Below are 144,179 nucleotides of genomic sequence, written 5' to 3'. Positions count from 1 at the left end.
TGTCATCTGATGAAGTTGTTTCTTGGTTAGTGGCTATTTATATCTTTATTTGGTCGAATTTGTGATAGCTACTGATGGAGTAAAGAACTGATGGAGTAAGAAAAGTGGTGTCTTTTGCTAACGTGGTTAGCTAATAGATTTACATATTTTGTCTTCCCTGTAAAACATTTTAAAAATCGGACATGTTGGCTTGATTCACAAGATGTGCACCTTTCATCTGGTGTCTTGGACTTGTTAATGTGTGAAAGTTAAATATTAAAAAAAAATAGATTTTGAATTTCGCGCCCTGCACTTTGAGCTGGATGTTGTCATAAGTGTACCGGTGTCGGGCTGCCCCCGTAAAAGGTTAAAAATATCAGAAGTGAGAGAGAAAATAAAATAGCAAATATCCATTACTCCAGTAGTCCTGCGCAGTTAAAACAAAGGTTAAATCACCTTAGACCCGAGAGTGGGATCTGCTCACATCAGAGGTAGCTATCTAAATAGCCTATGTTGACCACCAGACACAGTCTATGACAGTCCTCAAGGAGGAAGGTTGATTTCGGATCCGTTGATGAATGGGCGCCCTCAGATGAAGTAAGCCGTTTTCCCTTATTTTCGTGCTTTTTCAACAGCTGGCCACAGTTTCTCTCTCCTTTCTCTGTCTGCTTTCGAGAGGTCTTCAGCAAACCACAGAGTTTTATCGCGTAGGAAAGTAGATTTCTTGGCTGCTTTCCAAATGGCATCCCTGTAGATCCGTGATGTGAACTGGAGAATGACACCTCTAGGCTTGGAGTCACCCTGCCTTCTCGTGCCAAGGCGATGTACAGTGTCGACAACATCTGCTAGCTTAGCCGTCTCCACAGGTAGGATAGCTTGGCAGACTTTGATGGTCTCTTGCTGCACGTTCTCCCCATCTGCTTCGGGAACTCCATACAGTCTCAGATTCCACCGTCTGGAGTATTTGTCGAGTTCCGCAATTCTTTTTTGGCACAAGTCCATCTTTCCCTCCTCCTTTTCGACACGCTTTTCGATGTAGGCGACCTTCTTCTTAACATCCTTGATTTCCATGCATGCAAAGTCAACAGTGTTTTTTAAGCCCTCGATTTTCATTGCGTTGTCGCCAACCATTTTCTCTAAGGCATCGCACCTTGCATTGATGAGCCTGGAAAGAGTGGCGATAACATCATTATTGGCAGTGGCATATGGGCCCAGTTCAAACATGCCTTTCTTGGAAGCTGGAGGTTTGCTTGGGGTTATAGGCAAAGAAGGAAAATCCTCGTCTGACACGGAAAGTGTCATAGTCTGTCAGACCAGTATAGTTGTGCAGTTGTCAATCAAAGCATGTGCCTCCTGTGTAACGACATTGGATGATGCCTGAGCATTGCTAGCTGAGGAGTTAGCCATAAGATTCCTCTTTCTGTCAGCGCGCTGTGACATTTTGGAAAATATCATCTTAAATCATCAATAACCTGGTGTTTTTAGCAAGCAAAGTATTAGTTTGGTAGTTTAAAATAATACACTTTTCACTATCTTTCAAAAGTTGGTATGCAGAGCTCGGTAGGAAGCGTGCGTTCATGCTGCCATCTTGGAGCCTCCAGCGATATTGTACAGTATATGCTGCATTTTGCAGTTGTATGAGGTCGCCCACACACACTTTAAACAAAGCTGGCGAGACATTCAATGACATCATCAAAGCCATTTTGGGATTACTACCATTTTATTTGGGCATTTTAATTGTTTTGAAATGTGGTTGGTACTCTCTTTGTTTGCAGGACTTTATCCTGCTAACTGTTCCAAATGTCCAAACTGAATTTGGTAAAAGGGCTTTTATGTACTTTGCACCATCGGCTTGGAACGCCTTACAAATTCTCTTAAACTGGAAGAACTTGTCCCGTTGGGTGTTTTTAAATCATTGATGAAGGATTTTGAGGCCGATTCCCTGACCTGTCAATGTTTTTTATTTGCTGTTTAAGGATTTTGCTATACTCTTGTGAATTCAATGTTTTTTTACTAGATTACCTTCAGTTTTCATGTTATCTGTCTGTAATTGTTTAATAACTTGGTGCTGCCTATCTTGGCCAGAACGCTCTTGAAAAATAAATTTCAAATCTCAATGAGCCCTTCCTGGTTAAATAAAGGTGAAAAAATAAATAAGACTGGTGGAGTTATGTCACATTATGTCACACACTAATTGCATCATTACCACAAAAGTGGAAGTGGAAAAATCATGTTTTCCAACACTTTTTTTTCACAAGGGCTATTAGCAGGACAATAGACACGATGTGGTCCCATTAAACACCTCTCTCACATAGGGTCCAGCATATCTCTTTTTATTTTTTTTAACCTTTATTTAACTAGGCAAGTCAGTTAAGAACAAATTCTTATTTACAATGACAGCCTAGGAACAGTGGGTTAACTGCCTTGTTCACTGGCAGAATGACAGATTTTTACCTTGTCAGCTCGGGGATTCAATCCAGTAACCTTTCGGTTACTGGTCCAACGGTCCTACCACTAGGCTACCTGCCACCCCAAATGATGATAGAATTTTGAAAAATTATACCTATTTTTTTTTATAAATATTTTTTTAATTAGAGCTTTTTTATCAATTAGTATATTTGAGTTTTACCACAATATTTCAAATAACCGAAAGTGAGCGGTTGTAATCTGAATAGAGGGAACAAAGGCCATTCTTGAACATGGGTGAGACATTCTTACTAATTTGCTGGAGAACCAGTTAAGATTTAAGAATAACTTTTGTATGACGGACACGTTTAGTGAGAGGTCTAATGATTTAATATTTAATAATTTTCATTTTCATTATATAAATAGGCCCATGTGGACCTTGATATTGGAGACGGAGGCGAGAAAATACCCAGTTCACCAGCAACCCTCGATCGGACGCGGCCGTGCCTAACAGGGAAAGGGGGTGCGACACGCGGCCGTGCCTAATGGGGAATGGGGGTGCGCTATCCGGCCGTGCCTAACGAGGAAAGGGGGGATGGATCGGGTCGGGCAGACCACAGGCGACATGGAGATGCGGGGAACCGAGCTCGGGCGAGAACCGAAGCCACCCTCCCTACCCTCCTGGCCCAGAAACCCACGCCGCAGGAAGGGAGAAGAGGAGGGCATGGGCCCTCTACCCTACCCAGTCCTCAGAGAGTCATAGATTCTCCTGCCGTTTACCCGTGCTTCATAGCGAAATTCCTCTTAAGAGAATGAACATTACAGTGATACCAACTGGTAGGCTAATCACACAATTGTAGAAAATTGTAAGAGAATTGGTGAATAAAGTTACCCCTCTACATACATATTTCTTGTATTTACGTATAACAATAGCAACAGGAATATTATATGTGAAAGTGATATAAGTATTTGTTCTGACTTACAGTCTGATCTCCACAAAAGCCAACCTAACTAAGAAATACATTTCGTTGGTTGCCATGGTGAATAATCCAATAATAATTGGTATGAGATATAAAAGGAAACATCAAAGAGTTTACCGGACTTTCTAAATGAAAATACTGGCAGATCCATAACATTTCCTTGTACAGTAGCAGATCTAATTAAATTTAAAGGATTCAAAAGTATTAGTTTTTATAAAATTATAATGCAACGTTTTAAAATGTATATGTAGTCTTGCTTGTCTCAGAGCAGTGTGAAACGGTGCTGAAATAGTTGACCACACACGGGTAGCTTGTTGGGGGGATTTTCACACCTACAGTAGCCAGGCTATTAAACTAATCGTTGGATAACAGATTGGCTCTCGGAACTCATTAACACGTTGCTGTTTGTGTTTAGATTCTCTCTCTTTCTCTCAAGCACTTGCTGTCTTGACCTCTGAATGCTCGGCTATGAAAAGCCAACTGACATTTACTCCTAAGTTGCTGACCAGTTGCACCCTCTTTAACCACTGTTTATATTATTTGACCATGCTGGTCATCTATGAAATTTTGGAAAATAATCTATCTTTTATGGCCATGTAATCTTATAGTCTCCAACCAATGTGCACCTTCCTCTGATGAACCGCAACATGTCGGTGCACTCGGTAAGATGGACTCTGATGGTTGAAGATGATGAGCGATCGGCAAAGGCAATCAACATCGCTCAATCAACATCACAGTCAGAAGACAGTTGAAGAAACTTGAATGGACTTATGGAAAGGCTCTGTAAGACATTATATATATATATAATTATTATTATATATCTTTTTTTCAGAACATTAACCATGTGTGTTCTCTTGTTCTGTACTGTTCTGTAGTTCCGACCCAATAATTTGTCTGACAAACAAAGAACTTTGCATACTGCAGGCCCAGGCACGGATCAAAGCTGTCGAGAAATTCAATGACATCATCAAGAGATATGCTGGACCCTATGTCAGAGAGGTGTTTTTGGGACCACATCATGTCTATTGTCCTACTAATAGCCCTTGTGAAAAACAAGGGTTTGAAAACATGTTTTCAAAAGGCCTCCATGCAGGGCAGACAGAGGAGGTCCTTACTTTTTCCCCCTTCCACTTGCCTCTTCCATTTATTCCAATAATAATTCGTTATGGTTTTCATTGTAAATGAGGGCATAAACTGGATCAAGACGCCAGCAGAGTAAGTAAGTAAAATAAAGGTTAAATAAAAATATAGAAAAAAAATAATAATAATTTTAACAGCACATTACTCAACACTAGTGAGACTCATGTCTACTACGGTAGGCCTACAGTGTATATACAAATGCTTTTCATCTCTACATGTAGGTCTACTGATTTAAACCCGATCGAACTTGTTGCAACTAAAGTGTAGTTGAAATAAACATCTGCATGTTTGCCTGGCATGGATTGTGACTCCATCTCGTTCCACGCCCTCTTCAACTCCGCCAATGCCGCCTGACTCTCCACCAATGACGTGACTCTCCACCAATGACGTGACTCTCCACCAATGACGTGACTCTCCACCAATAGCTACATTTTGAAGATTGGAGGATTCTAAATGAATATCTAAGGGGCATTTTTAGTAAGGGCAAATCTGGTATGTGAGAATATCTAAGCGTCTAAGGGTTTTTTATATAATTATAATGCAGGGTGAATAATAATATGAATAAACGCTGTGTAAATAAGGATGCATTATGAAAGGAAAATGACATGCACAAGACACGGTGGTATATATGTTTATTTATCACAATTTTCTTTAACAGATTTTGGTCTTTAATGCAGTGCCGACAGACAAGATCCTTACATTTTTTCGAAACTGAAATTGCAACTAGCTTTCTATGGCTTGTTTAAAAAATAACGATATCTTGGAGATGGTTTCGTTTCAAATAACCGAAAATGAGCGATTGGAATCTGAATAAAGGGGAAAAGGCAATTCTTGAACATGGGGTGAGACATTCATACTCATTTGTAAATAAAGCCAGTTTGTTATTTAGAATCATTTTGTCGCTCCGAGTCTCTACTTTTTGCTACATAAGACCAATTTGAGCCGGTCGATCACATTTCTCTCAAAAGTTGTGCCCAATTTGTTTACATCCCTGTTAGTAAGCTCTTCTCCTTTGTCAAAACAATCCATCCACCTGACAGGCGTGGCATATCAAGAAGCTGATTAAACAGCATGATCATTACACAAGTGCACCTTGTGCTGGGGATAATAAAAGAACACTCTAAAATGTGCAATTTTGTCACAGAACACAGTGCCACGGATGTCTCAAGTTCTAATGGAGTGTGTAATTGGCATGCTAAATGCAGGAATGTTCATCAGAGCTGTTACTAGAGAATTGAATGTTTATTTCTCTACCATAAGCTGCCTCCAACACCATTTTAGAGAATTTGGCAGTACATCCACCAGCCTCACAACTCCAGACCATGTGAATTGGGTCGTGTGGGCGAGCGGCTTGTTGATGTCGACATTGTGAACAGTGTGCCCCATGGTGGTGGTGGGGTTATGGTATGGGCAGGCATAAGCTATGGACAACAAACACAATTGCATTTTATCTATGGAAAATTGAATGCACAGAGATACCGTTATGAGATCCTGAGGTCCATTGTGCCATTCATCAGACACTATCAACTCATGTTTCAGCATAATAATGTTGCAAGGATCTGTACACAATTTCTGGAAGCTGATGTCCCATTTCTTCCATGGCCTGCATACTCACCAGACATGTCAACTATTAAGCATATTTGGGATGCGCTGGATCGATGTGTATGACAATGTGTTCCAGTTCTTGTCAATATCCAGCAACTGCGCACAGCCATTGAAGAGGAGTGAGACAACATTCCACAGGTCACAATCAACTGGCTTTATGATCCACTCCCCTACCTTTTTTTAAAAGATATCTGTGACCTAGAGATGCATATCTTTATTCCCAGTCATGTGGAATCCATATTTTAGGGCCTAATAAATTCATTTTAATTGACTGATTTCCTTATATGAACTGTAACACAGTAAAATATTTTAAATTGTTCCATATTGTGTTTGTATTTTTGTTCAGTTTAGTATGAACCTGGTGGCAGTAACATCTATGCTCTTTCCAACCAAGAGTTTGTAAGTTCAAATCCCCAAATAATGAATCTCTATGTCAAGTGTCCTTGAGCACTGGTAGTTTTACGTTGGTGGTGATAATTGAACAATTATTTACTCGATTCTGGGCAGCTTTTAGAAAAGTACAGAAATGCATTCTTGCCTATAAATCTGTGGCTATATCTCTTTCATGCACACAGATCTGGTGGTGTAGCTGTAATAGCAGGACATTTCAGGTTGCTAGAGTCCCAAGGGTGGTCACAGTACAAGATTATACACCATTTTTTTACATTAATTGAAAACGAAACACAGCAGCATACTGTCATTTTATAGAATTAATGCCTTCAAGGTTCAGGGCTCCCAAGTGGCACAGTGATTTAAGACACTGCATCTCAGTGCAAGAGGTGTCACTACAGTCCCTGGTTCAAATCCAGGCTGTATCACATCTGGTTGTGATTGAGAGTCCCATAGGGCGGTGCACAATTGACCCAGCGTTGCCAGGGTAGGCCATCATTGTAAATAAGAATTTGTTTGTAACTGACTTGCCTAGTTAAATAAAAATATTTAAAGTTGTTGTATAGACGGCTTGATAGTTTAGCAACAGAACCGACACATGTGTAACTGTGAGGTGAAACAGACAGGGTTTGCTTAGATTGTTGACAACATGTAAACCGTTCATTGAAAACAAATACATTTGTACTATGTGCACTTGTTGTCTCTCTAATACATTATTACAGTTGTTAGTTAGCTAGCAAATTTTTGCCATAGACGTGACATCAGTCAAAACACCTCAAAACAGGATACAAAATACAAAAAGATCAAACGAGACACGATTCCCCATATGGTAGCTTCTTGTCATTGTTGCTAGCTGTCTGGTCATCCAGAATCACACCAGACGGACTTCTGCTCCATTGAAGCATGCACATTTATAGTGTGATGTTGTCAGCTAACCCATCTATATATTTACTTTATTTTTACTGCAACTTTAGGCAAAGTGCAGAAATGTATTCTTGCCAATCTCTGATGTGTCAACGGACCTGGTGGCACAGCAGGATGGTCAGCTAGCTAGCTACCAACAGGTTGTGAGTTCAAATCTGAAGTTAGGTTTAGTCCCAAGTATTCTGCATACTGTCTATTAACCCCAGTGTTTAGATACAGTAAATTGTTGTAGATTTACCTAATTTTCACCACAACTAGACAAAAACCTCCAGAGAACCATGACACAACGTTCTAAGAACATCTGAAAAAAATCTCTGGAAGAAACTGGGCACTAGACAAAACCTGCATGGGACCATGACTGTTTAAATTGATTGAATATCAATTATGCCTTTCAAAGTGAAATCTTCTGAATTTAATTTGACACAGTTTTCACATGTACTCAAATGGTATCACATGTGTAGTGTCATGATATCACATGTTGAAATGTTGCATCCCCATGTTTACACATTTATTTCACATGTCACGTGTAGTTTTATGTTGTGATATGTTGTGTCACATGTTGTCACATTAACTTTACATTAAATCATGTGTTCATGTGAAATTTGTATGGTTTTTCCGTAAGGGTTATTTAGTAGCTTATGACTCACGGCTTCCCGCTGATGTAGGCATCTTTACAGACAATACTGTTAGTTAGACAGTCACAGAAAGGAGAATAAATTGTTGGTGGATTATTTTTAACTTGATGGCCTCAAGCTCATTTGAATTCACATTTTTATGTGTATAACAGTACATAATACTCATGATTAAACTGTACTTGTCTTTTCATCTGGAACTGAATCATTTGGACAATAACGGATAAAAATGGCAGATATGCATGTAGGTCTTGGAGTGCAAATTTATGTAAGACATGCTACAACATTCTTGCCATTTTTATGATGTTCATTTGTCACGTTCTGACCTTTAGTTTTTTTGTATTTTCTTTGTTTTAGTATGGTCAGGGCATGAGTTGGGTGAGTTATCTATGTTGGTTTTTCTATGTTGGTTTTTTCGTTTGGCCTGGTATGATTCTCAATCAGAGGCAGGTGTTGTTAGTTGTCTCTGATTGAGAATCATACTTAGGTAGCCTTTTTTCACCTGGGTTTCGTGGGTGGTTGTTTTCTGTGTCTGTGTGTTCCACACGGAACTGTTTCGGTTTTCGTTCGTTATTGTTTTGTATTTCAGTGTTCAGTTTGTTCCATTAAATATTCATCATGAATACTTACCACGCTGCGCTTTGGTCCTCCTCTCTTTCTCCCAACGAAGATCGTTACATCATTTTTGTAAAACAAAATACAAATTATTGGGGAAACTATAACAAACTGTAAATACCTTCTATGGCATTCTGTGAAGGATGTTTATCATTTGTAATTTATGCCCCACAAATTTCAAATGCTACAAAACAGCGAGGCAACACATAATAGATCCAGTGGGTATGAGGGAAGTGTATGGGATCAATATCATGCCAAATGTATTCAGAAATGTAAATCGCCAATCCACAAATGTAAATCACTTTCCAGAAATGTAAACCACCAATCTACAAATGTAAACCACTTTCCACAAATGTAAATCACTTTCCACAAATGTAAATCACCAATCTACAAATGTAAACCACTTTCCACAAATGTAAATCACCAATCTACAAATGTAAACCACTTTCCACAAATGTAAATCACCAATCTACAAATGTAAATTGCTATCCACAAATGCAGTTCACTATTCACAAACAAACACCTTTTGATTTGTATTTGTAAATCGATATATCGCTGCACACATCTAAACAGTCAAAGATTTACCCCCCCCCCCCCCCCCCCCCACACACACACACACACACACACACACACACACATTGCTCTTTATATGCTGCAAAGCATCTGCCTTTGACAATCCAGCCTGACGTCAGACAAAAGGTATTGGTCTTGGAGCTGAAATACGATTGTGGAACTCTATCCATTTCTATATCCTGACAGAGCCAACAGTAATATCTCCAAAATGAAATAAATGATATAATTTATCATGGCAGCTAGTCTCCTCTTATTTGAGATGTATAGGCCAATTCAATCAACTCTGGCCAGCCATCCATCTATCAGGCATCAGTACATTCTAATATAACTAAGGGTCATATTTTAGGTGGGTAATCTAACACTGTTCTATATTACTCCTTCACCGTATCTTAAAGTGGAGGGGCCACATCCGTATTCTTCTTCTTTATCGCTTCCTATGACATCAGCAGGGTGCACATAATATGCAGTTCATCCACTGGTTATAGAATAGATAGGAAGAATGGAACACACAAGAGAAGGGTTGTAGAATGGAATGGAACACACTAGAGAAGGGTTCTAGAATGGAATGGAACACACTAGAGAAGGGTTATAGAATGGAATGGAACACACTAGAGAAGGGTTATAGAATAGAATGGAACACACTAGAGAAGGGTTATAGAATGGAATGGAACACACTAGAGAAGGGTTATAGAATGGAATGGAACGCACTAGAGAAGGGTTATAGAATGGAATGGAACGCACTAGAGAAGGGTTATAGAATGGAATGGAACACACTAGAGAAGGGTTATAGAATGGAATGGAAATGTCACAACCTGATCTGTTTCACCTGTCTTTGTGATTGTCTCCACCCCCCTCCAGGTGACACCCATCTTCCCCATTATCCCCTGTGTATTTAGACCTGTGTCCTCTGTCTGTTGCCAGTTCGTCTTGTTTGTTCAAGCCATCCAGCTCATGCTTTTTCCAGTTTCTCTTTTCTCGCCCTCCTGCTTTTGACCCTTGCCTGTCCTGACTCCAAGCCCTCCTGCCTGACCACTCTGCCTGACCCTGAGCCTGCCTGCCAACCTGTACCTTTGCCCCCCTCTGGATTACCGACCGCTGCCTTACCCTGAGCCTGGCTGCTGCCTGGTACTGTTGCCCCACCTCTGTTTTACTGTCCCCTGCCTGCCTTGACCTGTCTATTGCCTGCCCCTGTTGGGATATTAAACTATTGTTTATTCAACGTGGTCTGCATCTGGGTATTACCTTCATACCTGATAGGTACAATGGAACACACTAGAGAAGGGTTATAGAATAGAATGGATCAATGGAATACACTAGAGAAGGGTTATAGAATAGAATGGATCAATGGAATACACTAGAGCAGGGTTTCCCAAACATGGTCCTGAGGTCCCACCAGGGTGCACATTTTGGGTTTGCCCTAGCACTACACAGCTGACTCAAATAATCAAAGGTTGATGATGAGTTGGTTATTTGAATCAGCTGTGTAGTGCTGGGCCAACACCAAAACGTGCACCCAGTGGTCCCAGGACCGAGTTTGGGAAACCCTGCACTAGAGAAGGGTTAGAGAATGGAATGGAACACACTAGAGAGGGCTATGAAATGGAAAGGATCAGTGGAACACACTAGAGAATGGTTATAGAATGGAATGGAACAGTGGCTCACTAGAGAAGGGTTATAGAATGATATGGACCACACTGATCCCTCCGTTCCAGAGACAGAGGTCCTCAAGGTTAGGGCATCTCTCCATCTTTGGGTCTCGTTAGTAAGTTACGTATAAAGGCCAGGGGAAAAAACTCCCCATCTTTGTCTCTTTCAAAGTCACTACATGAAGGCCAGCGACAGAACAAACTCCTCCATCTTTGGGTGTATTTTGTAGAACAAACACTATAAAACAAAAGTATGTGGACACCCCTTCAAATGAGTGGATTCGGTTATTTCAGCCACACGCGTTGCTGACAGGTATTTAAAATCGAGCACACTGCACCGCAATCTCCACAGACAAACACAGAATGGCCTTACTGAAGAGCTCTGTGAATTTCAACGTGGCACCGTCATCGGATGCAACCTTTCCCAAGTGGTGCAGTGGTCTAAGGCACTGCATCTCAGTGCAGAGGCGTCACTACAAGCACCCTGATTCGAATCCAGGCTTTATCACAACTGGCCGTGATTGGGAGTCCAATAGGGCGGCGCACAATTGGCCCAGCGTCGTCCGGGTTTGGCCGGTGTAGGCCATCATTGTAAATAAAGATTTGTTCTTAACTGACTTGCCTAGTTAAATAAAGGTTAAATTTAAATTAAAAATAAAACAATTCCAACAACTCAGTTTGTCCAATTTCTGCCCTGTTGGAGCTGCCCCGGTCAACTGTAAGTGCTGTGATTGTGAAGTGGAAACATCTCGGAGCATCAACGGCTCAGCTGCAAAAGTGGTTGGCCACACATGCTCACAGAACAGGACCTGCGAGTGCTGAAGTGCATAAAAATCATCTGTCCTCGGTTGCAACACTCACTACTGAGTTTCAAACTACCTCTGAAAGCAACATCAGCACAATAACTGTTTGTCGGGAGCTTCATGGCTGAGCAGCCGCAATGGAACCATGTGCAATGCCAAGTATCAGGTGGAGTGGTGCAAAGCTCACCGCCATTGGACTCTGAAGTAGTGGAAAAGCGTTCTCTGGAGTGATGAATGATATTTCACCATCTGGCAGTACGACGGATGAATCTGAGATCAGTGGATGCCGGCAGAACGCTATCTGCCCCAAGGCATAGTGCCAACTGTAAAGTCTGGTGGAGGAGGAAAAATGACATTCTAGACATTTCTGTGCTTCCAACTTTGTGGCAACAGTTTGGGGAAGGCCCTTTCCTGTTTCAGCATGACAATGCCCCTCTGCACAAAGCGATGTCAATACAAATGGTTTGTCAAGGTCGGTGTGGAAGAACTTGACTGGCCTGCACAGAGCCCTGACCTCAACCCCATCGAACACCTTTGGGATGAATTGGAACGCCGATTGGGAGCCAGGCCTAATCGCCAACATCAGTGCCCGACCTTACTAATGCTCTTGTGGCTGAATGGAAGCAAGTCCCCACAGGAATGTTCCAACATCTAGTGAAAAGCCTTCCCAGAAGAGTGGAGGCTCTTAAAGCAGCCAAGGGGGGACTAACTCCATATTAATGCCCATGATTTTGGAATGAGATGTTCAACAAGCAGGTGTCCACATACCTTTGGTCATGTAGTGTATGTATACGAAGGCCAGTGGGAAACCCCTCAAACCTTGTAAGTCACTATATATAAAGGCCATAGAACAAAATATTCCAAAATTAATTTGACCTCTGATACGGATTGGAGAGAGATCTGAGTGGTGGAGAGAGAGCTGAGCAGGGGTTATAAAATGCATTTCACTCAGACAAGCACATCAGGAATCCTATAGGATTCACACTGTCATTCTCAGAAGAGGCCACCAGGACCAGCCCAGACTGTTTTTTTTTCTTCATACAACACTGTCTTCCAAGTCTGCATCCCAAATACCACTCTATTCCCTACTTTTTATCAGGGCCCATATGATTCTGGTCAAAATTAGTGCACTATGTAGGAATTAGGATGCCATTTGGGACACAGACGAGCCCCCCTCCATCCCTCCATCCCTTCGCTCCTACATTTTATTTTAGTGAAAGAAATACTCCTACTCCAAACCCCCCTCATCTTTCAGTGCACTTATGAAATCAGGAGGGCAAATTAGGACCTTGATGGCTCCATCCAACTATAGACCAAAAAGCACAACAACATAATTGTAGTCGTGTGTTGAGTCATGCAGTTAAAAGCATTATGAATAGACAAACACCCTTTCCTTTCGATACAAAGGAACACAAAAATGAAGATTTTTCTGCTGTTGGTCTGCTGTTTTCCACTGATTTCACAGATTCAATGACGTCAGTGCATGCATTGGTTTCACAGATATATACTTTCATCTCCTCCCAAGATGCATTTACCGCAGGCCTAAATATGTACATTGAGTGTAGAAAACATTAGGAACACCTTCCTAATAGTGAGTTGGACTCCCCCATCCCCCCTTTGCCCTCAGAACAGCCTCAATTCGTCGGGACATGGACTCTACAAGGTGACCAAAACCTCCCACAGGGATGCTGGCCCATGTTGACTCCAGTGCTTCCCTCAGTTGTGTCACGTTGGCTGGATGTCCTTTGTGTGGTGGACCATTCTTAATACACATGGGAAACCTTTGAGTGTCAAAAACCCAGCAGTGTTGCAGTTCTTGACACAAACTGGTATGCCTGGCACCTACTGCCATACCCTGTTTAAAGGCACTTAAATATTTTGTCTTGCACATTGAATGGCACACATACACAATCCATGTCTCAAGGCTTAAAAATCCTTCTCTAACCTGTCTCCTCCCCTGATTGAAGTGGATTTAACAAATGACATCAATAAAGGATCATAGCTTTCAACTGGATTAACCTGATCATTCTATGTCATGGAAAGAGCAGGTGTTCATAATGTTTTGTACACTCAGTGTATATATACCTAGTGTAGCAAAGGTCCCTACTGTACACTAGAACGTGCTTAGTTAAAGTATGTTTGTTCTGCATGATCACCATCATGTTAAGTCTTCTGATCTGTACTACTCACATGAGTGGTAAGCTCTCCACTTTAGCATTGAAATGCCTCAGTGAACTACCAGTGTACAAATTCTCCAAGGAGAACATATGCCTGCGGGGCTGCTTGCCTTGCCACTGCATTATGCCTTAAGTCCTACACTACTGTATGATCCACTTGGAACAAGCAGTGCTCTGCTTCCTTCCTGCCTGAGTACAGAATAAGACTTCTCTTCACTTTGTTGCCTCCCTCCCTGTGTGGAGGCTAAGTGCATCTGATGTGATTTTTGCCAGTTCAGAGATCACTGAAGTAGCCAGGAGAGTGGTCCCACTGTACCAGTCTAAATCCCAAACGCCTGGCCCTGGCAAAATGTTGTATTTACATGCATGATATTTATAACAAAGCCACTATTTAAAAGAGAGGCAAAGCACTGTTGCAAATATGCCATTGTACTTTTATTTCAGGCTCTACCCACTTCACATCTCCTATCCCCAGTCTCTCACTGACTTTAATCATTTATTTATTTCCCTAGCGATCAAGCATACCATAACGTGGCCTGAATGCAGAGTGTGGAGATCAGAGACACTGGATGACATTGACTCGTTCCACAGAGAGAGAACCGTGCTCTTTTATCAGCACAGTGCTGTCCAAACATCTAGTTATCACTCCCTTTAATAAAGCTACCAGGGTTTGCCTTGAATATAGACACTTGGGTAACACTTTACTTGACACCCAGTGTCATAATATGCTATGACATGGTCATAACCATATCATAATGTCAAAACAACTGACATAACCTGTCATAATATGGTCATAACACTGTCATGACTAATATATTTACACCTGTTAATGGCTGGTTATGACAAATACATAAGAGTATCAAAACCCACATTGATTCAATTTCGTTTTTTTACTTGCCAAGAAGAATACTTTTGTTTGAAAGTTTGTTTCTGAAATCCTTTGTTCTTGTTATAATGATTTTTATTTTCATCCTATTTTAAATAACTTATAGAACATACACTTTATGACACTGTCATGAAGCATTATGACCATCCTGTGTCACCTTACTTGGACTAAGAAAATACACTTTATGAAACTATCAAGACGCATTATAAATACAGTTGAAGTCAGAAGTTTACATACACTTAGGTTGAAGTCATTAAAACTCGTTTTTCAACCACTCCACTCATTTCTTGTTAAGAAACTAGTTTTAACAAGTCGGTTAGGACATCTACTGTGTGTGACACAAGTAATTTTTCCAACAATTGTTTACAGACAGATTATTTCTCTTATAATTCACTGTATCTCAATTCCAGTGGGTCAGAAGTTTACATACACTAAGTTGACTATGCCTTTAAACAGCTTGGAAAATTGCAGAAAATCATGTCATGGCTTTAGAAGCATCTGAAAGGCTAATTTACATAATTTGAGTCAATTGGAGGTGTACCAGTGGATGTATTTCAAGGCCTACCTTCAAACGCAGTGCCTCTTTGCTTGACAGCATGGGAAAATCAAAAGAAATCAGCCAAGTGCTCAGAAAAAAACTTGTAAACCTCCACAAGTCTGGTTCATACTTGGGAGCAATTTCCAAATGCCTGAAGGTACCACGTTCATCTGTCCAAACAACAGTACTAAAGTATAAACACCATGGGACCACAAGGCCGTCACACCGCTCAGGAAGGAGACGCGTTCTGTCTCCTAGCAAGGAACGTACTTTGGTGCGAAAAGTGAAAATCAATCCCAGAACAACAGCAAAGGACCTTGTGAAGATTCTGTAGGAAACAGGTACCAAAGTATCTATATCCACAGTAAAACGTCAGGAAAAGTCAGGAAGTTAAAGCTTGGTCGCAAATGCGTCTTCCAAATGGACAATGACCCCAAGCATACTTCCAAAGTTGTGGCAAAATGGCTTAAGGACAACACAGTCATGGTATTGGAGTGGCCATCACAAAGCCCTGACCTCAATCATTTAGAACATTTGTGGGCAGAACTGAAAAAGCATGTGCGAGCAAGGAGGCCTACAAACCTGACTTAGTTACACCAGCTCTGTCAGGAGGAATGGGCCAAAATTCACCAACTCATTGTGGGAAGCTTGTGGAAGGCTACCCGAAACGTTTGACCCAAGTTAAACAATTTAAAGGCAATGCTACCAAATACAAATTGAGTGTATGTAAACTTCTGACCCACTGGGAATGTGATGAAATAAATAAAAGCTGAAATAAATCATTCTCTCTACTATTATTCTGACATTTCACATTCTTTAAATAAAGAGGTGATCCTAACTGACGTAAGACAGGGAATTTTTACTAGGATTAAATGTCAGGAATTGTGAAAAACTGAGTTTAAATGTATTTGGCTGAGGTGTATGTGAACTTCCGACTTCAACTGTATGTTAGCAGAGCTGAAAACTGTTGTGCTGATTAATGAAGCAATAGAACTGTCCTTCTTTAGACTAGTTAACTATCTGGAGCATCAGCATTTGTGGGTTCGATTACAGGCTCAAAATGTCCAGAAACAAATTACTTTCTTCTAAAACGCGAGAAATTGCCAAGAAACTGTAGATCTCATTCAACGCCTTTTACTACTCCCTTCACAGAACAGCTCAAACTGGCTGTAATCAAATCAAATTTATTCATATAGCCCTTCTTACATCAGCTGATATCTCAAAGTGCTGTACAGAAACCCAGCCTAAAACCCCAAACAGCAAGCAATGCAGGTGTAGAAGAACGGTGGCTAGGAAAAACTCCCTAGAAAGGCCAAAACCTAGGAAGAAACCTATAGAGGAACCAGGCTATGAGGGGTGGCCAGTCCTCTTCTGGCTGTGCCGGGTGGAGATTATAACAGAACATGGCCAAGATGTTCATAAATGACCAGCATGGTCAAATAATAATAATCACAGACTGGGGACAGCAAGGTGTCATCATGCCAGGTAGTCCTGATGCATGGTCCTAGGGCTCAGGTCCTCCGAGAGAGAGAAAGAAAGAGAGAATTAGAGAGAGCATACTTAAATTCACACAGGACACCGGATAAGACAGGAGAAGTACTCCAGATATAACAAACTGACCCTAGCCCCCCGACACATAAACTACTGCAGCATAAATACTGGAGGCTGAGACAGGAGGGGTCAGGAGACACTGTGGCCCCATCCGATGATACCCCCGGACAGGGCCAAACAGGAAGTATATAACCCCACCCACTTTGCAAAGCACAGCCCCCACACCACTAGAGGGATATCTTCAACCACCAACTTACCATCCTGAGACAAAGCCGAGTATAGCCCACAAAGATCTCTGCCACGGCACAACCCAAGGGGGGGGCGCCAACCCAGACAGTAAGATCATGTCAGTGACTCAACCCACTCAAGTGACGCACCCCTCCTAGGGACGGCATGAAAGAGCACCAGTAAGCCAGTGAAACAGCCCCTGTAATAGGGTTAGAGGCAGGGAATCCCAGTGGAGAGAGGGGAACCGGCCAGGCAGAGACAGCAAGGGCGGTTCGTTGCTCCAGAGCCTTTCCGTTCACCTTCACACTCCTGGGCCAGACCACTCAATCTTATGACCCACTGAAGAGATGAGTCTTCAGTAAAGACTGAAAAGTTGAGACCGAGTCTGCGTCTCTCACATGGGTAGGCAGACCATTCCATAAAAATGGAGCTCTATAGGAGAAAGCCCTGCCTCCAGCTGTTTGCTTAGAAATTCTAGGGACAATTAGGAGGCCTGTGTCTTGGGACCGTAGCGTACGTGTAGGTATGTACGGCAGGACCAAATTGGAAAGATAGGTAGGAGCAGGCCCATGTAATACTTTGTAGGTTAGCAGACAAGAAAGAGAAGTGGGAGACCCCGGTGCACAACTGAGCAAGAGGACAAGTAAATAAGAGTGTCTAGTTTGAGAAACAGACTTCTCACAAGTCCTCAACTGGCAGCTTCATTAAATAGTACCCGCAAAACACCATTCTCAATGTGAACAGTGAAGAGGCGACTCCGGGAGGCTGGCCTTCTGGGCAAAAAAGCCATATCTCAGACTGGCCAATAAAAATAAAAGCTTAAGATGGGCGAAAGAACACAGACTCTGGACAGAGAAACTATGCCTAGATGGCCAGCATCCCGGACCAAGTCCATTTAATGACAAGAACTGCTCAAGTAAGCAAAGAGAAATGCCAGTCGATCATTACTTTAAGACATGAAGGTTAGTCAATCTGGAACATTTCAAGAGCAGTCGCAAAAACCATCAAGCGCTAGGATGGAACTAGCTCTCATGAGGACTGCCACAGGAAAGGAAGACCCAGAGTTACCTCTGCTGCAGAGGATAAGTTCATTAGAATTACAAGTCTCAGAAATTGCAGCCCAAATTACAGAGTTCAAGTAACAGACACATCAACTTTTCAGAGGAGACTGCGGGAATAAGGCCTTCATGGTCCAATTTCTGTAAAGAAACCACTACTAAAGGACACCAATGACAAGAAGAGACTTGCTTGGGCCAAGAAACCCGAGCAATGGACATTAGACTGGTGGAAATCTGTGCTTTGGTCTGACGAGTCCAAATTTGAGATTTTTGGTTCCAAACGCTGTGTCTATGTGAGACACAGAGTAGGTAAATGGATGATCTCTGCATGTGTAGTTCCCACCATGAAGCATGTAGGAGGTGTGATGGGGTGGGGGTGCTTTACTGGTGACACTGTGATTTATTTAGAAATCAAGGCATACTTAACCAGAACGGCTACCACATCATTTGCGCTTAGTGAGACTATCATTTGTTTTTCAACAGAACAATTACCCAACACACCTCCAAGAAGAGGAGTGATGAAGTGCTGCATCAGATGACCTGGCCTCCACAATCACCTGACCTCAACCCAATTGAGATGGTTTGGGATGAGTTGAACAGCAGAGTGGAGGAAAAGCAGCCAACAAGTGCTCAGCATATGTGGGAACTCCTTCACGACTGTTGAAAAATCGTTCTGTAGTATCTGTGATCTACATCTGTTTATATTAGGTACTGTGCTGTTACTAAGCATTAATGTATTACGGCAGTGTTATGTTACAATACCTAATAGGAAATGGACATGCACACTATTGGGCCGGGGGCTGTGGAGCACGAGAGGTTTTGACTAAACGAGACTAACTATACTCCCGTCATAAATATTACAGTGGCGATGAGGTGACTAAGCTTCTTAAACGGACATTGCTTGAAGTGAAGAATGTTGTGTGAGTAATGATTCAAAATAATTATGTAAATCGTCAGTTTTTTTTTTTGCCAGTAGAAAAGGCTAAGCACTGCTAGTAGGTACAGTATTCAGGAGCTGCCAAGTAGCAAGCCTATTGGAGTCCAGAATAAAGACACTGCCCTCTGGTGATTAAATTAAAAACTGTCATTGAACCCATTGAAATTAGGCGATCTCAGTGGAGAAATATTGTAAAAAAAGGAAGAAAAAAAGTATTACAACTAAATGCAGTGAATGAAGTAATTACACAAACTTCTGAAATGAAGAAATTCAAGAATTAGATGAATATTCAGAAAATTAAGGAATACAAGGAATGAGGAATCTGAACAATTAACTGTGAAAATGGCAACCATTGGTCGAGTACCAGAGTTTGAGGCTACTAAAGAGGATTTTGATTCCTATTTCGAGCATTTTGAGTGTTGGCTGGCGGCAAATTAAATCAAAGATGAAAAGAAAGCAGACTGAGGATTGGATTGTTGAAAGGTCTCATTGAACCACTAAAAGCAGTGGAGTTGACCTATGCAGAGCTGAAACTCTTTCAAGGCATTTTAAACCTAAACCAAATCTCAGTGCAGAACGTTTCAGATTTGAACAACATCACCAGAGTCAAGGGGAAACCGTGCCTGACTACATCCTTGCTTTGAAAAGGCTGGCAGGTACATGTGAGTTTGCACGATTTCTTGAATGTATTTGTTATTTTACTATTTCACCATTATTTAACCAGGTAGGCCAGTTGAGAACAAGTTCTCATTTACAACTGCGACCTAGCCAATATAAAGCAAAGCAGTGCGACAAAAAACAACACAGAGTTACACATAGGATAAACAAAAGTACAGTCAATAACACAATAGAAAAATCTATAAACAATGTGTGCAAATGGAGTAAGGAGGTATGCAATAAATAGGCCATAGCAGCAAAGTAATTACAATTTAGCAAATGAACACTGAAGTGATAGATGTGCAGATGATGATGTGCAAGTAGAAATACTGGTGTGCAAAAAAGCAAAAAAAGTAAATATAAAAAATATGGGGATGAGGTAGGTAGTTGGGTGGGCTATTTACAGATGGGCTATGTACAGCTGCAGCGATCGGTTAGCTGCTCAGATAGCTGATGCTTAAAGTTAGTAAGGGAGAAATAAGTCTCCAACTTCAGAGATTTTTGCAATACGTTCCAGCAGAGAACTGGAAGGAGAGGCGGCCAAAGTAGGTGTTGGCTTTGGGGGTGACCAGTGAGACATACCTGCTGGAGCGTGTGCTACGGGTGGGTGTTGTTATGGTAACCAGTGAGCTGAGATAAGGCGGAGGTTTACCTAGCAAAGACTTATAGATGACCTGGAGCCAGTGGGTCTGGCGACAAATATGTAGCGAGAGCCAGCCAACGAGAGCATACAGGTCGCAGTGGTGGGTGGTATATGGGGTTTTGATGACAAAACGGATGGCACTGTGATAGATTGCTGAGTAGAGTGTTGGAGGCAATTTTGTAAATGACATCGCCGAAGTCGAGGATCGGTAGGACACTCAGTTTTATGAGGGAAAGTTTGGCAGCGTGAGTGAAGGAAGCTTTGTTGCGAAATAGGGGGGCCGATTCTAGATTTAATTTTGGATTGGAGATGCTTAACATGAGTCTTCAAGGAGAGATTACAGTCTAGCCAGACACGTAGGTATTTGTAGTTGTCCACATATTCTAAGTCAGAACCGTCAAGAGTAGTGTTGCTAGTCGGGGGGGCGGGTGCGGGCAGCGATCAGTTGAAGAGCATGCATTTAGTTTTACTAGTGTTTAAGAGCAGTTGGAGGCCACGGAAAGAGTTTTGTATTGCATTGAAGCTTGTTTGGAGGTTTGTTAACACAGTGTCCAAAGAAGGGCCAGATAAATACAGAATGGTGTCGTCTGCGTAGAGGAGGATCAAGGAATCACCAGCAACAAGAACGACATCATTGATATTTACAGAGAAAAGAGTCGGCCCGAGAATTGCACCCTGTGGTACCCCTATAGAGATTGCCAAAGGTCCGGACAACATGCCCTCCGATTTGACATACTGAACTCCATCTGAGAAGTAGCTGGTGAACCAGACGAGGCAGTCATTTAGAATCCAAGGCTGTTGAGTCTGCCGATAAGAATACGGTGATTGACAGAGTCGAAAGCCTTGGCCAAGTCGATGAAGATGGCTGCAAAGTATTGTCTTTTATCGATGGCGGTTGTGATATAATTTAGTACCTTGAGCGTGGATGAGGTGCACCCGTGACCAGCTCGGAAAACAGATTGCACAGCGGAGAAGGTACGGTGGAATTCGAAATGGTCAGTGATCTGTTTCTTCGGGGTAGGGGGCAGCATTTTCACTTTTGGATAAATAGCATGCCAAAATTCAACTGCCTGCTACTCATCCCCAGAATATAAGATATGCATATTATTAGTAGCTTTGGATAGAAAACACTCTGAAGTTTCTAAAACTGTTTGAATCATGTCTGTGAGAATAACAGAACTTATGTAGCAGGCAAAACCCAGAGGACAAACCATTCAGATTTTTTTTTTTTTTTGAGGTCACTGTCTTTTCAATGAGTTTCATTGGGACACCAGATTTTAAGGGACTTGTTTGCAGTTCCTACCACTTCCACTGGATATCACCAGTCTTTTGAAATTGGTTGAGGTTATTCCTTTGTGTAATGAAGAAGTACGGCCATCGTAAATGGTAAATTGTTTGAGAGGGGCACATTACCAAAAAAGTTGCGTCAGTTTGTTTTCTTTTTGTATTGAACACAGATCATCCCGTCTTCAAATTGATCGATTATTAACGTTTAAAAATACATAACGTTGTATTACAAAAGTAGTTTGAAATGTTTTGGTAAAGTTTACATGTAACTTTTGATATATTTTGTAGTGACTTTGCGCAAGTTGGAAGCTGTGTTTTTCTGGATGAAACGCGCCAAATAAATTGACATTTTGGATATATATCGACGGAATTAATTGAACAAAAGGACCATTTGTGATGTTTATGGGACATATTGGAGTGCCAACAAAATAATTTCGTCAAAGGTAAGGCATGAATTATATTTTTATTTCTGCGTTTTGTGTCATGCCTGCAGTGTTGAAATATGCTACTCTCTTTGTTTACTGTTGTGCTATCATCAGATAATAGCATCTTATGCTTTCGCCAAAAAGCCTTTTTGAAATCTGACATGTTGGCTGAATTCACAACGAGTGTAGATTTAATTTGGTATCTTACATGTGTGATTTAATGAAAGTTTGATTTTTATATCATTTTATTTGAATATGGCGCTCTGTATTCGATTACGTCCCACCTACCCCAGAGAGGTTAACTTGTCTTTCGAAGACTTTAGAAAGGCATTGCAGGATGATTATAGGTCTGTAGCAGTTTGGGTCTAGAGTGTCTCCCCCTTTGAAAAGGGGGATGGCCGCCCGCGGCAGCTTACCAATCTTTAGGAATTTCGGACATTACGAAAGAGAGATTGAACAGACTAGTAATAGGGGTTGCAACAATGGCGGCGGATAACTTTGGAAAGAGAGGGTCCAGATTGTCTAGCCCAGCTGATTTGTACGTGTCCAGGTTTTGAAGCTCTTTCAGAACATCTGCTATCTGGATTTGGGTGAATTAGAAGCTGGGAGGCTTGGGCAAGTAGCTGTGGGGGGTGCTGTTGGCCGGGTTTGGGGTAGCCAGGAAGAAAGCATGGCCAGCCGTAGAGAAGTTATTCTTGAAATTCTCGATTATCATGGATTTATCGGTGGTGACAGTGTTTCCTTGCCTCGGTGCAGTGGGCAGCTGGGAGGAGGTGCTCTTATTCTCCATGGACTTTACAGTGTCCCAGAACTTTTTGGAGTTAGAGCTACAGGATGCACATTTCTGTTTGAAAAAGCTAGCCTTTGTTGTCCTAACTGACTGTGTGTATTGGTTCCTGACTTCCCTGAAAAGTTGCATCTTGCAGGGACTATCGTTCTATCGCTCTCCAAGACAAGTTTGTATGTGGTCTCACAGGCTTCTGTCAGAGAAGGACCTAACCTTTAAGAAAGCCTGTGATATTGCACTTGGACTCGAGCTTGCCCACAGTGATACTATTGAGCTATCGGGACATGCAGAACGTCAGAAAGGTGTTCACAAGGTCGGTGATGCACATGGTAGAAAAGGCTCACAAAAGTCACACTTTTCTTAGTCCCGTCCTCAAGGTTACACAAGAACAAAGCAGCCCACATCACAAAGGTCTAAGCTAATTTGCTACAGATGTGGGGGAGGTAATCATCAGCACAGTGAATGTTGATTCCAAAATTAAAAGTGCCACAATTATGGAAAGGATTGGACGTTTACAGAGAGTGTGTAAAGCTCCAAAACTCACAGCAAGCGCGCACAAGGTGTCAGACGCAGAACAAGAAGAGGAAGGTACAACTGAAACAGTATTGGAACTGTTCACAGTGTACACAGCTCAACAACAAACAGATGGAATCTATCTCAGCATGGAGTTAGCGGGAAAACCAGTACAAATGCAGTTGGACACAGGAGCGTCTGTATCGCTGGTTCCAGAGACTCCACAAAGAAAACTGAAAGAGTGCCCTCTTTAGCCAGCATTCATCCGCCTTTCTTCATACACCGGTGACACTATTCCTGTGTTAGGGCAGATCCAGGTACCAGTCCGGTCTGAGGGGAAGGACTGGATGCTACCGCTTGTCATTGTTAAAGGAGAAAAATCAGTCTTGCTAGGCAAAAACTGGCTACAACAGATCAAGTTGAATTGGGGAGAAATCTTCAGTCTGAGATATGACAAACCAGTGAGTCAGGCTACGCTCACTAACATGATGGAGAAGCACAAATAACTTTTCAAAGATGGCTATGACGAAATACAAGACTTCACAGCAAAAGTCAGAGTGCAAGAAGGAACCAAGCCTATCTTTCACAAACCACGTCTAGTTCCCTATGCTCTTAAGGAAGCAGTAGAGAAAGAACTGGACCGCCTACAGAAGAATAACATCATCACGAAAGTAGAGAGGAGCGACTGGGCCGCTCCAATCGTTGTAGTCCCAAAGAAAGACAAGGCCGTCAGAATGTGCAGAGACGACAAGGTCACAGTAAATCACTGCATACCACCAGAGGAATAACCACTACCAAACGCTGAAGATCTGTTTGCCTCTCTAGCTGATGTGAATGTTTTCAGTGAGCTGAACCTGTTATTTTCTTATCAGCAACTGAAGCTGGATCCGGAGTCAGAACAGTATCTGACCATAAATACACACAAGGGGCTGTTCAGATTCAATCGCTTGGCCTATGGAATCTCGACGGGCTCCAGCGATATTCCAACACACAATGGATCAGATCTTGGAGGGTATAGACAATGTTGTGTGCTTCATGGACGACATCTTCTTTCAGCACCAACCATTGGAGAGCACCTTATATTTCAGAGCTGGGGTCATTTTTGGGGCTCCTGAAATATTACGTAAAGTTTGTGGCAAACTTGTCCACATTGTTGCATCCGCTTCACCAACTGCTGCAGGCCGATACAAAGTGGAATTGGTCCCCACAATGCGAAGAAGCATTCAAGACTTGCAAACAGCGTCGGCTAAAGAGCAAGTGGCTTGCCCACTATGACACAAAGATGAAGCTGAGACTCACGTGTGATGCATCTCCATACGGAGTAGGAGCCATCATCTCACATGTTCTACCGTCAGGTGAAGAACACCCTATTGCATTTGCATCACTGACTCTGTCACCAAGTGAGAAAAATGATGCTCAAATTGAGAAGGAAGCACTGAGCATAATATTCGGAGTGAAGAAGTTTCACAAATAACTCTACGGAAGGAAGTTCCAACTGCTGACAGATCACAAGCCTCTGTTGGCCATCCTTGTACCAAAATCAGCCATACCAACCCTTGCTGCACTTCGAATGCAATGTTATGCTCTGATATTGTTAGCCTACGACTACGAGATCGAGTACAGACGATCCAGTCAAATGCAGATGCACTTTCAAGACTACCATGCAATAGTGACTCCGACAGTGAAGATGATAGAGCTTTCTTCCAGGTCTCTCTCATCGACGACCTGCCCATATCTGCTTCAGACATAGCAGAGCAAACGGGGAAAGACCCAATGCTTTCCAAAGTCTTGGACTTAACATTAGGCGGTTGGCCAACCTTCATAAACAACGATAACCTTCGTCCATTCATTGACAAGAAAGACCAATTGTCTACTGACCAAGGATGTGTTCTGTGGGGATCAAGGGTGGTGGTACCTTACAAATTCCAGAGGAGACTGCTATCTGACCTGCATGAGGGACATCCAGGGATCACTCGAATGAAAGCACTTGCCCGCAGTTATCTGTGGTGGCCTGGACTGGATCAGGACGTCCAATAGCATGTAGGCCATTGCTCACCTTGTGAAGCTGTTCGCAACAAGCCTGCTGCTGCACCTCTTCATCCATGGTCCTGGGCTGCTACACCATGGGAACGCATCCATGTGGATTACGCCGAGATTGACAAGCAACATTTCCTTGTTGTCATTGATGTCCATTCCAAGTGGATGGAAGTGTTCCCTACTCAACTGACCACAGCTGAGAAGACCAGCAATCTTCTCAGACACCTGTTCGCATCCTTTGGTCAAAGAGCTCGTATCGGACAATGGCCCTCCTTTCACGTCAAAAGATTTTGAAAAGTTTCTCAAGAACCACGGAGTAAGGCACATCCTGTCACCACCTTACCATCCGGCATCAAACGGAGCAGCGGATAGAGCCATGCAAGCCTTTAAGAAGGCCTGGTCTAGACTCGAGGTTCAGTCTGTGCCCACCCATCAAAGGTTTCCCCGGTTCCTGTTTACTTACCGTAACACACCACACAGAGTAAAGAAATGTACACCAACTGAACTGTTTCTGAAATGCCAACCACGTACCCGCCTGACATTGTTGAAACCGGACTTGTCAAGCACTGTGGCAAAGCACCAGCTACAGCAGAATGCTCATGACAGACACTCAAAAACTGTCAGAGAATTCAAAGAGGGAGAGAGGGTGATGGTACATGATTTCAGACACCCCAAGCGCCTGTGGAACTCAGGTGTGATCTTGCAACGCAGAGGACCTTTGACTTACCAAGTCCAATTTGGTCATTGCCATGTCAACATTCATGTGGATCATCTGTTACGGTCCACCGCCCCAGCAAAGACATGCCGAGAGAACAAGAACGACCCCCAGGACGATTCTCCTGACTGTGAACGTACGGGAGAGACAGAGCCTAACCTTCCACCTGAACCTGGCCCAACACCGGAAGCCCAGGAGGAGTGGAGATATCCTATTCGAAACCTCAAAGCTTGACCTGTGAGTTGAGCTGATTCAGGAGGTAACAGACAGTAAAACAAACAAACACTTTAATATGTCCTAGATACAAGGAAAGAAAAAGGACATTACCTGGGTTAGTTAATAGGACACCACAAATTCCATCTTCGGGGCAGAATAATCCCCTGGATATGTGCTGGGCTCTGAAAAGTCTGCTTCAACCCAGTAGTTGAAAAATGTTTAAGAATGCATTGTTCAGGTATTGCATTAGTAGTTCCCTAACGTATTTACCTTGTTCTCTGGGAGTTAAACACTATGGGGGAGGAGTGTAGTATCTGTGATCTACATCTGTTTATATTAGTTACTATGATGTTACTAAGCAGTAATGTATTATGGCAGTGTTATGTTACAACACCTATTAGGAAATGCACATGCGGCCGGGGGCTGTGGAGCACGAGAGGTTGACTAAACGAGACTAACTGTACTTCCGTCTCCTGCCTGGTCTTTTCTCCAAATCATAAATATGACACATTCCAGGTGAAGATGGTTGGGAGAATGCCAAGAGTGTGCAAAGACGTCATCAAGGCAAAGGGTGGCTACTTTGAAGAATCTAAAATATTTGTTTTGATTTGTTTAACACTTTTTTGGTTACTACATCATTTCTTATGTGTTATTTCATAGTTTTGATGTTTTCACTATTATTCTACAATGTATAAAATAGTACAAATAAAGAAAAACCCTTGAATGAGTAGGTGTGTCCACACTTTTGACTGGTACTGTACATATGTAATATATTCCATTGAGCAGACACTTTTATCCAAAGGGACTTATAGTCATGTGTGCATACATTTTTACATATGGGTGGTAACGGGAATCAAACCAACTATCCTGGCATTAATAGCACCATGCACTACCAACTGAGCTACAAAGGACCATTACAGAGCATATAAGCCAGATAGGCTTATCACATAGATGCTCTTATGTCAGTCATCAGTCAAAAAGAGGGTGTCTTGTCCTGCTCTTGAAATAAGTTCCTGCATTCATCCCAGTCATCAGCAACAGAGCATTGGGAAAGGTGCATGTCTGACATCAATGTGTGCGCAATTACAATGATAATTTAATATGGTCAATTTTAAAAATATATAACATAAACCTACTGTTGACAGGTAGGCTATGTTGCAATGCCATGTTTTGCCTTGTGTTGGTAGGTTTTGTGTTTTTTTACTATCTTATGTAGTTGTCAGAACCACAACTAAAATAATGTTAATATACAGTATGTCAAAACAGGTGTAAATATATGTGTCATGACAGGATCATATATCAGCTGTATTGACATATGACATGGTAATGACCATGTCATAACGTGTTATGACGCTGGGTGTCAAGTTAAGTGTTACCGACACCTGTCCTACCAGGCAAAGTCATGACCGTAAGAGGGAGGGTGAAGAGGACGGAACCATGGAAATTTAGAAGAGTGAGAATAAGCCTTTGTTGGTTTAAGTGGAGGTCAACAGATCAATAAATACTGTACATATAATATATAATTTAAAACATATTGAAGCTCTTCTCAGAACCCTGTATGAATCTTTAAGGTTAAAGCTCATGTTTATTTAACATCATTGTATTTATGTGAAACACACATCAAATGTGATGCCATACAATAGTTAAAAAGACGGGTAAGAAATATACCAATAAGGCTAACATAGACAGTGCATGAAGAATTTATATGGTCTTCCCACTGGGAATACAGAGTGAACAGTAACATAGGCATAATGAAAACCTTCAGAACTTTTCTTTTTCCAGCGGAACTTTGAAGTCTTTGGAAGGTTCTACAAAATTATTGGAATCTAACGTAGCTAGCACATCTACAAGCAGGGATATCAGACCATGTTGAAGGCATTTCAAAAGAAATGTTTATTTCTTGGAAACCGGGAGAAGATAAAGGGAGCTCTAAATAATCGTTGACTGTCATCTTTGTGGAATTTAACCAGGTATTTACCACTAAGCACCTTATCTCTCACTGTCATGTTATTAACTTTACTATTTTCGGTGCTTGCAGAGCAAAACAAATATCAATTTTTGCATGTAAGGTATCGTATCGGATATACAACTGTAGGTATACAGTATACGAACTGAAAGAGAGAAGTGGATGAAAAAAAAACTATAATCAACAATAACTGCATGTCCCAAACAATTAAACTAAAACAAACGGTGAAGAAAGATAAACAGTAAACTAATATTATCTGGTGAGATTACAAATAGATTAAAATATCATATCATTGTCAAGTTCCAATGTCATTGGGACTGACACCGATCTAGAGGCAATGGTAAGAGGTTCAGTTTAACTTAGTTCAGCTCAGCTCTACGGTCATTGAGTTTAGCTCAGCTCCAGTCCTGTCTGCCATGGCAATCTAAGTTTAGCTTAGCTCTACGATCATTGAGTTTAGCTCAGCTCCAGTCCTGTCTGCCATGGCAATCTAAGTTCAGCTCAGCTCTACGATCATTGAGTTTAGGCATCTCCAGTCCTGTCTGCGTTGGCAATCTAAGTTTAGCTCAATTATCGGCCTCAGGGGCAGCAGGAGGCACCCTCTATTTTATTACTTTTGTGTTGAAAATCCCAATAGCACCCTACTCCCTTTAAAGTACACTACTTTTGACCAAGGCCAGTAGTGCAATATATAGGGAATAGGGTGCCATTGGGATACTTCCTCTATGTTGTATGCATATTATGGCCTTGTTTTTGGTGGTGGTGTGAAGTTGTGTTTCAAGTTTCAAAATGTATTTGTCACATGCACAGGATACAGCATTACATGGCTTGTGTTGGATAAGTACAGTCCGACAGTGGTTTTGTTCATATGTTGCACTGATATTGGCATGCGGTACAGCATATGCGGTAATACAAACAAAAGTCATATCATATGCCTAGTATGTAGATGCCTTTGCTTACAAGTATGGTATTCCATGAAGACCCAAAGTGTTGGTTCTGCCATGCAGCTAGTCTCAGCCCTGGTTGCACCCCAAATGGCATCCTGGTCAAAGGTAGGAAATAGGGTGCCATTTGGGACACACTTATGTTGCAGTGAGTGGAGTGAGTCAGTAGTGCAGAAAGGTTGCAGACTGATGAGCAGCTCAGAGAACACAGCCCGTTGATCATAGCAGCTTGAACTCTGTCTGCATCCCAAATTATACCCTATTAATTATACAGTGCACTACCTTTGACCAGGGTCCATAGTTCAATTCAACAAAGCAGCAAATATGAATGCTTTGCTGATTCCAGTCAGACAGATTCCCTGTTCCATTGTTTTCCTGTTGTAATTGAGTCACAGATGACTGAATCTCTCTCTCTCTGAGTAGCAGGATGGCTGAATGAAACATCACATTTACTAAGGGAATGGCGCTCCCTTAGTACGTCTCTTACTAACAGACCTCCCAAATGGGGTGGCGTTGCATGGCACAAGTGGGGTGCCCAGCCAACAGAGATTTTCAGTAGTCCAGACGGGATATGACGAGTGCCTGGATTAGGATCTGTGCCGCTTCCTGTGTGAGGTAGGGTTGTACTGTACGGATGTTGTAGAGCAAAACCAGCAGGAGCTTTGATGTTTGCAGAGAACAACAGGGTTCTTTGCACTCTGGAAGGGGAACACCATGGAGTTATCGACAGTGATGGAAAGGTCTTCATATTTTGAAGGACCCTTCATTCTATCCTACCTGAAATACCCTCCCTTATTTCGGTAAACATATTGCAGTTCCACTGCATTGTTTGATAGAGCGTCTTTTATTAATTAATTAAATAATTTCACCTTTATTTAGCCAGGTAGGCAAGTTGAGAACAAGTTCTCATTTACAACTGCGACCTGGCCAAGAATAAAGCAAAGCAGTTCGACACATACAACACCACAGAGTTACACATGGAATAAACAAAACATACAGCAAATAATACAGTTGAAGAAAATCTATATACAGTGTGTGCAAATGATGTAAGAAAAGGGAGGTAAGGCAATAAATAGGCCATGGTAGCGAAGTAATTACAATATACCAATTAGACACACGAGTGATTGATGTGCAGAATATGAATGTGCAAGTAGAGATACAGGGGTGCAAAGGAGCAAGATACATTTTTAAAAATACAGTATGGGGATGAGGTAATAAAAAATGCCAGAGAAATGCCACAGAAAGGCACCCAGAATCCTGTTTCCTCTTATTCCCCCCATCCATCTGCAGTAGAGAGAGAGAGCGAGAGAGACATAAACTCTTGGTGAAAACAACAGGGGCCTGAGGATTTGTCGGTATATAGAGCAGGAATTAACAGATTTGCAGTATGCAATTACTGAGAGATTTCCAAGCCTCATGCACTCAATAAACCAAAGAGCAGACAGAACGCAATCTGATTGGGATTATGATTATGATTATGATTTCTGTCATTATAACCCCGCCACCGCCTGCAGGTGTTATTGAATGAGAAAAATCATGATGGGTTTTATGTACAGTGCACAGACCCCTTCACTTTTTCCACAAAATGTTTATGTTACAGCATTACTATTAAATCTTTTTTCCCCCTCATCAATCTACACGCAATACGCCGTAATGAAAAAGCAAAAAAAACAGGTTTAAAAAAACTGAAATATAATTTTTAGGTAAGTATTCAGACCCTTTACACAGTACTTTGTTGAAGCACCTTTGGCAGCAATTACAGCCTTGAGTCTTCTGGGGTATGACGCAACAGGCTTCGCACCTGTAATTGGGGAGTTTCTCCCATTGTTCTCTGTAGATCCTCTCAAGCTCTGTCAAGTTTGATGGGGAGTGTCGCTGCACATCTATTTTCAGGTCTCTCCAGAGATGTTCGATCGGGTTTAAACTCTGACTGGGCCACTCAAGGACATTCACAGACATGTCCCGAAGCCGCTCCTGCGTTGTCTTGGCTGTGTGCTTAGGGTCGTTGTCCTGTTGGAAGGTCAACCTTTGCCCCAGCGCTCTGGAGCAGGTTTTCATCAAGGATCTCTGTGTACTTTGCTCCGTTCATCTTTCCCTCAATCCTGCCTAGTCTCCCAGGCCCTGCTGCTGAAAAACATCACCAAAGCATGATGCTGCCGCCACCACGCTTCACCGTAGGGATGGTATTGGCCAAGTGATGAGCTGTGCAGACGGGACACTTGGAATTCAGGACAAAGAGTTCAATCTTGGTTTCATCAGACAAGATCATTTTATTTCTGAGAGTCATTTAGGTGCCTTTTGGCAAACTCCAAGCGGGCTCTCATGTGCCTTTTACTAAGGAGTGGCTTCCGTTTGGCCAATCTACCATAACGGTCTTATTGGTGGAGTGCTGCAGAGATGGTTGTCCTTCTGAAATGTTCGACCATCTTCACAGAGGAACTATCAGAATGACCATAGGGTTCCTTCTCCCGATTCCTCAGTTTGGCCAGGCGGTCAGCTCTAGGAAGAGTTTTGGTGGTTCCAAACTTCTTCCATTAAAGAATGACGGAGGCCACTGTGTTCTTGGGGACCTTCAATGCTGCAGAAATGTTTTGGTACCCTTCCCCATATCTGTGCCTCGACACAATCCTGTCTCGGGGCTCTGCGGACAGTTCCTTCGACCTCATGGCTTGGTTTTTGCAGTATATAGACAGGTGTGTGCCTTTCCAAGTAATGTCCAATCAATTGAATTTACCACAGGTGGAATCCAATCAAGTTGTAGAAACATCTCAAGGATGATCAATGGAAACAGGATGCACCTGAGTTCAAATAAGGTATTTCTGTTTTTATTTTTAATACATATACACCAAAAATTGTCATTATGGGATATTGTGTGTAGATTGATTAGGGATAAAAATAAATTAGAATAAGGCTGTAACATTTTGGGGTAAGAATGAGGGGTCTGAATACTTTCCGAATGCAGTGTATTAGTTAACAAACCTGCACGTTCAATATGTCAATTGGAATGCTACTATTAGAATGTTCTCAAGGTTTTTTGTATCAAGTTGGCTACCATGTCACACATGTGGGTGGATTTCTGTCTGTCATTGAGCTTCTATAACACCAAATGATTGCCAAAGTATTTCAATTTGAAATGTATACAATTTCAGCTCATTCAGAATGTTCCTTTCACTCAGCAGCAGCTCTTCTCTCTAAAAGGTTGATCAATCATCATTAGAACCCTCATATCACCGTCATTGACAGGTCCTGTCAACCTTGCATTGTGGAGGTGACGGCTATTGTCGAGCAGGCATATGTATAGCAGACGCCCAGTGTGCATCCCAAATGACAACCTATTCCCTATATAGTGCAGTAGTTTAGACCTGAGCCCTGTTTTCCCTGGTCAAAAGTTGTGCACTATAAATGGAATAGGGTGCCATTTGGAATGTAGCCCCAGAGACAGACAGAAACCCACTGTACAGTCAAGCTAAGGTTTGCTTTACTTGCTGTTGTCCTTCAAAAAGACACTTTAAAAGGGAATGGGATTGAGTGGATGATGCCAGGTTGGCACTGGGAAAGATTGATGGGGTACAGTACATTGAGGTGCATCTCCTTACCCAGGCAGAGTAGGGTACAATAATGCTTCTCCCCTAAGCTCCTCCTCTACTCCCCCTCTCCTCCCCCTAAGCGCCACCTCTCCTCCCCCTCTACTCCCACTCTCCTCCCCCTAAGCTCCACCTCTTCTCCCCCTGTCCTACCCCTAAGCTCCAACTCTCCTCCCCCTAAGCGCCACCTCTACTCCCCCTCTCCTCCCCCTAAGCTCCACCTCTACTCCCCCTCTCCTCCCCCTAAGCTCCACCTCTACTCCCCCTAAGCTCCCTCTAAGCTCCACCTCTACTCCCCCTCTTCTCCCCCTCTCCTCTCCCAAAGCTCCACCTCTACTCTCCCTCTTCTCACCCTTCTGAGAAGTATTCTTTACCATTACTAGACAGTCCACAACACCACGGACAGACAGGATGCATCCAAATTCCCAAATGGCCCCTTATTCTTTTTTAGTGCACTACTTTTGACAAGGACCTAATGGCAATAGGGTGCCATCTGGAACACACCCACAGATCCATCCAACCTTTCTCTATATAGATTTATAGCCACGGCAATTGGACTGTCAGAGACATTGAATATTTTCTCTTGAGGCCCACCTCATCAATCACAGTGTAGACCCAAGGACATATCTTCTGTTACAGACATCTGCCATGCAGTCACAACTCAAATTGCTTGACAATTTCTTCTTGCTCTGTCAGCCATTGTGCTCCTCACATCACAATGGAGTGGCTACGGTTCTGGATTTTCTTGAACCCAATTTACTGTTGCTAAAAATACTGAGATTTCTGTGCATGCGGGATCACTAGCCTATCTCCTTTCAGCTGCTCCGGACTCCGCTGCCGCTTGTACACAAAACAGTTTGTACGAACATAGTTGTGTCTATTGTTACAGTAGGCTATTGCAAACAGAGGCAAGAAACAAACAAGGTGTCTCCCAATTATTCTTTCAGAAGGGGAGTTACATGCAGCTATTTCGGCCAACTACAGTGCCTTCAGAAAGTACACTGCTCAAAAAAATAAAGGGAACACTTAAACAACACAATGTAACTCCAAGTCAATCACACTTCTGTGAAATCAAACTGTCCACTTAGGAAGCAACACTGATTGACAATAAATTTCACATGCTGTTGTGCAAATGGAATAGACAAAAGGTGGAAATTATAGGCAATTAGCAAGACACCCCCAAAAAAGGAGTGATTCTGCAGGTGGTGACCACAGACCACTTCTCAGTTCCTATGCTTCCTGGCTGATGTTTTGGTCACTTTTGAATGCTGGCGATGCTCTCACTCTAGTGGTAGCATGAGACGGAGTCTACAGCCCACACAAGTGGCTCAGGTAGTGCAGTTCATCCAGGATGGCACATCAATGCGAGCTGTGGCAAAAAGGTTTGCTGTGTCTGTCAGCGTAGTGTCCAGAGCATGGAGGCGCTACCAGGAGACAGGCCAGTACATCAGGAGACGTGGAGGAGGCCGTAGGAGGACAACAACCCAGCAGCAGGACCGCTACCTCCGCCTTTGTGCAAGGAGGTGCACTGCCAGAGCCCTGCAAAATGACCTCCAGCAGGCCACAAATGTGCATGTGTCTGCTCAAACGGTCAGAAACAGACTCCATGAGGGTGGTATGAGGGCCCGACGTCCACAGGTGGGGGTTGTGCTTACAGCCCAACACCGTGCAGGACGTTTGGCATTTGCCAGAGAACACCAAGATTGGCAAATTCGCCACTGGCGCCCTGTGCTCTTCACAGATGAAAGCAGGTTCACACTGAGCACATGAGCACATGTGACAGACGTGACAGAGTCTGGAGACGCCGTGGAGAACGTTCTCCTGCCTGCAACATCCTCCAGCATGACCGGTTTGGCGATGGGTCAGTCATGGTGTGGGGTGGCATTTCTTTGTGGGGCCGCACAGCCCTCCATGTGCTCGCCAGAGGTAGCCTGACTGCGATTAGGTACCGAGATGAGATCCTCAGACCCCTTGTGAGACCATATGCTGACACATGCACATTTGTGGCCTGCTGGAGGTAATTTTGCAGGGCTCTGGCAGTGCTCCTCCTTGCACAAAGGCGGAGGTAGCGGTCCTGCTGCTGGGTTGTTGCCCTCCAACGGCCTCCTCCACGTCTCCTGATGTACTGGCCTGTCTCCTGGTAGCGCCTCCATACTCTGGACACTACGCTGACAGACACAGCAAACCTTCTTGCCACAGCTCGCATTGATGTGCCATCCTGGATGAGCTGCACTACCTGAGCCACTTGTGTGGGTTGTAGACTCCGTCTCATGCTACCACTAGAGTGAAAGCACCGCCAGCATTCAAAAGTGACCAAAACATCAGCCAGGAAGCATAGGAACTGAGAAGTGGTCTGTGGTCACCACCTGCAGAATCACTCCTTTTTTGGGGGTGTCTTGCTAATTGCCTATAATTTCCACCTTTTGTCTATTCCATTTGCACAACAGCATGTGAAATTTATTGTCAATCAGTGTTGCTTCCTAAGTGGACAGTTTGATTTCACAGAAGTGTGATTGACTTGGAGTTACATTGTGTTGTTTAAGTGTTCCCTTTATTTTTTTGAGCAGTGTATTTACACCTCTTACTCTACATGTTGTTGCGTTACAGCCTGAATTCATGGATTAAACCGATTTTTTTCTCACCCATCTGCACACAATACCCCATAATGACAGAGTGAAAACAAGTTTTTAGAAATTGTTGCACATTTATTGATCATGAAATACAGAAATATCTCATTTACATAATTATTCACACCCCTTTGCTATGACACTCCAAAATGAGCTCAGGTGCATCCAATTTCTTTTGATCATCCTTGAGATATCACTACAAGTTGATTAGAGTCCACCTGTGGCCAATTCAATTGTTTGGACATGATTTAGAAATAAACACCGGTCTATATAAGGTTCAAAAGTTGACAATGCATGCTAGAGCAGAATCTATACAATGAGGTCCAAGGAACTGTCCGTAGATCTCCGAGATGTGTGATGAGGCATGTATATGGGGAGGGCATAAAACAATTTCTAGAGTGTTGAAAGTTTCCAAGAGCACAGTGATCTCCTTTATTGGGAAATTGAAAAAATATAGAACTACCCAGACTCTGCCTGGAGCTGGCCCTCCAACCAAACTGAGCAATGGGCAATAAGGTCCTTGGTCAGGGAAGTGACCAAGAACCCAATGACCACTCTGACAGAACTATTGAATTTCTTGACTGAGATGGAAAAACCTGCCAGAAGGACAAACTGTTTCTACAGCATTTCCCCAATCTGGGCTTTATGGGAGAGTGGCCAGACGGAAGCCAGTGCTGAGAAAAAGGCACATGACAGCACGCCTGTAGTTTGCTAAAAGGCTTGTGAAAGAGAGATAAGGAAAAAGATTCTGTGGTCTGATGAGACAAAAATGTAACTCTGTGGCTTCAATGCAAAGCACTATGTCTGGAGAAAACCAGGCACAGCTCATCACCAATCTAATACCAATAATATAATGGTGCCAGATGGGATGGCTGCCGTTTCACGGGCTCCTAACCAACTTTGCTATTTTTTTTGTTTTTCGCATTGTTTGTAACTTATTTTTTACATAAATTTGCTGCTACCGTCGCTTATGACCGAAAAGAGCTTCTGGACATCAGAACAGCGAATGCTCACCTCGAACTGGCCAAATATTTTTTATTTAATGAGTCTGACGCAAAGGATATATTGCTTCCCAGAGAATAGGCCTCAAATCCCCATCAATCGCTTGAAGAAAAGACGGAGATATGTCAGGTGCAATGTAAGGATTCGTAGGCGAGTGAGTAAATTGCCACTACCATCGGTTCTACTGGCCAATGTGAAATCACTGGAAAACAAACTGGATGATCTACGGTCGAGACTATCCTACCAACAGGACATCAAAAACTCTAATATCTTATGTTTCACAAACTCGTGGCTCATCGACGACACGGATAATATAGAGCTGACTGGGTTTTCTTTGCATTGGCAGGACAGAGCAGTCACAACGTGGTAAGACGAGGGGCGTGGTGTGTCTATTTGTCAATAACAGCTGTTGCACAATTTCTAATGATAAAGAAGTCTCAAGGTATTGCTTGCCTGAGGTAGAGTATCTCATGATAAGCTGTAAACCACACTATTTACCAAGAGATTTCTCATCTATATCATTCATAGCCATCTATTTACCACCACAAACTGATGCTGATACTAAGACTGCACTCAACGAGCTGTAAAAGCCCATAAGAAAACAAGAAAATGCTCATCCAAAAGCGGCGCTGCTAGTGGCCAGGGACTTTAATTTGTTTGGGATAGGGGGCAGCATTTTCACTTTTGGATGAATAGCGTGCCCAGAGTGAATTGCCTCCTACTCAGTCCCAGATGCTAATATATGCATATTAGTATTAGTATTAGATAGGAAACACTCTGAAGTTTCTAAAACTGTTTGAATGATGTCTGTTAGTTTAACAGAACTCATATGGCAGGCAAAAACCTGAGAAAAAATCCACCAGGAAGTGGGGAATCTGAGGTTGGTCGATTTTCAACTCAGCTCCTATTGAAGATACAGTGGGATATTGGTAATGTTCCACTTCCTAAGGCTTCCACTAGATGTCAACAGTCGTTAGAACCTTGTCTGATGCCTCTACTGTGAAGTGGGGCCGAAGGAGAGAGGAATGAGTAAGGTCTATCATGACCTGAACATGCCCTGACCAAGCACGTTCACGTGAGAGCGAGCTCTGTTCCATCGCACTTCTGAAGACAATGGAATACTCCGGTTGGAACATTATTGAAGAATTATGTTAAAAACATCCTAAAGATTGATTCAATAATTTGTTTGTCATGTTTTTACGGACTGTAATATAGCTTTTTTAACTTTTCGTCCGTACTTTCCGCTGGACCTGCCCGCGCGTCGTGAGTTTGGACAGTGTACTGAAAGGAGGAATTTGGACAAAAATGACAGACATTATCGAACAAAACAAACATTTATTGTGGAACTGGGATTCCTGGGAGTGCATTCTGATGAAGTTCATCAAAGGTAAGTGAATGTTTATAATGTTACTTCTGACTTCTGTTGACTGCATAATATGGCGGATATATTTGTGTCTTGATTGGGCTCTGAGCGACCGACTGAGATTATTGCATGGTTTGCTTTTTTCGTAAAGATTTTTTGAAATCTGACGCAGCGGTTGCATTAAGGAGAAGTGCATCTAAAATTCCATGCATAACAGTTGTATCTTTTAGCAATGTTTATTGTGAGTATTCATGTAAATTGATGTGGCTCTCTGCAAAATCAAAGGATGTTTTGGAACTTGTGAACGTAACGCGCCAGTGTAAACTCAGATTTTTGGATATAAATATGAACTTTACCGAACAAAACATACATGTATTGTGTAACATGAAGTCCTATGAGGTCCATCTGATGAAGATCATCAAAGGTTAGTGATTAATTTTGATCTATATTTCAGCTTTTTGTGAATCCTCTCTTTGGCTGGAAAAATGATTATGTTATTCTGTGAATAGGCACTCACCTAACCTAATCGTTTGGTTTGCTTTCGTCGTAAAGCCTTTTTGAAATCGGACACTGTGGCTGAATTTACAACAAATGTATCTTTAAAATGGTGTAAAATACATGTATGTTTTGAAGAATTTTAATTATGGGATTTCTGTTGTTTTGAATTTGGCGCCCTGCAGTTTCACTGGCTGTTGAAGAGGTGTGACGCTACCCAACGCTTGCAACCCAGCAGTTGAGTCAACCAAACAACACAGCATTTTTCAGAGTGTACAGTCAGTTTAGATGACATATGACATATAATCCCTTAATTCAGCCCTAGAACACCATACAGTATATAAACCTTGCTCCTGGCATCACCAGCCTCTCAATAATTATCAACGTGGATTAAAGTAGCCTCATCCATCTGTCCTCTCCCTGTCTCTGGACTAGTATTTATTGTTCTAATCTACATCCATATCTCTTACTGTGTCATAGCCCCATATTTCCTACTTCCTATTACTTCCCTTTCTTCATTTGGAACGTCTGCTGAGGTCAAGGAATGAGATATGCTGGTGCCTAACAATACTGACCAGCTACACTTGGCTGATAAACTAATGTTGCTGAGCAACATGTTTCTTGTTATAGCCCAGGGCAGTTAGGCTTGTATATATATAACCTTTCCCCATATTGCTCTGGGCTGTGGTCATGCCCCTCAATTAGAACATGTGATATATTATGTGATCAGATTTATATCTCCGAAAGTGGAATAAATCTTGGACATCCTGTTTAGTCGTTTATTTAAGGAATCTGCAAGTAAGCATTTTGTTGGACGGTGTATGCCATGTGTATCCTGTCCATACGACTAATAAAACTTGAAACATATTTTTATCATTCAATATGGTAGCGGCATGATCTACAAAAATGCAATCATAGTGTTTATGACTACATTGGTAACATATAATTTTGAATTCTATCTTGTTCCAGGAGAGAATGTCAAGGTTATAGTATGATACTTACAAAGCAACAAACAAACATGCAAAGGAAGACGTGAAGACATGTCAGGGTTCAGGCTCTGATATTGAAACCTGCCAGTGACAGTTGAACCTTGTGTGTGAAAGCGATAGGGAATACATAGATAAAAGTTGTGGGTGTCTAGGTAGTGGATAGGACTCCACAGTGAATGGCTAACTGACTGGGTGTGTAAAAATGACAATGAATGGTGCCCTGACTGCAATGGTATCCTAGAGTAGATGGTCCATACTAAAAAGTAGAAATCGATTGTCACGACTTCAACCGAGGCAGGCTCTCCTTCCCGTTTGGGTGGCGCTCGGCGGTCGTCGTCACCGGCCTACTAGCTGCCACTGACTCTTTTTCCTCCCCCTCCTTATGTGTTTATTTGTATCACCTGTGTTCAGTTAATTGTTAATTAGTGTGGCTTTATTAGTCAGCCAGCCCGTACGCTTCTTTGTGCGGGATTGTTTCATTGTGGCTTTTGGATTTCGGGAGTGGATGTTATTATTGTGGACTGGGTTTGTTTCTCGTGTCGTTGGACCGTTGTGTGTGACACCCAGTACGTCCGTGTTGGACATTGTGTTTGCAAGTTGAGTATTAAAAGACTCAACATATTGAAGCTCTGCTGTTCCTGCGTCTGACTTCGCACCTCCCGACACTCAGAGCGTTACAGAATCCCGCACCCTAGAAAATGGAGTCAGCAGGAGCAGCAGCCAACCCTCTCCCATCGATGGAGGAACGGGTTCTCCACCACACCACCGTCCTCCATCGGATCGGATCAGCCATGGACCAGATGATGGAGAGAATGGAGCGATGGGAGAGGAGTGGGCTCCTCTCTCCACCTTCGGCTCCCCTTCCTCAGGACTCTCCATCCCCCGGCTCCAGCGCGCTCCGTCTTACGCTCCCGAGGGATTATGATGGAGCGGCGGCAGGGTGCCAGGGGTTCTTACTCCAGCTGGAGCTATACCTGGCCACTGTTCGCCCCACTCCCTCGGGAGCGGAGAGGGTGAGTGTCCTCGTCTCCTGCCTAACGGGTCGTGCTCTGGAGTGGGCCAACGCAGTCTGGAATGGCCCGGACTCAGCGAAGGAGCACTACCCGGAGTTTACCCGTCGTTTTCGTGCCGTGTTTGACCACCCCCCAGAGGGCCGAGCGGCGGGTGAGAGACTATTTCATCTCAGGCAGGAGAAGAGGAGCGCACAGGATTTCGCGCTGGAGTTCCGGACCTTGGCCGCGGGATCAGGGTGGAACGACAGGGCCCTTATTGACCACTACCGGTGTAGTCTCCGGGAGGACGTCCGCAGGGAGCTAGCGTGTCGGGACATCGCTCTGTCTTTGGATGAGCTTATCGACATGTCCATCCGACTGGACAATCTGCTGGCTGCCCGCGGGCGTTCGGAGAGGGTCCTGTGCGTTCCACCACCCAGCGCCCCGGCTCCCATCCCGATGGAGTTGGGAGGGGCCGCGCCTAGGGGTATCGGAGGAGGAGGCCTCCCCTGCACCAGCTGTGGTCGGAGAGGACACACGGCCGATCGGTGCTGGGGGGGTCTGTCTGGGAGTCGAGATGTCAGGCGGAACGCTTCTCGATCACCCCAGGTGAGTCAGCACCAAACTCACTCAGAACCCCCTGTCGGTCACATGTTTGTATCAATTTTTTTCCTTGATTTTTTCCCCTCTTCCCAGCATAGGGCACTAGTCGATTCAGGTGCAGCTGGGAACTTTATGGATCGCGGACTCGCCCGAGAGTTGGGCGTTCCGCTTGTGCCGATAGATTCTCCCTTTCCCGTGCACTCCCTAGATAGCCGGCCATTAGGGTCAGGGTTGGTCAGGGAGGCCACAGTTCCCCTGGACATGGTGACGCAGGGGAATCATAGGGAACGTATCAGTCTCTTTATTATTGATTCGCCTGCGTTTCCAGTGGTGCTGGGTATTCCCTGGTTGGCCCGGCACAATCCCAGTATTTCGTGGAGACAGGGGGTTCTCCAGGGGTGGTCAGAGGAGTGTTCTGGAAGGTGTCTGGGAGTTTCCATTGGTGCCACGTCGGTGGAGAGTCCAGACCAGGGTTCCACGGTGCGCATTCCCCCCGAGTATGCCGATTTGGCAATCGCTTTCTGTAAAAAGAAAGCGACGAAATTACCACCACATCGACCGGGTAGGGATTGTGCGATAGATCTCCAGGTTAACGCTGCGCTTCCCAAGAGTCACGTGTACCCTTTGTCCCAAGAGGAGACGTTGGCTATGGAGACATATGTCGCGGAGTCTCTGGGACAGGGGTACATTCGGCCCTCCATCTCACCCGTCTCCTCGAGTTTCTTTTTTGTGAAGAAGAAGGAGGGAGGTTTGCGTCCGTGTATTGATTATAGAGGTCTAAATGCCATCACAGTGGGGTTTAGTTACCCACTACCTCTCATCGCTTCGGCGGTGGAATCATTTCACGGAGCGCAGTTCTTTACAAAACTGGACCTCAGGAGCGCGTACAATCTGGAGTATATTCGGGCAGCTCGGAGACTGAACCCGCGTCAGGCAAGGTGGGCCATGTTTTTCACCCGGTTTAGGTTCACGTTGTCCTACAGACCCGGTTCCCAAAACGTAAAGGCTGACGCACTGTCTCGCCTTTACGACACGGAGGATAGGACCACCGAGCCCACTCCCATCATCCCCGCCTCGAGCCTGATAGCGCCAGTGGTATGGGAGGTGGACTCGGACATCGAGCGGGCGTTACGGGCGGAACCCGCGCCTCCTCAGTGCCCGGCGGGCCGTAAGTACGTACCGCTTGGTGTTCGGGACCGACTGATTCGGTGGGCTCATGTCCTACCCTCCTCGGGTCACCCTGGGGTGACGAGGACAGTGGGGAGCCTTCGGGGAAGGTATTGGTGGCCTACCTTAGCTCGGGACGTTAGGGTTTATGTCTCCTCCTGTTCGGTATGCGCTCAGAGTAAGGCTCCTAGGCACCTTCCTAGAGGGAAGTTGCAACCCCTCCCCGTTCCACAACGGCCATGGTCTCATCTGTCCGTGGACTTCCTGACCGATCTTCCCCCTTCTCAGGGAAACACTACGGTTCTGGTAATTGTGGATCGGTTTTCTAAGTCCTGCCGTCTCCTCCCGTTGCCCGGTATCCCTACTGCCCTACAGACTGCGGAGGCCTTATTCACTCACGTCTTCCGGCACTACGGGGTGCCGGAGGACATCGTTTCTGATCGGGGCCCCCAGTTCACGTCCCGAGTATGGAGGGCGTTCATGGAGCGTCTGGGGGTCACGGTCAGCTTGACTTCCGGTTTTCACCCCGAGAGTAATGGGCAGGTGGAGAGAGTGAACCAGGAGGTGGGTAGGTTTCTGCGGTCCTATTGCCAGGACCGGCCAGGGGAGTGGGCGAGATACATTCCCTGGGCCGAGATGGCCCAGAACTCACTACGCCACTCCTCTACTAATGTGTCCCCCTTTCAGTGTGTGTTGGGGTACCAGCCGGTCCTGGCACCATGGCATCCGAGCCAGACCGAGGCTCCTGCGGTGGAGGAGTGGGTACAGCGCTCCAAAGAGACCTGGAGGGCCGTCCAGGAGTCCCTTCAACAAGCTACTAGGAGGCAGAAGAGGAGCGCTGACCGCCACCGCAGTGAGGCTCCCGTGTTTGTACCGGGGGAAAGGGTCTGGCTCTCGACCCGAAACCTACCCCTCCGCTTGCCCTGCCGGAAGCTGAGGCCGCAGTGTGTAGGGCCCTTCAAAGTCCTGAGGAGAATAAACGAGGTGTGTTATCGATTAAAACTCCCTTCCTATTATCGTATTAACCCCTCGTTTCATGTGTCTCTCCTCAGGCCGGTGGTAGCTGGTCCCCTGCAGGACGGTGAGGTGCCGGAGGTCCCTCCCCCCCCTCTGGACATCAAGGGGTCCCCGGCGTACACGATACGGGCCATTCTGGACTCGAGACGCCGGGTGAGGGGCCTGCAGTACCTCGTGGACTGGGAGGGGTACGGTCCGGAGGAGAGGTGCTGGGTACCGGTGGAGGACATTTTGGATCCATCTATGTTAAGGGATTTCCATCGCCTCCATCCGGATCGCCCCGCGCCTCGTCCTCCGGGTCGACCTCGAGGCCGGTGTCGGCGCGCTGCGGGAGCCGCGCGTCAGAGGGGGGGGTACTGTCACGACTTCAACCGAGGCAGGCTCTCCTTCCCGTTCGGGTGGCGCTCGGCGGTCGTCGTCACCAGCCTACTAGCTGCCACTGACTCTTTTTCCCTCCCCCTCCTTATGTGTTTATTTGTATCACCTGTGTTCAGTTAATTGTTAATTAGTGTGGCTTTATTAGTCAGCCAGCCCGTACGCTTCTTTGTGCGGGATTGTTTCATTGTGGCTTTTGGATTTCGGGAGTGGATGTTATTATTGTGGACTGGGTTTGTTTCTCGTGTCGTTGGACCGTTGTGTGTGACACCCAGTACGTCCGTGTTGGACATTGTGTTTGCAAGTTGAGTATTAAAAGACTCAACATATTGAAGCTCTGCTGTTCCTGCGTCTGACTTCGCACCTCCCGACACTCAGAGCGTTACATCGATAAACAACTCAATATCAATATGTGCAGGCCAAGCATATACTAACAAACAGCATCTACATACCTAACTTACAGGCCACAGTAAACAAATCAGAAAATTCACAAAACCACATAAACCTAAGAATAACACATTTGTTCAGTATCCAACATAATCATGTAATATCACTGTCCATAAATCATAACAATATTTCTACACTCACTCGCTCAATCAATCAGTCAAAGGGTGTAGTACTAGATAAGATTTAAGGCCACTGAAATCAATACAGGATATTGATATATGCAATAGATTTAAAAAAAGATAAGGATATGAATCTCATTATTGTCATGCTCTTGAGTGACCAGGTCCAATCTGAGGCAATCTGGTATATTCTGTCTCATACTGTAGAACTAGGAATAACAGTCTAGCGAGCATCAGGGGAGAGAGAATTGGATAATGCACACACGCACACGTCTGCACACACACACAAACACATATACACACTCTCACATACTTGTACAGACACTATGATCCAATGAGAGAATTGGATCATGACAGACTCATGTGTCCTAGCCTGCATATCAAACAGACTGGAATCAAGCATATGCTTCCTTACTAGAATTGGGATTAAGGTTATGCAAAAACAGTATATAAGTAAAACAAGACCGATGCCAGAGAAGCAGCACATTGTATCCACGACTATTGACGCAGGGAAATAAGGACATGTATCTTAATGCCAACATGAAGTTTAGACGACTGGTCGGTCACACAAATCTGAAAAGGAAGAACAATGGCGCCTTCCCTTTTCATGGCTTCCAAGAATTCTACTTTCTGATTGTCTTTGACCAATTGAATGTGTTCATTGTAATGTGTATTTTATGGCTATGTCTTTTGTTCTGTCTGTGATGGATCACCACTAGGTGCAAACCCCCATACACACAGACACAGACATGAGCACACACACTCACACATATACAGTGGCATGCGAAAGTATTCACCCCATTGGCATTTTTCAAATTTTTTGCTTTACAACCTGGAATTAAAATACATTTTTGGGGGGTTTGTATCATTTGATTTACACAACATGCCTGCCACTTTGAAGAAACAAAATATTTTTTATTGTGAAACAAACAAGAAATAAGACAAAAAAACAAAACTTGAGTGTGCATAACTATTCACCCCCCAAAGTCAATACTTTGTAGAGCCACCTTATGTAGCAATTACAGCTGCAAGTCTCTTGGGGCATGCCTCTATAAGCTTGGCACATCTAGCCACTGAGATTTTTGTCCATTCTTCAAGGCAAAACTGCTCCACCTCCTTCAAGATGGATGGGTTCTGCTGGTGTACAGCAATCTTTCAGTCATACCACAGATTCTCAATTGGATTGAGGTCTGTGCTTTGACTAGGCCATTCCAATACATTTCAATATTTCCCCTTAAACCACTTGAGTGTTGCTTTTGCAGTATACTTAGGGTCGTTGTCCTGCTGGAAGATGAACCTCCATCCCAGCTTAAATCTCTGGAAGACAAAACAGGTGTTCCTCAAGAATTTCCCTGTTTTTAGCGCCATCCATAATTTCTTCGATTCTGACCAGTTTCCCAGTCCCTGCCGATGAAAAACATCCCCACAGCATGATGCTGCCACCACCATGCTTCAGTGTGGGGATGCTGTTCTCGGGGTGATGAGAGGTGTTGTGTTTGCGCTAGACATGGCGTTTTCCTTGATGACCAAAAAGCTCAATTTTAGTCTCATCTGACCAGAGTACCTTCTTCCATATATCTGGGTAGTCTCCCAAATGCCTTTTGGCGAACACCAAACGGGTTTGCCTATTTTTTTCTTTCAGCAATGACTTTTTTTCTGGCCACTCTTCTGTAAAGCCCAGCTCTGTGGAGTGTACGGCTTAAAATGGTCCTATGGACAGATACTCCAATCTCCGCTGTGGAGCTTTGCAGCTCCTTTAGTATTGTCTCTTTGTTGCCTCTCTGATTAATGCCCTGCTTGCCTGGTCTGTGAGTTTTGGTGAGCGGCCCTCTCTTGGCAGGTTGGTTGTGGTGCCATATTCTTTCCATTTTTGAATAATGGATTTAATGGTGCTCCGTGGGATATTCAAAGTTTTGGATATTTTTATAACCCAATCCTGATCTGTACTTCAACAACATTGTCCCTGACCTGTTTGGAGAGCTTCTGGTCTTCATGGTGCCCCTTGCTTAGTGGTGTTGCAGACTATGGGGCCTTTCAGAACAGGTGTATATATACTGAGATCATGTGACAGATCATGTGACACTTAGATTGCACACAACTAATTATGTGACTTCTGAAGGTAAATAGTTGCACCAGATCTTATTTAGGGGCTTCATATCAACGGGGGTGAAGACATATGCATGCACCACTTTTCCTTTTTTTTTATTTTTTTTTATTTCACTTCACCAGTTTGGACTATTTGTGTATGTGCATTACATGAAATCCAAATAAAAATCAATTTAAATTACAGGTTGTAATGCAACAAAATAGGAAAAACGCCAATGGGGGTGAATAGATTTGCAAGGCACTGTAGCACAGTACACTTTCTTGAATTTGTCCTGGATTTGGGGTGTGGTAAGTTTGTGTGTCAGAGCTGTGTGTAAGTTGACTATGCAAACAGTTTGCGATTTTCAAAACCTTAATGTTTCTTTTAACCCTCCTGCTGTGTTCCGGTCGAATTAGACCGATATACAAGTTCTCTCTGAAAATTGTAGTTAATTTAATCTGATTGTCATAAGGTTCCATGACTTTGTCCACACGGCATCTGAACACACAAAAAACATTTTGATGATTTTCATAAAATGTTGGATGTTTTATTTAACTTTTGTACACCTGTGGTGTTCCCAGTCAAAAATGACCGGTCATTAGAAATGAATGGGTGAGTCTACAATTAGTGTATAAAATTGAGTTCAGGCACATGCCCATTCATCAGATGGACACACTTCCTCTCCCAGACCCCCACATGCATGTGTTTGAGCACACACACACACACACACACACACACACCTCACTCCTCACTCCTCTTCTTGGCTTCCATGGCAACCCCCACAGGAACCTTTCCCCAACGGGAACCACACCTGTTGGCATTCTCACAAACAATCGCAACTTTGTTGGGTTAAATACACAACATCTAATTGATGGGATTGGAACCAGGTGTGATGGAAGACAAGACAAAACCAATGGAAAATGAAAAGTGTATCAGTGATGGCTAAGGTCGGTGACGGCGACCGCCGAACACCGCCCGAACAAGGAGAGGGACCGACTTCGGCGGAAGTCGTGACAGGTCTTTGTCATGGTAGCTAGCAACGTAGGTTTTGCTGTTACCCCTTGCCGTTCCAGAAAGGGCAGGTCTCAGAGAAGATTGAAAACAACAAACAGCAGGGATCTAGACAGCAACAAACCCGGTACAATCCGTGGTCCCGGCCACAATGGCTAACCGCGTCACGGGCTGTGTTCAAGTCCTCAAGAAAACCTTGCTAGCTTGATAGGCAGCTAGCTAGCAGCTAGGCTAGCTGCTACGCCAAATACCTCCTCAGGCCCGGCCTCGTTTTTTTCAACACATTCTATTCCCCCAGATATGCAAGTCTACTATGTAGAATTAATTACATGCATGTCAATCTCTCATGGCTCCAAGTGGAAGAGAGTTTGACTTAATCATTACTTGTTTTTGTAAGAGGTGTTGACAAGCTGAATGTACCAAGCTGTCTGTTTAAAATACTAGCACACAGCTCGGACACCCATGCATACCCCTCAAGGCATGCCACCAGAGGTCTCGTCACAGTCCCCATGTCCTGTACAGACAATGGGAGGTGCACAGTACTACATAGAGCCATGACTACATGGAACTCTATTCCACATCAGGTAACTAATGCTTGCAGTTGAATTAGATTTCAAAAGCAGGTAAAATACACCTTATGGAACAACAGGGACTGTGAAGAGACACACACAAAGGTACAAACACATTCACACGCACACATTGTGATATTGTTTATGGTGGTATTGAACATTTTGTGTTGTGGACATGTGGTGGCATAGGGATGTCATATGATGTACTGTCTCTGAATCAGAGAGGTGCGGGGGGCTGCCTTAATCAACATCCCTGTCTTCGGCACCTGGGGAACAGTGGGTTAACTGCCATGCTCAGGGGCAGAATGACAGATTTTTACCTCGTCACCTCTAGGATTCGATCCAGCTACCTTTCTGTTCCTGGCCCAACGCTCTGACCACTAATGTGTGTGCTACTTTGGACCTAATTATCAAATCACAGAGTAGAGAGCTTTTGACAGTCTTTAAACATCAGTCCCCAGGGACCAGTAATACATGTATGATTCAACATGTACAATAATCACAAATGAATTGCAGGGAAGACACTTTATCTGATTCCATCTCATGGAGAGCATAATGAACAACTATTTTCTAATGCAGAGTGTGTTACCGGCCAACAGGCCAGACTGAGCAAAACATTCAGAGAGAGAGAGAGAGAGAGAGAACAGGAAATCTCAATGGCGGAGGTAGAAACTGTCTCATGGACAAGGAAGCAGCTTTAACTGATTGAGAGACTTGAAGGAACACGCACTCCTGGCACTGAACAAATAGACTGTGAGGATTGTGTGTCCATGTGGAATTGATCTAACCACCTCAAGTAAATGCAGGTCCAGAAAGGATGTATTCAGCCTAGACCTGAGGAGAATACATTTAGGCAGAACTTTAACATTTAGGCTATGAATTCGAATACCAACTGTGATATTATTCATTCATTCCAACCACATTATTCACATTGCTGAACTATTTTCCCAGTAACACAGTTGGAAATGCTTTACAATGACCTTCAAGCCACCCAGTCAAAGATAATTTTGATTATATTCAAAAGCCATGGTGCCGTTAGGTCCATTTTGTAAATATTGAATAATTATATTGTTATTTAAAAAAAAGATATACACATCTATTTTTTGATCACATACATATATGGTGGTCTTCAATGTCAAAGTTACAAAACTTTGCTGTTAAATCTGTGTGTTTGCCTTGGCTAGGCAGCTAGCTGGATGGCAAATTATTTAATTTCAATAATGCAGCAGCAGCTCCGGCTTTTTTGTTTCACCTGCTGGTTAGAAGGTGGAGACTGCTGTGTCTAAGATGCCAGAGACGCAAAGGAACTGTTCCTGACCACTGCTGATGTGTGGTTGAATTTCTGGCACTTTACTGCAGCCGATGCATCACCCAGTTGGGTGCTACACTGTCGGCAATGGAGGATCAGTTACCTATGGAGGAGTGGTTACTATTGAAGAACTGGGAACGTCGGACAAATAGATGGGCCCTGATGAAGAGTTCCTGACTTTCTCCCTGGCTGTAAAGTACCATCAATGCACCCAACTCCATTCCTTTTCCATATAAAATGTGTTGTTCGTTGATGAATGATGTATTTTGTTAACAAGAGGACCACAATGGAAATACGTTTCTAAACATTTTTGTGTTATCCTCTATAATTTTTAAATGCATTGTATCCATGTGTGGTTGTATTGTTTTTTTTTATTGTAAAAAAAAGAATATCATATCACCTACTGTAATCTTGATTTAGAATAAAACCCACTGTGATCTTCATTTAAAATAGAATGCGAAATGGATTAAAACCACAGTATTGCCATCCATTTTTAGTACAGATTCTGAAAATAAAAGAGAGGCATTTTTAGAGAGGAAGTATGTTCAAAACACACTTGATTTCGTGCTTCCTCTGTATGTAAAATATGAAGGAAAGGGCTGAGTGGCGATTCATCCCAAATAATCAGAGGTCTAGCTTGCATAATTTCAACTTCATTCCTGCGTCCATTACTTACATGTTTCCCCGTACAGATGGTGATTGATTTGGTCTGCCTCAAAGTGTTTAACTATAGAATAGGGATCGGACACTCACGTCATCTAAGGGTGGAGGTGGGTGGTCCAAAGTAGGGTAGGTTTGTTTAACTTTTTCTTTTTGCTTTGGGGAGGGTTGTGTGGTTTTTTATTGGACACAGGGGAGGGTAGTGTGTTTTTTCCATTGTTTACACTCTATTGCAGGTTTTACTATAATTTCTGCCTTCCTAGCCAAATATCCTAAGTTACTTGCATGTGCCTCCATTGTTTTGGTTCTTCCCTTATGCACTAGGCTTTTCCGCGTGTTAACTTTTACTACGCCACAGGTCAATAAAGTCTACCAGTCTAACTCTGTCCTGCCCTCTATCCACCATTCATAGTGACAACAGTGGTATTTGTCCAGATCTGAGACCAGATGCATCATTGCGCATGCAACAGTGAAGACACAGCTCAAAGAGCTCCTATATTGAATTTGTTTAGGGGACAATACAAGTATCCTACCTAGACTAGCCTACAACACCACAATGCAATGAATAATTGCATTAATATTTCAAGTGAGTACAAAATTCTACTCTTGGCTGCAGTGAAAATGGCCTTTGAATAACGAATCAAAAGCACTGGGATTTGAATGTTTCATTTAATTTGGATCAGTTGTGGGTCTACTGTGATAGATATTAGAGAAATGACATATTACCTGGTTTGTTTGGTATTAATAGTTAGCAATTAATAGCAAGACATTTCGGTTCTGTTTAATTCTGTGTTTCTGTAAAGAGATGGTTTCCGCTCTCGTTTCCTGCAGTTAGTCTGCTAGAGAGAGCTTGAGCTGACAATGACTTGGTGATAAAAATCTAAAAGCTGGCATTCCATAGACAAGATGTGGTGTGTGTGACCCGAGATAGAGATAGCCTGGAAGAGTTTAGAACAATGCCTCATTGTCTCATTTTCCTGGCATCTGGGAAACTAAGCCGGGTTGGGGGTAAAACACCATGCTGTGTAGATAACCAAGGTGGCTTATGGGAGATGGAACCAGTCTGACTAAGCATTTTTAGGTCCTATATAATATCTGTTTTTTTCATTTTCATTTAGGCTGCTCAGCTAAACAGTCAAGACTGTATGGCTGAATGGTTACATTATTGCAATAATTAATCAATACTAAATAAAGATCATTGTTTGAAGAAATGACCAAGTCTCTCTCAGTACTGAATATCCACAACACTACTCTGTACAGTTTATAAGGTCTGGAAATGCACAGTAGCAGGCCAGTCTGGCTGTATTTTTACTTCTGATACTGAGATGTGCTTTCTGTTGCAGATTATCATTCTCCCAAGTAATGATGTGGCCACATATGCTCCCTGCAGGCCCAGTTATTCAGAAAAGCGCTCTGCCTCCTCTCCAAGCGGGCTGTGCCTTATGCATCTAGAACCTGACGCTTCAATATAGACAAAAATTTGGTATTTTAACTTATAAACTGTGAACTCAGCAAAAAAAGAAACTTCCTCTCACTGTCAACTGCGTTTATTTTCAGCAAATTTAACATGTGTAACTATTTGTATGAACATAAGATTCAACAACTGAGACATAAACTGAACAAGTTCCACAGACATGTGACTAGCAGAAATGGATTAATGTGTCCCGGAACAAAGGAGGGGTCAAAATTAAAAGTAACAGTCAGTATCTGGTGTGGCCACCAGCTGCACCAGCAGTATACCACCCTGCTGTCACGTTCCTGACCTTATTTCCTTTATTTTGTCTTTGTTTAGTATGGTCAGGACGTGAGCTGGGTGGGCATTCTATGTTATGTGTTTCTATGTTGGGTTCATTGTTATTTAGCCTTATATGGTTCTCAATCAGGGGCAGGTGTTTGACGTTTCCTCTGATTGAGAACCATATTAAGGTAGGCTGTTCACACCGTTTGTTGGTGGGTGATTGTCTTCCGTGTCAGTGTATGTACCACACGGGACTGTTTCGTTTGTCTAGTCTGTTCCTGTTCGTGCGTTCTTCGTGTTCTGTAAGTTCTCATGTTCAGGTCGGTCTACGTCGTTTTGTTATTTTGTAATTTATCAAGTGTGTTTCGTGTTCGTCTTGTCTAAATAAATTCATCATGTATTCCACACAAGCTGCGTTTTGGTCCGATCCATGCTCCTCCTCAGACGAGGAGGAGAACAACCGTTACAGAATCCCCCACCCACCAAGGACCAAGCGGCGTGGGAGAAAGCAGCGGCAGAAATCCCAGGACTCCTGGACATGGGAGGAGATTTTGAACAGAGAAGGACCCTGGGCACAGGCTGGGGAATATCGCCGCCCCAAAGCTGAGCTGGAGGAAGCGAAAGCTGAGCGGTGGCGATATGAGGAGGCAGCACGGCAGCGCGACAGGTACGAGAGGCAGCCCCAGAATTTTTTTTGGGGGGGGGGCTAGAGAGGAGTGTGGCTAAGCCAGGTAGCAGACCTGAGCGCACTCCTCGTGCTTATCATAAGCAACGCGTTACTGGTCAGGCACCGTGTTATGTGGTTAAGCGCACGGTGTCGCCAGTGCGTGCCCATAGCCCGGTGCGCTATAGGGCAGCCCCCCGAAAGTGTCATGTGAGTGTGGGCATCCAGCCGGGGCGTATTGTGCCTGCTCAGCGCGTCTGGTCTCCGGTACGCAGTTTCGGTCCAGGGTATCCTACGCCGGCTCTGCGTGCTGTGTCTCTGGGGCGCTGGGAGGGTGCAGTGCGTCCTATGCCTATGCCTACGCTCCGCTCGTACCGGGCAAATGTGGGAGTGGAGCCTAAGGGAGAGGTGCGCGTAGTAGGCACTAGATCTCCAGTGCTCATCCACAGCCCGGTTCAACCTGTGCCTGCACTCTGGAGGGTCCGGGCTGGAGTATTATTCCAGCCTGGGGGAGTGGTGCCAAGGCTGCGCACCAGAGCTCCAGTGCTCCCCCACAGCCCGGTCCTTCAGGTGCCTCCTCTTAACATCAAGCCTCCTGTAGGTCTCTCCAGCCTGGTGAGTCCTGTGGCAGCTCCACGCACCAGGCTGTCTCTCCGTCTCCTCCCTACAGGTGTGCCCGTCTGCCCAGAGCCGCCTGTACTGCCTGTCTGCCCAGAGCCGCCTGCGCTGCCCGTCTGTCCCGAGCCGTCAGAGCTGTCCGTCTGTCCCGAGCCGTCAGAGCTGCCCGTCTGTCTCGAGCCGTCAGAGCTGCCCGTCTGTCCCGAGCCGCTAGAGCCGTCCGTCAGACAGGAGCAGCCAGAGCCGTCCGCCAGACAGGAGCAGCCAGAGCCGTCCGCCAGACAGGAGCAGCCAGAGCCGTCCGCCAGACAAGAGCAGCCAGAGTTGTCCGCCAGACAGGAGCAGCCAGAGCCGTCCGCCAGACAGGAGCAGCCAGAGCCGTCCGCCAGACAGGAGCAGCCAGAGCCGTCCGCCAGACAGGAGCAGCCAGAGCCGTCCGCCAGACAGGAGCAGCCAGAGCCGTCCGCCAGACAGGAGCAGCCAGAGCCGTCCGCCAGACAGGAGCAGCCAGAGCCGTCCGCCAGACAGGAGCAGCCAGAGCCGTCCGCGAGCCATGACCAGCCAGAGCCGTCATCCAGCCATGACCAGCCAGAGCCGTCATCCAGCCATGACCAGCCAGAGCCGTCATCCAGCCATGACCAGCCAGAGCCGTCATCCAGCCATGCTCAGCCAGAGCCGTCATCCAGCCATGCTCAGCCAGAGCCGTCATCCAGCCATCCTCAGCCAGAGCCTTCAGCCAGCCATGAGCAGCCAGAGCCGTCAGCCAGCCATGAGCAGCCAGAGCCGTCAGCCAGCCATGAGCAGCCAGAGCCGTCAGCCAGCCATGAGCAGCCAGAGCCGTCAGCCAGCCATGAGCAGCCAGAGCCGTCAGCCAGCCATGAGCAGCCAGAGCCGTCATCCAGCCATGCTCAGCCAGAGCCGTCATCCAGCCATGCTCAGCCAGAGCCTTCAGCCAGCCATGAGCAGCCAGAGCCTTCAGCCAGCCATGAGCAGCCAGAGCCGTCAGCCAGCCATGAGCAGCCAGAGCCGTCAGCCAGCCATGAGCAGCCAGAGCCGTCAGCCAGCCATGAGCAGCCAGAGCCGTCAGCCAGCCATGAGCAGCCAGAGCCGTCAGCCAGCCATGAGCAGCCAGAGCCGTCAGCCAGCCATGACCAGCCAGAGTCGTTAGACAGTCCGGAGCTGCCCCTCAGTCCGGAGCTGCCCCTCAGTCCGGTGCTGCCCCCAGTCCGGAGCTGCCCCTCAGTCCGGAGCTGCCCCTCAGTCCGGAGCTGCCCCTCAGTCCGGAGCTGCCCCTCAGTCCGGAGCTGCCCCTCAGTCCGGTGCTGCCCCTCAGTCCGGTGCTACCCCTCATCCCGGTGTTGCCCCTTAGTCCGGTGCTGTCCCTTAATCCAGGTGGGTTAATTTGGAGGGTGGCCATTGGGAGGAGGCTACGGAAGCGGGGATTGACTAAGGTGGGGTGGGGACAACGTCCTGAGCCAGAGCTGCCATCGTGGACAGATGCCCACCCAGACCCTCCCCTATAGGTCCAGGTTTTGCGGCCGGAGTCCGCACCTTGAGGGGGGGGGGGGTACTGTCACGTTCCTGATCTTATTTCCTTTATTTTGTCTTTGTTTAGTATGGTCAGGACGTGAGCTAGGGGTGTTAACCCCGGTGTCCTGGCTAAATTCCCAATCTGGCCCTCAAACCATCACGGTCACCTAATAAACCCTAGTTTACAATTGGCTCATTTATCCCCCTCCTCTCCTGCAACTATTCCCCAGGCCGTTGCTGCAAATGAGAATGTGTTCTCAGTCAACTTACCTGGTAAAATAAAGGATAAATAAAAAGGAAGGGTACCACATGAGGGAGGAGGATGTATTCCCTGTAACGCACAGCGTTGAGATTGCCTGCAATGCCAACAAGCTCAGTCCGATGATGCTGTGACACACCACCCCAGACAATGACGGACCCTCGACCTCCAAATCGATCCCGCTCCAGAGTACAGGCCTCGGTGTAACGCTCATTCCTTCAATGATAAATGCTAATCCGACCACCACCCCTGGTGAGACAAAACCGCAACTCGTCAGTGAAGAGCACTTTTTGCCAGTCCTGTCTGGTCCAGCGATGGTGGGTTTGTGCCCATAGGCAAAGTTGTTGCTGGTGATGTCTGGTGAGGACCTGCCTTACAACAGGCCTACAATCCCACAGTCCAGCCTCTCTCAGCCTATTGCAGACAGTCTGAGCACTGATGGAGAATTGTGCATTCCTGGTGTAACTCGGGCAGTTGTGGCCTGCTGGAGGTCATTTTGCAGGGCTCTGGCAATGCTCCTCCTTGCACAAAGGCGGAGGTAGCGGTCCTGCTGCTGGGTTGTTGCCCTCCTACGGCCTCCTCCACGTCTCCTGATGTACTGGCCTGTCTCCTGGTAGCGCCTCCATGCTCTGGACACTACGCTGACAGACACAGCAAACCTTCTTGCCACAGCTCGCATTGATGTGCCATCCTGGATGAGCTGCACTACCTGAGCCACTTATGTGGGTTGTAGACTCCGTCTCATGCTACCACTAGAGTGAGAGCACCGCCAGCATTCAAAAGTGACCAAAACATCAGCCAGGAAGCATAGGAACTGAGAAGTGGTCTGTGGTCACCACCTGCAGAATCACTCCTTTATTGGGGGTGTCTTGCTAATTGCCTATAATTTCCACCTTTTGTCTATTCCATTTGCACAACAGCATGTGAAATTTATTGTCAATCAGTGTTGCTTCCTAAGTGGACAGTTTGATTTCACAGAAGTGTGATTGACTTGGAGTTACATTGTGCTGTTTAAGTGTTCCCTTTATTTTTTTGAGCAGTGTACTAGTGGAGCTAACGGCATTGTACCCCTCTCTCTCTATCATCTTCATCTCACTTCTTTCTTGTCTTTCTCTATAGGTTCCCCACTCCATTTTTGTTTCATTTTCTTCTCGTTTACGGGTTGAGTAGTGGGCTACAATAGCATCTGTCCCTTTCCAGTTAGCTCTATTTGTCCTCCTCTTCTCTCTGATCTTCCCTTCTTCTCACTAGGCTCCCCACTCCGTTTTGCTTGTTTGTTAGTCTGCCAAGAAGATGATAATAGTTCATGTGTTAGCGTGTTGTGTTGTTGAAAGCTCACCGCGTTGTTGGATTGGCACTATTTAGAATCACAGTATGGGGTCGTTCATCCTTTGGTTCTGTTCTGTGTTGTTGTTTTTGGGTGCGACATGTTGTGTACAGCATGATCATAACTAATTGCTTTGTATTGTCTTCTCAAAGAGACCACAAATAATTTCTCTCCAGATCCTGTTGTATCATAGCAACAAGAAACAATCACTGGGCAGATAGTGAGATACAGAAGTCAAAGAAAGAACCACTCTAATACAAGATCATTTGACACAAGATCTGTACAAACATCAGGGGTAACACGCCGTGGAGACTGGAAAATCATTTGGAATTATGAAGACATAGCGAGAGTGCAAAGTGTTTCAATGTAATATCCTCCTGACATGGACCATGGTTAATAATGTCAAGGAATCAATTGTAAAATGCTGAAGCAACTATGCCCCCTGGTGGTGACGTTGAGAACAAGCATGCATTTTTATTTTTTATTTTTCCTTTATTTAACCAGTTAGACCAGTTGAGAACAGGTTCTCATTTACAACTGCGACCTGGTATAGATAAAGCACAGAAGAGTGACAAAAAACAACACAGAGTTACACATAGGATAAACAAACATACAGTCAATAACACAATAGAAAAATCTATATACAGTGTGTGCAAATAGAGTAAGGAGGAAGGCAATAAATAGGCCATAGTAGCGAAGTAATTACAATTTAGCAAATTAACACTGAAGTGATAGACGTGCAGATGAAGATGTGCAAGTAGAAATACTGGTGTGCAAAGGAGAAAAAGGTAAATAAAAACAATGTGGGGATGATGTAGGTAGTTGGGTGGGCTATTTACAGATGGGCTGTGTACAGCTGCAGCGATCGGTAAGCTGCTCAGATAGCTGATGCTTAAAGTTAGTTAGATATAAGTCTCCAACTTCAGCGATTTTTGCAATTCGTTCCAGTCATTGGCAGCAGAGAACTGGAAGGAAAGGCGGCCAAAGTGGGTGTTGGCTTTGGGGATGACAAGTGAAATATACCTGCTGGAGCGCGTGCTATGGGTGGGTGTTGTTATGGTGACCAGTGAGCTGATATAAGGTGGAGCTTTACCTAGCAAAGACTTATAGATGACCTGGAGCCAGTGGGTCTGGCGACTAATATGCAGCGAGGACCAGCCGACGAGAGTATACAGGTCGCAGTGGTGGGTAGTATATGGGGCTTTGGTAACAAAACGGATGGCACTGTGATAGACTGCATCCAGTTTGCTGAGTAGAGTGTTGGAGGCTATTTTGTAAATGACATCACCGAAGTCGAGGATCGGTAGGATACTCAGTTTTACGACTGTATGTTTGGCAGCGTGAGTGAAGGAGGCTTTGTTTGCGAAATAGGAAGCCGATTCTAGATTTAATTTTGGATTGGAGATGCTTAATATGAGTTTGGAAGGAGAGTTTACAGTCTAGCCAGACACCTAGGTATTTGTAGTTGTCCACATATTCTAAGTCAGAACCGTCCAGGGTAGTGACGCTAGTAGGGCGGGTGGGTGAGGTTAGCGATCGGTTGAAGAGTATGCATTTAGTTTTACTAGCATTTAAGAGTAGTTGGAGGCCATGGAAGGAGTGTTGTATGGCATTGAAGCTCGTTTGGAGGTTTGTTAACACAGTGTCCAAAAAAGACCCAGATGTATACAGAATGGTGTTGTCTGCGTAAAGGTGGATCAAGGAATCACCCGCAGCAAGAGCAACATCATTGATATATACAGAGAGTCAGCCCGAGAATTAAACCCTGTGGTACCCCCATAGAGACTGCCAGAGGTCCGGACAACAGGCCCTCCGATTTGACACACTGAACTCTATCTGAGACGTAGTTGGTGAACCAGGCGAGGCAGTCATTTGAGAAACCAAGGCTGTTGAGGCTGCCGATAAGAATACGGTGATTGACAGAGTCGAAAGCCTTGGCTAGGTTGATGAAGACGGCTGCACAGTACTGTCTTTTATCGATGGCGGTTATGCTATCGTTTAGTACCTTGAGCATGGCTGAGGTGCACCGTGACCAGCTCGGAAACCGGAATGCACAGCGGAGAAGGTACAGTGGGATTCGAAATGGTCAGTGATCTGTTTGCTAACTTGGCTTTCGAAGACTTTAGAAAGGCAGGACAGGATGGATATAGGTCTGTAACAGTTTGGGTCTAGGGTGTCTCCCCCTTTGAAGAGGGGGATGACAGCTTTCCAATCTTTAGGAATTTTGGACGATATGAAAGAGAGGTTGAACAGACTAGTAATAGGGGTTGCAACAATGACGGCAGATCATTTTAGAAAGAGAGGGTCCAGATTGTCTAGCCCAGCTGATTTGTACGGGTCCAGGTTTTGCAGTCCAGGTTTTGCAGCTTTTTCAGAACATCTGCTATCTGGTTATGAGTGAAGGAGAAACGTGGGGGGTGCAGAGCTGTTGGCTAGGGTTGGGGTAGCCAGGAGGAAAGCATGGCCAGCCGTAGAGAAATTATTCGTGAAATTCTCGATTATCTTAGATTTATCGGTGGTGACAGTTTTTCCTAGCCTCAGTGCAGTGGGCAGCTGGGAGGAGGTGCTCTTATTCTCCATGGACTTTAGAGTGTCCCAGAACATTTTAGAGTTAGAGCTACAGGATGCAAACTTCTGTTTGAAAAAGCTAGCCTTTGCTTTCATAACTGACTGTGTGTATTGGTTCCTGACTTCCCTGTAAAGTGTCATATCGCGGGGACTATTCGATGCTGGTGCAGTACTCCACAGGATGTTTTTGTGCTGGTCGAGGGCAGTCACGTCTGGAGTGAACCAAGCGCTATATCTGTTCTTAGTTCTACATTTTTTGAAAGGTGAATGCTTATTTAAGATGGTGAGGAAATTACTTTTAAAGAACAAAGGTGCTAACGTAGCATCTTTTTCCCAGAATGTGCGGATATTTTTATGACACTCAACTATTCTGACCAAATAACTATTCATAAACGTTACTAGAAAATACATGTTGTATAGGAAATGATAGATACACTAGTTCTTAATGCAATCACCGTGTTAGAATTCTAAAAATAACTTCATTACGACATCCAGCTTAGTTATAGCGAGAGCGTGCCCAAATCTGGGCGCAAACTACTATTTCACATGTTCGACAGATATATGAAATAGCATCATAAAATGGGTCCTACTTTTAATGATCTTCCATCAGAATGTTGTACAAGGGGTCCTTTGTCCAGAACAATCGTTGTTTGGATTTAGAATGTCCTCTTCTCCAGTCAATTAGCACGGAAAGCTAGAAAAGTAGCGCGAAGCTCTCCTTCCTGAACAAAGGCACACAACGCAACACGCCTAACGTCCCGAATAAATTTCAATAATCTAATAAAACTATATTGAAAAAACATACTTTACGATGATATTGTCACATTTATCAAATAAAATCAAAGCCGGAGATATTAGTCGTCTATAACGACAGCTTTTCAGAAGGCAATACCAGGTCCCTTCTCGAGCGTTCCAGAAAACAGGAAACTGGTGACACGTCATGCCAAGAGCTGTTATACGACCCCAGATCAAGTTATACACTCCATTTCTTCTCTCACTGCCTGTCGACATCTAGTGGAAGGTGTATGAAGTGCATGTATACTGATATATATGAAGGCCATTTATAGGCAGGCCCTAGAACAGAGCATCGATTTCAGATTTTCCACTTCCTGTCAGGAAGTTTGCTGCAAAATGAGTTCTGTTTTACTCACAGATATAATTCAAACGGTTTTAGAAACTAGAGAGTGTTTTCTATCCAATAGTAATAATAATATGCATATTGTACGAGCAAGAATTGAGTACGAGGCCGTTTAAATTGGGCACGATTTTCCCCCAAAGTGAAAACAGCGCCCTCTGTCCTCAACAGGTTAAGACCAGGTTTAGCCTTTGTTCTCTCTCTTATGTCTGGCCTTCACAAGAGAAGGTCACGGTTGGCTTGTGGTTATCTTTCATTTATTTGGCGTTGGCTATGGCCAAACAGTAGCCTGTGTAAAGTTGGGTTAATAAACCGTCAATTCGTAAACTCAATCCTTTGTCTGGACAATTGCTCCTTTATGATCTAGTCAGGTCATTACAGTATCTATCAAATAATATTCACTCCACCAATTCTATTCTATTCTATTCACTATGACAGTATATGATATAACATAGACAGGTATGTCCATAACCCAAGATAGCAGTACATATTGATAAATCGACTACGCTTTCTCTTGTGTAATTTGTCCATGGTGTGTAATTGCTCTACAGTAGTGTTATTGATGACAAGGCTGTGGACTGATAATGTTTGTTGGTGCTGTCTGTTCATGGGTCTTAGCCATAAAGTGAAAACACTCCATCCTCTCATACTTTGTGCCCCATGACACCCCTGGCAGTGACACTTAGGATACACAGTGAAGCCCCACTACGTCACTGTGAATCAAGTCCTCTTCTCCAACACCTAAGCAGAGTATCGTACGGTCCTTTCTGAAGGCTATCTTTGGGGAGAGCCACCAGACCCTGAAAAACATCAAACTAAAATTCCACCATGACTTCCATGCTGACTGAATATATTTCATAGTCTGTCTGTGGCGATGGAATAAATATTAAAATGTTCTTCTCTCTCAGATGTCGATGACAGCAATCTGTCTCGCTCTCTCTGTCTGTCTCTATTTTCTCTTTTTAATGTCTTCCATGTCTCCCAGCAGCCATCACTCAGTTTGAGTGCATAATACAGCTGTCCGATTTTAAATGGTTCTGGATGGTGGTTCTCTAGCGGTATGTCTAACCTTACCTAACCTTAACTCTTACTCAAACCTCTCCCAATTCCTAACAGTTTACAAGTTTAACAAATGTAATATGTTGGTCATACTTAATTCTCTATCTCCTAGATATAATCTCCATCTGTATTACTCTTCAACCCCACGTCTAGGAGCACTATGCTTCTCCAGGCGAAGCAGTGGAGGCTCATCAGAGGAGGAAGGGGAGGACCATACTTCTCAGTGAATTCCATAAACATATAAATAGTGAAACATTATAAAGGTTATCCTGAAGCTATACTAAATATATGTACACATCACCAAATAATTGATCCAAACACACTGTTTTGCAATGAAGGTCTACAGTAGCCTCAACAGCACTCTGTAGGGTAGCACCATGGTGTAGCTCGAGGACAACTAGATTTCATCCTCCTCTGAGTACATTGACTTCAATACAAAACTTAGGAGGCTCATGGTTCTCATCCCCTTCCATAGACTTAGACAGTAATTAAGACGCTTCCAGAGCTTTCAGAGCTCATGCAGCATGAACTGACATGTTGTCCACCCAATCAAAGGATCAGAAGAATTAATCTAGTACTGAAAGCATAAGCTACAGCTAGCTAGCATTGCAGTGCATACAATGTGGTGAGTAGTTGACTCAAAGAGAGAGAAAGACAATAGTTGAACAGTTTTGAACAAGTTCATTTCTTAAAACATTAAGGTGAAGCAAGAGAAAGAGAGATAGAGAATCCTTTTAGAGCAAGCCAAATAATTTAATGTTTTAAAAGTTATCCTAGATCAGGATTCATTGTTTGAATGTAAGATGCCAATCATTATTTTCACTTTCACTACAGCTAGCTAGTTTAGCCTACTCAAACACCCATCTCAAACAGAGAGGGATGCTATGTTAGCTAGCTGGCTATGGCTATCCAACACTGGAACTCTTCAAAGTCAAGGTAAGCTATTGGTTTTATTAATTTATTGCCAGCCGGGCCCGCCAATGTAACTGCTAAACTGTTTGCTGACTGTACACTGTACTGCATTACTGTAGCGGGTTTACTAATGCCTTAGTTCTAGTAGCTATGTTGACTATGAGACATTCGCTATGGTGACTATGATGTAGGCTAGGTGTAGCAGTTAGCGGATATAATATAAAGGTTTGGCTTGGAAAAGTTTTTTCGCCTGGTCATAGACAGCTGATGTGTTGTGCACTGAAGTCCACAAGCGAAGGGAAAAGGTGAGAGGAGGAGAGTGCGTAAATGCAAGAAGGAATAATACAACAAGCAAAGTATTCATGCTGTTTGTATGTGGCTGCTATGAAAGTGAACTGTGTTTGCGTGTGGTCTTAGGTGTATTCATTCCGCGTTTTTCTGTTGAAAAACGCTTTTTAAAATGAAGCAAACCTAAAGAAACCGGGATGAACATACCTGAATGTATCCATTATAAACTCTTGTTTGCAACTGTTGGACTAATGATTACACCCTAGATCAGCTAGATGCAGGCAAGTGTGTGCAAGGCATTATTGAATGTGTCACTGTCTGTCGTCTTGATTAATTACATTTTTCTCTCAACCTGTGCACCTACATTGTAAACTTTCATTCATAGGCTAGTTTGTAGCAACCTCATGATGGGTATAGATAACATTTGAGTATCATTTAGTAGCCTAAACCTATCGATGTCACATTGAGCTGGGTGAATGGAATATGAATGACAGGCATCCAATTTGCTATAATAGAAATAAGGCCATGCTCACCAAAAAAATAATTGTCCTTAAACGTCACCAACTGCCAATGAGGGGAAGGTAAGTATGGATGATTTTCTCTCAGAGGCTGACACATCACCTCATCCCTCCCCAGAGTGTCACAGCCTGGCCCTGCATGGTGGCAATGGCCTCCCTTTTTTCTCTCCTCCCTGACTGGCTGACACAGATTGCATCACCCTGTCACTCCCCTCTTGTCCTCCTCCTCCTTTCCTATCCTCCCTAAATGTTTGACACAGATAGAATCACCCCGTCACTCCCCTCCCCTCCTCAATCCTGTATCCCACCTCGCCTCCTCACCCTCAGCTCTCCTCCTTGTCATTCTCATCGTCATCCTCTTCCTCTTCTATTCCCCTCCTCCTCCTCCTCCCTTCCCCTTCTGCCTCTTTTTCCCCTCCTTTTCTTCCCTTCCCAGAGTGTGTGACAGAGATTACATCATCCTCTTACTCTCTCCCCCCCTCTTGCCTCCTCCCTCATTATCTCCGGAAGGCTGGCCTTTGACAGGACGAGTGAAGATAAGGGTGTGGGGCTGGCTGCCTGGCCACCCCCTAGACTTACACACGCACACACACACACACGCACGCACGCACGCAAGCGCGCACACACACACACACACACACACACAGCATCCCCGAGGTCAGAGAGGCTAATTGGTTTGTGCACATCTGTGACAGATCATTAGCCATCGCAACGGCTACGGTGAAGTGATTGCTCTCTCTGTGGCCAAAGGAAGTAGCAATAGATTGTGTAAATTGAAGGTTGGAGCTGACACAAATCACAATGTTTGGGGCAATCTGCATCGGTCTGTTGTCTTTAGGAGTTTTCCAGACATTCTATTTTCAGTGTTTTTGTTTGTGTTATATCCTGTTGCAGGCTCCGGGAAGGGTCACTGCTATGGAACAGTGGGACAACATGCTTTGTTGAATTGTTATAAAATCGTGCAGGGTGTAGCTAGGCTACCGTAGCTCTCCTTCAAATCAAACATTTTAAGTTGATGTCACGTTCTTCGTCCTCCTCGTCTGAGGAGGAGTAGTTGGAAGGATCGGAGGACCAATATGCAGCGTGATAAGTGTTCATCTTGATATTTATTACAAAAGAGAACACTGAACGATCTATACAAAAATATCAAACAACGAACGTGAAGCTAACGAATAATAGTGCTGACACAAAACACTAACATAGACAATCACCCACACAATGACAAAACAGGTTACCTAAATATGGTTCCCAATCAGAGACAACGACTACCACCTGCCTCTGATTGAGAACCATATTAGGCCAAACAAGGAAACAGACAAACTAGACATACAACATAGAATGCCCACTCAGATCACACCCTGACCAAACAAAACATAGAAACATACAAAGCAAACTATGGTCAGGGCGTGACAGTACCCCCCCCCCCCCCAAGGTGTTGACTCCGGCCACAAAACCTAAACCTATAGGGGAGGGTCTGGGTGGGCATCTGTCCGCGGTGGCGGCTCTGGCGCGGGACGTGGACCCCACTCCACCATAGTCATTACCCGCTTCAGTGGCCTCTTAGGAGCGGCAACCCCCGCCGCCGACCTTGGACTGGCAACCCTACTAAAGGGCCCCACTCGAATGAGGAGTGCCTCTGGACTGAGGGGCGGCTCCGGACTGAGGGGCGGCTCCGGACTGAAGGGCGGCTCCGGACTGAGGGGCGGCTCCGGACTGAAGGGCGGCTTCGGACTGGCGGGTGGCTCTGGCGGCTCCGGACTGGCGGGCGGCTCTGGCGGCTCCGGACTGGCGGGCGGCTCTGGCGGCTCCGGACAGACGGGCGGCTCTGGCGGCTCAGGACAGACGGGAGGCTCAGGCGGCGCTGGACAGACGTACGGCTCAGGCGGCGCTGGACAGACGGACGGCTCAGGCGGCGCTGGACAGACGGACGGCTCAGGCGGCGCTGGACAGACGGATCGGCTCAGCCGGCGCTGGACAGACGGACGGCTCAGCCGGCGCTGGACTGGAGGGAGACTCAGGCGACGCTGGACTGGAGGAAGACTCAGGCGACGTTGGACAGGAGGAAGACTCAGGCGACGCTGGACAGGAGGAAGACTCAGGCGACGCTGGACTGGAGGAAGACTCAGGCGACACTGGACTGGAGGAAGACTCAGGCGACGCTGGACTGGAGGATGACTCAGGCGACGCTGGACTGGAGGATGACTCTGGCAGCGCTGAGCAGGCGGGAGCACCTGTAGTGCGGAGACGGAGAGACAGCCTGGTGCAGGGGGCTGCCACCGGAGGGCTGGTGCGTGGAGGTGGCACCGGATAGACCGGACCGTGAAGGCGCACAACATGTCTAGAGCACCGAGCCTGCCCAACCCTACCTGGCTCAATGCTCCCCGTAGCCAAGCCAGTGCGGCGAGGTGGAATAGGCCACACTGGGCTGGGCTGGCGAACCGGGGACACCATTCGTAGGGCTGGTGCCATGTACCCCGGCCTGTGGAGACGCACTGGAGACCAGATGCATTGAGCCGGCTTCATGGCACCTGGCTCGATGCCCACTCTAGCCCGGCCGATACGAGGCACTGCTATGTACCGAACCGGGCTATGCCTGCGCACCGGGGACACTGTGCGCCTCACGGCATAACACTGTGCCTGCCCGGTCCCTCTCTCTCCACGGTAAGCACGGGGAGTTGGCTCAGGTTTCCTACCTGACTTAACCACACTTTCCGTGTACCCCCCCCAAGAATTTTTGGGGCTGCCTCTCTGGCTTCCAACCGCGCTTTCGTGCTGCCTCCTCATACCACCGCCTCTCAGCTTTCGCTGCCTCCAGCTCTGCTTTGGGGCGGCGATATTCACCAACCTGAGCCCAGGGTCCTTCTCCGTTTAAAATCTCCTCCCATGTCCAGGAGTCCTGAGATCGCTGCTGCTCGTTACCACACTGCTTGGTCCTTTGGTGGTGGGTGATTCTGTCACGTTCTTCGTCCTCCTTGTCTGGGGGGGAGTAGTTGGAAGGATCGGAGGACCAATATTGTCACGCCCTGGCCTTAGTTATCTTTGTTTTCTTTATTATTTTAGTTAGGTCAGGGTGTGACATGGGGGATGTATGTGTTTTGTATTGTCTAGGGGTTTTGTATGTTTATGGGGCAGTGTCTAGTCTAGGTGTATGTATGTCTATGGTTGCCTAGATTGGTTCTCAATTAGAGACAGCTGTCTATCGTTGTCTCTGATTGGGAACCATATTTAGGCAGCCATATTCATTGGGTATTTCGTGGGTTATTGTCTATGTGTAGTGTTTGTGTCAGCACTATTTGTTTATAGCGTCATGTTCGTTCGTTTGTTGTTTTGTAGTTTTGTTTAAGTGTTCTTTATTACGGCGCTTAAATAAATAGAAAATGTATTCACTTCACGCTGCGCCTTGGTCCTCCTCTCTTCCACCATCTAACGATCGTGTCAAATATGCAGCGTGATAAGTGTTCATCTTGATATTTATTACAAAAGAGAACACTGAACGATCTATACAAAAAGAACAAACAACGAACGTGAATTTAACGAATAATAGTGCTGACACTAAACACTAACATAGACAATCACCCACAACCCACAATGACAAAACAGGTTACCTAAATATGGTTCCCAATCAGAGACAACAACTAACACCTGCCTCTGATTGAGAACCATATCAGGCCAAACACAGAAACAGACAAACTACACATACAACATAGAATGCCCACTCAGATCACACTCTGACCAAACAAAACATAGAAACATACAAAGCAAACTATGGTCAGGGCGTGACAGATGGAATATTTTCTTTACTTCTATCTATGTATAACAGCATTTATTCAGAGAACAGGTTGATTAAAACTGTTGAACTGTAAGAAAACATAGGAGGGAGTAGACAGGAATAGGTGTCCCTCTCCTTGCAGATACATCAAAGATAAACGAAGATTGATCAGGGGTCATCAGTAAAATTCTTCCCTAACCTTCCTTCTACAAATTGATTCAACTGACAAACAACAACAATGCCTGCTCTGATGATTTACTGCAGACTAATCCTGGGTGTTGTCTGTGTCAATGTTGTGGCACCTGTACCAACTGAATTACAGTTTGCTTATCACTTTGGTGAATGTGGTACATTTTCACAACTCTAAGCACAAACATCAAAAAAGTTTATCAAAATGACTCATGTTAGCAAAATGACTCATGGTTTTAAAACTCTGCACATTTTTAATTGACTGGGTACAACAAACAAATTCACAAATTCACTTGTTCCAAATCACTCTTTCAATTTGGATACATATTCAATCTAAGTATCTGCTTTTCAAAATGCGACATGAACATTATTTTTCTGCCATTTGTTTGACAATACAATTAACTATCACTTAATCATACTGATCAAAACTGATAACCTGTCACGTTCCTGACCTTATTTCCTTTATTTTGTCTTTGTTTAGTATGGTCAGGATGTGAGCTGGGTGGGCATTCTATGTTATGTGTTTCTATGTTGGGTTCTTTTCAATTAGCCTGATATAGTTCTCAATCAGGGGCAGGTGTTTTACGTTTCCTCTGATTGAGAACCATATTAAGGTAGGTTGTTCACACTGTTTGTTGGTGGGTGATTGTTGCTGTGTCTGTGTTTGTTGCACCACACGGTACTGTTTCGTTCCGTTTAGTTCGTTCTTTCTTTCCTGTTCGTGCGTTCATTGTTATATGTTCTCAAGTTCAGGTCTGTTTACGTCGTTTTGTTGTTTTGTCATTTATCAAGTGTGCTTCGTGTTCGTCTTTCTTTAAATAAATCATTATGTCTTCATACCTCGCTGCATATTGGTCCGATCCTTGCTCCTCCTCAGACGAGGAGGAGAACGAACGTTACATAACCACAATGATGTATTGCCTAGTTAGCATATATACGGAAGTTTCATAACTGCTTAACACTATAAATTCTATATTTGTAAATGTATCAATTTGACAAAAATGTATGTTGGAAGGAAAAACCAAATCACTACATCATCATTCTCCATCAGCCAGTGTGCTTTAACAGGACAAAGTGGAAAGGCTCACTTTATGTGCTACCATTTGGAATTATAGTGTAGTGTACAATGCACTGCCATGGGGGGGTGCAACTCAATATTTTGTACACTCAGTGTATATTTACCATGTACAATTTTTTGTATTCAGCACTTAAAAAATAACACTTTTGAAATGTGTATATTGTATTTTTAGCTATTGGATTAAATGGTAGTTAAAATGACTAAATAGTGAACCTATCATTACCTGATGTATTGGTGACTAAACAAAATATTCTTATGGTATTTCCCGGAAAACGTTGTTGTTGCATGAATGACTAAGGGGTGAAAGATGTGGAAACCCCAATGAATGCACAATCAAAAGTGGAACAGAACACCTCGATGGCGACAATAAGACTAAATGACCAGACCTGACAATGCTGCCGGGTGCTGGGAAGAGAGATACACTATCAAGTGATGTCTGTACAGGATACAGGGAGATAGGGGCTAGGGGGAGAGACGAGGAGAGTGTTATCACTGGAACATGCTGCATTTGTCACCTCAGAGAAGCAAGGAAAGGGCTTGCAGGGTAAGAAAATAAGAAGAACGTGTTGATGTTGTCTGTAATGGTCATTTCAGGGCCTAGACAGTACCCAGCTAACTGCATCATACCGGCTGTATTTCTGTATTTTGAAAGTTCTGTATATCTTAAACTTGATTGCTGTCATGCAACACATTTTGTAATTTGTATATTTTTTTCCTGACATTTCAAGAATGTTACCAGAAAATATTTGTTATGTTTTTTTGAAGTTCCCAAAACATATGTTGTGAAAACAGTGTTAGGACATTACAAGATATAGACTAGGTTCCTAAAACACTAAATCTGTCCAGTTGTGCTGACATATAAAAAGTTTTGTCTTCGGGTACACAAAACATTCCCCTAATGTTGCAAAAATTGTCACTTTTTTTTGTTTGTTACTTAAAAGTTCCCAAAACATGTAATTAGGATTGTGGGAACAGCACATTCATTTTTTCAGATCAGAAAGGTGAACCAGCACAAATCTTTTGCAACTTCTTGATTAAATCAATTTTTCAGGGACATTGCTCTGCTTACAAATGCGTTCACCTGCCTGCCGTGAATGGATTTAAGTGATTATTACATTTCCTCCATTCTTTTCCAGTACAAATATCACTTTGGTCACCAGAGGAGAGAAGGCATTCATTAAAGAAGAGTTGGCCCTTTCATTCAAAATCGGTAGCTTTTAGCTTCAGAAATTCAGAAAACTAAGTGCGGTGCACTATTTACTGGATCACTGAGGTGTTGCTGTGGCAACATTTGAAAATATGGCAATAAAATGAAAATATAGGGTACAAGTAATTTTTCGACACTTTCCATGTTCTTACAGACTAAGGGTAAGCAGATTGGAGCTTTACGCTGAATAAAATTATGAAACAATGTTGAGCCTTGTCTCCCAAATCCCCTCAGTTCTCCTGTCATCCCCGTCTGTCTGGCCAAGATGAACATCATTTGGAGGTAGCATACACACCTGCTGCCGTGTGAACTACTAGCCTCGACACGATGACAGGCCAGAGTCTGAGGACACAAAAATGAAACCAAACAGCTGTCTGTTTTCAAAGATCACAGAGACGTTAGTGTGACCCCAGCTGTGAGTGAGCTGTCATAAAACAACTTCCATTGCCTGTACAGCAAGCCAATTCATGTGTTAAAGTTAATGTGTGCTTAATTTGTAAATCAGGAGGTGCCGGAACAAAAAGTGACCTAGGGAGCTCTGAGGTACCAGAACGCATGAGAAGAGAACACCTTTATAATAAAGCATTGCGTGCATACAATTGCATTTGCGTAGTGACATAGGGCAGTAGAGTAGAGGCATGTACACATGGGGAACATGCAGCTTAGGGTTCCGGGAAAAAATGTGCCTTTTAGAAACGCATTTCATGCAATTCTATGATTCTATAAAGAAATAAATGATGAAGTGCATTGCTGGAAAGCTGAGAGTTGCAGGCTCATGTCTATCAGAGCAGAGAGAGGGAGAGAGATACAGGCGTGCTACTCACACAGCCATGGACATGCATGTGTCTCAAACATAGGTTACAATGTAACGCAAACCATAAGCCCGGGACGACCCAACCGAATCTACTCTTAGAATATCAGGCCCGTGCTGACAATCTCATGTTTCACAGGGGGCAGGACAATTAACGAAGAGGCAACTCGAAAGGACTTTGATTGCTTTAATTCAAATTTTTACATTGCAAAAAGGGACATTTATTTTTCATGCCAGGAGAGGTACCAGATCTGGCCAAATCAGACCCGGAATGAAACAGTCCAAAATGGAGAGGTGCCGGATCCTCTTCCGGCAGGATCTGGCTCACATTAAGCACTGGTTGGTTCCTCTTAGTACACCATCCACCAAGTGCTCAATTCATAGCATCTTAATTAAAAATAAGATTCAAGTCTAAAAAGATCCTTGCATTTCAGACTCTGACACAAATTCAAATGCAGAACAAAATATTTCTGCAACCATTGTGATGATATTTATCAAATTTTTCTCAAACTAACTGCCAAAGCCAGCAGTTTCCTTCCAAAAGCTTCTGTTTTGCATATTTTGTTGATGTTGAAGTTTCACGTTGAATCACAGCTTTTGGTTCTTTGGAGGAAGACATAGGCAGGTAGGGTAGTTACAGTAAGAAGTGTGAGTACCACACTACACTGCTCAGCCTGGCTGAGATGGTCTGTGTGGAGCTGGTGCAAACTGCAGACCACATCAGAATGCACAGATGAGCGTGCCACCCTGACAATAAACATATCCGTTTCCTCTCTGCCTTTTCTACCTGTATGTATTGTGGCCTGTTACTGCATGGGTATTATCCTGCATTTCACATTAAACCTATTGTGTAGATTGAAGGAAAGTGAGAGACCTGAGTTGACTGATGCATCCTGCTTTTCTTAGCGCTATAGTATTCCATTTGCTTATAGGAGCTACACCATACCTTCCTCTCTGGTGTGATCTCTGTCCTCCCTCACCTCAACGGTTTCCACACAGCTGATTGGAATCTGTTATACAGTAAGACTCTGTACGACTTTGTTATAGGAAGAAGTGTGGGCAGAAACCACTGCCCTGTACCCCTCCTAAAGGCTTTGCATGGTAACTTTCACACCTCGCTGCTGCTTACTGGCTCTAAAAAAAAATGCATATAAGAAGAAAAAACGTAACCTGCAAATCATGACATTTACACTCCAAATCATCTCACAATGTAGCTCTTTGGAAAATAAAGACACACACTTATAGAACATAAATATAACAAAGTCGGGCATTAATTGAACACTGAGTGAAGGAATTAGAATATCCATATGCACAGCATAATTCTACAATAAGGCAAAATGTTTCCCATGTATTTCTCAGTTAATAACTAATCACTGATGTGATCTAATGTAAGCTTCACAGGGGGCGGATACAGGATATATAGGCCTGTGGTTAAACCAAACAATAGATACACAAATTCTGTGAAAATAGGGTCTTCAGACAGTAAACGCCCCCATGTGCTAACATTCACTAAATGCTATCTGTGGTTATCACATTGACAAGTGACAGTGTGGTTGGTGTTGAATTACTATGACGGTTTATCATGCTTTTTACACGATTTTGCATCAGGCAAGTGTGAGAAGTGCATTGATGACTCAAAGCAAGAAGATGATAGGTGTAAACTGTACCTGGAAACCTCAATTAATACTTTCCTTAAAACATTTTTTGACAACTGGTTTAGAAAATATTCCATTTAACTCCCTCTCAGACAGTCAAGACACTTTGAATTGTTTTTTCTACCACAAATACATAGTGATTCTTAAATGGACCCACTCAATCACACATTATTGACTCTATTTGACAGATTATTGGTTAAATACAGTTTCATTTTAATGCAATCCATGTTTATGTCAGTCCCAGCCATGTGCAGCTGTATGGATTGCAGGGAATGAAATTGAGCCAAACTTACTCAGAGATCATGTAGGAGGCAGATGACTCAATCCCAAACCACCAAACAGTCTAAACCAAGCCCACAGCAGCCCTGTAGTCTCCACGCTACTGTCGGTTTAGACCACTGGAGAGATGTTGTGGCTCACCCACTAACAACCAAAGGTACTATCATTCTACTGGCTTCTCTGAAAAGACTCTCATTCATTGACCTTTGTCTGTCTTGGTTTGAGCGTTTCCAGTAAGCTGGCTACAAACTGTCCCTTCATATCCACCTCAACTTCACCCAGAGCTCAGTAAGGAAATAGTAAGTACAACACATTTCGTCATTTTATTTATTTAGTTATTTTTATTTAACCTTTATTTAACCAGGTAGGCCAGTTGAGAGCAAGTTCTCATTTACAACTGCGACCTGGCCAAGATAAAGCAAAGCAGTGCTGCAAAAACAACAACAGAGTTACACATCGACTAAACAAACATACAGTCAATAACACAATAGAAAAAAAGTCTATATACAGTGGGTCCAAATGGCGTGAGGAGGTAAGGCAACAAATAGGCCATAGTAGGGAAGTAATTACAATTTAGCAAATTAACACTGGAGTGATAGATGTGCAGATGATGTACAAGTAGAAATACTGGTGTGCAAAAGAGCAAAAAAGTAAATAAAAACAATATGGGGATGAGGTAGGTAGATTGGATGGGCTATTTACAGATGGGCTGTGTACAGCTGCAGCGATTGGTTAGCTGCTCAGATAGCTGATGTTAAAAGTTAGTGAGGGAGATATAAGTCTCCAACTTCAACGATTTTTGCAATTCGTTCCAGTCATTGGCAGCAGAGAACTGGAAGGAAAGGCGGCCAAAGGAGGTGTTGGCTTTGGGGATGACCAGTGAGATATACCTGCTGGAGCGCGTGCAACGGGTGGGTGTTGTTATCGTGACCAGTGAGCTGAGATAAGGCCAAAGCTTTACCTAGCAAAGACTTATAGATGACCTGGAGCCAGTGGGTCTGGCGACGAATATGTAGCGAGGGCCAGCCGACGAGAGCATACAGGTCGCAGTGGTGGAATCTACAGGAGTGCAAGTTTCACCATTGCACGTACATCGACGAAACTTTGGCACATGAGAACAATTAGAATATGGCAAATGTTAGTCAATTATTGCATTCTAACCATGCTGGCTTTCCTGGGCTACCTGAGACATGAAACAGGTCGGTGGGAGGGTATACAGGCTTTTGGCAATTTATTAATGCGTTATTTGCCAAAATGGGTAATGGAAACACTTCAACTACTTATTTTTTTAAAGTTTAACGTCAATAAGTCCAACTGTTTTGATCGACACAAGACAGTTAAAACCTCTTGGCGCACAGATCCCTTTAACGGAATCATTTTCGTAAACAACCGCTGAATTGCAGAGCGCCAAATAAATAAAAAATTACTAAAAATATTTATTTTCATGAAATCACAAGTGCAATATATCAAAACACAGTTTAGCTTGTTGTTAATCCACCTATCGTGTCAGATTTTGAAAATATGCTTTACAGTGAAAGCAATCCAAGCGTTTGTGAGTTTATCGATCACTAGACAAAACATTACGAACAGCTAGCAGCAATGTAGATTGGTCACGAAAGTCAGAAAAGCAATCAAATGAATCGCTTACCGTTGATGATCTTCGGATGTTTGCACTCACGAGACTCCCAGTTACACAATAAATGTTCCTTTTGTTCGATTAATATTATTTTTATATCCAAAAACCTCCATTTGGTTGGTGCGTTATGTTCAGAAATCAACAGGCTCGAGCGGTCATGAAGCGCAGACTAAAATTCCAAATAGTATCTGTAAAGTTCGTAGAAACATGTCAAAGTTTTTTATAATCAATCCTCAGGTTGTTTTTAACATAAATAATCGATAATATTTCAACCGGACGGTAAACTATTCAATAAAAGAGATAAAGAAAATGTCGAGCTACAACTTTCGCACGCATTAACTAATCGAAGGACATTCAGCTATTCACTGATGTGTTTTGATAAATCTCACTAATTTTTCAGAATAAAAGCTTGAAACTATGTCTAAAGACTGTTCACACCCTGTGGAAGCCATTGGGAAAGGAATATGGTTGATATCCCTTTAAATGGAGGAAAGGCAGGCAATGGAACAGGGATTTTCAAAATAAAAGGCACTTCCGGGTTGGATTTCCTCAGGTTTTTGCCTGCAAAATCAGTTATATTATACTCACAGACAATATTTTGACAGTTTTGGAAACTTTAGAGTGTTTTCCATCCTAATCTGTCAATTATATGCATATTCTAGCATCTGGGCCTGAGAAATAGGCAGCTTACATTGGGAACGTTATTTTTTCCAAACATAACAATTCTGCCCCCTAGCTTCAAGAGGTTAAATGGAAACTCACCCTAGCAGGAAATTGTCGCATTTTCTATGCAAACTTTCATATGGGCTCTGTATTATTACTTGAAACACTTGAAAGTCGTATCAACATGAAAAACAGAATATGAAACAACTAGAAAGGTTGAGATCATGCAGGAAAATCCAAAAATGTGCCATTCATTGTCATGATAGCATAATACCCCTTTGATAAAAACCTTCCTAGCATGTCCAATAGAGTGTTGCGAGCTAGTCTCTCTAAGGCCATAGAGGAGAATGGGATTGATTTAATACTACCAGTAGAATCATGTAGAGAATGTTGAGGTTGCTTGGCAACACACAACCTGTGACCAATTTGATTTTCCATTTTTTTACCTTTATTTAACTAGGCAAGTCAGTTAAGAACAACTTCTTATTTTCAAAGGCAGCCTACTTGTAAAGCCCCCCAGGACAAACCCTCCCCTGGACGACACTGGGCCAATTGTGCACCGCCCTATAGGACTCCCAATCACAGCTGGTTGTGATATTACCTGGGATCAAACCCAGGTCTGTAGTGACACCTCAAGCACTGCGATGCAGTGCCTTAAGACCGCTGCGCCACTCGGGAGGCTTGCTGTTATTGTCAGCTTGGTGTGGCGAATGGGATTTTAATTCAAAACTCAGGAAATGCAGTTTAGCTTTGTATTAACCTAAATCTGATAATAGACCAACATTGTAAAAGCTATCAGTAGCTATGTTTCCATTAACTTGTACAGTGATTTTTTTTTTTTTACATTTAGCTTTCATAGAACATGCAACAATTTCCTGCTAGGGTGAGTTTCCATTTAACTGTCTTGTGTCGATCAAAACAGTTGGACTTAATGACATTATACTTTTAAATAAAGTAGTTGAAGTGTTTCCATTACCCATTTTGGCAAATTACGCATTAATAAATTGCCGACAGCTTGTATACCCTCCCACATATCTGTTTCATGTCTCAGGTAGCCCACAAAAGCCAGCATGGATAGAATGCAATAATTGACTAACATTTGCCATATTCTAATTGTTCTCATGTGCCGAAGTTTCGCCGATGAACGTGCAATGGTGAAACTTGCGCTCCAGTAGATCTGAAGTAAATTGGTTGGTGAAACCTGCCAGCCAACCAGAAAACAAGGCGGAGCAATTCAGGCATTCTTGAATGTCAGGAAAATCCTTGTCCTGCAAATATATTTTTTGTTCTATGTTTGAAGCAGAAGGCATTTAGAGTTGAAAACCCGTGCCACTTCCATTACACATGACACAAAAATTTTATATTTGTGCCTACCAACAGTCAGAATGTTGTACCAGTTTAAGTAGTTTTAACGTTGAACAATGTTGAAACCATCTTTTGACACTATCAGTTCTGCAATATTTGTAAGAGCTTGTGATACGCAAGAGCTGCACTGTGAAGAGGTCAATGTGGATTCTCCAGTAGCTTAATGGCAGTTGGTTCACAGGAAGTTAATGTTTAATTTTCAATAACTTACTGTTAACTAGCTACTGTACAGAGTGGGTTATTGTAAAATTCACAGGACCTTACTGTAGCTAAATACATCAAACTGACAGACATGATGATCTGGGAAGGAATTGTTTTTAACAGTGACATATAGGCCAGATTTACAGTGCGAGTCAAAAGTTTAGACACACCTACACATTCAAGGGTTTTTCTTTATTTTTAATATTTTCTACCTTGTAAAATAATAGCGAAAACATCAACACTATGAAATAACACATATGGAATCAGGCAGTAACCAAAAAAGTGTTAAACGAATGAAAATATATTTTATATTTGAGATTCTTCAAAGTAGCCACCCTTGATGAGAGCTTTGCACACTCTTGTCATTCTCTCAACCAGCTTCACTTGGAATGCTTTTCCAACAGTCTTGAAGGAGTTCCCATATATGCTGAGCACATGCTGCTTTTCCTTAACCTCTCTTGGGCACGTGAGACTGTAGCGTCCCACCTCTTCAACAGCCAGTGAAACTGCTGGGCGCCAAATTCAAATACAGAAATACTCATTATAAAAATTCTGAAAATAAAACATATTTTACATAGGTTTAAAGATTAACTGCTTGTGAATCCAACCACGGTGTCAGATTTTAAAAATGCTTTACGGCGAAAGCATACCTTAAGATTATTTTAGAACATAGCCCACTAGACAAATCATTGCAAACAGTAGCCAGCCAGGTAGAAAAGTTACACAATTTAGAATTTAGAATTACACAATTTAGAATTACACAATTTCCCGCTCAGCCCAGTCAAAACTGTTCGCTGCTCTGGCACCCCAATGGTGGAACAAACTCCCTCACGACGCCAGGTCAGCGGAGTCAATCACCACCTTCCGGAGACACCTGAAACCCCACCTCTTTAAGGAATACCTAGGATAGGATAAAGTAATCCTTCTAACCCCCCCCCCCCCCCCCCCTTAAAAGATTTAGATGCACTATTGTAAAGTGGCTGTTCCACTGGATATCATAAGGTGAATGCACCAATTTGTAAGTCGCTCTGGATAAGAGCGTCTGCTAAATGACTTAAATGTAAATGTAATGTAAATGTAGAAATAGAGATAAAATTAATCCCTTACCTTTGATGATCTTCATATGGTTGCACGCAGCAGACATTCATTTACTCAATAAATGTTATTTTTGTTCGATAAAGACTCTTTATACCCAAAAACCTCTGTTTTGTTCGCGCGTTTTCTTCAGTAATCCACAGGCTCAAACGCAGTCAAAACAGGAAGACAAAAAAATCAAAATTGTATCCGTAAAGTTCATAGAAACATGTCAAACAATGTTTATATTCAAACCTCAGGTTGTTTTTAGCCTAAATAATCGATCATATTTCAACCGGACAATAACGTCGTCAATTTAAAAGGTAAACAAGAAACGCACACTCTCGGTCTTGCGCAGGAAAAAGCTCTGTGACACGGCAGGGTCCACTCATTCAGACTGCTCTTACTTCTTAATTTTTCAGAATACAAGCCTGAAATAATTTCTGAAGACTGTTGACATCTAGTGAAAGGCATAGGAACTGCAATTTGAGTCCTAAGTCAATGGATACTGTATTGGCATTGAATAGAAAACTACAAAACCAAAAAACCAAAAAACAACTACTTCCTGAATGGATTTTTCTCAGGTTTTCGCCTTCCAAATCAGTTCTGTTATACTCACAGACACTATTTTAACAGTTTTGGAAACTTTAGAGTGTTTTCTATCCAAATCTACCAGTTATATGCATATCATATATTCTGGGCCCGAGATGCAGGCAGTTTAATTTGGGCATGCATTTCATCCAAAATTCCGAATGCTACCCTAGAGAAGTTAACTCTGTGGTTCAACTCATCCCAAACCATCTCAATTGGGTTGAGGTTGGGTGATTGTGGAGGCCAGGACATCTGATGCAGCACTCCATCACTCTCAGTCAAATAGCCCTTACACAGGCTGGAAGTGTGTTGGGTCATTGTCCTGTTGAAAAACAAATGATAGTCCCACTAAGTGCAAAACCAGATGGGATGGTATATTGCTGCAGAATGATGTGGTATCCATGCTGGTTAAGTGTGCCTTGAATTCCAAATAAATCACAGACAGTGTCACCAGCAAAGCACCCCCACACCATCACACCTCCTTCTCCAAATCAAATCAAAATCAAATCAAATTTTATTTGTCACATACACATGGTTAGCAGATGTTAATGCGAGTGTAGCGAAATGCTTGTGCTTCTAGTTCCGACAATGCAGTAATAACCAACAAGTAATCTAACCTAACAATTCCACAACTACTACCTTATACACACAAGTGTAAAGGGATAAAGAATATGTACATAAAGATATATGAATGAGTGATGGTACAGAACGGCATAGGCAAGATGCAGTAGATGGTAAAGAGTACAGTATATACATATGAGATGAGTAATGTAGGGTATGTAAACATAAAGTGGCATAGTTTAAAGTGGCTAGTGATACATGTATTACATAAAGATGGCAAGATGCAGTAGATGATATAGAGTACAGTATATACATATACATATGAGATGAGTAATGTAGGGTATGTGTAGGGTATGTAAACATTATATTAAGTGGCATTGTTTAAAGTGGCTAGTGGTACATTTTTACATAATTTCCATCAATTCCCATTATTAAAGTGGCTGGAGTTGAGTCAGTATGTTGGCAGCGGCCGCTAAATGTTAGTGGTAGCTGTTTAACAGTCTGATGGCCTTGAGATAGAAGCTGTTTTTCAGTCTCTCGGTCCCTGCTTTGATGCACCTGTACTGACCTCGCCTTCTGGATGAAAGCGGGGTGAACAGGCAGTGGCTTGGGTGGTTGTTGTCCTTGATGATCTTTATGGCCTTCCTGTGACATCGGGTGGTGTAGGTATCCTGGAGGGCAGGTAGTTTGCCCCCGGTGATGCGTTGTGCAGACCTCACTACCCTCTGGAGAGCCTTACGGTTGTGGGCGGAGCAGTTGCCGTACCAGGCGGTGATACAGCCCGACAGGATGCTCTCGATTGTGCATCTGTAGAAGTTTGTGAGTGCTTTTGGTGACAAGACGAATTTCTTCAGCCTCCTGAGGTTGAAGAGGCGCTGCTGCGCCTTCTTCACAACGCTGTCTGTGTGGGTGGACCAATTCAGTTTGTCCGTGATGTGTACACCGAGGAACTTAAAACTTTCCACCTTCTCCACTACTGTCCCGTCGATGTGGATAGGGGGGTGCTCCCTCTGCTGTTTCCTGAAGTCCACAATCATCTCCTTTGTTTTGTTGACGTTGAGTGTGAGGTTATTTTCCTGACACCACACTCCGAGGGCCCTCACCTCCTCCCTGTAGGCCGTCTCGTCGTTGTTGGTAATCAAGCCTACCACTGTAGTGTCATCCGCAAACTTGATGATTGAGTTGGAGGTGCATGGCCACGCAGTCGTGGGTGAACAGGGAGTACAGGAGAGGGCTCAGAACGCACCCTTGTGGGGCCCCAGTGTTGAGGATCAGCGGGGTGGAGATGTTGTTACCTACCCTCACCACCTGGGGGCGGCCCGTCAGGAAGTCCAGGACCCAGTTGCACAGGGCGGGGTCGAGACCCAGGGTCTCGAGCTTGATGATGAGTTTGGAGGGTACTATGGTGTTAAATGCTGAGCTGTAGTCGATGAACAGCCTTCTCACATAGGTATTCCTCTTGTCCAGATGGGTTAGGGCAGTGTGCAGTGTGGTTGCGATTGCGTTGTCTGTGGACCTATTGGGTCGGTAAGCAAATTGGAGTGGGTCTAGGGTGTCCGGTAGGGTGGAGGTGATATGGTCCTTGACTAGTCTCTCAAAGCACTTCATGATGACGGAAGTGAGTGCTACGGGGCGGTAGTCGTTTAGCTCAGTTACCTTAGCTTTCTTGGGAACAGGAACAATGGTGGCCCTCTTGAAGCATGTGGGAACAGCAGACTGGGATAAGGATTGATTGAATATGTCCGTAAACACACCAGCCAGCTGGTCTGCGCATGCTCTGAGGACGCGGCTGGGAATGCCGTCTGGGCCTGCAGCCTTGCGAGGGTTAACACGTTTAAATGTTTTACTCACCTCGGCTGCAGTGAAGGAGAGCCCGCAGGTTTTGGTAGCGGGCCGTGTCAGTGGCACTGTATTGTCCTCAAAGCGAGCAAAAAAGTTATTTAGCCTGTCTGGGAGCAAGACATCCTGGTCCGCGACGGGGCTGGTTTTCTTTTTGTAATCCGTGATTGACTGTAGACCCTGCCACATACCTCTTGTGTCTGAGCTGTTGAATTGCGACTCTATTTTGTCTCTATACTGGGACTTAGCTTGTTTGATTGCCTTGCGCAGAGAATAGCTACACTGTTTGTATTCGGTCATGTTTCCGGTCACCTTGCCCTGGTTAAAAGCAGTGGTTCGCGCTTTCAGTTTCACGCGAATGCTGCCGTCAATCCACGGTTTCTGGTTTGGGAGTGTTTTAATCGTTGCTGTGGGTACGACATCGTCAATGCACTTTCTAATGAACTCGCTCACCGAATCAGCGTATTCGTCAATATTGTTGTTGGACGCAATGCGGAACATATTCCAATCCGCGTGATCGAAGCAGTCTTGAAGCGTGGAATCAGATTGGTCGGACCAGCGTTGAACAGACCTGAGCGAGGGAGCTTGTTGTTTTAGTTTCTGTTTGTAGGCTGGAAGCAACAAAATGGAGTCGTGGTCAGCTTTTCCATGCTTCATGGTGGGTACCACACATGCGGAGATCATCCATTCACCTACTCTGCGACTCACAAAGACATGGTGGTTGGAACCAAAAATCTAAAATTTGGACTCATCAGACCAAAGGACAGATTTGTTTCTTGGCCCAAGAAAGTCTCTTCTTCTTATTGGTGTCCTTTAGTAGTGGTTTCTTTGTAGCAATTCGACCATGAAGACCTGATTCATGCAGTCTCCTATGAACAGTTGATGTTGAGATGTGTTTGTTACTTGAACTCTCTGAAGCCTTTATTTGGGCTGCAATCTGAGGTGCAGTTAACGCTAATGAACTTATCGTCCGCAGCAGAGGTAACTCTGGGTCTTCCTTTTCTGTGGCGGTCCTCATGAGTGCCAGTTTCTTCATAGCAATTGATGGTTTTTGCGACTGCACTTGAAGAAACTTTCAAAGTTCTTGACATTTTCCTGATTTACTGACCCTCGTGTCTTAAAGTAATGATGTACTGTCGTTTCTCTTTGCTTATTTGAGCTGTGCTTGCCATAATATGGACTTGGTATTTTACCAAATAGGGTTATCTTCTGTTTGCCCCCCTACCTTATCACAAAACAACTGATTGGCTAAAACACATTAAGACTGAAAGAAATTCCACAACGTAACTTTTAACAAGGCACACCTGTTAATTTAAATACATTCCAGGTGACTGCCTCATGAAGCTGGTTGAGAGAATTCCAAGCGTGTGCAAAGCGGTCATCAAGGCAAAGGGTGGCTACTTCGAAGAATCACAAATATAAAATATATTTAGATGTGTTTAACACTTTTTTGGTTCCCTCATGATTCCATATGTGTTATTTCATAGTTTTGATGTCTTCACTATTATTATGCAATGTAGAAGAGTACAAATAAAGAAAAACCCTTGAATAAGTAGGTGTCTATACTTTTGAATGGTACTGTAAATTAAATATGCCTCCAATAATCTACACCTGCAATAGGCTGCTGCTGCTACAGTATAGCTGCCAATCATCAAGTGATGTGCATGTTGTCAACAGAAAAGTCAATGACCAGTAGGTTACTGGCAATGATTGCTAGTTTCAGCAACTGTCCTCTAGGTTACTGGGAATATTTTGCCAATAAGTTACTGTACATTTTACAAAAGCTTACTAACTAGTAGTTTCCAGGTAAGACATTACAAGTTCACAGCAACTTCTGGCAACAAGTTGCCATTCATTTACTGGAAAATGCACAATAACCTCTTTACAGTGCAGCTCATTACTGACACATTTTCTTACAACGTTTTCAGAACAGACAGTGTCAAAAGAGGTACTTAAACTTGCATCAGCATACACTTAAACTGCTATAAAATATTTCACCATGACCCCAATTATACTAATTTACCCCACCAGTACATTGCCCCCACCTATATTTCAAAGTGCCGTGATGATCATACCTTATATTCAAAATATTGGGTAGAAAAATGTCCTGAACTGTACCCTGTGAGTTCATATGTGTACCTGTGATGAGTACCTTTGACCTTTTTGTACCCAAGGGAACAACACATTAGTGTACCCTAACAATACCATTATTTTTAAGAGAGTGTTATTATATGTTCCAAACAAGGAGTAGGAACCTGGTGGCACTGCAGAAAAATGTATGCACTCACACCCAAGAGGTTGCTAATACAAATCCCCAAAGAATGAATGTATACTCTACGACGTCATGTGTCCTTGAGCACTGCTAGTTTAAGTTAATGTTACGGTGTTGGTGATAATTGCACAATTATTTATTGTAGTTGATTCCAGGCAGCTTTTAGCAAAGTGCAGACATGCATCCTTGCCAATTAGTCTGTGGCCCATATCTCTTTCGTTCTCAAAAATCTGGTGGTGTAGCTGCACTGTAGTGCGACATTTCAGGTTGCCAAGGACTGAGAGTTTATAATGTTCAAATCTCATAAAAGGATAACTCCCAATTGTGCTCACAGTACAGCTTTTTACAGTAATGGAAATCAGATATGTCAGCATACTCTCAATCTATAGAAATAACAATACGTTTTTGTATGTATTTTTATTGCAACTTTAGGCAAAGTGCAGCAGTGTATTCTTGGCAATACTTACTGTATATAGCCATTCTTCATTATGCTGGCATACCTGGTGGCAGAACAGAAACTTCAGGTAGCTAGCAACCAAGAGATTGCGTGTTCAAATCCCAAGCGAGGTTGAGTCACATGTAATCATCATCCTGTCCTATCATATTAACACCTGTCTTTAGCTGTAAAAATATGGTATCACATAGAAATAGAAATTTTGCCTCCCCATGTAGTCACATTTATTTCACATGAGATTGTGTTTTCACATGTTGTCACATGTACTTTTATTTTATCATGTTAAAATTTTGCATCCCAATGTTGTCACATTTATTTCAAATGAATATCACATGAAATCATGTACTTACATGTGCTAACATGTTGTCATGTGTAGTTTTATGTTATCATATGTTGCTTCACATGTTGTCACATGTTATCACATTAACTTCACATTAAACCACGTGTGTCACAATTGTCGTAATAATATCCAGACCAAAGCCCAGCGTGAAAGCGACATTTTATTAGAAGTGAATCGCACAAAAAATAATAAAGAGCAAACTACACGTGAAGCTATGGAGTGCTCACAGGCAACTACACATAAACAAGATCCCACAAAACACAGTGGGGAAATGGCTGCAATAAACGATAAACAGCTGCCTCTGATTGGGAACCATACCAGGCCAACATAGAAATAAAACAACCTAAATTACCCACCCTAGTCACACCCCGACCTAACCAAAATAGAGAATAAAAAGACTCTCTATGGTCAGTGCGTGACAGTACCCCCCCAAGGTGCGGACTCCGGCCGCAAAACCTGACTCTATAGGGGATGGTCCGGGTGGGTATCTAGCGTCGGTGGCGGCTTTGGTGCGGGGTGAAGTACCCACTCCGCTCGCGGATCAGCCAGCATCGGTGGCGGCTCTGGTGCGGGACCATGCCCCCGCCCAGACCACGGGTTCAGCCATGGAGCCGGGTAGAACGCCGTGCCCAGACTGGGCCTAGGCGCAGAGGAGGGCCCCGGCCATGGAGCTGGGTTGAAAGCCGCGCCCGGACTGGGCACCAGCGCCGAGGAAGGCTCCGGCCATGGAGCTGAGTTGGCCGCCGTGCCTGGACTGGGCACCGGCGCAGAGGAAGGCTCCGGCCCTGGAGCGGGACTGGACGCAGTGCCTGGACTGGACATCGGCGCCGAAGAAGGCTCCGTCCTTGGAGCGGGACTGGGCGCCTTGCTTGGACTGGGCACCGGCGCAGAGGAAGGCTCGTGCCATGGAGCGGGGCTGGACGCCGTGCCTGGACTGGGCACAGGCGCAGAAGAAGGCTCCGGCCATGGAGCGGGACTGGACGCCGTGCCTGGACTGGACGTCGGCGCAGAGGAAGGCTCCGGCCTTGGAGCTGGACTGGACGCCGTGCCCGGACTGGGCCCCGACGCAGAGGAAGGCTCCGGCCTTGGAGCGGGACTGGACGCCGTGCCTGGACTGGGCAACGGCGCAGAGGAAGGCTACGGCCTTGGAGCGGGACTGGACGCCGTGCCTGGATTGGGCACCGGCGCAGAGGGAGTTTCCTGCCCTGGAGCGGGACTGGACGCCTTGCCTGGAAGCTCCGGACCGTTGACCCTCGCTGGAGGTTCCAGAACGTTGACCGTAGCTGGAGGTTCCGGACCATAGACCGTCGCAGGAGGTTTCGGACCGTGGACCGTCGCAGGAGGTTTCGGACCATGGACCGTCGCAGGAGGTTCCGGACCGTGGACCGTCGCTGGAGGTTCCGGACCGTGGACCGTCGCAGGAGGTTTCGGACCGTGGACCGTCGCCGGAGGTTCCGGACCGTGGACCGTCGCCGGAGGTTCCGGACCGTGGACCGTCGCCGGAGGTTCCGGACCGTGGACCGTCGCTGGAAGTTCCGGACTGTGAACCGTCGCCGGACGCTCTGGACTGTGAACCGCCGCCGGAAGCTCTGGACTGTGGGCCGTCGCCGGAAGCTCTGGACTGTGGGCCGTCGCCAGAAGCTCTGGACTGTGAACCGTCGCCGGAAGCCCTGGACTGGGGACCGTCGCCGGAAGCTCTGGACTGGGGACCGTCGCCTGGTGCGTGGAGCCGGCACAGGTGGCACCGGACTGGTGACACGCACTTCAGGGCAAGTTCGAAGAGTGGGCAGAGGACGTACCGGACTGGGAAAGCGCACTGGAGGCCTGCTGCGTGGAGCCGGCACAGGTGGTACCGGACTGGTGACACACACTTCAGGGCAAGTGCGAGGAGGAGACACAGGACGTACTGGGCTGTGGAGGCGTACTGGAGGTCTGGTGTGTAGAGCTCGCACAAATTCTACCGGACGCTCCTCAGGACGAGTACGGGGTGCTGACTCAGGTGGCATCAAACTAATATCACGCTCCTTAGGGCGAATGTCTTGCATCATACACCAACACAACAACTCTCTAATTTCTCTCTCCTCCAATTTCTCCATCAACTCACTGACGGTCTCTGACTCTCTCCGTTCACTCCCCTCCAATTTCTCCATCTTCTCCCAGATTGGCTCTGGTTCACTCCTCGGCTCCGCCGACCACCCAGTGTGCCCCTCCCCAAAACATTTTTGGGGCTTTCGTTGTGGCCGCGAACCCCGGCGTTGTCGCTGTCTTCCCTTCTCTCCTTGCATCTGCTTCCAAGGAAGGCTTTCGTGTCCTCCCATTATTTCCTCCCAAGTCCAGGATATCTTCTCCTCTTGATCTCCTCCCAAGCCCAGGATACCTTCTCCTCCTGGGCACGCTGCTTGGTCCTGGTGTCATGGGATCTTCTGTCACGATCGTCGTAATAACATTCACACCAAAGCGCAGCGTGAAATTGGTTCAACATTTTATTAGAAGTGAACCGCACAAAAACAATAAAGAGCAAACGACACGTGAAGCTATGGAGTGCTCAAAGGCAACTACACATAAACAAGATCCCACAAAACACAGTGGGGAAATGGTTGCCTAAATATGATCCCCAAAAAGAGACAACGATAAACAGCTGCCTCTGATTGGGAACCATACCAGGCCAACATAGAAATAAAACAACCTAGATTACCCACCCTAGTCACACCCCGACCTAACCAAAATAGAGAATAAAAAGACTTTCTATGGTCAGGGCGTGACAACATGATTACATGAGTTTATATAAGATCACGTGTCACAAATGTTATTTGTCAGATGCGCTGAATACAACAAGTGTACACCATACAGTGAAATGATTACTTACAAACCCTTAACCAACAATGCAGTTTTAAGAAAATCCCTAAAAAAGTAAGAGATAAGAATAACAAATAATTAAAGAGCAGCCATAAATAACAATAGTGGGGCTATATACAGGGGGTACCGGTACAGAGTCAATGTGTCAATGTGCTGGGGGCACCGGTGTCGAGGTAATTATGTACATGTACGTAGAGTCAATAAAGTGACTATGCATAGATAATAACAGAGAGTAGCAGCAGCGTGGGGGGTGGGGGTCAATGCAAATAGTCTGCAAGTAGCCATTTGATTAGCTGTTTAGAAGCCTCTTGGACCAAGACTTGGCGCTCCGGTACCGCTTGCCATGTGGTAGCAGAGAGAACAGTCTATTATTAGGCTGGCTGGAATCTTTGACAATTTTTAGGGCCTTCCTCTGACACCGCCTGGTATAGAGGTCATGGATGGCAGGAAGCTTGGCCCCGGTGATGTACTGGGCCCTACGCACTACCCTCTGTAGTGCCTTGTGGTCGGAGGCCGAGCAGTTGCTATACCAGGCAGTGATGCAACCCGTCAGGATGCTCTTGATGGTGCAGCTGTAGAACCTTTTGAGGATCTGAGAACTCATGCCAAATCTTTTCAGTCTCCTGAGAGGGAATAGGTTTAGTCATGCCCTCTTCCCGACTGTCTTGTGCTTGGACCATGTTAGTTTGTTGGTGATGTGGACGCCAAGGAACTTGAAGCTCTCAACCTGCTCAACTACAGCCCCGTCGATGAGAATGGGGGCATTATCGGTCCTCCTTTTCCTGTAGTCCAAAATCATCTTCTTTGTCTTGATCACGTTGAGAGAGAGGTTGTTGTCCTTGCACCACACAGTCAGGTCTCTGACCTCCTCCCTACAGGCTGTCTCATCATTGTCGGTGATCAGGCTTACCACTGTTGTGTCATCAGCCGTGCAGTCATGAGTGAACAGGGAGTACAGGAGTGGTCTGAGCACACACCCCTGAGGGGTCTGAGCACGCACCCCTGAGGGGCCCCCGTTTTGAGGTTCAGCATGGCGGATGTGTTGCTATCTACCCTTACAACCTGACTTCCTGATGGCCTGTCAGGAAGTCAAGGATCCAGTTGCAGAGGGAGGTATTTAGTCCCAGGGTCCTTAGCTTAGTGCTGAGCTTTAAGGGCACTGGTGTTGAACACTGAGCTGTAGTCAATGAATAGCATTCTCACATAGGTGTTCCTTTTGTCCAGGTGGGAAAGGGCAGTGTGGAGTGCAATAGAGATGACATTGTCTGTGGATCTGTTGTGTGGTATGCAAATTGGAGTATGTCTAGGGTTTCTGGGATAATGGTGTTGATGTGATCCATGACCAGTCTTTCAAAGCATTTCATGGCTACAGACATGAGTGCTACAGGTCGTTAGTCATTTAGGCAGGTTACCGTAGTGTTCTTGGGCACAAGGACTATGGTGGTCTGCTTGAAACATGTTGGTATTACAGACTCAGACAGGGAGAGGTTGAAAATGTCAGTGAAGACACTTGCCAGTTGGTCAGCACATGCTCAGAGTAAACATCCTGGTAAACCATCTGGCCCAGCTTCCTTGTGAATGTTGACCTGTTTAATTTCTTTGGGGTAGGGGGCAGTATTTTCACGTCCGGATAAAAGCGTGCCCAAAGTAAACTGCCTGCTACTCAGGCCCAGAAGCTATGATATGCATATTATGAGTAGATTTGGATGAAAAACACTCTGAAGTTTCTAAAACTGTTTGAATGATGTCTGTGAGTATAACATAACTTATTTGGCAGGCGAAAACCTGAGAAAAAATCCAACCAGGAAGTGGGAAATCTGAGATTTGTAGTTTTTCAAGTCATTGCCTATCAAATATACAGTGTCTATGGGGTCATATTGCACTTCCTAAGGCTTCCACTAGATGTCAACAGTCTTTAGAACCTTGTTTGATGCTTCTACTGTGAAGGAGGGGGGAATGGGAGCTGAATGAGTCAGAGGTCTGCCAGAGTGGCATGAGCTGACCATGCGCGTTCACGTGAGAGTTAGCTTGCGTTCCATTGCAATTCTACAGACAAAGGAATTCTCCGGTTAAAACATTATTGAAGATTTATGATAAAAACATCCTAAAGATTGATTCTATATTTCGTTTAACATGTTTCTACGAACATGTTCTGAATGCTGCCATTTCACCGGATGTTGGCCAGGTGGGACGGTAGCGTCCCATCTAGCCTAGAGAGGTTAAAAAAATGGGAGGATAATAGTATTTTGTAGTTGAATTCCTCATTGTACAGTATAGAAGAATATATCACTCTGTTGCCAAAAAAAATGTATTGTTTCCCTTCAATAAAATGGATTCAAAACTACTTTCTGCACATTTCTGCTAATTTGTTAGGCTATACAAGTGCTATCTCTAGCTTAAAAAATCGTGTTTACACCTATGCAGTACCTTTAGCAATAATAATAATTAACCTCTTCTTTAGTAAATAAAACAATTACTCTAAATTGGGAGATGGGAGCTCCTTTCGATTCATATTATTATATTCCTCTTTCATTTGCAAATTATCATGACGTGACTATGAGACGTGACTGTATCTAAGGGGATTTTTATTTACCTGAGCCTGCAAGTTATCTGTCACGCCCTGACCATAGAGAGCCATTGGTGCTCTATGGTGTTTAGGTTAGAGCGTCACTAGGGGGGTGTTCTAGTCATTTTGTTTCTATGATTTGGGATTGAGTATGGTTCCCAAATAGAGGCAGCTGATTATCGTTGTCTCTAATTGGGGATCATACTTAAGGGTTCCCTGTTCTCACCTGTTTTGTGGGATAATATTTTGTGTTTGTGCATGTGCACCATGTAGTCACGTTTCGTTGTTCATGTATTGTTTTGTTTTGCCCAAGTTTCACTGTATATTAAAGATGTGGAACTCTACGTACGCTGCGGCTTGGTCCAGTTCTTACGACAATCGTGACACTAACTAAATTGAATTTGCTTGCTAGCTAACTAGCTAGTGATTGCTGTAAAGTCACAGAAATTATTTGAAAAAACAAGGTAGCTATGTAATCTAACTCAACACTTAACTACTACAAATGTACTTAAATTACAATAAATTAATGATTAACTTGCTAATTTTTTGCTGTCCAATGGCACCACAAGTGGGCATTTGATTTGGGAACTCATCACATGTGCTCTTACTGCATTACAGAAACGCTGCTAACCAAACTCAGTGCAGGGCATGCACACTGAATTACAGGGCAACTACACCCAAAACTGAAAGTTTTGTAGATTTTCCCCAGAACTCAAAAGTCATCCCCTGATGTGGGTTAATTAAGCATTGTTGCGTGCATAGAAAATCCTATTTCTTCTATTAAAAACGTGTGAAAAGATTGTGGGAAAAGCAGAGACGTTTTTGGGAAGTCCTAAACCTGGAAAAACAAAACTGAGTATTAGATGAAAATGTTTACAGGCCTTCCAATGTTTTTTTGCTGTGCATTACAGCAATTTGTGGAACGTTGAGGTCAGGTCCAATATTGGCTATGCACCCAAGAGGAAAAGAAGTTGGGCCATAGAAATGTTTTAGATTAAAACTACTTTGGGATCGGTGTCCCTTCCACAGGACAGTTGAGCTAACGTAGGCTAATGCGATTAGCTTGAGATTTAAAGTAACAAGAAAATTTCCCGGGACATAGACATATCTGATATTGGCAGAAAGCTTATATTCTTGTTAATCTAACTGCACAGTCCAATTTACAGTAGCTATTACAGTGAAAGAATACCATGCTATTGTTTGAGGAGAGTGCACAATTTTGAACATGAAAATTTATTAATTAACAAATTAGGCACATTTGGGCTGTCTTGACACAGCATTTTGAACGGAAATGCAATGGTTCATTTGATCAGTCTAAAACTTAGCACATACACTGCTGCCACCTAGTGGCCGAAATCTAAATTGCACCTTGACTGGAATAATTACATTATGGCCTTTGTCTTGCATTTCAAAGATGATGTTAAAAAAAATACAACAGAACAGTTGGTTTTTCTTTGTATTATATTTTACCAGATCTATTGTGTTATATTATCCTACATTCCTTTGACATTCCCACAAACTTCAAAGTGTTTCCTTTCAAATGGTACCAAGAATATGTATATCCTTGCTTCAGGGCCTTTGCTACAGGCAGTTAGATTTGGGGATGTAATTTTATGCGAAAATTGAAAAAAAGGGGCAGATCCTTAAGAGTTATAATATATACAATTTAGCAGACAATTTTACCTAAAGGAACTTACAGTCATGCGTGCATACATTTTTTATGTATACTGTAGGCGGTCCCAGCAATCGAACCCACGACCCTGGTGTTTGCAATGCTCTACCATGACAAGGTTATAAATTCTTTGTGAAGCCTCAATTTAATATGATTTATAAAGCCTTTATTAAGTGTTGCTTGTGCAACCATTAATTATGCACAGGTTTATGTCATATTTGACATAGTGGGTTATGTCACATTCGACATTGGTGGTTATGTCACACAGTTATACCAAATTTATGAATCCTTTATAGAGCATGACATACGGTTATAGACGATTTGTGACAAATTCATGTGGTGTTTATAAAGGCTTTATGAAGCGTTTATAAGCTGCACGTCATTTTAAAGTGATGGCATGGATGCTCTGTGATTGCCCTGTGATGTGATGTAGTACAAAATTAGGTGATGCGTCTTGCTGCCTTCACAACCTTTCTCTCTGTAATCTGTTCAGTGTTTTTGAACAAGGTCAGGGATGGTGGATTGTGGTTTACTTTGCTAAACAGAATGTAGACACAGGCATGTACACAGATGGCTATAAGCACGCATACATATGCACTAACACACACAAGCGCATATACACACTTGCACGCGCACACACACACACACACACACACACACACACACACACACACACACACACACACACACACACACACACACACATACACACACATGATAGGGAGGTTGTTGTTAGGAAGAGACACAGACGTTGTCTTTGCTCTGTGTGGGTAGAGAGATGTAAATCTGATTGTTTTTAATGTCTTTATTTTCTCATGTTGCGGTTCCGCAATTTCACGGCCCAGTGTCTTCAAGCATACTGAAAATCAATTAAAGAATCTATTGGTCTCTCTTTGTCGACATTTATAACTTAGAAAATGTCTTGATCTCAACTATAAATCAACCAAATGTTACCAACTTCTTTACCAATGGCCATTTGGGACTAGCATTGCAAATACAACTAAATTCCCTGGTTTCCCCAAATCCCGGTTGGAGGACTTCCGGAATCAGGAGAGAATAAGCAGGATTTCTGGACATCCAGGGAATTTATTGAAAGTTCCCGTAATTTTGCAACCCTTTTTGGGACGAAGCCATGGTGTGTTACTGCCCTGTTGGGCATTCAATTGACATCTTGTTTCATCTCGTTTCTCAGAAAACAAATCGATAAGAGACCCAGTCAGACGTTCAGCACCATACTGTGATGCTCTGTGGCTCCAAAATGTGTGTTCGACAGGCCTGAGTAGATCAGCGTTGGTATCAGAGTATCTCTGTGTGTGTGTATTGGGATTCAGGAAAATTGGACAACTCAGTCAGCCAAGCCATAAATAGGCACTTAAAAGATAGATCAAGCCCACAAATGCTCAATACAGCAGGTCTATTAATGCATGTAACTGAGTTTAGTGGCGGTCAGTGACATTTAAGATGAGGGAGGAAATTTTTTTAATTTCATTTTTTATAAGCATTGCCTTATTTCTATTACAGCATATTGGATGACTGTCATTCATATTCCATTCCCCCAGCTCAATGTAACATTGATTGGTGTAGGCTACTACATGATACTCAAATATTCCCAATACCTATCATGAGGTTGCTGCAACCTAGCCTATGAATTGAAGTTTACAACGTAGGTGCACAGGTCGAGAGAACATTTTGAGTAATCAAGGTGACAGTCAGTAACACTTGCACACTCTTGCCTGCATCTAGCTGATCTAGGATGTATTCATTAGCCAAAAGTTGCAAGCAATAGTTTCAATTGGACAAATTCAGGTATGTTTATCCCTGTTTCATTCCATTTGCTTCCTTTAAAGATTTTTTTTTCAACAGAATCGGCGGAATGAATACAGCCCTGATCACACACAAACACAGTTCACTTTCATAGCAGCCACATACAAACAGCATGATCATTTTGCTAGTTGTAAAATTCCTTCTCGCATCTACACACTCTCCTCCTCTCACCTTTTCCCTTCGCTTGTGGACTTCAGTGCACAACACACCAGCTGTCTGTGACCAGGTGAAAGAACCTTCATATAACTGCTAACCTCTACACACAGGCTACATTGTTTTCCCCATATTAGCTAATGTCATAGATAGTCAACATATCTACTAAAATGAAGTTCCAGTGTTGGATAGCCATAGCCAGCTAGCTAACATAGCATCCCTCTCTGTTTGAGCGGGGTGTTTGAGTAGGCTAAACTAGCTACAGTACCTGCATTCGCTAGCTAAGTGAAAGTGAAAAATAATACAACTAAATATAGCTCTCTCTCTCCCTCTCTCTTTCTCTTGCTTCTCTTACATTTTTTAAGAAATTAGCTTGTTCAAAACTGTTCAACTATTGTCTTTCTCTCTCTTTGAGTCAACTACTCACCATATGAGTAGTTATGCACTGCAGTGCTAGCTAGCTGTAGCTAATAGACAGTACTAAATTAATTATCTGATCCTTTGATTGGGTGGACAAAATGTCAGTTCATGCTGCAAGAGTTCTGATAGGTTGGAGGACGTCCTCCGGAAGTTTTCATAATTACTGTGCAAGTCTATGGAAGGGGGTGAGAACCATGATCATCCTAGATTTGTATTGAAGTCAATGTGCCCAGAGGAGGACAGAAATTAGCTATCCTCCGGCTACACGATGGTGACACCCTACAGAGTGCTGTTGAGGCTACAGTAGACCTTCATTACAAAACAGTGTGTTTTAATCAATTATTTGGTGAAATGTGATTATATTTATTATAGCTTTATCTAAAAAGGATACCTTTTTCAATGTTTCACTATTTACATTTTTATGAAATTCACTGAGGAGGATGGTCCTCCTCTGAAGAGCCTCCACTGGCGAGTTTGACGTGCCATCACGTCCATCTTACAAATAGCAAAGTGGATCACGGAAGTGTTTCTGTGACTCTTCAGAGATTACATTGTTTGGAATGCTGTAAGGTATAACCATTGTCAGAGCTGGTGCTGGTCACAATCTCTTCCTTTTCGTTTATTAGGTGTGTGTTTTCCAGAAAGGTTCAGCACTATCTTCTGCCTAGACAGTTGGGGAGTAAAACAGTTTTGGGGAGTAGTGAAATTCATAGTAATTGCTGGTAATTGAGCTAAATTGAAATCTAGGTAGTGTTTGTAGTAGGCTAAATTACATTTTCAGGAGGCTAAATTACATATTCTGTTAACTTATGACCCCAAAATGATCTGTTCTTGAAATTTGTAGTCTATGACATTTCAGATTGACATATGATTTTTTTTACGAAATAGGTTGGATGTAGTGAACTACTTTTTAGTTAAGCTACACTAAATCTACTCTTAAGAAAACCATAGTTTACTTAACTTCTTCCAGTCTGGTGTAATTGGTAGCTTGGTAAACTGTATCATATATGGACTGTTGAGAGAGACTTGTGTTTTGATCTGAGATGTAAGCTGCAGAGTATTTGTCAGGACGACTCAAATGATATGAGAGAACAACTACAGTTGAATTTTTTTTATTTACAGCCAGCTTTGAAAGCATGTCACAATGATGGTTCTGACAAGAAGGCAAGACACGTTACGTTTGACAAACTCATGTTAGGTCTATGGCATGCTGCTGCTCACCCTCGATTGCATCCTGGGTGTGAAATACAATGCAATCCCCTCTGCTGTCTGTGTGAGATATGCAGCCTCAGCGTCAAGACTTAGATCCGGGCCTGCTCCTGTAACTCTCAGACATCCTCTCTCTCTCTCTCTCCATGTTTGTGTGTCTCTCCCTCTCTGTATGTCTCTCTCTCTCTGTGTCTGGCTCTCCCTCTCAGTGTCTCTCTCTCTGTGTGTCTGGCTCTCCCTCTCAGTGTCTCTCTCTCTCCGTGTGTGTCTGTCTCTCTCTCTCTCTCTCTCCATGTTTGTGTGTCTCTCCCTCTCTGTGTCTCTCTCTCTCTCTCTCTCTCCGTGTGTGTCTGTCTCTCTCTCTCTCGCTCTCTCCGTGTTTGTGTGTCATTCCCTCTCTGTGTGTCACTCTCTCTCCATGTATGTCTGTATCTATGTCTGTGTCTGTATGAAAATATTTATTTCATTAATGTATGGGTGTTATGGTTATTTTTCATCGCATCATACAATAACTGTTCCTTTTGACACATAAACTGTGATGAACTGTGATATTCAGTAGATCACTGGCTAAAAAGGTTAATACATATACTTTCTCTCTTTACCTTGGATGTTCCAGACATTTCTTCATGAAATGGTTACAAGATGTGTAATCACCACACTGTGTGCCACTGGATATTGACAACTAATCCAATGACAATATTGTGTTACATTAATCAACAGCATGATCAAACAGATGTGGTCCCCCAGTACACAGTAACTGTTTTAAATAGTGTGTGGCAGCATTGAGGTAAATTGCTAATACTCTATCAACACACTGTTGAACAGTCTCTTGCTAATTACCTGCTATAGATCAACATTTTCAATTTATAAATGTGGAATACATTTGAGCCCCCATAATGCATTGCTCTTTAAAGTACTGTACTGTTTTTTTTTTTTTTTTAACAGATTATAAGGTATTGTATGTAGATTGATGAGGATCATTTTTTATTTAATCCATTTTAGAATAGGCTGTAATGTAACAAAATGTGTAAAATTTAAAGCTGTCTGAATACCTTCCGAAGGCACTGTATATATACAGTATATATACAGTGCCAGTCAAAAGTTTGGACACACCTACTCACTCAAGGGTTTTTCGTCATTTGTACTATTTTCTACATAGAATATTAGTGAAGACATCAAAACTATTAAATTACACATATGGAATCATGTAGTACCCAAAAAAGCATTAAACAAATCAAAATATATTTCAGATTCTTCAAAGTAGCCACCCTTTGACTTTTTATTAATTTATTTTATTTAACTAGGCAAGTCAGTTAAGAACAAACTCTTATTTACAACGACGGCCTACCAAAGAACAGTGGGTTAACTGCCTTGTTCGGTTTAGGGATTTGATTCAGCAACCTTTTGGTTACTGGGCCAACGCTGTAACCACTAGGCTACCTGCCTTGATGACAGCTTTGAACACTCTTGGCATTCTCTCAACCAGCTTCATGAGGTAGTCACCTGGAATGATTTTCCAACAGTCTTGAAGGGTGATTGTGGAGGCCAGGTCATCTAATGCAGCACTCCATCACTCTCCTTCTTGGTCAAATAGCCCTTACACAGCCTAGAGGTGTGTTTAGGGTCATTGTCCGTTGGAAAAACAAATGATAGTCCCACTAAGCGCAAACTAGATGGGATGGTGTATCGCTGCAGAATAGTGTGGTAGCCATGCTGGTTAAGTGTGCCTTAAGTGTGCCTTCCCACACCTCCTAACCATGCGTCACGGTGGGAACCACAAATGTGGATATAATCCGTTCACCTACTCTCACAAAGACAGGGTGGTTGAAAGAAAGGACAGATTTCCACCGGTCTAATGTCCATTGCTCGTGTTTCCTGGCCCAAGCAAGTCTCTTCTTCTTATTGGTGTCCTTTACTAGTGGTGTCCATGCAGCAGTTCACCCATGAAGGCCTGATTCAGTCTCCTCTAAACAGTTGATGTTGACATGTGTCTCTTACTTAAACTCTTTGAAGCATTTATTTGGGCTGCAATCTGAGGCTGGTAACTCTAATGAACTGTGGCGGTCCTCATGAATGCCAGTTTCATCATAGCACTTGATGGTTTTTGCAACTGCACTTGAAGAAACTTTCAAAGTTCTTGAAATTTTCCGCATTGACTGACCTTCATATCTTGAAGTATTTATGGACTGTCATTTCTCTCTGCTTATTTGAGCTGTTTTACCAAATCTTCTGTATACCACCCTTACCTTGTCACAACGCAACTGATTGGCTCAATAGCATTAAGAAGGAAAGAAATTCCACAAATTAACTTTTAAAAAGGCACACCTGTTAATTGAAATGCATTCCAGGTGACTACCTCAGGAGGCTGGTTGAGAGGATGCCAAGAGTGTGCAAAGCTGTCATCAAGGAATAGGGTGGCAACTCAAATATAAAATGAATTTTGATTCGTTTAACACTTTTTTAGTTGCAAAATGATTTCATTTGTGCTTTATAGTAAAAAGAAAGAAAAACCCTTGAATCAAAACTTTGTACTGGTACTGTATATACATATATACAGTTGAAGTCGGAAGTTTACATTCACTTAGGTTTGAGTCATTAAAACTCGTTTTTCAACCACGCCACAAATTTCTTGTTAACAAACTGTAGTTTTGGCAAGTCGGTTAGGACATCTACTTCGTGCATGACACAAGTAATTTTCCAACAATTGTTTACAGACAGATTATTTCACTTATAATTCACTATATCACAATTCCAGTGGGTCAGAAGTTTACATACACTAAGTTGACTATGCCTTTAAACAGCTTGGAAAATTCCAGAAATTTGAATTTCGCGCCCTGCAATAGAGCTGGATGTTGTCATAAGTGTACCGACGTCGGGACAGCCCGCCTAACAGGTTAAGCAGCTTGGAAAATTCCAGAAAATTATGTCATGGCTTTAGAAGCTTCTGATAGGCTAATTGACATCATTTGAGTCAATTGGAGGTGTACCTGTGGATGTATATCAAGGCCTCCCTTCAAACTCAGTGCCTCTTTGCTTGACAGCGTGGGAAAATCAAAAGAAATCAGCCAAAGAATTGTAGACCTCCACAAGTCTGGTTCATCCGTGGGAGCTATTTCCAAACGTCTGAAGGTACCACGTTCATCTGTACAAACAATAGCACCCAAGTATGAACACCATGGGACCACGCAGCCGTCATACCGCTCAGGAAGGAGACGTGTTCTGTCTCCTAGAGATTAACGTACGTTGGTGCAAAAAGTGCAAATCAATCCCAGAACAACAGCAAAGGACCTTGTGAAGATGCTATTGGAAACAGGTACAAAAGTATCTATATCCACAGTAAAACGAGTCTTATATCGACATAACCTGAAAGGCCGCTTAGCAAGGAAGAAGCCACTTCTCCAAAACCGTCATAAAAAAGCCAGACTATGGTTTGCAACTGCACATGGGGACAAAGATCGTACTTTTTGGGGAAATGTTCTCTGGTCTGATAAAACAAAAATAGAACTGTTTGGCCATAATGACCATCGTTATGTTTGGAGGAAAAAGGGGGAGGCCTGCAAGCCGAAGAACACCATCCCAACTGTGAAGCACGACGGTGGCAGCATCATGTTGTGGGGGTGCTTTGCTGCAGGAGGGACTGGGGCACTTCACAAAAGAGATGGCATCATGAGGTAGGAAAATTATGTGGATACATTGAAGCAACATCTCAAGACAGCAGTCAGGAAGTTAAAGCTTGGTCGCAAATGGGTCTTGCAAATGGACAATGACCCCAAGCATACTTCCAAAGTTGTGGCAAAATGGCCTGTTGAGGACAGAGGGCGCTGTTTTCACTTTGGGGGAAAATCGTGCCCAATTTAACCTGTTTGGGGTGCAGCCCGACACCGGTACACTTATGACAACATCCAGCTAGAATTGAGTACGAGGCCGTTTGAAATGGGCACGATTTAACTGGCTACTCAATACTGCCCCTTGCAGCCATAACAGGTAAAACGGCCTCGTACTCAATTCTTGCTCGTACAATATGCATATTATTATTACTATTGGATAGAAAACACTCTCTAGTTTCTAAAACCGGTTGAATTATATCTGTGAGTAAAACAGAACTCCTTTTGCAGCAAACTTCCTGACAGGAAGTGGAAAATCTGAAATCGATGCACTGTTCTAGGGCCTGCCTATTAATGTCTTTGATATTTATTAGTATAGATGCACTTCATACGTCTTCCACTAGATGTCGACAGGCAGTGAGAGAAGAAATGGAGTGTGTAACTTGATCTGGGGTCGAATAATAGCTTTCGGCATGACGTGTCACCAGTTTCCTGTTTTCTGGAGAGCGCGTGAAGGGACCTGGATTTGCCTTCTGATAAGCTGTCGTTATGGACGACTAATATCTCCGGCTTTGATTTTATTTTATACATGTGACAATATCATCGTAAAGTATGTTTTTTCAATATAGTTTTATTAGATTATTGAAATTTATTCGGGACGTTAGGCGTGTTGCGTTGTGTGCCTTTGTTCAGGAAGGAGAGCTTAGCGCCACTTTGCTAGCTTTCCGTGCTAATTGACTGGAGAAGAGGACATTCTAAATCCAAACAACGATTGTTCCCGACAAAGGACCCCTTGTACAACATTCTGATGAAAGATCATCAAAAGTAGGACCCATTTTATGATGCTATTTCATATATCTGTCGAACTTGTTGTACTAGTCGTTTGCGCCCAGATTTTGGGTACTCTCTCGCTATACCTAAGCTGGATGTCGTAATGAAGTTATTTTTAGAATTCTAACACGGCGATTGCATTAAGGACAACAATGTCAAGGTATTTGTCCTGACCTCAATCTTTTAGAAAATGTGTGGGCAGAACAGATAAAGCGTGTTAGAGCAAAGAGGCCTACAAACTTGACTCAGTTACACCAGCTCTGTCAGGAGGAACGGGCCAAAATTCACCCAACTTATTGTGGGAAGCTTGTGGAAGGCTTCCCGAAACGTTTGACCCAAGTTAAACAATTTAAAGGCAATGCTACCAAATACGAATTGAGTGTATGTACACTTCTGACCCACTGGGAATGTGATGAAATAAATAAAAGCTGAAATAAATCATTCTCTACTATTATTCTGAAATTTCACATTCTTCAAATAAATTGGTGATCCTAACTGACATAAGACATGGTATTTTTACTCTAATTAAAAGTCAGGAATTGTGAAAAACTGTGTTTAAATGTATTTGGCTAAGGTGTATGTAAACTTCCGACTTCAACTGTACTGTGCTTTCGGAACGTATTCAGACCACTTGAAATGTTCCACATTTTGTTACATTACAGCCTATTCTAAAATTGAATCTACATACAATACCCTATAAGTTTAGCTAAAAATTGTAATAAAAACTGAAATACCTTATTTACATAAGTATTCAGACCCTTGAGCTGAGGTGCATCCTATTTCTATTGATCATCCTTGAGGTGTTTCTTCAACTTGATTGGAGTCCACCTGTGGTAAATTCAATTGACTGGACATGATTTGGAAAAGCACACACCTGTCTATATAAGGTTCCACATTTTACATTGCATGTCATAGCAAAACCAAAGGAAGGATTTGTCCGTAGAGCTCCGAGACAGGATTGTGTTGAGGCACAGATCTGGGGAAGAGTACCCAAAACTTTCTGCAGCATTGAAGGTCCCCAAGAACACAGTGGCCTCCATAATTCTTAAATGAAAGAAGTTTGGAACCACCAAGACTCTTCCTAGAGCTGGCCGACCGGCCAAACTGAGCAATCGGGGGAGAAGGGCCTTGGTCAGGAATGTGACCAAGAACCCGGTGGTCACTCTGACAGAGCTCTAGAGTTCCTCTGTGGAGGAAAACCATCCACAAGAAAAACCATCTCTGCAGAACTCCACCAATCAGGCCTTTATGGTACAGTGGCCAGATGTAAGCCACACCTTAGTAAAAGGCACATGACAGCCCCCCTGGCTTCTGCCAAATGGCACCTAAAGACTCTCAGACAATGAGAAACAAGATTCTCTGGTTTGATGAAACCAAGATTGAACTCTTTGGCCTGAATACCAAGCGTCACATCTGGAGGAAACCTGGCACCATCCCTACGGTGAAGCATGGTGGTGGCAGCATCATGCTGTGGGGGTGTTTTTCAGTTGCAGGGACTGGGAGACTAGTCAGGATCGTGGCAAAGATGAACGGAGCAAAATACAGAGAGATCCTTGATGAAAACTTGCTCCAGAGTGCTCAGGACCTCAGACTGGGGGTGAAGGTTCACCTTCCAACAGGACAACAACCCTAAGCACACAGTCAAGACAATGCAGGAGTGGCTTCGGGACAAGTCTCTGAATGTCTTTGAGTGGCCCAGCTAGAGCCTGGCTGGACTTGAAACCGATCGAACATCTCTGGAGAGACCTGAAAATAATAAAATAAAATTTGATTTGATTTGAAAATAGCTGTGCAGCAACGCTCCTCATCAAACCTGACAGAGCTTGAGAAGATCTGCAGAGAAGAATGGGAGGAACTCCCCAAATACAGGTGTGCCAAGCTTGTAGCGTCATACCCAAGAAGACTTGAGGCTGTAATCGCTGCCAAAGGTGCTCCAGGAAAGTACTGAGTAAAGGGTCTGAATACTTATGTAAATGTGATTTTTACATTTATTTATGTTTTATAAATTAGCAAACATTTCTAAAAAACGTTTTGTACTTTGTCATTATGGGTTATTATGTGTAGATTGATGAGGGGGAAAAAACAATGTCATTCATTTTAGAATAAAGCTGTAACGTAACAAAATGTGGAGAAAAGTAAAGGCTCTGAATAATTTCCGAAGGCACTGTATAACTACAGTAGATAACTGTACATTTCCAGCAGTTTGTTACTTTGTTAGTATACGCCCACTGAAAAAAATATATTGTGGCTATATTGTGTATACCGGCGTATAGCCCCCACTACACCACTGTGCACAAGTAATTTCACATCTTTGCTTTCCTTCTATCCCCTACAGAATATCAAGCCACAACATCATCAGTGACCTTAACGTAGGTGTGAAGAGGCACTCACTTAAACCTGAGGTCATGCAGTCTCTCTTTTGAAAGAGTCCATCTGAGGTTAATGATAACCGTTTGTGTGGCAAAATAATTTAGCTTGATGATGTGGGAAAAAGTGAAAAAATGGGTTAGAGACTAGATGCTGAATACTAGGAAGAGAGGTGGCCTTGTGGTTTGGAGCTGTTTTTTTAATGAGTGGTTTTGTAATACAATTCTGTTTTCATTTTTACATGGTTTTTAGGGACAGTAGTTCCTATATATCAGCGATAATTCTCGTTTCTTTAAACTTTTACTGTGATTGAAGTTATCTTCTCCCAGACTATTTTTTGAGAGAGAGAGAGAGAGGGAGAGAGAGTGTGTGTGTAAGAGAGAGAGATGTGATGGTGGTTGGGGGCTTGTAACGGTTTCCCCTCCACTTCAAACACCACCATGAACAGTGGAAACTTCCCCTACACTAACATCACTCTCAGGGTGGGTGTCTACTGTCAGACTCCTACAAATCAAGATCCAGGAGCTACTGTGAAAAATAAACACTGAGGTTAACACTTTCCAGCAGGGCAAATGTTATCTTGCAGCAAAAAAAAGAAGAAGAAGAATTTTTTTGTTCTAATTCTATATATATATATTACATTTCATATATGTTTCTGACAGTTTAGTATCCTACTTTCCAACTAAATGTTTCTGAAAAAATAATCCAAAACATATTTTAATTAATACCAATGTTCAGGACACAATCGATATATCACACTGCATTACAAATGATATATGCACATACGATTGGTAACTGACTAATTCCTTAATTTTAATTCATGTTATGTATTATATTAATCCATATAGTTAATAAACATTGAGAAACATATATTAGCATTTATAATGGCTTAAATATGTATATTTATTAGGGGATTCATTATGATAATTTCTTAATATCAAAAGTTCTGTTTAATATAAATGAAATGTTGAATATGTATTTTATTGGGTTACGTATATATTTTGCTGTGACAAAAGTGTGTCGTTATGGCTAAAGGTTCTTCACATGACCTTATTTTCATTACCAGTAAGTAAGGTGTCATATCACATCTGGAGAACTTTTGGTCATCAAATCTAAAGAGTGAAACATCTAACCACTTATTGGAAGTGACTAAGATGACCTAAAGTTTTCATCTGTGACACAAGAACAACACAAAACATGAAAACATATTTTGAATGTCACATCTCTCTCACGTTTCTTTTTTAGTTTATTTTCACTGTGATTGTACAGCAGCTTTAAGAGCATGCATTGACAACCGTACCTCTTGAATACTGTGCTGTACTTCAGGAGATCATTTCAGACAAGTCTCGTCTTTGCCACAGGAGGGAGCAGAAGAGGAGAATAATGAATCTACAGTACAATGCAGAGCTTCTTGCTTATACCACTTCTGACAAGACATTATTAGAATAGATAACCAATAAGATATATAATGCATTCGTGTTTGTTTCCATGTTTTTAATGAATTAGAACTCTTAATGGCCCAAAACAATGGCCCAAATGCAGGCAAATGTGGCATCAAAAATATGTGCAAACAATTGGACTCCCATAATAATAGTTATTAGTAGTATTAATAGTAATAATAATTTGTTTATAATATGTGTTCATGTATGTATCTTTTATATTTTTATTCATACTTAATTTCCCATTGCTTAGTAATACAATTAATATTTTTATGAGTGCTGTATCTACCGTAGCCTAATTAATAAGCACTATTAGCTTTATTATTACTATGATCCTTTTATCATTTATTTATTATCATCCTAATTTATCATATTCAATCATTGTTTTCACCATTTACTCAAAATAAAAATGCCTTACTGTTATTTTAAGCTTTGTGTCAATGTGTTAAATAAAAAAGCAACAGGCTGTGAAGTACTGTAATCGATTGCCGAGCACCTACAGCACAGACGGCCAGAGAGAGAGATCAGTGTATCTGTGTTAGACCAGGTTCCCAGAACAGACACTCGGCGGCTCGTCTGCTCTGCTTTCGAAGATGGAGGAAGTATCGGGGGATTAACTGTTGTTGCCTGCGGAACTACTGTATTACATTACATTGTATTCCAAGCAAGACATTCCAATGGGTGAACATGTGTAGTTCTTACCTCACAGCATAGGTGATGGGAATATTTAATCTCCTGCGATTATAAGGTAACGAAATAAAGGAAACAAATAGCGATGATTATATATTTATTTAGCCTACAAGGATGACAGTTTGTCTGCTATGATGATGATCTAAAATATGTCCGTGGATAAACGCTCAACATCCGACCATTGATCCAGATTCCAGACAATGCACATCGTACTGCAATCTACACAGACACGGAATTCAGCGAGACAGGTGCATCTCACTAATAAAAATCAGACGGCTCTGGACTGCACAATGATCGGATACCTGTTGATGCAGCAGTGGGGGCTTCTGCAAAGTCTTTCTATGACATGATTCGAAATGCTTTTAACCCAAACTGCAGTGTCAAGAGAGATAATCTCGTATTTTATGTAATTGAATTAGGCTATAGAGACAGAATGGGCACAATAGTTGAGGAGACGTTCTGTCTGTTGAAATATCTTTCTACCTGCACCTGCATGTGAATGACAGGTTACTATGAGACAGAATGGACTATCAGTCTGTCATATCTCTCTTGGACTGCCCACTGATACACTCACTCTTAGTCCTCATCCAATACCTTTTGGATAACGATGCTTATCCGATTCCTTAGAATCCCTCGGCCAAAAATAGGCTGCTCCCTACTCCTTTTATTTGGCTAATTCCATAGGAACCGGTGGATCCAGTTATATTCTACGCTTTCTTTCTTTCTTTCTTTGTTCCTTTGTTTCTTTCATTTAGTCTAAAAGCAAGTTATATCTTCCCCGACCTCATTGTTGCTGTAATAAATACAAAATCCAGTAATACACAGTCTATAACTGTTGAAGTACCCATATTTTGGCTAATCAAGGTGTACTTCATAGAATATTATAGAAGGGAAGGTGCGTGCGGGCTGAGGTGAAAAAGTTGACGGGCTAGTTCAGCACAGAGGAAGTAACTACCAACGCTACTTATTGAGGAGTGTGCTGCCATGTTCCTAAACTTTATTCAGTTTGTATGCAGGACAGGACAGTGGTATATTCAACTGAAGTTTTTCTTTTTAAAAAGAGGAGAGTAGACCCTACCTTATTATTATTAATTGTCTATCAAATACATATTAGACAACTGGGGATTTTAATTTGTATTTTAGAACGAGGTGCGACTTCCACTGACGAAGATCACTGACTTGCACAGGGGAGACACCGAAAGGTAATATTCAATTGAACATTTTGTCAATTTATCAAGTCTGGTTATCAGAACCATACAAATTATTATGCATTTAAAATTATTAGGCTACCATTCCTACGCGAATACTTTGCGTACTAACTTTGTAATACATTTATAATAACTTAACAGCATTGTTTTTACCTAGTCGCATTAGATGAACTTTTAACTTCAAAGGTCCTCATTCTGCTTACTCTTTCTGAGCGATTGATCGATAAATTGACAGGGCTACCCATTCGATTGCTCAAATCATACAATAACAGGTTGCGGCTGATTCTGTCAACATCTGGCTTGATTTCGATCATGTAATGAAAAGAATCAACCCATATATTGTTTAAAACTGAAGGGAGATCTTGGACTGTCAGATAAGCCAACACACGTGCACGACTGAGCGTCTAGAGACAGGTGTCCACAGCGGAGGCGCGGATTGTTGGTGCAAATTCTTATGGGCTTTCCGTTTATTGCTGACGAAGCACTTATAATCTCAATTGTCAAACGTATAAAATAAAATATATTGACTGAATGTAATAACTTGTATACTTAGGCTGCTAAGCGCTCTAAAGTTTAGAGTATTAACAACTATTTTGTATGTATTTATTTATTTGAATAGCCTAGTCTACCACATATGACTTTTAATTCAGCATAGAGTTTTTACTATTCTTCCATAGAACATACTCTTAAAAAACAGACATAGTTTCTCTCCTAGTCTTAGGTTTAAAAAAATATTTGCATTGTAATTGGTTTCCCAATTATTGAAGTTTCAATTCTGAAGGAAAATGTAGCCAAAGTGCATGACATTTTTTATTGACGTGTGATTATTATTGTATGTAGAGAAACGTGGCCATCATACACAAGACATTTGCCAAAATGTTGACATCTGTATGCTAGTTCACAGTAGAAAATGTTTCGCTTGGTCTGTCCTCAAGATTGGGCCTTAATGCGGTTATATTTTTACACCTGAAATATGAGTATATTGTCCTCGTGTGAGTCATACAGTGCCCTACAAAAGTATTCATACCCCTTGACTTATTCAGCATTTTGTTGTGTTACAGCCATAATTCAAAATGGATTACCTAGATTTTTTTGTTCTCACCCATCTACAAACAATACTTCACAAGAACAAACTGAAAACATGTTTTTAGGAATTTTTGAAAATGTATTGAAAATTAAATACAAAAATATTTCATTTATATAACTATTCACTTCCCTCAGTCAATACATATTAGAATCACCTTTGGAAGCGATTACAGCGGTGAGTATTTCAGGGTAAGTCTCTAAGAGCTTTGCATACCTAGATTGTACAGTATTTGCTCATTGCTAGAAAGCCATTTTCAAGTATTGCCATACATTTTCAATCAGATTTAACTCAAAACTACCTAGGCCACTCAGGAACATTCAACGTTGTCTTGGTAAGCAACTCTAGTGTATATTTGGCCTTGCGTTTTAAGTTATTGTCCTGCTGAAGGTGAATTTGTCTTCCAGTGTCTATTGGAAAGCAGACAGAAACAGGTTTTCCTCTAGGAATGGCTGTGCTTAGCTCTATTTCGTTTATTTTTGTATCCCACCCCAAAAAAACTCCCTATAACATGATATAGCCACCACCATGCCTGAAAATATGAAGAGTGGTACTCTGTGATGTGTTGAGTTGGATTTGCCCCAAACATAAGACTTTGTATTCAGGACATGAAGTTCATTTCTTTGCCACATTTTTCTCCAGTTTTACTTTAGTGCCTAATTGAAAATCTGTTTTGGAATATTTTTTATTCTGTACAGGCTTCCTTCTTTTCACTCTGTCATTTAGGTTAGTATTGTGTAGTAACTACAATGTTGTTGATCCATCCTCAGTTTTCTTATATCACAGCCATTAAACTTTGTAACTGTTTTAAAGTCACCATTGGCCTCATTGTGAAATCCCTGAGCAGTTTCTATCCTCTCTGGCAACTGAGTTCGGAAAGATGCCTGTATCTTTGTAGTGACTGGGTCTGTTGATACACCATCCAAAGTGGAATTAATAATTTCACCATGCTCAAAGGGATATTCAATGTCTGGTTTTTATGTCCTTCTTTGCAAGGCATTGAAAAACCTCCTCCGTTTTTGTGGTTGAATCTATGTTTGAAATTCACTGCTCGACTGAGGGACCTTACAGATAATTGTATGTGTTAGATGAGGTAGTCATTAAAAAATTATGTTAAGCACTATTATTGCACACAGAGTGAGTCCATGCAACTTATTATGTGACTTGTTAAGCACATTTTTTCTCCTGAACCTATTTAAGATTGCCATCACAGTTGGATTGAATACATATTGACTCAAGACATTTCAGCTTTTCGTTTTTCGTACATTTGTAAAAATGTCGAAGAACATTATTTCACTTTAAAATGATGGGGTATTCTATGTAGGCCAGTGACAAAACATTTGAATTTAATACATTTTAAATTCAGGCTGTAACACAACAAGATGTCGGAAAAGTCAAGGGGTGTGAATACTTTCTGAAGGTACAACTCTTATTTAATCTCAGGTGACCTGACCAGACATAACAAAAAGATCTAGGAAAGCAGAGAGAGTAAACCTGGAACGGATAGGTTTATTACCCTGACTGTCCAATTTAGCAGTGACATTTGACTGCAGAAAAGGACATATTCAGTATATCAGAAGTTCAGCATTATTACACACACACACACGCACGCACGCACGCACGCACGCACGCACGCACGCACGCACGCACACACACACACACACACACACACACACACACACACACACACACACACACACACACACACACACACACACACACACACACACACACACACACACACACACACACACACACACACACGCTCTCTCATGTCTATTCGTGTCTATTCGAGACACACGCACGCACAATGAACATACGCTGACACTTACAAAACATTAGGAATACCTTCCTAATAATGAATTGCACCCTATTTTGCTCTTAGAAAAGTCTCAATTCATCAGGGCATGGACTCTACAAGGTGACGGAAGCATTCCGCAGCGATGCTGGCTCATGTTGACTCCAATGCTTCCCACAGTTGTGTCAAGTTGGCTGGACGTCCTTTGGGTGGTGGACCATTCTTGATACACACGGAAACTGTTGAGTGTGAAAAACCCAGCAGCATTGCAGTTCTTGACACACTCAAACCGGTGCACCTGGCACATACAACAATACCCCATTCAGAGGCACTTAAATATTTGATCTTGCCCATTCACCCCCTGAATGGCAAACATACACAATCCATGTCTCAATTGTCTCAAGGCTTAAAAATCTCCTCCCCTTCATCTACACTGATTGAAATGGATTTAACAAGTGACATCAATAAGGGATCATAGCTTTCACCTGGATTCACCTGGTCAGTATATGTAATGGAAACAGCAGGTGTTCCTAATGTTTTGTACACTGAGTGTAATTATCTTGTGTGTTACACATCAATAGTATACAATCTCACCTGAACCTCCAACAGATAATACATGTATACAAAATGTCACCCTCATCGCAGACATGAGGTTGGCCAGTGGTGGTTTGCACCTTATTACTGTTCTCTCAGACATATTTCATTTGAGTTTAAGGCCTTTTTTTCAGAGGGTCTGAAACTACTAGAACTGGGAACATTTGTGTTCTGACTCTATGTACATTTTTAACCCATACTATAGTTTTAGCTTGATATATTTGTTACTTCTCTAATAGTGCAACTTTCTCTGAACCACTGCATTCTATTCAGAGGCTAAAACGTTACAATCCACCAGCACTTCAGCAGCCACATGCTGGGAAGTTGAACCATAGACTTTTATGTTGCAGGGATGCTAGATTAAAGTATTTCGGAACCTTCGAAAGCCAAAACTAAAACACGTGCATCTTTGTCTTCATATTTAACTCTGTATAATGTTTGTACATTCTCAAATGTTATCAGTAATACATTTTATTTATTTATTTTCACTCAACTTTCATTGTGATATATTTGTTAAATATTAATCATGCCTGTTTCAAAATCAATGTATCCTCTAATTCAGCATTTCTAAATATTTATAATCATTCATAATGGCTCATTCATTAAATCTATGACAAAGTGTTACATAAAATAATGTACAAATAAATCACTCCAACCAAACAGTCTAATCTGTTATATTCCATTAGGATTTAGAAGAGGTTAGAAGGAGAGTAAGCACTGTGGTACAGCTGGAGTGCTCTAACTTACTGTTTCTTTTTGATACCTACAGCTCTCCCCCAACTATGGAAACAGAGGCAACTGATGTATACTCTGCAAGTAGGTCAACTTTTCAATCACGCTCTAACCAAAATGATATTGACATATCATAACTCTTAAAAGTCTTTAAAAGGTTTGTGACATCGTTTTTTAAGTTGTGGATGCTGCATTCGCCATTTTATGTTGTTAAAAAAGAAAAATGTTTTATGGTGATTCTAACCAATTTTCCACATTTTGAGGCCGTTTTGTCATTCTTTTGGATATAATCCAACTGGAACTAGTATTTAGTCCAGTCTCCTCTTTCATTTCTGGTTGTTTCTGAGAGTTATTGATTCCTATAGTGGTTTTATGCTAAAGCAATCAGACATTTGAGGATGCCATGATGTTGTGATGTTTTGCACAGCTGAGTTATGGTCAAAGGTATGGGGCATGGCTGAGGCCACACTATTTTTTAACAAATACAGTTGACTCTCATACCAATATGGAAGTGTACACAAGGATAGGTGAACGTGTTCCACGCAGCTGAGATGAGGAAGTCATTCTGCTTTACTAATCCGATAAGAGGAGAGAGACACGAGCTGCATGTGTTCTGATCCTGTAAAAGGGCCAACTACTTCTTGGCTCCCCTAGAGATGTCTTATCAGTAGGGTGGTGCTGTACCAGGCACAGTGGTACTTCCCTCCTCTTTCTCCCCTCCACAGATTCCCTCTGATAGAACACACTGATCATCTGGAGTTTGACAACTCCTTGTTGCAGGTGTTGAAAATAGTTTTGGGATGAGTGGAACAAAATATGGTATAGTGAGGATATAGTGTGAAGGAAAAAGTAGGATGTAGGATATAGCCATTATAGTGCCCTCTGTTTCAATTCATGTTTGAAGCATACTGCCATATCTCCTCTAAATTGTTAAAGGCAAGCTGATGAATGAGATCTCTGTCTCTTACAGTGTGGAGGAATGGTCTGGAGGTTGATGGTTTGACTGGAAAAACCAGATCCTTCCTCCTGCCTGTGCTGCCTGTGTGGAAATAGGGAAATAATTCTGCACAGTTCCAAACCTCTTGTTCAAAGTTTATGTCATTCCAGTGTCTGTGGCTTATTGAAGTGCTCCCCACTTGTAAAGTACGGTATATATTTAACCAGCCAACCAGATGTTGATGATCATTTGATGCAACACATTCTCAACTCACTTCATAAAACGGCCTACAGAAGCCAACATGTTTATCAGGTCTTGTTCTCTCTTTGCCATTGTCATAAAATGTATTTTCCTTTTGGCCACGCCGCCTACACATGGAACAATCTATATCTGATGCGTTACACACATCATCTTCCTCTAGTTCCCTCCCCTGTCTATACAAGTCATCTGGGTCTTGGCCCTGATGCACAGACATGTTGTGGCGGTTCATACAGTATTGAGTCAACTAATGTATGGTGCCAGTCAAAGCTCTGATTTTGACACAGCAAACTGTGTGTGTGTGTGTGTTTTATATGTGTTGTCTGCCCCAGTCACTCCTCAATCTGGCCCACGGGTTCACTTTGGGAGCAGTGAGCTGCAATTTTAAGGATTGTAATTTTAAGGATCGTATGAGGAATAGCGGATGATGAACACGTTTGTGCTAAATGCCATTAAGGTTTTCAATAATAATTACAAGGACATGAAACCTAGGACCATCAACCTTCCGATGCTACTAGTACACATCATCTTTGAGCCACTGTACTGTGCCTTTACCTAACCTGATCGACCACACAGAGTGTCAAGGCATCAACACTTAGCACAGTAATGGAAAAGCCTGCCGTATCCAGTCATAGAGCGACTCCTGTCTCTACGACAGACAGCACTGCCAAGGGATAGCCGCCCGTCGGTCACCTGAGATTTCCTTCAACTTCAGCGTGGCTTGCAACCTGAGACCAGACCCAGGGATTGTGTCATCATGGTCATGGACCGCGACTCCCAGAGTGCCTCACTCAGCAGCAGCCAATCACAACAATGAAACACTGGTCTACCACATATAATACTAGCATTTTGTTTTAGTCTCCATGGGGGAAGCATTAAGATTGAAGATTAACTGTTGGACTGAGGTGGCCATTGTCTCTATGACATCTCCAATACTTTCCTGTAAAATGTGCTAGCTGGTAAAGTGTTGTCTTTGCTGTGGTGGCTCGTGTGGAATTTGACACCTGGGTCAGTGGAGGTGCTGTGGTGTTGCTTCTGTTTTGGCTGAGAGGCTCCCCTGGGGTCAGGCTGTAGAAGGGATTGGACAGCTCTACCTTTGAGTGGACAGGACAGCTATCTTATAGCCTTGCCTGTGTGTCAGGGTGGGTGCTAAGAGGATGCAATCTGATCTGATCTGTATGGATAGGACATGAGGCTGACAGTTGCAGTAGCCACTAGCAAAACATGTTCCATCCTGCACTCCTGTGGTGGCCTGGTTAGCTCCTAAACCTAAGTGATGGGCCTGGTTGGGACTTGGATGGCGGACCACCCAGGGAAAATATATTTGCTACTGGAAGTGTTGTTGGGGAACGAGCAACAGGTTGCAAAGATCGGTGTAGCACTGTGTTAGATTAGGGACTTACACAGCAAATGGGCCAGTGTTACCTAGTGTTGATTTTTCAGTGTAACATTTATAGTGTTTATTCAGGTGTTACATTAACTCTGTTGGTGTTAGATTATTACTTAGTGGTCTAAAATAACCCCAGTGGTGGTGTTAATAACCAGAGTTGAGTGTGAGAGTGTGATTGTGTCAGTTTTACTCTGTGGACAGTACAACATTCCCATCAAATCCTGCAGAGGTGGCATCACAGGTCCCAGAGTGGTGTGGCAAAAAAAATCTGTTGTAAAAAGGTTTATTATGGGCTACGATGGGACCAGAGTTTTTCTAAGCAGATCACATGGTTTAAAAAGTGCTGGAAAACCTCCTGTCCCTGGGGAGGAGGAAAAGCTCCTGTCCTTGGGGAGGAGGAAAAGCTCCTGTCCTTGGGGAGGAGGAAAAGCTCCTGTCCTTGGGGAGGAGGAAAAGCTCCTGTCCTTGGGGAGGAGGAAAAGCTCCTGTCCTTGGGGAGGAGGAAAAGCTCTTGTCCTTGGGGAGGAGGAAAAGCTCCTGTCCTGGGGAGGAGGAAAAGCTCCTGTCCTTGGGGAGGAGGAAAAGCTCCTGTCCTTGGGGAGGAGGAAAAGCTCCTGTCCTTGGGGAGGAGGAAAAGCTCCTGTCCTTGGGGAGGAGGAAAAGCTCCTGTCCTTGGGGAGGAGGAAAAGCTCTTGTCCTTGGGGAGGAGGAAAAGCTCCTGTCCTTGGGGAGGAGGAAAAGCTCCTGTCCTTGGGGAGGAGGAAAAGCTCCTGTCCTTGGGGAGGAGGAAAAGCTCTTGTCCTTGGGGAGGAGGAAAAGCTCTTGTCCTTGGGGAGGAGGAAAAGCTCTTGTCCTTGGGGAGGAGGAAAAGCTCCTGTCCTTGGGGAGGAGGAAAAGCCAGTCAAACTGCAACAATCTTGTACTTGTTCATATTAACTACATTTTAAAGAATGTTAGAATAGAAACCAAATTTGATCGCGTTCACATTTTCTCACAAAACAAATGGCCCAATGTTACCGGTACGTTTAACCTGGCAAGTGGCACGGGGCGCATAGTAGGCTAGACTATGCAGATGCTGTTGTTAGTAGCCTACATTTGATTAGACTGAAAAATAGTATTGTTTCAATACAATACAGCATGTCTGATCGCTAATATTTATGTGTATAGGCTGCGATATTTATGTATGAGCTTTTGCTTGTGTCTGTCAAGAGTGATGTGTTATCACTCTTGCTAAATAGATACCGGAGGAAAGTCATGCTCGCCTTGAGCTTTGTGCGTTGTGCCTGGCCTGCGTGTCCTGCGATTTCCGTGAATATGATTGGTCAAGAACCACAAATAGCCTGCAGCAGCACTCCAATGTGAATGACAGAGAAATTGGGTGTGAGTTGACAAATCATGAGGAAAAATCGGGGAAAAAACTGAACTTTTCCCATCTTTTTTACGTTTTGCATTGATATATTTTATTAGACTAAATAAAAAACGATTGAAAAGTGCTGTGGCAAATGCCGCCTCGTCACAAGTTTAAAACCACGCCCATCATTATAAAATTTCCCAGCATGCTTTTCTGCAGGTAGATTTGTTTTAGGATAGTTTTTTTTTGGCATGTTCATTGATTGATTGAGATATTAAACTTATGCTACACAAAGATAAATACACATTTTCTAAACTAATCCAATCAGTTAGTTGGATTTATAGCACCCGTTAATGAAATGGTTGTTCCAGTTTAAATGGTTTCAGGGGTGTCAAACTCATTCCACGGAGGGCCTAGTGTCTGCAGGTTTTTGGTTTTTCCTTTCAATAAAGCCCTAGACAACCAGGTGTGGGGAGTTCCTAACTAATTAGTGATGTTAATTCATCAATCAAGTACAAGGGAGGAGCGAAAACCCGCAGACACTCGGCCCCCCGTGGAATGAGTTTGACACCTGTGGTTTAGGTAGTCCAATTTGTTTGGAGTGCAGGTTGCAGATGAATAAACATTTTGGTTGTTGCCATTCTATCTCTGGCTGCTTTCCAATAGAAATTACTTATCACTTTGCAAGCTAGCAAAATTTGGTCTGTTGAAATTGAGTGTCAGGCTACTCTATTAGGATAAAAAAAAAAGTCTCTTAAATAAGGCCTTAAGAGGTACAGGTGAAGTCGGAAGTTTACATACACCTTAGCCAAATAAATTTAAACTCAGTTTTTCACAATTCCTGACATATAATCCTAGTAAAAAATCCCTGTTTTAGGTCAGTTGGGATCACCACTTATTTTAAGAATGTGAAATGTCAGAATAATAGTAGAGAGAAGGATTTATTTCAGCTTTTATTTCTTTCATCACATTCCCAGTGGGTCAGAAGTTTACATACACTCAATTAGTATTTGGTAGCATTGCTTTTAAATGGTTTAACTTGGGTCAAATGTTTCGGGTAGCCTTCCACATGCTTCCCACAATAATTTGGGTGAATTTTGGCCCATTGCTCCTGACAGAGCTGGTGTAACTGAGTCAGGTTTGTAGGCCTCCTTGCTCGCACACGCTTTTTCAGTTCTGCCCACAAATGTTCTGTAGAATTGAGGTTAAGGATTTGATGGCCACCCCAAAACCTTGACTTTGTTGTCCTTAAGCCACTTTTCCACAACTTTGGAAGTATGCTTGGGTTCATTGTCCATTTGGAAGACCCGTTTGCAACCAATCTTTAAATTCCTGACTGCTGTCTTGTAATGTTGCTACAATACATCCACATAATTTCCCTTCCTCATGATGCCATCTATTTTGTGAAGTGTACCATTCCCTCCTGCAGCAAAGCACCCCAAAACATGATGCTGCCACCCCCGTGCTTCACGGTTGGTATGGTGTTCTTTGGCTTGCAAGCCTCCCCCTTTTTCCTCAAAACATAACAATGGTCATTATGGCCAAACAATTATATTTTTGTTTCATCAGACCAGAGGAAATGTATCCAAAAAGTACAATCTTTGTCCCCATGTGCAGTTGCAAACCGTAGTCTGACTTTTTTATGGCGATTTTGGAGCAGTGCTGAGCGGCCTTTCAGGTTATGTCAATATAGGACTCGTTTTACATTTTAGCAGACGCTCTTATCCAGAGCGACTTACAGTAGAGTGCATACATTTTATTACATTTTTTTTTACATTTCATTACATTTTACATACTGGGACAAGGATATCCCTACCGGCCAAACCCTCCCTAACCCGGACGACGCTATGCCAATTGTGCGTCGCCCCACGGACCTCCCGGTTGCGGCCGGCTGCGACAGAGCCTGGGCGCGAACCCAGCCCAGCCTGGGCACGAACCCAGAGACTCTGGTGGCGCAGCTAGCACTGCGATGCAGTGCCCTAGACCACTGCGCCACCCGGGAGGCAGTACTTTTACTGTGGATATGGATACTTTTGTACCCATTTCCTCCAGCATCTTCATAAGGTCTTTTGCTGTTGTTCTGGGATTGATTTGCACTTTTCGCACCAAAGTATGTTCATCTCTAGGAGACAGAACGCGTCTCTTTCCTGAGCGGTATGACAACTGCGTGGTCCCATGGTGTTCATACTTGCGTACTATTGTTTGTACAGATGAACGTGGTACCTTCAGGCATTTGGAAATTGCTCCCAAGGATGAACTAGACTTGTGGAGGTCTAAAATGTTTTTATAAATGCTTACATAAGAGCATGTAATATTAAGGAGTTGTAAAACATACTGTAATGTCCTTAACCCAACACCTTATCAATGGCTATGGACCTCTTGGCGTAATGTTTAAAAATACTATGAGGTGTTGTTGCATAAAACCGTTGGTGCAAACTATTACTGAAACAAAATATAAACGCAACATGCAACGATTTTAATGTGTTAAATTTTATATAAGGAAATCTCTCAATTCAAATAAATTCGTTAGGTCCTAATCTATAGATTTCACATGACTGGGCAGGGGCACAGCCATGGGTGGGCCTGGGAGGGAATAGGCCCACTCACTGGGGAGCCAGGCCCAGCCAATGAGAATTAACTTTTTCCCACAAAAGGACTTTATTACAGACAGAAATATTCAGTTTCATCAGCTGTCCGGGTGGCTGGTCTAAGAAGATCCCGCAGGTGAATCTGGATGTAGAGGTCCTGGGCTGGCGTTACGTGGTCTACGGTTGTGAGGCCAGTTGGACGTACTGCCAAATTCTATAGAATGATGTTGGAGGTGGCTTATGGTAGAACAATGTACATTCAATTCTCTGGCAACAGCTCTGGTGGACATTCATGCAGTCAGCATGCTAATTGCACACTCCCTCAAAACTTGAGACATCTGTGGCATTACGTTTTGCGACAAAACTGCACATTTTAGAGTAGGCCTTTTATTGTCCCCAGCACAAGGTGTACCTGTATAATGATCATGCTGTTTAATCAGCTTCTTGATATGCATACCTTTCAGGTGAATGGATTATCTTGGCAAATGAGAAATGCTAACTCACAGGGATGTAAACCAATTTGTGCACACATATAAGCTTTTAGTGCATATGGAACATTTCTGCAATCTTTTTTTTCAGCTCAGGAAACATGGTACTAACACTTAACATGTTGTGTTTATATTTTTGTTCATTATATATATCAAATCAAATCAAATCAAGTTTATTTTATATAGCCCTTCGTACATCAGCTAATATCTCGAAGTGCTGTACAGAAACCCAGCCTAAAACCCCAAACAGCAAGCAATGCAGGTGTAGAAGCACTTCCTAGTGTTAAAAATTATATATGAGGAGTTATTGCATAGCACTGAATGTGATAATTCCCTAAAACTGACAAAGTGTAACAGCATCAGCACTAAGTACAGTGTTATTTTTTTATTATTTATAATTTTACCCCATTTTCATGATATCCAATTGGTAGTTACGACCTTGTTTCATCGCTGCAACTCCCAACGGGCTCGGGAGAGGCGAATGTCGAGACATGCATCCTCCGAAACATGACCTGCCATGCCCCACTACTTCTTAAAGGTCCCAAACTGTCATTCTGATTCCCATGTAAAACTGAGTTTTGGACAGCTTTAATTTGAATGTATTTTCCATCCTTATGTGATCTGTTTAGAAATTACAGCACTTTTTGTACAAAGTCTCCCCATTTTAAGGGACCAAACGTATTGGGACAAATTCGCTTACTGTATATGTGTATTAAAGTAGTAAAATTTACATATTTTTCCCAGTATTTGGATAATCCTGAATGAATCATGAAAAATGATGAGTGAAAAAGTTTATGATCAAACTTTATCAATGTCGAAGCAAAAGTAATTTTTCATACTTTGGCCATCATACTTTGATCTGGTTTCATCCAAATATCATCACATTTGAGTAAAAACATGATTATGGCTGTTCATGACCTTTAACACAATGCTCACTTAACCCAGAAGTCAACCTTGCCAATATGTCGGAGGAAACATTGTTCAATTGACGAGCACAATCAGCTTGCAGGCACCCGGCCCGCCACAAGGAGTCGCTAGATGAGCCAAGGAAAACCCACTGACCAAACCCGGATGGTGCATTGCCAGTTGTGTGCTGCTTTATGGTGCTCCTGGTCACAGATCGAACCCCAGGCTGTAGTGGCTCCTCAGCACTTTGATGCAGTGCCTTAGACCGCTGCACAACCTGGGAGGCCCAACACAGTGTTAATTTAACACTGAAAGTGGACCCATATACACACTGGCCCAGTCTTAAGTTTAAAATTGTCAGAGTTGATTCAACATTGGAACATTTGCTGTTTAGGATCCGGAACAGGGTATCATACAAATAGCCATATTGACACTTGCCTCCTGGCATAGTTTGCTAAATTATTTCCTCTTAACATAAGTGAAATAAAGCTTAAGATTATCCCCAGGTAATCAGGTGTTTTGTCACTATTTTGGCAAGATGTGATTGCTTCAACTGACACCTATCAAAAGCAATGTGTGTGTGAGTGACTGCTTGTGTGTGTGTGTGTGATGCTGTTTGTACAGATGGAGTTGTATGCTTATGTGTGCTGTGCAGTGCAATGCAATGCAGAGCGATGTTCCCAGCTCTCTTGTTGTCTGTCTGTCTCCCAGGTAACGGAGACTGCTCTCCCAGGAAGACAGAGAACTCTAGAATGTTGGTGGACCTGTCGGCAAACACACCCAATGGACAGCAGCTCCAGCATCCTAATTCACCCACTGGTGAGTGGTTGCTGAATATATACGTGCACACAAACACACACACGTATGTATGGACGCAGAGAGGAACATACACACGCACACACACCCACACTCAAGAGGATTATGTGTGTTAAGAGAAACAGTTTATCTTATCAACTCATGTCTTATCTGAAGGGTTTTGCATAGTTCCCTTCCCCTAAATGAACAGAAACAGGAAGAGCTGAGGGTGCTATTCACCATGTGGTAGCTGAAGCAGAAAAGGGAAGCTGTTTCCCGCAGCATCCCCCAGTATTAGTACCCTGGTCCCATATCTGTTTATGCTGGCTTGCCAACTGCTATGGTCATTAATAGTTAAAATGAGTCTGCAAGACCCCACAAACAGATCTGGGGTTCAGGCTAAAGTGTTAAACAGGGAGAGAGTCTCAGAGGGAGATAGCACTCACAGACTACAGTGTTAAAGAGGGAGAGAGTCTCAGAGGGAGATAGCTCTCACAGACTACAGTGTTAAAGAGGGAGAGAGTCTCAGAGGGAGATAGCTCTCACAGACTACAGTGTTAAAGAGGGAGAGAGTCTCAAAGGGAGATAGCTCTCACAGACTACAGTGTTAAAGAGGGAGATCGTTCTCACTGACACAGCCTGTGTCATCCTGACCCGGAAGTTGCCTAACACCACTCCGTTTCGACACCATTGTTGTAACATAACACTGACTGGTGCTGAATTTCTCTTGAAATTGACCAATTGTGTCACTGTACAAAACTACAGAACATGTTTGCTGTCACGTTCCTGACCTGTTTTTCCTTTCTCTTGTATTATTTTAGTTGGTCAGGGCGTGAGTTGGGGTGGGTTGTCGATGTGTTTGTTCTATGTTGGGTTGTTTGTGTTCGGCCGGGTATGATTCTCAATCAGAGACAGCTGTCAATCGTTGTCCCTGATTGAGAATCATACTTAGGCAGCCGGTGATTCACGTGGTTTTTGTGGGTGGTTGTATCGCGTGTCTATGTTGTACGTTTGATGCTTGTGTATGCACTTACGTCATTAGCTTCACGGTTGTTTGTTGTTTTGTTTAGTTTGTAAGTGTTTAGTTCGTGGTTCATCTTCGTCTAATAAAAGAAGATGTGTTTTTCTCACGCTGCGCCTTGGTCCACTCTCTCACCTCAAGACGACCGTGACATTTGCTATATGTTTACAATCAAACTATTAATAAGGTAGATCATTTCATATGCTTTTCTCGTTGACTTCAGCTAAATGTCTAGACAGCGCCACTAGCAAAACTATGAGGGTAATGTCAATTACAGTATGAGGGTAATGTAAACTATGTGGGAGATGTAAACTATGAGGTTAAGGTAAACTATGAGGGTAATGTAAACTTTTGTATGAGGGTAATGTAAACTATGAGTTGTTCAAGACACAGCCAGCTACGGGTTGGACAGGCACCCAAGCTCAGATTTGCTTATGATGGCACTTTTCTATTAGTTTGGATACCTAGTTTCTCCTCCTTGGTAACATGACCCATGCTTTGGGAGTTTCTTTCTTTATATTTTATTCATCTGAGTTCTATAATACACTGTTGTCGCAGCAACCATCTCAAGTTCAGCCAGCTGCGACAGCAAAGTGCAGAGCTCGTCATTTTATATATCCCATCTCCCGTACCCCTCGTCTGGGAGGAAAATATGAAAACCAATAGAGCTGTTCCGTGTTGCCAGGATACAGTTCTGGATGATAACCTCAATGTCATGCTGTTAGTAAAACAGGGTCTCCTTCAGTTCAGACAGGGATATAGATAGAACGGGGAATATTGCTAAAGAAAAGACTGCCATGTTGTTGCAGAGATTGTCATGTCATTGCTGACAATAGCAGGAGTCCTGAATTCTATGTGTCCTATGTTGTGAGACAGATGGATGATATCAACCCTATAGCAATCACCACAGTGGACATTGTTGTCATCCCTAAAGCAAACACCACATTGGCACATTGTTGTCATCCCTAAAGCAATCACCACATTGGACATTGTTGTCATCCCTAAAGCAATCACCCCACACACTCCCCTTGTGTTTATGGAGTCTAGGAGCCTAAGGGGACATGGGTATGAGATGGATATTGGTGTGAGAGGTTTGGGGCTATTGCTTTGTCTCCTTGCGTACCCACCCTGTGATCATGGTCAGTCACAAATCACAAACAGCCTTGTCTAAATGGTTGACACTACTATCCGGATAAGGTTTTCCTGACTGTAGGAGAGGATTGCAAGGAGTCACCTTCTGCCTATGTTCAATCTTAAAGTTCCCTGTAACCTATGTCAATCTTAAAGGTCCCTGTAACCTATGTCAATCTTAAAGGTCCCTGTAGCCTATGTTCAATCTTAAAGGTCCCTGTAACCTACTGTATGTTCAACCGTAAAGGTCCCTATATTCAAACAAATGCATTGTATGGGAGAGCACAATCTCTGAATCTCTGAATATTATTCTGTGGCTACGTGTGTGTGTGTGTGTGTTGTCAGTCACAGATACTAGGAGTCTTGTGGCAGTAGAAAACCAGCAGAGGCCTTCCTGCCTTTAGTCAGTGTCAGTCAGCCAGCCAGCCCCCCTCCCCCATATCCCATCCAGCCAGTCTCTAACCCAGCACCATTCAAGTGGAAAACATCAGGGGCTCAGCAGCACCTGTTTAGGCTAGGACATTCCCCTCCCCCTCATTCTTCCTCTTTCATCTTCTTCCTCCCTCCCTCTTCTCCTCCCCAGGGACTGACTGGAACTAGACAAGCCTGTTTCTCATCTCTCCCCAAATAATGTTCAGAGCATGTCACATCACTACACACAGTCCATTTCTGGGAGTAACCAAGTGTATCTTTACATAACATGTTAACTGTGTGCATTCCAGGAGTTTCAGCTTTAAAAATAGCACTTATAGTTGCTTACAATTAAAATAGTGTAATTGTTAGTCAGGTGTGGAGAGTCTCTGTCTCAGGGGGTTTAGCATAAACTTTCCCAATACTGTGAGTATCATTATATCACTTGTTTCGCCAGGGGAAATGACATGCAGATTGTATGAACTTATTCCTATCAATGGAGTTAGTCAAAGAGAAACAGATTCACAAGATGTACAATCCCAACCTTCAGTTCCCACACCTATTGAGAACAAGGATCACCCACAAAAATAATCTAATGTAATTGGCCAAAAACCATCAAACAATAACTTGATTGGTCATAATGGTCTCTTCTAGAAAACACAATCAAACAGGAAGATGAGACAGAAGATGAAGGGGACAGGAGGACCACAGCAGAGGACATGGGCCAAAGCGGGGAAGAGGGATCGGGTTTGGAGGAGCCCATGATTGACAGCCCAAACAACCTACAGGATGGGGTCCCCGGGTCAGAAGGGTCATGTGACCCAGGAACTCGGCTGCCCAATGGTAAATGTTGCTCTAAAGTTGTTTCCCCTTATGTCCCTTCTACAGTATATAGCCCAAACCTCATGTACGTTATATTGAACACCATTGACCCAATACTCTCTGATGTATCGGAGGATTGTCAATGTTTTACCATTAACATCTAGCAAATTGCAAAAACCTGTTAGTTATATATAATACAAATTGGCAGATAATGGATACTTCACGTTGTAGCTCAGTATGAGATATGTATTTTACAGACTAAAGCAATTGCACGTCACTTATCCTACGATTGAAAACAATTATAATGCTTGAGTCAGAAATTGCTTATTTTTGTGTCATTGGGTGTGGAGGTGAAAAGCTTTGCTATGTTCTAGAAGACAATAGTTGAGCCTTAGAATCATTCTCAGGGAAAACATCCCAGGAATCTTCCTCAACCTGTTTCCTAGCCCTTAACTGACGCCATTACTGTGCCTCGGTCGTCACAGATTTAGGATCAGATTTTCAAATGTTGGGCTGCAGATCAAGAGCTGATCATCATTATGATAATGATGATGATGATGAGAGTGCTGTAGTCTAGTTGTGAACCAGGAAAACTATGTACATAGAGACATACAAACACACACTCACCGATGGTAAAAATGGGCACTAAACGTATACAGCACGTTTAGCAATGCAAGACTATAAGATACAATGTAAGACTATAAGGTACAATGTAAGACTATAAGATACAATGTAAGACTATAAGATACAATGTAAGACTATAAGATACAATGTAAGACTATAAGATACAATGTAAGACTATAAGATACAATGTAAGACTCTCTAAACCGCCTTCCGTCTGAAGACACTTTGACAGCAACGCTTAAACATAATACTTTAAACTTATACATATGGTGTGTGTGTGTGTGTGTGTATGTGTGTGTGTTTGTCCCTCCTATAACCATACATTGGGTCTGGTTAGGGACGGAAACATTGTATTTATGTACCTACTGTACTGTGTGGTGATAGAAAGAGAGAAAGCTGTAGTAGAGACAGACCCAGAGCGAAAGGGAACAGAGCTAACACCTCATCTCACCACACTCTATTTCTGGAGATATAAATATCTCTGTAGTTACTACAGTAAGGTCTAGTTCAAATGTATCAATAGTACACAGTGCACATCAGAAACCACGTGTTAGTGTTTTTCTCTGCACTGAAAATCCTCCTTGAAGTAATATTGGCAACGTTTGTAAGTCTCAGCTAGGGTTTGTTTAATGGAGGCTGAGGACGAGGTAGCAATTGACGAGGTTAGGGTTTGTTCACCTCCACAGTCCAGCTATGTATAGGTCCTTTGTAGCTGGTAGAGCATGGCACTTGCAACGCCAGGGTTGTGGGTTTGATTCTCGTGGGGGACTGGTACGAAAAAAAAGAAAATTATGAAAATATATGCATTCTACTGTAAGTTTCTCTGGATAAGAGTGTCTGCTAAATGACGTACATGTTTTACCATTGCAATGTGTTGATTGTTGTTGGGTAGCTGTGAATCTCAATTTCTGTCTTAAGTTTGTTCGGTCCAATATCCCAGTGAAAAGTGTGGCAACTCAAGACTAGGTTACTGAGTTTCTGTGGTTATTGTGTGTTGCTGATCTGGCTCTATGTTAAAGGGGGACCGTGAGTGATGCGAGCTTGCACTTCCTGTGCCCCTCTCAGCTGATAGGCCGTTCCAGTATAACACTTCCTGTGCCCCTCTCAGGTGATAGGCCGTTCCAGTGTAACCAGTGTGGTGTGTCGTTCACTCAGAAGGGCAATCTGTTGAGACACATTAAGCTGCACACGGGGGAGAAGCCCTTCAAATGCCCCTTCTGCAGCTACGCCTGCCGCCGTCGTGACGCACTCACAGGCCACCTACGCACACACTCAGGTCAGCCTCTTTGCCACCTCTGTTCTTTCTTCTTCTTCTTCTTCTTCTTCTTCCTCCTCGTCCTCCTCTTCCTCCTCATCTTTGTGGCTCCTTTATTCACCTATTCCCTCTATATTGAGTCATGCTTGCTTTAACTTTTTTTATTCTGTGGTTACTACTGAGTATTATATCCTGGTTTCAATAAATTCTCGACTTGTCAAATAGTTGATGCTATAGAACAGGCTATAGAACAGGTCTGTCTCGATGTAACTAAAAGCATGATCTCATCTGACTTGTGTCTAAGTTTGTGTGAGACAGATTAGCAACAGTCCCCACAAATATCATTGTTTCTCATTGTTGGATGGATGCATCTCTCTGAAGCTTTGTTTGCAGACAGACAAGGGCTGTGGTTAGGCACCCAGGACATGGTGTTCCTTTCATTCCTATAACCTGCTCACGTCTTGTCTCCTCAGAAAGGAACTCTCTGTTCTCTGTAGATATATGGGGAGACTAAAGAAACGCTGTGTTGTGTTGCTCTAACTGTAACTCACTGTCCTAGCTCTGCATCAAAGACCCCTCTCTCTCTCTGTGGTCTCTACTGCCGTGTCTTTGAGACACAGGACAGACAACAGTACACCGCCATCTCTAGTGTTGTCCTCCTAGAAGTACTCACATGCAGCTACCCAGAACCAGAGGGTCTTTCTCTCTGTCTCTTTCATTCTCTTTTGACCTTTTTCTAATTTTCACTTCCTGTTTTTTAGGCTAAATTCATTCTTCACTCTCCTCCAGTCAGTGTAGGCAGCAAATTAAGGTGTAGTAAGTAGTAGTTCTGTATGAATCCCCTTTCGCCCCTCAGCCTACCTACTATATGAATCCCCTCAGCCCCTCAGCCTACCTACTATATGAATCCCCTCAGCCCCTCAGCCTACCTACTATATGAATCCCCTCTGCCCCTCAGCCTACCTACTATATGAATCCCCTCAGCCCCTCAGCCTACCTACTATATGAATCCCCTCAGCCCCTCAGCCTACCTACTATATGAATCCCCTCTGCCCCTCAGCCTACCTACTATATGAATCCCCTCTGCCCCTCAGCCTACCTACTATATGAATCCCCTCCACCCCTTATCCTACCTACTGTAAGCATCCCCTCTGTCCCTCAGCCTACCTACAGTACTATATGAATCCCCTCTGCCCCTCAGCCTACCTACAGTACTATATGAATCCCCTCTGCCCCTCAGCCTACCTACAGTACTATATGAATCCCCTCTGCCCCTCAGCCTACCTACAGTACTATATGAATCCCCTCTGGCCCTCAGCCTACCTACTGTATACATCCCCTCTGCCCCTCAGCCTACCTACAGTACTATATGAATCCCCTCTGCCCCTCAGCCTACCTACAGTACTATATGAATCCCCTCTGGCCCTCAGCCTACCTACAGTACTATATGAATCCCCTCTGCCCCTCAGCCTACCTACAGTACTATATGAATCCCCTCTGCCCCTCAGCCTACCTACAGTACTATATGAATCCCCTCTGGCCCTCAGCCTACCTACTGTATACATCCCCTCTGCCCCTCAGCCTACCTACAGTACTATATGAATCCCCTCAGCCTATCTACTGTATGAATCCCCCCCGGCCCTCAGCCTATCTACTGTATGAATCCCCTCCGCCCCTCAGACTACCTATTGTATGAATCCCCTCCGCCCCTCAGACTATCTACTGTATGAATCCCCTCTGCCCCTCAGCCTATCTACTATATGAATCCCCCCCGGCCCTCAGCCTATCTACTGTATGAATCCCCTCCGCCCCTCAGACTACCTACTATATGAATCCCCTCCTCCCCTCAGCCTACCTACTATATGAATCCCCCCCGGCCCTCAGCCTACCTACTATATGAATCCTCCCTGGCCCTCAGCCTATCTACTATATGAATCCCCTCAGCCCCTCAGCCTATCTACTATATGAATCCCCCCCGGCCCTCAGCCTACCTACTATATGAATCCCCTCCTCCCCTCAGCCTACCTACTATATGAATCCCCCCCGCCCCTCAGCCTACCTACTATATGAATCCCCTCAGCCCCTCAGCCTACCTACTATATGAATACCCACCGCCCCTCAGCCTACCTACTATATGAATCCCCCCCGCCCCTCAGCCTACCTACTATATGAATACCCACCGCCCCTCAGCCAACCTACAATATGAATCCCCTCTGCCCCTCAGCCAACCTACAATATGAATCCCCTCAGCCAACCTACAATATGAATCCCCTCTGCCGCTCAGCTTACCTACTATATGAATACCCACCGCCCCTCAGCCTACCTACTATATGAATACCCACCGCCCCTCAGCCAACCTACAATATGAATCCCCTCTGCCGCTCAGCTTACCTACTATATGAATACCCACCGCCCCTCAGCCTACCTACTATATGAATACCCACCGCCCCTCAGCCATTCTACAATATGAATCCCCTCTGCCGCTCAGCTTACCTACTATATGAATACCCACCGCCCCTCAGCCTACCTACTATATGAATCCCCTCAGCCTACCTACTATATGAATCCCCTCTGCCCCTCAGCCTACCTACTATATGAATACCCACCGCCCCTCAGCCTACCTACTATATGAATCCCCTCCGCCCCTCAGCCCCTCAGCCTACCTACTATATGAATCCCCTCCGCCCCTCAGCCAACCTACAATATGAATCCCCTCTGCCGCTCAGCTTACCTACTATTTGAATCCCCTCCGCCCCTCAACCTACCTACTACACTACCTGAGCGTTGAATGGAATGTTAGGCACACTTCTGTGGCATACGGAGTAGGTTGGCATGACGTTCTCTTACGTACAAGGCTGTAGTTGAAAGGACTCTTCTCCCTTCTCCTCTCTCTATCTCTGTCCCTCCCTGCCCCCTGGGAGACACATGACACAGTGCCAGGAAACAGGCGAAGAGATTGAGAGGGGAAAGAGACCGAGACAGAGAAACAGAGAGAGACCGAGAAACAGAGAGAGAGACAGTGACAATGTATTGTACAATCAAAATCAAATCAAATGAAATGTTATTAGTTACATACACATGGTTAGCAGATGTTAATGCGAGTGTAGTGAAATGCTTGTGCTTTAAGTTCAGAAAATGCAGTAATATCTTACATATAATGTAACAAATTCACAACAACTACCTTATACACACAAATGTAAAGGGATGAATAAGAATATGTACATGTAAATATATGGATGAGCGATGGCTGTGCGGCATAGGCAAGATGCAGTAAATGGTATAGAATAGAATACAGTATATATATATATATGAGATGAGTAATGTAGGATATGTACACATTATTAAAGTGACTAGTGAAACCTTTATTAAGTCCAATTATTAAAGTGGCCAGAGATTTGAGTCTGTATGTTGTCAGCAGCCTCTCTATGTTAGTCTCTCGGTCCCAGCTTTGACGCACCTGTACTGACCTCGCCTTCTGGATGATAGCGGGGTGAACAGGCAGTGGCTCGGGTGGTTGTTGTCCTTGATGATCTTTTTGGCCTTCCTGTGACATTGGGTGCTGTAGGTGTCCTGGAGGGCAGGTAGTTTGCTCCCGGTGATGCTTTTGCAGACCGCACTACCCTCTGGAGAACTTACTTTCCCCTGTCACAGTGAAGTCACAGATTGGCACTGCATGGATTGTGTTTACAGTATCTGAACCCATCACAAACACATTTTTGAATGGCAATATGAATTCATTCCTAGAATTGCTGTGCAAATGTGTAGTGTGCATGTGATTGGTTGTTCTTGGAGGTGTTTTAGATGCTACATGGAGAGCTATGGAATCACTCATTTTTGACATTACATGAGACAATAAAAGGTTTCTGAGACAAGAAACAATAGGTTCCTGTTTGTCACCCAAATAGAGGCAGCCGACTGAGTCTGAAAGGCTGAGAGCGTTGAGGCTATTTGCATGTTCAAGAATAGCTGCTGAAAGCAGGATTTTGGTGATACATCCAACATCTGCAAAAGGCCACGTGGGGGAGGTTTTGTAAATGAGGTGTGTGTGTGTGTTGCCTATTCCAACATGAAAGTGTAACTGCCCATTGCGGCTGGCTGCTGGCGACAGTTCACAGGTGCTTAGGCCTAGATCATTGGAGAAGACAGACACGTCAGGGTGTTTTTCCATTACCGTGACATTATATTACTTTAGTTGGTAGAACATTGGATTCTTATAATACCCGGGTAGTGGGTTTGATTCCCAAGACCACCCATACGTTAAATGTATGCGCGCGTGACTGTAAGTCGCTTTAGATAAAAGTATCTTAGTTATCAGACTGAAACATGTTTTTCCCACAGTAACAGGTCAGGTAGTTTCTAGTGACGTAGTCACCTCTGCTAATACATTTTATCACGTGAACTACTCCTATTTTGGGCCAGAGTCTGGGTCACTGGTGGGTGTTGTCTGGACCGCCAACTCATTATGAATTTATTCATTCATTCATTCATTAATGAGTAATTCATTCATGAGTGAATGAATGAAGTAGAATTCATAAATTAATGAAGAAAGATTGGAAGGAAGGAAGGGAGGAAGGATTGAAGGAAGGAAGGAAGGATCAACGGATGGATCTTCTCTGTGGGAAAGCTAGGTGAAGTTTTGGCCTGTCTCACCAGCATAAACCCCATCTGAATGGAACTGGCAGCATGGATCACTTCCCACCTCCAGCTGCTGAGGAGAAACACATGCGTTGTCTAACGTTGGAGTTATTTTCCTCCCACTAAGGGATGCAGAACATATTGACTGTCTCTGTACTAGGCCTACAGGACCATTTAATTATGCAACATAGTAGTGAACTAGTATTTTTGCGCCTGGAAGAGTTGTAACAGTTGTTCCTTGGCGTATGAAAGGAACACGTCTGTATTCGAGAGTCTGGTTTGTGTGAGGGATCCTACTAGTTGTGGAGCATAATTACTCCATAGCTCATCACAGCCCTCCTCTATTTTCTGTCTTCTCCATGGGCTCTGTTTGTTTACTACAACCTCCTACAGCAGTGTTTCTCAACTCCAGACCTCCAGTACCCCCAACAGCACACATTTTTGTTTTAGCCCCGGACCAACTCACCTGATTGAACTCATTGAGGGCTTGATGATTAGTTGACAAGTTGAATCAGGTGTGCTTGTCTCGGGCTACAACCAAAAGGTGTTCTCTTGGGTGTACTCGAGGACTGGAGTTGGGAACACTGTCCTAGAAAGTTCACATAGACTCTGTTCTCCACAGGTTCTAAGCGTTTACTACAACCTCCTAGAGAGTTCACATACTGTAGATTTGCGTCACCACAAAAATGCTTTGGACCATGCCCACTCTTTCTCTGTCCATCCATCTGTCTATTAAATTAATATTTTGTTATTTTGATATAATTTCTCTCGTTTAGTGGGCAAACCACACAAGTGCAACTACTGTGGGCGGAGCTACAAACAGAGGATTTCATTGGAGGAGCATAAAGAGCGTTGCCATAACTACCTCCAGAGTGTTGCCATGGATCCCACCTCCATCACCGGGCCTTATCCAGGTGAGTGTCAATGTCCTGCTCTGGTACAGAGACCTGCTATATGGTACAGCACTGATGGTATAGATGCGGAAACGTCTGCTTTGTTTGCCACTTTTCCGCACCTTGCACTTTCTCTTTTTATAATTGATCATTCAAGCATGAAGTTCAATTGAAGACCAATTTTGTTTCTCTGCCTCCTTATTGTAGAGTAAGTGCGAGTACCCTGTGAACTCTACTTAGTTATTTGACATTTATACACCAGCCACCTACAAGCCTTGGTGCAGACTTTCATTCTGCTTTTCCACACACACACGCGCACGCGCACGCACACACACACACACACACACACACACACACACACACACACACACACACACACACACACACACACACACACACACACTCCTCTGACCCCTAGGTGAGGTCCCTAAAGAGCAGAGGCCCCTGGCCGAGGCTGTTGCCAGGGCAACCTTCGACCGCCCACCAGTCATCGAGAGACTGCAGAGTAACATGGGGAAGAGGAAGAGCACCACCCCACAAAAGTTTGTGGGTAAGAATCATCACATCACTTCCTGTGGTGGGGAGCACAATGGTGTGTTGACCCCAAGGATAACTAACTCACAATTACTCATATAAGCTTATATAACTATTGTATTTAAAAGGACAATACATCATTATATTTTTCTTTACAATAACTATTTGAAATGTCTCAGTGTTTGATAATTATTAATTTGTTATTAATTAAAGGTAGACTCAGCAAAAATTACGTTGCCACGAGCAGCACCGGAGATATTGAGATGAGTGAGATGCAACACTTCGCTCTCACACAGTCACACACAGTGTCTGTGCATGCGCATGGGTGCTTCATGCTGTTCACAGCGTGGTAGCCAGGGCACCAAAACAGCTGAGAAGTTCAGCCTCTCACTTCAACACTCTTAGTTGTTACAGAAATCGACCTACCATATTGTTTACGTTTTGCATCTCCCTCATATCACTGAGTATTTAGTGGGGTATTTAGTTAATTCCATTTATTGATTGAATTTAACCTGTTCTGTTAGGTTAAATTCAGTTGACAGTTTTGATTGTTTATGTTTTATGTTCAGTTTGACCGAAATGCAACAGGATAAGTTTATGCATGCAAAAAAGGGAATTGCGTGCCTGGGCAGAGGTTTAGCAACAAAAATATTACCTTGATTTAACGGTAGAAATTAACAAACTATTCACAGATTTCAGCCTTTTGTTCGATTGCTTTAGATTTCAGATCCATTGGTCTTATCCACTGTATTTCTACATTCAATTACAATAAATACTTATCATCAATAACATTATTTTTTTTTGTATTACGAAACAGTTGTAAACATTTAGTTGGCATGTAACTGACAATCATTTTTGCATATTAGCGTTGAACACAGTTATTTTGTTTGTGAGGTATAATTCACTGCACTATTAGATAGAGCGAGACACAGAGAGCGGATGAGAGAGACGAGGGCATGTTTTTCACTCTGTGGTTTGTTACACCTGTATCTCTGCCATAGCTCTTATCGAGAGAAGAGCAAAACAGCTCACCGCGTCCCTGTTCTGGAGGGGTTAAACAGTGCATTCAGATAGATGGGGATTTCCACTATTAAACACAAAACCTCTGAGATAATGCAATAAGAAAAACAAGAAAATTAGCTTCTCAAAAGGGAAAAGGTTCAACTGTGACAGGCACTCATATTCATATACTATATATTTACACTTGTATGTATAGTATATTAGTTGTTGCTAAACATGGTTTCAAGAGGTGTCATTCAACCAGAAACTTTCTCCATACATATGTGAGTTTCATTGTGGTAATATGCATTCTGTGCTCTGTGCAGGTGAGAAGATGATGCGTTACAGTTTCCCAGAGCTGAGCTATGACATGAGTCTGAAGTATGAGAAGGAGGCGGAGCTGATGCAGGCTCACATGATGGACCAGGCTATCAACAACGCCATCTCTTACCTGGGCTCTGATTCCCTGAGACCCCTGGTCCACCACCCCCATCCGCACGGTCCACACGGTCCACACCCATCCCTCTCAATGGCTGAGGTGGTAAACATGGGCAACCCCCTCTACCACCACGTCTACCCCCTGGAACCAGGGCCAGGGCACCGTATGGACCGACCAAGCAGCCGGGACGCCCCACCTCATCCTTCACCTCTGCACCCTCCTCTTCCTGACTTTACTCCCTCCTCCAACGGGCCCATCGCCCTCACCAGACCCAAGCAGCACCAGCTCCAGGGTACCAGAGAGGAGAGAGAGTGTCCTAGCAACAGTGGGCTGGACTCGGCCGAATCTGCCCGGAGCAGCCCTCAGGAGAGGCTAGGTTACCACAGGAACCACAGAAACAACCCCCACCCCCGACCCAGGTCCAGACCCAGCCCAGCCAATGGCGGGAGAGAGGAGGGGCGAGGTGGGGCTGAGGTGGGTGCGGTGGGGTTTACAGCGGAGGTGGCCCGGGGAGAGGCGGCAGAGACGAGTCGGGACGGGGTGCGTGTGTTTGGGCGAGAGGGCCGGGAGGTGAGGGTGTTCCAGTGTGAGCACTGCTGTGTTCTCTTCCTGGACCACGTTATGTACACCATCCACATGGGCTGTCATGGTTACAGGGACCCGCTGGAGTGCAACATCTGTGGCCACCGCAGTAAGGACTGCTACGAGTTCTCATCTCACATCGTCCGCGGGGAACACACCTTCCAGTAGAGGGCTGGACAAGACAGGAGACGTCCCTCCCCATCCTCACCCCAGGACTGTGATGTTGAACTAACTGTGTGTGGTCAATGCAACCAACCAAGGCAGAGAAAACTAACTAACATTTGCTGCAGCATAATGAAACTGACTATATAATTCCAAACAAATATATGAAGGCCTGGGCCAAATACACATTTTCATTTTTTAAGGTGTTTTGAAGATTTTAAAGTTGAGATATGGATCTGAAATGAGGGATTTCTTCGTGTGGGAAAAAGAGGACAAAGAATAAGTATACCTATTCAGTTTTGTTGTGGTCTGTCTCTGAGATTGTCAAAGAGCAACTAATACTGTGAGTAGTTATATTATAGTTTAAAAGTCGTTTCACTGTCCTTGTCTTGCATACTGTATTGTTGCACTTGTTTGCTGCAACACAGACTGCCATGTAAGAGCTCAACTTATCAAGGGGGCTTTCCCTGACTCCACCACCCAAACCATTTCATGCAACATACATCTTCTCTGTCTTATGTCAAAAGCCTTGCTAACTGCAAAGTGCTCAGACGTGTTGTCACACCAGCCACATTAGAGAGACAGAGAGAGAAGAGCGAGTGAGAGAGAGAGAGAGAGAGACAGAGAGAGAGAGAGAGAGAAGAGCGAGTGAGAGAGAGAGAGAGAGAGAGACAGAGAGAGAGAGAGAGAAGAGCGAGTGAGAGAGAGAGAGAGACAGAGAGAGAGAGAGAGAACAAGAAAGAGAGAAAGAAAGAAAATAAAAGAGAAAGAGAGAGACTTACTCAGACAATGATTTACTTTTTCAGACATTGTATACAAATTTGTTATTAAAGTTTTGTTCATTACACTAGCTAACTATCTGCTTTCCTTAGAACAGTTCCTTTAACCTTATCAGTTCCACAACACTTCACAGAGGAAAGGAAAAGCACTGCACTGCAACCTGCCTCCCTAAACCTGTTCTTGCACTAGCAGCCTGATGCCTTGAGGGATGGGGAGGCCGGGAATGGATGAGGCACTCCCTGGTTCAATAGCAACTTCACATATCTTTCTCGCAGCTTGCCTTTACCCCACTCATGTGTCTTTAGTGAACAGGCAGCTTTCTGCAGATTACATGTCAGTGCATGTACTCCACTGTGCTCCAGGTTTGGGATCAATGCCATTTCAATTCAGTCAATGAAAAAAAGCAATGAGGAAAATTGGCATTGGAATTTGGAATTGCAATTTACTTTTTTTGTTGATAGAATTTAAATTGAATTGATCCGAACCCTGCTGTACAGTGGATATGAATGATGTGGAAAGGATTTAGCCAAGTACAAATGGCAATGCACTTTAAACTGATACACTGGTACTGTCAAGTAGACAGAAAGCAGTGTGGTTTAGAGTTTACTAAGAGCCTTTTTAGAAGGATACTGCCAATGAAGAAAGATGGCACCGATTTGGATCAAATATGATAATCTAGGTGCACTTGGACAAATGCCTAAGACAATGTACATACTGCTCTTTAGATAACTGATATTTTGCTGGCAAAATATGTATTACCGCTGTTGTTCTGTTTATTTTGCAGCGTATACCATATTTTGAATTGACACTGTCTTTTGTCTTGATAGTCTTTGGCCATTGGAATGGCCCTATGTATATGGCCAGGAACAGTTCACTGTTCAATTCAAACTTCTTCTCTCCTGCCTGGTCTATGTAACCTTCCTGGTCAAAGTAGCAGCTTATTTCTGTTTACATGACAGCGACGTGGACAAATTATATATCTACTCATAGTGCAACAGACATACGGTACTTCTATTACAACAGCTTATTGTTACTGTAAAGTATTGGCAATAGTATCTGTTTCCACTTTTTAGTTGTTGTAGTATCTCATATACTATTGTACATTGTACATTCCCACACTGCATTATTGTTATTAAATGAGCGCCCCTATTTTTGTATTTAATCACACCTTTATCTTTGATAACAAATATTTCTATAGGTGTTCTAATGCAACGGTATAGGCCTATTCTATGTTATAATTGTCTTAAATCTATTGTATGTCTGCCTATTTTCTTTGTCTAAACAAATCCACAAACATAACAACTCGCTATGAAGCAAGCATGATGCAAAGAAATTGTTTTTAGAGATGTTTTTTAGAATATACAGTACCAGTCAAAAGTTGACACCTACTCAATCAAGTTTTTTTTATTTTATTTGTACTATTTTCTACATAATAGAATAATAGTGAAGACATCAAAACTATGAAATAACACATGGAATCATGTAGTAAACAAAAAAGTGTTAAACCAATCAAAATATATTTTATATTTGTGATTCTTCAAAGTAGCCACCCTTTGCCTTGATGACAGCTTTGCACACTCTTGACATTCTCTCAACCAGCTTCAACTGGAATGCTTTTCCAACAGTTTTGAAGGAGTTCCCACATATGCTGAGCACTTGGCTACTTTTCCTTCACTGCGGTCCAATTCATCCCAAACCATCTCAATTGGGTTGAGGTCGGGTGATTGTGGAGGCCGGGTCATCTGATGCAGCACTCCAATACTATCCTTCTTGGTCAAATAGCCCTTAAACAGCGTGAAGGTGTGTTGGGTCCAAAACAAATGATAGTCCCACTAAGCGCAAACCAGATGGGATGGCATATCGCTGCAGAATGCTGTGGTAGCCATGCTGGTTAAGAGTGCCTTGAATTCTAAATAAATCACCAACAGTGTCACCAGCAAAGCACCCACACACCATCACACCTCTTCTTCCATGCTTCACGGTGGGAACCACACATGTGGAGATCCTCTGTTCAGATACTCTGCGTCTCACACGGCGGTTGGAACCAAAAATCTCAAATTAGGACTCATCAGACCAAAGGACAGATTTTCACCGGTCTAATGTCCATTGCTTGTGTTTCATGCTGGTTAAGTGTGCCTTAAGTGTGCCTTCCCACACCTCCTCCTCCATGCGTCACGGTGGGAACCACAAATGCGGATATAATCCGTTCACCTACTCTCACAAAGACAGGGTGGTTGAAAGAAAGGACAGATTTCCACCGGTCTAATGTCCATTGCTCGTGTTTCCTGGCCCAAGCAAGTATCTTCTTATTATTGGTGTCCTTCACTAGTGGTTTCTTTGGAGCAATTCGACCATGAAAGCCTGATTCACGCAGTCTCCTCTGAACAGTTGATGTTGAGATGTGTCTGTTACTTGAACTCTGTGAAGTATTTATTTGAGCTGCAATTTCTGAGGCTGGTAACTCTGCTGCAGAAGATAAATTCATTAAAGGTAACTGGGTCTTCTCTTCCTGTAGCGGTCCTCATGAGAACCAGTTTCATCATAGCGCTTGATGGTTTTTGCGACTGCACTTGAAGAAACTTTCAAAGTTCTTGACATTTTCTGGATTGACTGACCTTCATGTCCTAAAGTAATGATGTACTGTTGTTTTTCTTTGCTTATTTGAGCCATTTTTGCCATAATATGGACTTGGTCTTTTACCAAATAGGGCAATCTTCTGTATACCACTCTTACCTTGTCACAACACAACTGATTGGCTCAAACACATTAAGAAGGAAAGACATTTAAAAATATATATGTTTAACAAGGCACACCTCTTATCCTCATGAAGCTGGCTGAGAGAATGCCAAGAGTGTGCAAAGCTGTTTATTCTACAATGTAGAAAATAGTAAAAACATAAAGAAAATCCTTCAATGAGTAGGAGTGTCCAAACTTTTGACTGGTACTGTATGAAAAACATATGTCACACCACCTGTAGTAAAGAGCACACAATTGCTTTACTATCTGTTACAAAACATTTATGCAGAGGCATTATATGTTATATTTGTCACTGTAGATAATCTGTTTGTATTCTGTTTTATTCTCTCCTTCCAAAAGCATCGATGTGTGCATTAATTGCTTTGGCAACTCCCCCATTGAGGAAGACAGTGTCAGCACCAAGATTAGACTTTTGAAGAATGATCTACTTAACAAAACGTCACTGGGAAGAAAAAAATACAGATTATTGTTTTTGAATGTGAACTCGATAGTGTATAGTTAAAAGTATTTTTTAGATTTTTCACCGGCAGCTTTTACTGTGTGTATATGTAGAGGCCTTAGCTCAAAGTGCTTGTTGTTGGACCTACCGCTGTTGTACGAGCCGTCTTACCTCTGTTAGTTCAACCTTGTTAAAGAGTGATACATATAAAGTTGAAGCATCATGTGTAAATATATCTGTAGGCTATAGCCTATATATGAACTTATATGAGCCTATATGAACACAAAGAAGAAGTGATATTATTGACAGACTCCACACTCCTAGATGAAGAGCATACTTGAAGTGGAAATAGTGACGCTCCTGATTGTGCTGCATTTTTATACTTACTAAAAACGGCGCTAGATTTATATTTTTCTTGGTAAATGTAAAATATGAATAGTTTTGTGAAAATGACATGCTTTTTTATTATTCTTAAGCGCTAACCAACAAAACTGGTAAAAGAGAGGGTTACTGTGTATTGTTTTATACATATTGTATATGGTGTTTATTTTGGCACTATGAAAATGGGTTAGGAATGTGCACCTATATATTTGTTGTAATGATTATCATGTGGGGGACTCAGGTATTTGTCTTCTATGTACTTCTACTTTTGTATTTCTTAAAATACATATTGAAATACATATTTTTTTTATAAACTAAATAAATAAATAAATCATTTGGGATATTGCTTTCATTGATAGGTTCATCTCTGAAATTGGTGAATTTTGTGATGTTACAGATGCTACAAATTAAAATACCTGAAGAGAATATTGAGGTATTACCAAAACCAATGTTGCTACTGAAGTTTGCTTCCAATATCATTGAAATGAAATGAAGATACTGTGCTGTAAATAGCAAAATATTTGTTTATGACATGAGCTTTCCACTATTCAACTATAGATTGTTTTGTATGGATGTCAAGTGTGATGAAACAAGTTATTACCAGTTTGTATGGTGAAAGATAACCACACACAATCTATGTATCCTAGCACCTTATCCCATAAGAGTCTAAGACCCCTTGAAGTATCAAAAAAATACATAAACAAATTATTTGATGAAAAAAGTGTTTTGGCCTTACTGCTATTAGCCCATACACATGCACTGATTAACAGATTTACAATATGAACAGATATCTTAGAGGTATAAGAATGACCAGGACACATTTATATATATAGAGAGAGAGATATTACATGTATTTAACCCCTTATGGTACCATGGTACGTTCAGATGAGTCTTGTGAGGCCTATGGGCATACTAGAGCAAGTAAAATGATGGAATTAAGAAATATATAAATATTAGGACGAGCAATGTCGGAGTGGCATTGACTAAAATACAGTAGAATACCGTATATACATTTGAAATGAGTAAAGCAGTATGTAAACATTATTAAAGTGATTAGTGTTCCATTACTAAAGTGACCAGTGAGTACAAGTCTATGTTCATAGGGCAGCAGCCTCTAAGGTGTAGGGTTGAGTAACTGTGTGGTAGCTGGCTAGTGATGGCTTTTTAACAGTCTGATGGCCTTGAGATAGAAGCTGATTTTTCGTCTCTCGGTCCCAGCTTTGATGCACCTGTACTGACCTCGCCTTCTGGATGATAATGGGGTGAACAGGCCCTGGCTCAGGTGGTTGATGTCCTTGATGATCTTTTTGACCTTCCTGTGACATCGGGGGCTGTAGGTGTCCTGGAGGGCAGGCAGTGTGTCACCGGTGATGTGCTGGGCTGACCACACCACCCTATGGAGAGCCCTGCGGTTGCGGACGGTGCAGATACAGCCCGACAGGATTCTCTCAATTGCACATCTGTAAAGGTTTGTAAGAGCAAAGACAAATTTCTTCAGCCTCCTGAGGTTGAAGAGCCACTGTTGTGCCTTATTTACCACACTGTCTGTGTGGGTGCACCATTTCAGATTGTCAGTGAGGTGTACGCTGCGGAAATAGAACCTTTTCACCTACCTACTATTCATATACAGTTTTGACACACCTACTCATTCAAGGGTTTTTTGTTATTTTTACTATTTTCTACATTGGAGGATAATAGTAAAGACTTCAGAACTATGAAATAACACATGGAATCATATAGTAACCCCAAAAAGTGTTAAACAAATCAAAATATATGTTATATTTTAGATTCTTCAAAGTAGCCACCCTTTGCCTTGATTACAGCTTTGCACACTCTTGACATTCTCTCAACCAGCTTCACCTGGAATGCTTTTCCAATAGTCTTGAAGAAGTTCCCACATATGCTGAGCACTTGTTTGCTGCTTTTCCTTCACACTGCGGTCCAACTCATCCCAAACCATCTCAATTGGGTTGAGGTTGGGTGATTGTGGAGGCCGGGTCATCTGATGCAACACTCCATGACTCTCCTTCTTGGTCAAATAGCCCTTACACAGGCTGGAGGTGTGCTGGGTGATTGCCCTGTTGAAAAACAAAGGATAGTCCCACTGAACGCAAACCAGATGGGATGGCATATCACTGCAGAATGTTGTGTTAGCCATGCTGGTTAACTTCTTATGTCTGGGGGCGCTATTTTCACGTTCGGATGAAAAGCGTGCTAGAGTAAACTGCCTGCTACTCAGGCCCAGAAGCTAAACTGTGCATATTATTAGTAGATTTGGATAGAAAACACTCTGAAGTTTCTAAAACTGTTTGAATGATGTCTGTGAGTATAAGAGAACTCATATGGCAGGCAAAAACCTGAGAAGAAATCTAACCAGGAAGTGGGAAATCTGAGGTTTGTAGGTTTTCAAGTCTTTGCCTATACAAGATACAGTGTAAATTTGGTCCGATTGCACTTCCTAAGGCTTCCACTAGTTGTCAACAGTCTGTAGAACCTTATTTCAGGCTTCTACTGTGGAGGGGAAGCGAATAAGAGCCGTTTGACTAAGGGGTCTGGCAGAATGCCATGAGCTAAATCAGGCTCACGGCCGTGAGAGCGAGCTGCATTCCTTTTCATTTCTAAAGACAAAGGAATTGTCCAGTAGAAACATTATTGAAGATGTATAATAAAAACATCCTAAAGATTGATTCTATACATCGTTTGACATGTTTCTACGAACTGTAATGGAACTGTTTTGACTTTTCGTCTGGACTTTCGTCTAGACTTGCCCGCACCTTGTGAATTTCGGTTGGTGAACTAAATGCGCTAACAAAAAGGAGGTATTTGGACATAAAGATGAACTTTATCGAACAAAACGAACATTTATTGTGGAACTGCGATTCCTGGGAGTGCATTCCGATGAAGATCATCAAAGGTAAGTGAATATTTATAATGCTATTTCTGACTTTTGTTGACTCCACAACATGGTGGGTATCTGTATGGCTTGTTTTGGTGCGCTGTACTCAGATTATTGCATGGTGTGCTTTTGCCATAAAGTATTTTTGAAATCTGACACAGCGGTTGCATTAAGGAGAAGTATATCTTTAATTCCATGCATAACACTTGTATTTTCATCAACATTTATGATGAGTATTCCTGTAAATTGATGTGGCTCTCTACAAAATCACCAAATGTTTTGGAGGCAAAACAATACTGAACATAACGCGCCAATGTAAACTGAGATTTTTGGATATAAATATGAACTTTATCGAACAAAACATACATGTATTGTGTAACATGAAGTCCTATGAGTGCCATCTGATGAAGATCATCAAAGGTTAGTGATTCATTTTATCTCTATTTCTGCTTTTTGTGACTCCTCTCTTTGGCTGGTAAATGGCTGTGTTTTTCTGTGACTAGGCGCTGACCTAACATAATGAGATGGTGTGCTTTCGTCGTAAAGCCTTTTTGAAATCGGACACTGTGGTGGGATTAACAACAACTTTACCTTTAAAACGGTGTATAATACTTGTATGTTTGAGGAATTTTAATTGTGAGATTTCTGTTGTTTGAATTTGGCGCCCTGCACTTTCACTGGCTGTCGATCCCGTTAACGGGATTTCAGCCGTAAGAAGTTAAGTGTGCCTTGAATTCTAAATGAATCACAGACAGTGTCACCAGCAAAGCCCACCCACACCATCACACCTCCTCCTCCATGCTTCACGGTGGGAAATACACATTCAAATATCATCCGTTCACCTACTCTGCGCTTCACAAAGACACATTGGTTGGAACCAAAAATCTCACATTTGGATTCATCAGACCAAAGGACACCTGTCTAATGTACAATGCTTGTGTTTCTTGGCCCAAGCAAGTCTCTAATTATTATTTGTGTCCGTTAGTAGTGGTTTCTTTGCAACAATTCAACCATGAATGCCTGATTCACGCAGTCTCCTCTGAACAGTTGATGTTGATATGTGTCTATTACTTGGACCCTGTGAAGCATTTATTTGGGCTGCAATTCCTGAGTTAACTCTGAGTCTCCTTACCTGTGGTGGTCCTTATGAGGGCCAGTTCCATCATGGTGCTTGATGGTTTTCTGGATTGACTGACCTTAAAGTGATTATGGACTGTCGTTACTCTTTGCTTTTTTGAGCTGTTCTTGCCATAATATAGACTTAGTCTTTTACCAAATAGGGCAATCTTCTGTATACCACCCTTACCTTGTCACAACACAACTGATTGGCTCAAACACATTAAGAAGGAAAGAAATTCCACACGTTTACTTTTAACAAGGCACACCTGTTAATTGAAAGAATTCCAGGTGACTACCTCATGAAGCTGGCTGAGAGAATGCCAAGAGTGTGAAAAGCTGTCATCAAGGCAAAAGGTGGCTACTTTGAAGAATCATAAAATATATTTGTATTTGTTGAACACTGTTTTGATTACTACATGATTCCATATGTGTTATTTCATAGTTTTGATGTCTTCACTATTATTCTACAATTGCGAAAATAGTAAAACATTAAGAAAAACCCTTGAATGAGTAGGTGTGTCCATACTTTTGACTGGTACTGTACATTACTATTACAGAATTTCCACGTTGGTGAGGATATTGGAAATGTAATCTAATTCCATGTAATCGAAGGGTGATAACTTGTTTTTAACTAGGACAGAATAATTTATTCCTGACTTTATCCGACATAACCTGGGTACAGCAGATGCCCTTATTGTATAGGACACTTTTAAATGTTGTCACGCCCTGACCTTAGAGATCCTTTTTATGTCTCTATTTGGTTTGGTCAGGGTGTGATTTGGGGTGGGTATTTTATGTTCTATTATTTGTATTTCTATGTTTTGGCCGGGTATGGTTCTCAATCAGGGACAGCTGTCTATCGTTGTCTCTGATTGAGAACCATATTTAGGTAGCCCTTTTTCCCACCTGTCTTTGTGGGAAGTTGACTTTGTTTATGGCACTTAGCCTTAAGCTTCACAGTTTGTTTTGGAGTGTTTATTGTTTTGTTCGGCGTCTTTTCATTTATAATAAAAGAAAATGTACGCTCAACATGCTGCACCTTGGTCCAGTTCTTTCAACGGCCGTGACAAATGTGCCATTAGAGGCCAGGCAATTCAATATTCATCTTTAAAACAAAAGCAATTTAGGTCAAAAGAGTTCATATTAACAAATTAAATAGAAGGACTAACAGTACAGATAGATAGCCACAAAAACTGTACCATAGAGAGACAGAATAAGTTAGAGAAAAAAAAAATGATTGGAGAAACTTATTCAAGAAAGATCAACTGTAATATATAATAAAAATAAAGCGAACTGGATGGAATATGGGGAAAGATGAACCAAATGTTTGTTTTATTTTCAATATAAAAATGCTACCAAAAATAATTCACTTAAACTTGTTACAAATGACAAATTCAAATGTCATCACCCATCTAGACACAATACCACATAATGACACATTGTAAATTCTAAATTTCTGCAAATGTATTGAAAATTAAATACAAAAATATCTAATATACATAATTACTCACACTCCTAAGTCAATACTTTGTAGAAGCGTCTTTGGCATTGATTACAGCTGTGAGTCTTTCTGGGTAGATGTCTAAGAGCTTTGCAAACCTGTATTGTACAATATCTGCACATTATTCTTTTTTTAATTCTTCAAGCTCTGTCAAGTTGGTTGTTGATCATTTCTAGGCAGCCATTTTCAAGTCTTGCATAGATTTTTAAACCAATTTAATTCAAAATTGTAACTAGGCCTGTCAGGGACATTCAGTGTTGTTTTGGTGAGCAACTCCAGTCTAAATTTGGCCTTGTGTTTTAGGTTATTGTCCTCCTGAAAGGTGAATTGGTCTACCAGTGTGTGTTGGAAAGCAGACTGAACCAAGTTTTCCTCTAGGATTTTGCCTCTGCTTAGCTGTATTCCATTTATTTTTATCCCCCAAAAATTCCTAGTCCTTTTCAATGACACGCATTCCAATAACATTATGCAGCCACCACCATGCTTGAAAATATGAAGGGTGGTACTCAGTGATGTGTTGTGTTGGATTTGCCCCAAACATAACGCTTTGTATATAGGACTTCAAGTTCATTTCTTTGCCAAATTTTTTTCAGTTATACTTGAGTGCCTCATTGAAAACAGGATGCATGTTTTGGAATATTTTATTCCGTACAAGCTTCCTTCTTTTCACTCTGTCAATTAGGTTAGTATTGTGGAGTAAATACAAAATTGTTGATCCATCCTCAGTTTTCTCCTACCACAGCCATTAAACTCTGTAACTGTTTTAAAGTCACAATTGGCCTCATTGTGAAATCTCTGAGCAGTAGCCTTCCTGTCCGGCAACTGAGTTAGGAAGATAAATTGCTGTTTGAAATTCACTGCTCGACTGAGTGACCTTACAGATTATTGTATGCTTGGGGTACATAGATTAGGTTGTCATTCAAAAATCATGTTAAACCCGATTATTGCACACAGCGTGAATCCATGCAAATTATTATGTGACTTGCTTAGCACATTTTTACTCCTGAACTTATTTAGGCTTGCCATAACAAAGGGGTTGAATATGTATTGACTCAAGACGTTTGAGCTTTTCATTTTGAATACATTTTCAAAAATGTCTAAAATCATAATTCCAGAGAAGAGAAGAGGTATTTGGAGTGGACTTCTAGTCCGACTCAGGAGGCGTGCACACCATCCACCGCTTCCGAGTATTTTACTTGCTAATGTTCAGTCCCTGGACAATAAAGTAGATGAGCTCAGGGTGAGAATGTCCTTACAGAGAGACATCAGGAACTGTAACATACTCTGTTTCACGGAATTATGTCTCTCTCCGGATATACTGTCCCCGTCCATACAGTCAGCTGTGTTCGCAATACATTGTGCAGACAGGAATAAAAAAACTCTGGGGATAAGAAAGGCAGTGGTGTATGTTTCTTGATTAACTACTCATGTGATTGTGGTAACGTACAGTAACTCAAGTCCTTTTGTTCACCCGACCTAGAATATCTTACAATCAAATGTCGACCGTATTACCTCCCAAGAGATGTCTCTTCGGTTATAGTCACAGCCGTATATATTCCCCCTCAAGCCGATATCACAACGGCCCTCAAGGAACTACACTGGACTTTGTGCAAACTGGAAACCACATATCTTGAGGCCACATTTATTGTAACTGGGGATTTTAACAAAACAAATTTGAGGAAAATCCTACCTAAGTTCTATCAACACATTGCTTCTAGTACTCGCGCTACAAAACCTCTCAACCATTGTTACTCTCGCTTGCGGGACGGCTACAAAATTAATATATTTCTTAATTCCATTATTTTACTTTTAGATGTGTGTGTATTGCTGTGAATTGTTAGATAATGCTGCGCAATTGGAGCTACAGTAGGAACACAAGCATTTAGCTACACCAGCAAGAACATCTGCTAAATATGTGCATGTTACCAATAACATTTGATTTGGTTTGATTTTATTCATTTTAGAGATGTTCAGGACCAGTTTATTACTGGCCACCCATTCCAAAACAGACTGCAACTCTTTGTGGGTTTCAGTGAATTCATTAGCTGTGGTTGATGATGTGTATATGGTTGAATCATCAGCATACATGGACACACAAGCTTTGTTTAATGCCAGTGGCAGGTCATTGGTAAAAATAGAAAAGAGTAGAGGGGCTTGAGAGCTGCCCTGCGGAACTCCATATTTGACATTAGAGAAGCTTCCATTAAAGAAAACCCTCTGAGTTCTATTAGATAGATAGCTCTGAATCCACAATATGGCAGAGGTTGAAAAGCCATAACACATTAGTTTTCTCAACAACAGGTCAATAATAAGGTCAATAATGTCAAAGGCTGCACTGAAATCTAACAGTGCAGCTCCCACAATCTTATTATTATAAAAAATGTTCAACCAATCATCTGACATTTGTGTCAGTGCAGTACATGTTGAGTGCCCTTCTCTACAATTACACTGAAAGTCTGTTGTTAATTTGTTTACAGAGAAATAGCATTGTATTTGATCAAACACCATTTTTTCCACCAGTTTGCTAAGAGCTTGCAGCAAGCTGGTACGTCAGCTGTTAGAACCAGTAAAAGTTGCTTTGGCAGACCCGGCCTTGGTCGGCAGGATCACTGGATCGATAGTACTGTAGCGTGCCAGCAACTGATTCCAAACACCTCGCTGGATCCTAACTCAAATGGTAGCTAGCTACTAAGAAACTACTCAAACTGTTAAGAGAATTTTGTTATCAATGTTCATAAACTGAAATTCAATTAAACTACTCTGTCTGTTACTAAGAATTTGTAAGGTTCTTATTGAAATGAAACAGACAGAGGCCAGTCTACAATAGTCAGCAAAGTTTATTTACGAGAGCTCTGCTGTGCATATACAAAAACGTCCCTTTTATAATATTCTCTTAACCTGTTACTGAATAGGGGGCGCTATTTTCACTTTGGGAAAAAATCGTGCCCAAATTAAACGGCCTCGTACTCTGTTCTAGATCATACAATATGCATATTATTATTACTATTGGATAGAAAACACTGAAGTTTCTAAAACTGTTTGAATTATATCTGTGAGTAAAACAGAACTCATTTGGCAGCAAACTTCCAAACAGGAAGTGAAAATTCTGAAAATGGGGCTCTGTGTCAGGGCCTGCCTATTCAACTGGCTTATATTTATGGATCTGTATGCACTTCATACGCCTTCCACTAGATGTCAACAGGCAGTAGAATGTTGAATGGGGTGTCTAGCTTGATGTGAGACCGAATGAGAGCTTTTGGAGTGACAGGTCCGCTCTATTGTCAGTATTCAACTGCGCACCAGGGAACCCCACATTGTCTTCTGAAATGCGTTAGGTATACACGGCGAAATGCTCCGGCTCGGATTTTATTGGATATATATGAGAAAAACATCATAAAGTTGGATTTTCAACCGAGTTTGACCAGTTTATTCAACGTTTATTGGGACTTTTGGAATTTTTCGTTCCATGCGCTAAGAGTTCTTGGACATGTGCCCTCCACATGGCTAGCCAAAGTTGCTAATTCGACAGAAGAAATAGACATTCTAAAACAAAACAACGATTTATTCTGGAACTAGGACTCCTTGCACAACATTCTGATGGAAGATCATCAAAGGTAAGAGAATATTTATGATGTTATTTCGTATTTTTGTGGTTTATGTTGGCTCCAACAAGGCGGAGAATTGATGGGCGCTGTCTCACAATATTGCATGCTGTACGTTGTACTAAAGTTATTTTTTAAAATCGAACACATCGGTTGCATTAACCTGTTTGGGCTGCAGGGGCAGTATTGAGTAGCCGGATAAAAGGTGCCCATTTCAAACGGCCTCATACTCAATTCTTGCTCGTACAATATGCATATTATTATTACTATTGGATAGAAAACACTCTCTAGTTTCTAAAACCGTTTGAATTATATCTGTGAGTAAAACAGAACTCATTTTGCAGCAAACTTCCTGACAGGAAGTGGAAAATCTGAAATCGATGCTCTGTTCTAGGGCCTGCCTATAAATGTCCTTGATATTTATTAGAATACATGCACTTCATACGTCTTCCACTAGATGTCGACAGGCAGTGAGAGAAGAAATGGAGTGTGTAACTTGATCTGGGGTCGAATAAAAGCCCCCCGCATGACGTGTCACCAGTTTCCTGTTTTCTGGAGAGCGCGTGAAGGGACCTGGTTTTGCCTTCTGATAAGCTGTCGTTATAGACGACTAATATCTCCGGCTTTGATTTTATTTGATACATGTGACAATATCATCGTAAAGTATGTTTTTTCAATATAGTTTTATTAGATTATTGAAAATTTTTCGGGACGTTAGGCGTGTTGCGTTGTGTGCCTTTGTTCAGGAAGGAGAGCTTCGTGCCACTTTGCTAGCTTTCCGTGCTAATTGACTGGAGAAGAGGACATTCTAAATCCAAACAACGATTGTTCCCGACAAAGGACCCCTTGTACAACATTCTGATGAAAGATCATCAAAAGTAGGACCCATTTTATGATGCTATTTCATATATCTGTCGAACATGTGAAATAGTCGTTTGCGCCC

General features: G+C 43.0%; 1 protein-coding gene across 1 annotated transcript; it reads left to right on the top strand.

Annotated features, from left to right (window-relative positions):
- Positions 1–62,341: 62,341 nt before the first annotated feature.
- Positions 62,342–130,379, top strand: LOC120063927 (zinc finger protein Helios-like). The gene is made up of 9 exons (XM_039014237.1): positions 62,342–62,352; positions 64,240–64,510; positions 82,819–82,888; positions 116,170–116,277; positions 119,471–119,659; positions 121,371–121,538; positions 126,929–127,066; positions 127,464–127,595; positions 128,905–130,379. The coding sequence occupies exons 1-9, from the start codon at positions 62,342–62,344 to the stop codon at positions 129,765–129,767; spliced, it is 1,950 nt and encodes a 649-aa protein (XP_038870165.1). The 3' UTR covers positions 129,768–130,379.
- Positions 130,380–144,179: the final 13,800 nt, after the last annotated feature.

Source organism: Salvelinus namaycush, chromosome 19 (assembly GCF_016432855.1).
Source record: "Salvelinus namaycush isolate Seneca chromosome 19, SaNama_1.0, whole genome shotgun sequence".
NCBI classification, from domain to species: Eukaryota; Metazoa; Chordata; class Actinopteri; order Salmoniformes; family Salmonidae; genus Salvelinus; species Salvelinus namaycush.
The sequence above is the reverse complement of the archived record's forward strand: the minus strand, read 5'-3'. Positions and strand labels throughout refer to the sequence as shown.

Excerpts from the sequence above, each read along its gene's own strand:
- LOC120063927 (XM_039014237.1), top strand. Across the intron at positions 116,278-119,470 it reads GCATCCTAATTCACCCACTG|AAAACACAATCAAACAGGAA; the intron begins GTGAGTGGTTGC and ends GGTCTCTTCTAG. Across the intron at positions 127,596-128,904 it reads CACCCCACAAAAGTTTGTGG|GTGAGAAGATGATGCGTTAC; the intron begins GTAAGAATCATC and ends TGCTCTGTGCAG.